The 144,179-nt window shown below is 42.4% G+C and overlaps 4 protein-coding genes across 5 annotated transcripts; all 4 read right to left on the bottom strand.

Moving 5' to 3' along the window:
• Nucleotides 1-32,182: 32,182 nt before the first annotated feature.
• On the bottom strand, nt 32,183-46,071 carry ASB9 (ankyrin repeat and SOCS box containing 9). The gene is made up of 8 exons (XM_084226703.1): nt 45,813-46,071; nt 41,081-41,160; nt 39,995-40,102; nt 38,924-39,074; nt 38,227-38,361; nt 36,680-36,871; nt 33,467-33,633; nt 32,183-32,302 (listed from the first exon to the last, which is right to left on the bottom strand). Exons 1-7 carry the CDS (start codon nt 45,904-45,906, stop codon nt 33,509-33,511), a joined length of 885 nt encoding a protein of 294 aa, XP_084082829.1. The 5' UTR covers nt 45,907-46,071; the 3' UTR covers nt 32,183-32,302; nt 33,467-33,508.
• A 7,532-nt stretch (nt 46,072-53,603) lies between these two features.
• Nucleotides 53,604-69,694, bottom strand: ASB11 (ankyrin repeat and SOCS box containing 11). Of its 2 annotated transcripts, none has more exons than XM_084201218.1 (7): nt 68,164-68,297; nt 66,441-66,520; nt 63,359-63,466; nt 61,737-61,887; nt 61,378-61,512; nt 60,274-60,465; nt 53,604-57,699 (listed from the first exon to the last, which is right to left on the bottom strand). In XM_084201218.1, the coding sequence occupies exons 1-7, from the start codon at nt 68,231-68,233 to the stop codon at nt 57,575-57,577; spliced, it is 861 nt and encodes a 286-aa protein (XP_084057344.1). In that variant the 5' UTR covers nt 68,234-68,297; the 3' UTR covers nt 53,604-57,574. The 2 variants fall into 2 exon arrangements, with proteins under 2 accessions (XP_084057344.1, XP_084057343.1); XM_084201217.1 differs by lacking the exon at nt 68,164-68,297 and adding an exon at nt 69,511-69,694 and having other exon boundaries at nt 53,605-57,699.
• Nucleotides 69,695-73,264: 3,570 nt separating this feature from the next.
• PIGA (phosphatidylinositol glycan anchor biosynthesis class A) lies at nt 73,265-82,403 on the bottom strand. The gene is made up of 6 exons (XM_084226072.1): nt 82,355-82,403; nt 81,474-82,132; nt 80,789-80,921; nt 79,558-79,690; nt 78,171-78,377; nt 73,265-76,575 (listed from the first exon to the last, which is right to left on the bottom strand). The coding sequence occupies exons 1-6, from the start codon at nt 82,393-82,395 to the stop codon at nt 76,312-76,314; spliced, it is 1,437 nt and encodes a 478-aa protein (XP_084082198.1). The 5' UTR covers nt 82,396-82,403; the 3' UTR covers nt 73,265-76,311.
• Nucleotides 82,404-93,745: 11,342 nt separating this feature from the next.
• Nucleotides 93,746-124,051, bottom strand: VEGFD (vascular endothelial growth factor D). Its single transcript, XM_084200953.1, has 7 exons — nt 123,474-124,051; nt 106,257-106,467; nt 102,090-102,280; nt 99,526-99,674; nt 98,176-98,273; nt 95,573-95,768; nt 93,746-94,012 (listed from the first exon to the last, which is right to left on the bottom strand). The coding sequence occupies exons 1-7, from the start codon at nt 123,561-123,563 to the stop codon at nt 93,886-93,888; spliced, it is 1,062 nt and encodes a 353-aa protein (XP_084057079.1). The 5' UTR covers nt 123,564-124,051; the 3' UTR covers nt 93,746-93,885.
• Between the last annotated feature and the right edge of the window lie 20,128 nt (nt 124,052-144,179).

Raw genomic sequence — 144,179 nt, 5'->3', positions numbered from 1 at the left:
AGGTCTGAAAGGGTATAAGAGGTCTGCCCAGACTGTCATTTGCTGTCACCAGGCAAAAGAAAGCCCAGAGACAGCCTCAAGAGGATCTGGCAGCCTCAAGAGGATCTGACAGCCTCAGTCAGTCCTTCCTGCTGAGTGCAGGTCACTGGCACACACACCTTGCTGCTTGCTTGATGGGGGTGTGGCAGAAGAAGTAAATGAACAGTGAGAGTGGAGTGAGATTCATAAAGTCAACCCTCATAAAGTCAACCAGGAGTTTGTAAATAAATATAATCTTCTCTTCTGTACCATCTCACACTGAAGTTTTCCCCCCAGTTCTACCTATTTCATACTGATGTTACTGGTTACCAAGAGCACCTCGTCATGAAGATCAAGTTCTTGACTGAAGGTACTGATCAGAGCACCTGCACAAATGGTGTATTTTCTCAATTTTTGAGTGCTTATGGCGTGGGAAGGAATTCCTGTATGGACTCAGATGGGTACAGGAGTGGGAGAGCAGTGAGTGTTGTGTCCCCAGGGCTGTCAGGGTGGAGGATCCAGGGATAGAACCGCAAAGGTCGCACGACCGCTCAAGGGGTGATATTAGTGTGAGCACCAAGAAATGTGGAGGAAAAGGGAAGAAAGGAGGTTGTCCATATGTGATAGAGGACACAAAGAATAAGGGCACAGAACAGTGGAGGAGGTGGGAAATCTGAGGATAGAAGCAAATATATCACATGAAGAAGATTACAAATACAAAGATTATTAGAGGAAAGAGAAAAATAACCTAGTATAATCTCAGATATAAAGAGCAGCTGATAAGGAGAAAGACTAAGGAGTGAAAACATTAGTAGCATATAATAAATGTGCTAAGTAGCTAATAAGAAAAGGTTCCATTTGTGGCTTGTTTATGAAATCTGTGCATTTCACAGGAGACTAGGGAAAGGGAAATAGAAAATAACATCTTACCCTGTGTAGGTCATAGACTATTTGGAGGATGTTTGAGGGTTTATGCATTTATTACTGTTGAATTATGAGGCTGAGTTGATAATTTTTGAATGAAGAATAGTAGGAGAAAAATAAAAAGTCTGATTTACTCTCTCAGTCATATGACAATTCAGTGAGAGAGGAGGAGAATCTTGATCTTGAGGGTATATGGGTTTAAAAATTTATGTTTTTCCCTCAATTGATGCAGTGAGCCAAAGCAAGATTAATCCTCCCTCTAAACAAGACAAATAGCCAGGGTAGGGAGGAGGTCCCTCAGCCCCCACTCAGCTAATTTCAAGCTACAGGTAAATGCAAGAAAACTTCCTCTCAACACAGGATAAATTCCACTCTGTTTCATTTCACTGCACCAGGGACAGGCAGAAAGCAAAGCAAGTACAGGCATCAAAGAGAAGCTTTTACTCCCATAGGTGCTCCCAGGAAGCTCAGCAGGAGCCCTATGGCCCATGGAATCAGCATCCTCCCACTCTGGATGAGTCATGCTGGGACATTGCAGAAGCTCATAGCATGAAGGTACATCACCTATGGAAACACCCGTGGTACTGGCAGAGAGCTGTGTCCTGCCTTCCTGCCAGCTCCCCGGCAGGCTTTATGAGGTGTCTGGGCTACTGTGTGGTTCATCCTGGCTCAGGCAGGCTCTGGACTATTAATCTGGCACCAGGGGAGATTCCTGGTGGGAGGCAGGATGTGCCCAGGGCCAACACAAGTTTTGGGAGCACTGAGGTTCCCAGTGATACCAGCCTTCCACATTCCTTGCTGTGTGTCTGCTCACCTGTGTGCTTTGGCTTTGCTGCTCTAGGATCAAGTCTGTTTCAAAAGAAACTATGTTCTCAGACTTAACTTCTGTGTCTTTCCAACAGAGTATTTCTTGAAGCAAGTTAATATTTTTTTTCCAGTTCAGAACAAAGGGGAAGCCTGCCTTTTAACTAGCTCTGGAGAGAGGTGGGTTGCTTTGGCAGGCTAACCATGTCCCCATGCTTGCAGTGCCTGACTGAAAGGCTTTGTTATTGCCATGTTCCAAACCCATTCAAGTAAAGGGGGAACACAGAGTTAGTTCTCATTAATTTTTCATCAGGTAGGTAGACTATAGAGCAGTCTTGTGCTCTGTCCACACAGAGTTGTTCTATTCATTCCTTCCTGTGATTCATTCACACTCTGTATGAAGATCAGTGTGATGGAGTTATTAGCTACTTTGTCTAAAGCAGAGTTGTTCCCTTTGAACACAAACCTCATTTCTTTCATAGTGGACTTGAGGAACACTTGGGAAAGCTGATGCAAATTAGGAGTGAGCGTAAAATTAAATTGGAATTTAATCTGGCTGAGTATAATCAGACATTCTCATACTGGGGTGATGCCCTCATTCCCCACTATGGAGATGAAGCAATTACTGCAAAGAAGCAAATCTTCAGAGTTTGAGGACTGCAGAGCTAAACTTCATTAAACACCAGTTGAGACTCTTTCCCAGAGCTAAGGGGGTACATCTCCCTGTGCCCAAAGTGCTGGCACACAGAACTGCTCAGCCAGGCTCACGAGCCAGCAGCAACATTGCTGCACTCCTGCAGCAGTTCCCTTGTGCTAATGGATGCTGTTTCTCCCAGAAGCTAATCATCTGGGACAGAGCTCCATGCTGATACCATCACAGATATTCCAGCACCCAGGTGTGCTTGCATACCCTAACCTATCACTGCATTGCCTATGGTACTGACAGACCTAAAGTAGAATTAATTTAGTTTAGTATTATACATTTTGAAAGTGACTTAACTAAGTCCATTGGGATGACTTCCACCCTGAAGGAAGAATATTTGCATAGGGATTCACTGAGATTGAACAAAATTTGCATGAACTTTTGAAAGAAAAACTTTCTTAGGTGATCTGTGCTTAACAAAACAAATAAACAATAATAAAATGAAAAGGCCACACCAAAACAAACCAACCACAATAAAAAACCCCAACAATCAAAAAACAACAAAAAAGACCAATTATCTTTTTCTTTGGAGGTAAAGATGGGAAAATACATTGGAATGGATTTAAAATGTACTGTCTCTGCCAACCTGCTTGTAGAGCAGAAGAAAGAAAAAAATGTTGGTGAAATGTTCAGGATTTTCAGATTTTGCAGTTCACATTTTTGACAAAAACATACCTCCTGCTGCTCAGCTTATACTCTCTTTATATGGTTTTTCTGTTCTCTTTGAGACAAAGGGCTTGGTAAGTGTTAATGGGTGAGGAAGGAAGAAGGCAGGGATTTATAGGCATGCCCAAGAAAACAACTTCTGATCCCTCCAGATTGCAGGAGGTGTTCCTTCCAATCCTCCTCCATTTAGCAATGATCCCAGGCTCTAAACTTCACAGATTTAAACCAAATGGAGAGGCCTCAGATGTGTGGAAAGAGTAAGTGAAGAGAGACAGACCTTTCATAAATCCCTCTCACAACTTTTTCATTTAGCAAGCACTGCACAAACCACAGGTAAGAGATAGTGAATGAGGCAAGACTTCAAGTCTGCACAGAAGCAGCTTCGTATACAACCTTTATTTTTCCCCAAAAATGGTTGCCCTTCAGATTTGGTAAATAAATATTGACTTTTCTTTACTGTTAAGCATTCCTGTGTTGTTCAGAGAAGAGTGAGAGAGGAGGCAAGGGGAATCACTGTGAAACTAATGAAGGTGAATGCATTGTCTCCCAGTGGGCAGAGACTAAAAACAAAGATGTTCTCCTGGAAGGAGCTGGAGGCTGTTTGCTTCCCATCCACAAACTGGAGTGGAGGGCTGGTGCTGCTGAGTACTGACCTGTGGGAAGAAAATGATCCCTCCAGCCTCCACAAACCAGCACTTATCCTGCAAGGAGCACACGACAGAAATGCAGTGCTCCAGTAACACCTGAACTGAAGCCAGTTATAATCCTTTTAATGTACTCAATGGGAAAAATTGTTCGGAATTGTAGAGATAAAACCCTTCAGAGTAGATTGAGTTCTTCATGAACGTTTATAAAGCAATTTGCAAATTTGCTGCAGAATGCAAAAAGGCTCTTTCCTTTTGCATCACACAGCCTGTCTTTAGGATACACTGGGGGATGTCTAGAGAGAGTTTGTCTAAGTGCATTTATACCTTCAGTCTTAACAGTGTCCATGGTCTGAGAAGGAGCTGAGCACAAATCCAAAAAGTGCAACAATAACAAATGATTTGTGAATGAGTGATGTAAAATGGAATAAATGCATTAAGTGCAGAATCAGGTGACATAATTGGTTTGGACATTGAATGAGGGAGGGGCATTAAAGGCCTAATATACTGAAAGGTGAAGTTAGGAGATGGAAATATGCATGACCCAATCTTTTCCAGTAAGGTGTTTGATCTAGCTAACTGAAAGAAGCGGGATTCCTTTTGTTAAAGTGTGTGCCTCCAGAAAAAGTTATGTTTAAAACTAAAAATGAGTGGTATGCAAACTTGGCGAAGCATTTTGCTGGAATGGTTTCTTATAAGAAAATATTTGGGCTTGGCAAACAAGTTAACCTTTTCATAAAAAGACAAAAACTAGGAAATGAAAGTAACCTTTCATTGAGAAACTCATTTGTATCAAGTTTACAGGAGCAAGGGAGAGTCTCACAGAGTAGTTTCATGACCAGAGAGAAGACCTACCTGCTGATATGTAGAAACTGTGTGCAAAAGCCCTTACCTCTGCTTCTTTCTGGTGAAGAAACCATCAGTTTCTTTTGTCTGATCTGAACTTCTGAACTTTGTTTGAAATGTACAAAAGTCCACAGGCCCTTTTGAATTGCAAGCAAAAGTTTTTATCTGCAGTTCCTTAATAAAAGTTACAAGACCATCAAAACTCTTGCCTCTATCTTGGATCGTATTAATTGCAGAAGCAGACACCTATTGCAAGCAGATTCAAGGTTTTTGACCCTTTTCTCAAGCCTTCACTCAGGATTTTCTCCTCTCTTTTTACTGCAGCAAGGATAGCCCTTGGCTAGTTTCCCCTATTCCTTTCTTTTTTCCTTCTAGAATCTCACCACCATCTGTAACTGTATCAGATAGCACTATCAAGAGTTATTTGCAGGGCATGGCAATCCCTTCCTGTATAAACGTCTGATTCACTCATCATTAAATTCCATCTTCTGAATCATTCAGCCAAGGGTCATAACATAAATGAGCTCCTTACCCATGAAAAGCTCTGCCTGTGTGCATTGTGTGGTGCTGCACTCCATAAACCTCTCTCTGCCCGTCAACCAGCATTTTCACAACCCAGCAAAAGCCTGTTTGGTTTGCTCTGACAGTGTGCTTTGGCCACAGCAACGTGTTGCCAGCCTTGGCATGGCCACTGACTGGAGAAGGCAAGTGTTAGCTCAGGAGCCCAGCAGCTCTCCTCATGCTCCCTGCACCAGAGAGACGCTGCTAGCGATGAGCACAGCCAGGGAAGCTGGAAGGTTCATTGGGTAGCAAACATGTCCTTTGGCAAACAGGTCTCTCCTCTCCAAGTGCACAAATTTGCTGCTGATTTCTGAATCTGGCTCTAGGAAAATCCCTGAATCCTCAGGTACAGCCAAGGTCTCTATTTGCCAACTTCAGCTGGACAAAAAAGTGCGTCCAAAAAACCCCAAACCCTTCAGTGATGTAAGCATCATGGGGACACCAAGAGACTAACAATGATTATTCCCTTCCCTCTTACTCCCTTTCCAGACTCTCTCTCTCCTTATAAACAATCTCAAATGCATCCATCCATATTATATATATATTTATTATATTTATCTCCCTGTCTCTCTGCTCCCTGAAGAGTGCATTTCTGAGATGCAGGGACTTTGACTGAAGTCTTCATTGTGAATCCCCTAATTTACAACCCCTGATTCATTCTCTGGGTGCTCAGGGAAAACAAAAGCAGCCTTTCTCCTTCAGTCAAACAGGAGGCAATATTTAACAGGAGATAATGCTGGAAATTGCTATGAGAACCATTTTTCAATAAATAAGAGCATGAGGGGTTTAAAAGTCTTTCTTTACCTTCTAGAGGAAGCATCCATCAACCTATCTATACCTACATTAAGTGATGATTACAGGATGAATATATTATAAAGGAGGATGAAAATTATGAGCCATGGTTGTTTATGGGCAGCAGATTAAAAGAAATGCCCTGAATACCAAGTGATCAATATTTTACCTTTTTAGACTAAGATGAAATTGCTTGATCACATCCAATTACCTTATGAAAATGCTGATTGAGGTAATGAAAAAGAAGACCAGAGCTCATTTTCATTCCTCTGTCCTTGAACCTGTTTTCATTCAGAGGTTTTCACCTGCAGATATCACCACCCATATTAATTGTTGAAGTTGAATAAGAGGTATAAGATTTCTGCTTACATATATTTTTCCTCCTTTTTAATTTCTTAAACAGGCATCCTTGATTTATATGTCTACTTTTCTCCTTCTAGGATTGTTTTCATTTTCATTCATTATGCATGTCGTTATTTTCAAACATTTTCTGCATGTTGCTGGAGAACCAGAATTTTTCAAATCATACATGCAAAATTATTTTTGGACAGAAAAATCCTTGCAGGGTGAAGAAACCCCTGTGGGATGAACCTATTCCTCACTAGTATTTGGGAGTCAGCACTGAACAAATATGCTCAAAAAACCTTGAAGTGTATTGGCTGACACAACCATTTCCATTCTAGCAATTATTGTTTAATCTCCATTTTTTTCCTCCACATAAAATCTTTGAAGCTCAAGAAAGATACCATTTATCTGAAAAACAAATTTGTAGTTCTGCAATGTGCATTCTTCAAGTGGGGCTGACAGAGTTTATCTGGCATTGAATATATTTATTGACCTCTCTTTATATCTTCCAATGATCCTTAACCTCTATTTGGAAGAATTACTACATGTTATTACTCTAATTTTTATTTTATTTTGCATCTTACATGGGAATACAACTAAGTAGTTTAAAAAATTTCTATCTAAGGTTATGCTTTCTATTTTAACACTTTAGCTCTAGAAATGCTCAGAGCTGATTTAAAACAAACACAACCAAAGAAGTGAAGAAAATTTAGAACAGAAGCCTATAAACTGATTTTTAAAACTCCATTAGGAAAACAGCCCAGGAAAAGCCGGAGGGGCCTCATATTAGTTGATAGTGATAAGAGAAATTGAGTATGTTGAGAGTGAGACATTATACAGTAGAAGTCATAGAGGCAGCTTGAGGGCTAGGAAACTCATTTATTCCCCAACAAGAATGTGCAGCAATTATAAAATATAAACATGTTGATTTTTTCAATAAGTTCCCTTATTAAGAATATAATGTTTCACATGAATCCCAGATCAATAAATTATCATACCCCATCACTAGAATATAGCTCAAATCTTTCTCATTTTCTTCTCAGGTGGTTTTAAATCAACATCCATGACAGAGACAAAACAAGCTTTAGGTAAGATGAGAAGTGAATGTGACTGATGCACACATGCACAGGTGCTTATGCACACAGTAATCACTTTGGCAGGTATTAATAGCAGCCATGGCTTTTAATTAGAGTGGAGAACTCTGGAGACAGTAGGTCCTGTCCTGACAGTCTCATCTGCTCATCACACCAATTTATTGGCCTGATTTTCAGCACACCATAGACTGGACATAAGTACCAAAAAGGCAGCACTTGATTCCCCCTATTGTCTGTACTGAATTGTTGATGGGATACAATATAACCACAATATAAGAATCATTTTCATCTGTCCAAAGGGTGAAATTACATGACAGAAAGTCCATCAGGACCTGGGTCACTGTGGTGGTTTGACCCTGGCTGGATGACAGGCACCTCAAAACCACTCTTGTCACTCCCCTTGGCAGGACAGGGGAGAGAAAACACACTGGAAGTCTCATGGCTCGAGGGAGGAGCAGAGAGAGTCCACTCACCACTTCCTGTCATGGGCAAAACAGGCTGACTTGGGGAAATAAATTGTATTTATCACTAATCCAGTCAGAGAAGGGTAAAGAGAAATAAACCCAAATCTTAACAAAACTTCCTCCCACCCCTTCCTTCTCCCCAGGCTCAACCTCACTGCCAAGTTCCCTCCCTCCTTCCTTGCAGCAGTGCAGGGGGACAGGGACGGGGGCTGTGGCCAATCCATCACATGTTGTCCCTGCTGCTGCTACTCCTTCGGAGGGAGGACTTCTAATGCTCTTCCCTGTTCCACCATGGGGCTCCTCTCACAGGAAACTCCATGAACTTCCCCAGAGTGGCTCCTTCTCACAGGATGCACTTCACAAATTTCTCCAGCATGGGCTCCTGGCACAGGCTGCTGTTCCTTCAGGCACAGCCTGCTCCCCAGGGCCACGGGTCCTGCTACAAGCTACCCTAGGGCAGGCTCCTTTCTTCACAGCCCCAGAGGTCCTGCAGGAGCCTCCCCCAGTGTGGGCTTCCCCTGGGTTCACCGCCTCCTTTGGGCAGTACCTGCTCTGGCTTGCAGTCCTCCAGGGGCTGCAGGTGGATCTCTGTTCCACCACGGCGCTCCAAGGGCTGCAGGTGGATCTCTGTTCCACCACCGTGCTCCAGGGGATCTCTGCCCCACCACGGTGCTCCAGGTGAATCCCTGCTCCACCACCGTGCTCCAGGGGCTGCAGGTGGATCTCTGTTCCACCACGGTGCTCCAGGGGCTGCAGGTGGATCTCTGTTCCACCACCGTGCTCCAGGTGGGTCCCTGCTCCACCACGGTGCTCCAGGGGCTGCAGGTGGATTTCTGCTCCACCACGGTGCTCCAGGGGCTGCAGGTGGATCTCTGCCCCACCACGGTGCTCCAGGGGCTGCAGGTGGATCTCTGCTCCACCACCGTGCTCCAGGTGGGTCCCTGCCCCACCACAGTGCTCCAGGGGCTGAGGGACACAGCTGCCTCACCACAGCCTGCACCATGGGGTGCAGGGGAATCTGCTCCAGCCTGTACCGCCTCCTGCCCCTCCTTTTCACTGGCTTTGGGGTCTGCAGAGGTGTTTTTTCTGTCACACATTGTTATTTCTGTACCTTTTTTCCCTTCTTGAATACATAATCCCGGAGGAGCTGCCCCCTTCACTGATGAGCCCAGCCTTGGCCAGCAGCAGGTCCATCTTGGAGCCTGCTGGCTTTGGCTCCATCACAAATGGGGAAAGCTCCTGGCAGCTTCTTACAGAAGACATTTCTGTAGTGCCCCTGCTACCAAATCCATGTCATTCAAACCCTCTACAGTCACAAAGACCCGTCATTGGCTCAGTGACCTTTGAAAATTATCAGCACAGGATGGACTGCAACCCCTGGTAATATCATTGTCTGAATATATTCATTCTTCAAAAAGCATAAAAGTCAAAGGGGCTCTGATGAAACTGATTTTCAGCAAGGGCATGTACCTTCCTGCAGACCACTGAATGTGATAAATGAGAGAATCTCAAGCAACAGAAAAAGCAAAGTTGCATAAATCCTTCTGTTTTATTTCACAACGATAATGGAGCAACAGCATTGTGATGGTAAACAAGTGCTTACCTACTTCCTTTGCTGGAGTAGGCTTAGTAATAAAAGTCTTGTTGAGATAAATAATAGGGCTTAAAAATTGTTTAGAAGGGAGTTTTCCTTATGTCCTTTCCCACATCAAACTGCAGTGATCAGTTCAAGTACAAGAGACATCAGGTGTCAGATCAGGGAAGACAAATTTCCCTCTGCTCTTCACTGTAAGTGGATTTTGAGGAGACAGTTTATAATTCTGGTTGCACATCTGTACTGACACATGCACTGAAACACAATCTATGGGGAAGGCCAAGGACTCAAGAAAAACTTGCTTGAATCCTCCACTGTGACTTGTGGAAATTAAAGTTTCTTAGGAAAGTATCACTTTCTGCCAAAGTTTAGTTTCATAGCAAAACAATGAAAAGGAGAATTGAAGCTACGAAAATAAGCATCTTAAATGGTTCTAAACACTTTTTTTCCTTTCAAAGTTGCTATAGATAAATTATAGCAAAACATTTTAACGTTAAATTTTAACTAATTTGACACTACCACAAAGTATTTGTTTATCTAATGGAAATACAATGTTGCTGATTGGGCTCATTTTTTTAAAGTTGTTATTCCAGTTTTGGATGGCACAGAGCCTTCTCTGGCAGTATCAAGGAATGACAGCAGCAGAATTCTGCCACATTCAATTTTCCAGAGGGAAAATGGCAGACAGTTTGGTTTATTTGAGTGAGAACTGAATTCAAGCCTTCAGTGGATCTCACAGGAAGATCTTGTGATCTCTCATGAAGAACAACTTCAGTTGCCATTCCATGGCACTCATCAATGCTGTGAACATCATCAGTGACAGACAGAGCAATGTGCTCTACTCCAGCACTGATGTTGGTCATAGAGGTAAAAATAGACTCCTTTAAAACCTTTCTTCCAGCTGTGAATTCAGCTGTTGCCAAGAGAGCTCTTAGTGATTCTTGACATGTTTTAGCTTTATCAAGACTTTCTAAACAGTCCTTGTAACAAAAGTAGCATCTTGTAATTAATGGCAGTTTGATGCAGTCATCAACAACTGATGGTGTTAAAACATCTGCAAGTTATTATCAGATCTGAATGAAAATCACACTAAAAATTAGGATGAGACTAGTATTATATTAAAATTATTAAATAACAGGTTCAAAAACTGGCATTTTCTTCCATCCTAATCTAGAAGCCTATAAAAACTGCAAGTTCTTTAGTATGTAATGAATTTTTACTGCATCAAAACACTTCCTAATCAACTCAGGCTGGATGATTTATCTGCCTTTTATGCTTTTCAGTGCTTTAATACAGAACAGTCCTCTAAAATAACCTGAAATATTGCATACTTCCTACTTATGCTTTATTAGGAAATTTATTTCTAGTTTTGCCCTCCCCATTCCTCACTCACAAAAGTTTCTAATGTAGAAGAGTTTACTTACTTAAGACCTGAGGGAGTTGAAAAGGCATTTCACTAGATTTACTTGAGACTCTTCTGAAATAATGGTCATACTTGCACAAGTTATTTATAATAATTATATTAATGTTCAGTCCAGAGTACTTTAATGAAAATAATTTTGAAAGGACAATTTGGCTTTCCTACTGGTTAAATTTCAACTGGAATTACCTTGCTTGATTCATTTCTGCAACATTACAGCATATTTGGATTAAATTTAAGGCCTCAGGATATGCTGGATGAGAAAGGCCAAGAGATGTAAGCATTAGAAATAAACAATTAAAAATTCTCATAAGGATACTGGGCTGGGTGGTTTTTTTGTTTGTTTGGGTTTTTTTCAGAATAAATGTATATTTCCAATAGAAAAGAGCAACAGATTAATTTGAATAAATCTCTTGCTTCACCTTTTCTTGTCTTCCTTTTGCATAAGTGTGAATAGAGCAACACAGCTGAAGCCAATCCAGCTGCACCAAAGACATTCTGTTCTGTGTACAGGCCCTTTTAGAGGGAACCATACATTTCCTGTGGCTGAATCATTTTTTTCCCTAATACTGGTGCTCCTCTCCAGGTGGTTCATGTATGAAGCTCCACAGGACTACGTTAGATGATGTCCCAAATGTCTCTTGTGGACAATCAGTGTGCTGGAAGCACATGGCAAGAAGAGGATTATACTCAATGCAGCAGACTTCCTCTGGGATGTGCTCCCAGCAAAACCTGGGAAGTGCAGTAGAGACCAAGTCAATCTGCAGATGAAATCAGCATTCAGAGGAATGAAGACAGGATGATGCTTAGCTTTTCTTACATCCACAGTCCTTACTGGGAGTGATTAAAGGGAAACTGCTGACCTTCTACACTCATCCTCTTATGCTCTCTTTCCCTGGAAAATAGGCAGCTAATTTCTCCAAATGACTTGGGAATAGAGCCACAGAAGGTTTTTAGTACTCAAGTCTTGTCTAAATCTGAGCTTGTGATCCTTCAGAACCTGTCTCACCCAGGGCTGAAAGCCTGGAAGTCTGTGTGGATATCTAGTGCAGCATTCATATGAACTCCAGCTACATCTAAATATTCCAAATAGAAATTATGTTTCCAAGCCTTGAGGTCCTGTGTGCCCCTCTCCTGGCCCATGCTGGCATCCTCCTGGCACCCATAAGTTTCTCTCTGTGTCGGGGGCAGGAGCCCAATCTGTGTGGTGCCTTTACCCCACATCAGCCCAAGATTGTCCCAGCATAGTGACAGCCAAGCTGTGTTCTCCTGAGTCATCCCAAGGCCTCCCTCTCCATAACCAGCTGTCCTGCTACTCGACCCCACATCTGCTAAGGCTTCCCCAAAAAGGAGGAGTTTCAGCAGGCCTATGTCCCCCATGTCCAAAGCACTTTTCAGATTGCATTTGGCTTTAGCTTTATGATTAGAATGCTCTGGTTGGAGGGTCCAACAGACCAACAAAAAACACCCAGCCCTAATACCCTGCTGAATAACTTTGAATACATTTTAACTATCAACCTGAAGAGCCTCAGTTTTATTGCCTGGGAGAAAAGGTTAAACCTTAATGATTCAGCTGAGTTCTCGTGGCAAATCTTGGCTAAGCATTTACCTGGGGAGAAGAGAATAGTGGAGGGGTGGGTTCAGTGCAGAACTGCCAGGTGGGACTTTCTGGCCAAGAGGAAGGTACCCATATCCCACTGTAGGTTATTAAATGTCTCATTGTTCAACATACTAATTCCTGACTATCTGGCTCTGAGACCTCTCATTTTTTCTCTCTTCTGCTTTATGGAGTAGTACACCCCATTCTGGAGGTCAGGCATGCAAAAAATCAGGTAGAAGAGCACACAGCCCTGAGACACTCACACTTTCTCATTGTTTCACAGCTGGTGTTTTCACAATATGGAAATTGAGGGTTAGAGATGAGCTGCATTCACCCACGACCTTGGATGCAACTTGATTGAAGGTTATCTAATAAAACATCATCTCTGATGAACAGAGGCTCACAAAGCATTAGTCTGCTCTCATTGTTTAAATAGGTGAGGAACAGACAGAAGAGGAATTTTCTGAATAGAAACAAAGTGACCCTTTTAAACAAAAAATCCCACAAGTAGTTTCTCATATTGAACACAAAGCAGCTCTTATCCTGGAGAAAACCCTTTGCAACATCTCTCTGAGCTTAATTTCCATCCAAGCTGGACACCAGAACGTGCTGAAACAGGACATCAACAAAAAACCACAAGGATATGTATGTGCCTGCAGAGCAACCCTCAGTGGAGATTTCAGTGGCTATCCTCAACCTGGCAGAAGCAGACAACTCAGGTTAAGCAAGCAAAGGGACATGCAAGGAGATGGCTACAAGGTCCTTTACAAGATATTGTCCATTTTCTCCCTGTTTTTCCCTATATAACTAGAATATTCTTGGCTTTTTAGACTCATCGTGATAACAAATAATCTACACTGTCCTTTTTTGCAATATAATACCCTTAAACAAATCTCTTCTCTATGCATTCACAGAGGTCTACAAGAAAACTTATCTTTGAGATCTTTACCAGATAATAAGCCTGCAGGAAACCATAGACTGAATAAACAACCTAACACCCAGGAAAAAAAAAGGATTAAAGACAGAAGTAGGGAAGAGAAGGACATCACAAAACAGGTCAATAAACCCCCAAAGAAATAGGCAGCTGGATTAATTCACACATATATTCATCCTCTTAATAAGAAAAGCAGATAAAGGAAAAGTGCACTTTCACTGGGGATTGCAGCAAGTCAGGTTGTTGTCAATAATGACACCAATGTAGCAAGGCAAGTGAGATGCTCAGTGAGTCCAAGAGAAAAGTGCCAGGTCTATATGTAGGGGTAACTTTTCTAGTTGGACTGCAGGTCAGTCCTTGGTGTAACTCAAAAGACAGAGCTCCCTGCTGGCAGCTGCATGGCAGAGCTGCTTAGACCTGTCCTCCAAAACACACTGCTATGTTTTAATGCTGGCATGAAGAGCTTTCTGCTGTGAGACCAACCTCGAGCTTTCCTGTGCACAGCATTTCCACACCACTGTCAGCCACAGGACTGAGCACCCATCCCATTTCCAGGGGCAGAGCTGTTGAGTTTTTGAGCTCCCCAGGATGAGGTGAGAGAGGAGGGATCTGACTCTGTGTTCTCAGAAGGCTGACTTTCTTATGTACTTACACTGTATTAAAAGAATACTATACTACAACTATACTAAAGAAAGAGAAAGGATACAGACAGAAGCTTTAACAAGAATGATGATGAAAAACTCGTGAGACTCCTCAGAGTCTGACACAGCTGATGGTGATTGGTCATTAAGTAAAAACAATTCACATGGAACCAATCCAACAGGCATTGTTGGTAAACAATCTCCAGCCACATTCCAAAGCAGCAAACACAGGAGAAGCAATCAGATAATTATTGTTTACCTTTTTTTCTGAGGCTTCTCAGTTTGCCAGGAGAAGAAATCCTGGCGAAGGGATTTTTCAGAAAATATGACAGTGACACAGAGCCTCCCCAGTTTCTGCTCAAACAGGGAGAGGCAAAAGTGCATGTCCCTGCATCCATGGAAATGTGTGTGCTGCCATAGCCCTGCTACTCTGCATGCAAGGATCCTTTTGTGCTTTGACTGGAGATATGAAGACATCTTTGGTTTTCCTCAGAAAATAAATCCTCACTTTTACCTGACTGCCAGTTCCACAGAGTAATGTAATCCTGCTAAAACACTCCTGTGAACGGACACTAACCTTTGAATTAGCAGTGAATTGAAAAATATATAATTCAGATAAAAAGCACTGGTGTCATTCTGTCAATCTCACATTGTACATATGCAATCTCTTCCTGGAAGCCCTACTTTCCTGCTGTTTAACCTGAAGGAAGAATGAGCCCGATGTCCTTTTGGACCATGCCCTCCCTTTCCTCTTGCCCCTGGGAGAGGGGGAGAAGTCTGAGTATGTCTGTAACCCTAAGGTCATGCAGGCAGTGGTTTTTGCCAGCAGAGACTGTTTTGTGTATAACACTCAGGGGCTTTGTCTGCATTTTGGGTGCTGCTCCAGAGGGGACCCAGCTGCAGGACTCTCACAGAGCCTGGGGAGAGCAGCAGTGCTCAGGCTGGTCCTGCAGGGCTGGGTCACACTGGGGGCACAGCAAGCCCCACCGAGGGCACTTGTCCGGGCTGGCTGTTGTCTGTCTCTGCCCAGACAAGGGTGAGATGGGTTTGCTCCCTGGGCTTCAGAGGACGAGGCTGGACTCTCAGGCTTGGTCTTCAAGGTCGTTTATTATTTCTTATCTACAAAGTTTTCTCTCTGCCCAGCCAGGGTCTGACCAGCAAGGCAGCCAAAGGCACTCTGACCGCCCACAGGGCAGTCGTGTCTTTTTATAACAAAAACTACGTAAATCTTATTTACCTTTTGTCCCCAATACTTATCATTCTTTTTAGCAAGTGTACCTTCACCAAGAACCTATCAAAAAATATCTGCATCACACAGAAAATGGAAGACATGAAGAAGGAAGAAGGACCACGAGGCAGGCCCAACTCCCTCCATCTTGTCTCCATAACCCCTCTGTACCAAAATCTTAAAACCCGTGTTTTACCCTGTAATTATACTATTTCTATACCATTTAAACCCCAGTGATTCTCACATGCTCGTATACAGGTGGCATTTCTCTAGAAGCATCAAAGTCAAGCCACCAGGCACTTTTGACAACATCCCAAGGCTCCTGAGCCCCCCAAGGGTTCTCTGGGTAGCTCTGGACGTCCGGAGCGATGTGCTGAGTTCCCACTGAGGGCACTCTGGGCTGTGTGCCCCTCTCCATGTCCCTGCAGGGACAGGGCTGCAGGAGGCTGCTTCGGTGCTGCTGAACAGGGATGAAGTCCCCCGGAGACACCTGGTTTGATACATTAGGGTTTGTTTCCTGAACATAGCACCAGAAGGAGCAACAGAGGAAAATCATACCTGGCAGAAAAATCAGACGGCAATGACCAGAGATCTTTTAGGAAATATTATATGCTTTAGGCAAACTCCACAGAAAACATCAGAAAGGGGAGGGAGGAGGTGTTTTCCTTGTTCTCCTGTATCTAAATATCTGTCAAAGAAGGTTCTCTCAATCTGACCGAATGCAGGATTTGAACACAGTCCTTAATGATCATTGGTAAGGGCCAGGCTGTGCAGAGCTGTAAACAGGAAAAAGAAGTCGAAGCTGCAATTTGTAACTTTGCTATTGTATGGTTTTCCTAGGAAGGTTTCACAGCTGAGGCTGCAATTTACTGCACCATTCCTGTAGATCATTTTCCTCCCAAAGAACACAGAATTGATTGCTTCTCATCCCCTCCAAATCCCATCATTTTGAAGAAGTCTTTTGCATTGTTTCCTAAAAGAAGTAATAGATGGTGTCTGGAAAGTATGGGAGAAAAAGGCCTTGGAAAAACACATTCTTCTGAAAGCAGAAGCTAGGAAAATTCAACTTGAAATTTGAGTGTAATTAATAATCAGCAAGGCATTGCAACAACTCAGACAGAGATGTCTGTAATTTTAATTTTTTTTTTCTCTGCATTTCAAATCTCTGAAAGAGACAACTTAGGAATTCAAGTCAATTTTTCATGCAGGAGTTATTGAGTAAAAACTCGATATGGTTTGTCCTGTTAAATGACCATAGATTTGGCAGATTTAGAAATAATTATTTTCCTAAAAGCAATGCTTGAAATCCCACAAAGATTTACTCTGCAAATCACAGGAGCATCAGGGCTGAGAACAATGCATGTGTATGGTGCAGCAGTTCAGAATTACAGCCATGAATGTGTAAAGCGCCCCAGACACTCATGAACTCGTGCTGTGATTGTTAACCTGGACTAAACACGTGGTTTGAAACCTTTCCTCACCTGCAGACCCCTACATAATTTCCTGTAAGTCTCTCTGCAGTGTACTGCAGCTTGCTTAGGAATGGTTTGCTCTTCTAATAACTATATCTGTATGCTGTAGAAATAGCCATGGGAATGGATTTATGGATCTGAGTGTCCTCAAAGCCATTGAGTGGAATGACTTTTTTCTGATCCCATGGCTGTTCATGTCCTGTTTCTGTTCTGCTACTCTCTTTAGTCTTCAGCAGCCATCTATATTTGCCCACATACTAAAAAATTTAATCCAAATCTTGTTGGAATCTCTGAAGTCCTAAAGTTTTATCCATATAAAAAAGAACATCTTGTGAAGAGAGCAAAAATAAGCCTACAGAAAGCAAAATTAGGTGTTTTTATTCAAATTTGAGGAAAAATTCATTCTGCTTAACTCTGCTTGTCACATACTTATGTCTCATTTCCTAGCTCTATAAAAGCTCTAGTGTGTACTGAAGGTACTTTGTTGTTACATTGTCTGCCAGACCGATATAAACAAAAATACACTCACTAATTACTCCTCTTTTTGGCTTAGTGTAATGCCTGCCAAGAATGTGATGCACCCTTGCTGTCCTCTGCCTTTTGCCTCATCAATTGCGTCTGTGGAGGAAGCTGATATTCAAGGTGGCCAAGATGTGGTAAAAGCAAAAAGCAATTAAAACAAATGTATCCTGTCTCTTTCTTAGGTTTTTTTGCCAGGAAGCCAGTATTTAATGAAGCTTAGCATTATCTGACAGCCCTTCAACTTTCCTCTAATTAACTTGCAGCTCTTCGAATAAAACCTTTCAACACAGTGGGACTGCCTGTGAATGCAGTATTTTGCTGCCACTTCAGAGGACATTGACCTCTTTGGTGTGGCAGGGAGGCCAGCTCTTTAGTTTCTCCATTAATTGTTCTTTCCCTTGACAGCTGTATTGTTGCACGTCTCTAAGTAGAAATGTATTGTCCTTTCATCAAAACGCTCAGCAGGATTTTGCATATGCTCCATAATTCAAAATATTAACGTGTATCTTACCAAGCTTGTATTTGCCTGCCACAATTCATGTTCTCCCTTCCAAACAGTGACCAAAATAATGGTGGCCATCTTCAAAACCTAGCTGGAGTCTCTGGGATCCTACGTTTTTTTTCAGATCTGTGTTGTTGTCCTGTCCAGATAGAGCTGAATGACAACCCTTGGATGATATTTTGAGGGAGGAAGACCCTTTGTCCCTGCTTTGCCATATCCTAGATGTAAAATCCTTCCTCATAGCAAGAGGGTCATTTAGAGGAAGTATGCCCAGTAGGTGCCCCCTGCAGAGCAATAACTTTTATGCTCCCTCTTTGAATTCTGCTTATAATGTAGAGGTTTGAAAAAATCTGAACCCCAGCAGATGCAGAGTGCTACTGTCCAGCAGTGAAGACCACTCACCCTAGCCAATTACTTGTGTTTCAAGGTAGGAACAACTGTGTACATTCCTAAAAGAGTGTGGCTGCCTAACACCACCTTCTCTCACAGCACATGCCACTTGCTGTAATAGACAGGTGAGGCTGACTGCAAAACTGTTTGCTTAGTGGCTTGTTAACTACCTCTAATCAATCATGTTTCTCTTCAGTATAGCTTAAAACCCATCCCAAAGGCTAGCTTTAATGGGACAGAAAAGAAGCCACGTTGGTGGTTCTTGCATAGTTGCCTGATACCATATTTGCCAACACATTTGCCATAAAACACCTTAGTGTTTTGTCAGCCCATAATCACTAATGTACAGCTCAGCTGTGCAGCTTGTTGTGTTTTTACTGGAAAAAAGACCCCAAACCTTCATGGAGATTTGAAAATTCTTTCTGTGGCAGTTCCAATCTCTTATTAGGATATTGGTTAATAAGTCATGCTTATACAGCTCTGTTTTTCCTTGTAAAATTCATCTTAACTTGACAGATTTATTGCCACTGAGATACTCAAATTCTGGAGCATGCGGTTGTTTTTTGGGAATTACAGCCTTCCGTACCATCAATATTTAGTGTTGATTTTTGACTCCTCTTTTGGCCTCTCAGAGTATTCCCTTCAAGCCAAATATTGCTTTTTTTTGTCATCCAACAGCTGAAGTCACTATTAGACATCCCATTCAAAACATTGGCATGCTTCAGGTATTTTTTGTTTTCTAGAAATTGATTTTGCCACATAGTAAACCCCTTTTTCTTCTCCCCTCTTTTCTTTTTGGGAATGGACATGGTTTCAGAGCTTTGTTGGAGCCCCCTTTGATGCAGGTTATATTTTCCCCCACTTTCTCAGGTGACTATTCATGTGCAGGGTGAGAAGGCAGAAGAATAGATCTTGTGCTAATGAGGTGAAATGCAGGAAAACAGGTCCGATACAAGGAAATTTTCTGAATACTGAGGTTTATTGACTCACAGAAAAGTGTTCAAACATAAGGATAAAAACCATGACAAATGACACCTTTAAACTACTTAGGAGTAGAGTTTACTGACAGTTTTCCTTAGGAAAGGCAAAATGTGAGCCTTCTGAAGGCAGGATTACTCATAAAAGTGAGTGGAAAGGGTAGAAAAGTGATTTAGTTCTCCTTGTCAGAATTTCAAGGACAATTACCTCCACAGCAGTGGGATACAGGTGTTTCTTTGAAGAATATCAACCTGGCCATGCATGTGAAGAGCCTGGGAATGAAAAGACAATTCAAGGGATCAAAAAGAGCAAGGATTCCTTGAATGGGCCCCTCTGCAACATATTCCAGTGTAACCCTGTTTTCCCATAATTCTTCAGCCTCAGATACTCTGGATTTTGGGCCCTTTGTCTTATTCTCAGACGATAAAATGGATTGTGAAGTCTCAGTATTAAAGCAAATATGGTGGCAAGACAGAGGATCCCATGAAATAGGTGTCAAAAGCAGAGGGTGCTTGACCTACTATAGAGGGGCTCAGTCAGAGTAACTAATAATCTGTCATTAATGCCTGGTTGCATTCTGTGTAGAAACCTAATAACAGAAACTGTAAAAAACTGTTACTTGAAGACATTTATAACCAGCAGCCTGTGTAATATTTGGTGTGAGTTCATCAGCATCACATCCCACTTCACATTATTTTCACAGTCCACATAAACAGTGCTCTTTTGGGGACAAACGTAAAATCTTTGAATGAAGAACCCAAAATCCAAGCCTCCCAGCAGAGCCACCAAATTCAATTGCATTCATATTCCAAACCTGAATAATAGACTGATAGAAAATGCTGAGGTGGTTGTCCTGGAGGAAATCCTATAATAAGAAGTGAGGGCACTATTCAGAAGAGAAGCTCTTGCCATTGGTACTAAACCTCTTTTGGCCAGGGAGCATCCTGAGAGTATGAGAGAAAATGAGAACCAAGAGAAATACACTGTTAAGAAACAATTCTAAATGTAGGTATTTGTTTAACCTATAACCTATTTTTTTCCCTAGCTTGCAATAAGAATCTTGACCTTGAAGTCTCAATGTACAGTTCTTGGGCTCTCTTTAGTATTATGCCTCCTTACTGCTATTGCTGCAGAGTGATGGACCAGCACTTAATTGTCTGTTTTCCCAAAAGCAGAGAATTCAAAAAGAGTAGTGGGTGCAAGCACTGCAAGGTGTTCTATACCACAAGTATTTCATGTTTCCTGATAAATTGCAAAGGAAACCTTTGAGGACTGCTATTAACTAGTGCAAATTTTGGAAATTCCCTTCTGCCTTCGCCTTAGTTGGCATTATCTAATGTATGTCTCACAGGAAGAAAAAGAAAAAAGTATCCCACCTTTTTGAGCAACCCCATGCATCACACTTACCTAAACAGCAGACCAATTTCCAAAGGGATATGGTTATGATACTTATATCAGCAGGGGAACCAAATTGTGTGACTCACAATCTGCCTTTGGGGATGCTGCCTTCAAGAGTCTCTCTCATGACTGGACATCTTAGACAATCCAGTCCTTTTCCTACAAAGGATGCCTTTCAGGTAAGATGTTACTCAACAAGCTCTTCATCCCACAGGATGGCTCAGATCTCAGACTGCTCAGGGAGCCCAGACTCCCCAACAGTAACGAGGTCACCTTGTTCCCGGGCACAAGAAGCAATGGAAGAAGAAGAATGTGGACACAGGGCTACTGAGACAATCAATATGTTTTAAGTTCTGCCTCCTCAACCACTAAAGCATCTCCCTTGGCAATTTCAGGTAATATCAAGGAAGTTGTTTGGAGGGAGGAGGACATGTCAATGCTTCTGTTGCTCAGATTGTACTTTTCTGCATTTTGAAGATAGGTGCAGTGTCAGCAATTCTCCAGTTAAATGACTTCTATCTATCCTTGATAGAATTCTAAGAATTTCTGATGGTGAGTATTCCACTCAATTAAGGCAGAGGTGATCTGTCCCCCTGACATGAAGACATTAATGTCCCTGAGTATTGAAAGCACCCTAGCCCAAGTTTTTTTCATGTCATTCAAGGAGAACAATAAAAGGAAAGCTATGAAAAGGTTTGCAGGCTTTTGCACTAAATCCTTTCAAAGCTTACCTGCATGGGAAATTGTAATGTACAACTTCCTGGGTTTACAGACCATCTGTCACTCCTTGTGACAGCTCAGCAAAGTGACAGAATGCAAAAGCCCAATTAATGCTTTTAAAGATTTAGAAAATCAGTTAGTCTTTGCAACAATCATTACAACATTGCTGTGAATTACTTAATTGTTAACTGTTAAATTAAATAGCATCTGAAAGATGCCATATGTTTCCATCTATTTCAGAAGTCATGGACTGCATGGGGTGTGCACATCCTTGAGATATCTCAGGTGCCAAAACAACAGAGAAGATGAGAGATGAGCCAAGGAGAAAGAAAGGGAGGGACTGTGGGCCATTAAACAGATGTGTTGAGGTTCTCCTGCCCTTGTCTGTGAGGAGCTGTGCCAAGCATTCAGATCAACCCACCCAGCCAGGCAGGCACTGGCACCCAGCCACCCTCAGGGACAGTCTCCCTCAGGAAAGACCAAGTTCTAGGAGACATAGCTATGATGAGAACTTTGGATGTTAGTGGTGGGAAGTTACTGGACTTCACCTGAATGCTACTGTGAAAGCCAGCACCAATACTTCATGACCCCTATTCTTTCAAATCTATTTATTTTAAGCACACATGAAGCAAGACAAATAATTTGAAATAAATGATTCCTTTTTTCTCCTTTTTAGTGCATTTCATACTAACCCAGCTAATTACAGTCACAACAACTAAAACTTCATGATGAATCCCTATAAATCTGGGCAGTGCTAGGAATAATGCTGTCCCTTTAGCTTCAGTTCAGTCTCCTCAGACCTACGAATCCAGCTGTGGTCTCTAACTGTAGGACAGCTGTTCTTGCCCCAGATCCTGCATTGTCACTGCTGACATGTGGAGCAATGTGGTTCCCTCTCACTGCTCAGTGTGTTGGCACTCTGCCTCATCCATTGTGGGCTGTTCAAGCCATGCCCTGGTGATAAGGTTATTCATTTCATCCAGTGCTTTTCTTTAGGGCTGATCACTGCTGTGACAAAACCATTAGTCAATGCACTGCATACTCCTCAGCAAGGAGTATCTGCTGTACAATCAAGAAGCAGAGCCACAGCAATACTCCTAATTTTGGATGCCCATTTGAGGTTTATGGTATAATTTTCTTCCATAACTGAATAAAGTTACAGAATGCTATAGATACTTAACATGCAGTTGGTTTTCATTTCAGTTATAACTGTGAGAAAGTTATTGGTGATCAAACTGGATGTAGAGAAAATACATCCAGTATGGCTGCTTCTTTTTAAATGCCATATTTATGTATCTTGCATGTCAGAATGTACAGAGCAGTTGGTAAAGGCAATGCAAGACAGCCTTCTCCAGGCAGGACAGCCTACATATTTTCACTTCTTTTCTCTGGGAGATGCAATCCAATACTTGATGAAACAAAGCTGCCAAATCATTCTGATTCTTTTAACAGCACCCTGACACCCCTTTGCTTACCCACTTATTGGATAAATAAGGTTACAAAAACCTTTGAACCCTTTAGATAGGTAAGGGCTGTGAAAAATATCCTATGGTTCTCAGTGTTGCTGGAATAACATCTACGGTCTGACATCTGACCACCCTGCTGTTCCAGGTGCACACAAATCATCATTCTGCCTCTTTGGTGGGAGGGTTTCAGGTAAATACTATCTCCACTTTGTAATCCCCTTCCTCTTTATGGAAAATGCAACCAGTCCCGGTGGTCTGAACGAAGAAAAAGTGTTCTCTAGTCTGGTCCCTGCTGTTGGCAATGTGTGGAACAGAAACCAGGTTGTGCTGTGGCACCCTGATGTTTCTCAGCCTCAGTGATGCCAAATCAACCATGGGCTTCTTTTCAGCAATTATGGAACACCTGGAAGGAATCCTATTCCCAGTTTCATTGTGCACTGGGTGAGATGCTGCCAGGCAAGTGCAGGTGTGTGACTTCAAACCCTCAGGTCACCCACACATTGGAGGAAAGGAGTCCCCTGTAGCCATGGAAGCTGGCTGTGGGATGTCCAGCAACCACCAGGGACATGGAGGGTACACGTCCACACCTTGCACTGTGGAGTAATAGGAAAGTGGGGATTTCTTTGAAACTAATTCAAGAGAGATGTTTGAAAACACAGCAGGATTTCATAATGCATGTATGTGCCACTGCACTAAGGGATGGCCACCCTTGAGACCATACAGCCTCTCCCTCACACTCTGGCCCAAATAAAATTTCTGTACAATGGCATCTGAACAGCTTTGAGGATCTGGTTGTCAAGGGAAGTTTGGTCACAGTGTCATTTGGAATGCCAAGAATAGCTATCAAAAATTACAGGTGTCTGTTTTGGGGTTTTTTTTGTCCTTGATGTGGAAGTAAAAGTACCTTTGAGGTGATGTATAATTCTCATCTTTGTGAAGGCTTTTTCCTTTTTTTAGGTTTGGTTTGTTGTTTTTTTTAATCTGCCTTTTGCTTTCAAAAGTGTTTTCAAATTCCCTCAACAGTGTTCATACCTCATAATTGTGTGGTGCTTTAAAAATACTAATGCTAGCAGTCACCTTTCATGAGATGAAGGTTACATAAATGCCTCTTAACTACAAAATGCTGCAAACAAAGAGCTCCAAGTTTTTCCCCAATGAATGTTTCTTTGGATATTCAGAAGCTGATATTTTACTGAACTTTTTCTGCCTGTGGACAACCATAATAGCTCTCAAAAAAGTAATCCACACCAAAGCTTTATAACTCAAAGCAAAAGCTGAAGGAAATTAGCTTTATTTTGCTGTTAATGGAAAGAGGCAAAATCCTGCAGTAACTTAACAGTTTGGGTTTGGTTTTTTTTTTTTTTTTTTGAATTTTTAAATGATTGAAAGAGATTAATAAAATTTAGGGGACAGAATGAACTTGCACTTCCAATGAACATGAAAGGGCACTGTATCCTAACAGCAGATTTCTGTGATAACCATAAAGCAGAATTTAATGAAATTGCTTTAGAGAAATGCAGCAATAAATACAATTAATGAGCCAGCAAAAGAAGCCAGGAGGCAAGGTGCTTCCATAGATATGAGTCAAAAAGTGCGTTAGTGAAAGGAACAATGGGATCTTTGAGAGAAAATTGCTTAAAATTATCAGAAATGAGAAGAGTAGCAACTTGTACAAAACTCCACCAAGAAATCTTCTCTTTTCCCCTCTGGTTATATTTGAATATCTGCACTTTAACAGAAGTCTGGAAAGGCCAAAATGGTAGTTAAGCCACTATGTTTTTACTGCCAGCCAAAATATCTTCAGAGTCTGATGTGTGGTATGACGAGAGGTCTCCACACCTCATGAACTGTTGTACCAACCAGCACACGAAGTACAGCTCTCCTGAAAAAGCAGCAGTCTCAGGATGATCACAGCTTTTCATCAAAATATGCATCAGTTTGAGATGGGACCCATATCAAATGAACCAGCAGCCCTCCAGTGCTTGCATCATTCCCTTCTCACAGAGGCTTTCCAGAGGCACACAGGTGGTAGGGAGCAAAGCAAAGCACAGATCTCCTTTCTTCATGGCTTTTGTGGAGCTAGAAGAGATGGGTGCAGAAGCTGTGCACCCTATATATTTAACCTCCTAGCTGCAATTTGCTGAACAGAAGTAGCACAAACACATCAAGATTGTGATGAATTTCCTACCCCCTAATGTTTTACTCACTGATAGTTGCAATTTTTTAGGCAGCTCCTGTAGAAGATTCAAAGAAATGAGAGCACTGTCAAAGTAGCTGCCTCCATTTGTGCAAAGGCAAATGCACATCTCTGGGCAGCCACTTGGATGTCTTACTAAATTACCTGACCTGCAAGGATGTGTGAAAGTCTGCCACGATAACTCACAGCGTGCATTACACTGGAGGGGCCCAGCCCATGTGCAGGCAGCATCTGAAGGCATTTATTTCTATGACATGGAGCTGAATTAGATTGCCATATGCAATGCTTTTGTCTCCTGGGCTGTAGACAGTGGGAAATGGGATAAACAAAACATTTTAGAGAGGGCATGGAAATAAGACATTTCCCTGAAATCAGAGTCACTGCACAGCGAGGGGCACAAACATGGCAAGTCCTGGCTGTGACACCAAATGGCTTTGTAAAGTTCTGTGCTACATGACTTTTAGGAGAAGACTCCAAGGATCAGTCTCACCCAAAATAAATTGTGGGAAGGACTCTTGCTTAGAGCTGCTGTCTAGAAAGTGGTAACAGCCAGCCTGTAAAATTAGGAAGCCAGTAACAGTAATTATTTCCCTAGAAGAGAGAAGGGGTTTTGAAAGGTATTATATACCAGTAAGCACTCATTCTGAAAACTGAGACAGATTTCTGTTTCTAATTGGTTAATTATATGTAATTTCAGTAGGTACGGATGTTCCATTTTCTGGAACCGATCTTTTTTCTGTCAAGTGCTAATGGAGGTTAGAAGAAAAATATATTAAGCAAGCTGCTATGTAAAAAACTAAGCAGACCCTTCAAAGACTGGGAGTGCTGCGGGGTACCTCTAATTACAGGTCACTGACAATCAGTGACTGAGAGCACTTATGTCCATGTTTTTCAGACTTTTCCAGTGCTTTCTTATCAGGATGTAGAAATGGTAAAAAACATTAGATTTTGGGGGGAAAAAAAAGCCAAAAAAAGGACAACAAGCATCAAGTACAGTTAAGCTATCTGTTAAGACAAACTCTGAGCATTGTACGCATCCCTCCACTTTCAGACAATTGATGTAGAAAGGCTGGGCAGTAAGTAGGACCGTAGAAAAGTTGCACAACTCGCGGATGGAAACGGCCACGAGGGGAGATTCCGTGGTCCGTGTGAGCCTGAGGCTGCGTTCACTCCCAGCACCGCGTCTGTGTCTTTTCTAGCTCGATTTTTTCACTGATTATTCTCTGGCAAAGCTTTTCCGCAGAGCTGTGTGCCAGCAATACCATCTGCTGGCTGAGCCCGGCACTGTCCGGGAGCGAGCAGAGGCGGCGGGGCTGGCAGTGCCCAAGGCAGGGCGGGGCTGGCAGGGCGGGGCTGGCAGAGCCCAAATCAGGGCGGGGCTGGCAGTGCCCAAATCAGGGCGGGGCTGGCAGTGCCCAAATCAGGGTAGGGCTGGCAGTGCCCAAATCAGGGCGGGGCTGGCAGTGCCCAAGGCAGAGCGGGGCTGGCAGTGCCCAAAGCAGGGCGGGGCTGGCAGTGCCCAAGGCAGGGCAGGGTTGGCAGTGCCCAAGGCAGGGCAGGGTTGGCAGTGCCCAAATCAGGGAAGGGCTAGCAGGGCGGGGCTAGTAGTGCCCAAGGCAGGGCAGGGCTGGCAGTGCCCAAGGCAGGGCAGGGCTGGCAGTGCCCAAATCAGGGTGGGGCTGGCAGTGCCCAAAGCAGGGCGGGGCTGGAAGTGCCCAAGGCAGGGCGGGGCTGGCAGCATCCAAGGCAGGGCAGGGCTGGCAGCGTCCAAGGCAGAGCGGTGCTGGCAGTGCCCAAGGCAGCAGCCACTTCTCTGCCCCTGCCCTTCCGCCCCCAGGAGGGCTCCTGAGCCTGGGCCAGCAGCTGGGGAAGGAGCTGCTGTGGCAGGGCGAGACAGCAGATCCCGATCCCAGTCTTCCGAGCCAGAAATATATCCAGTTTCTCCTATCCCACATGTCTCTCAGTGTTCTGTCTTTCAGTCCTGGTTCCTTGGGTTTGGGGCTTTTTCTTTGAATGCTTAAAGTCAATGCCTTGCCTGTTCATTTCTCAGCTGTCCAGGCACACACAATAACAGACAAAAAGTCCAGACTGTGCACTGGGATTGGCACAGCCCTTTTTTCATATCTCAAGAAAAGAAGAGCTCTCTGTGCTATGTCCTTTGTAGGAGCTTTGCACGTGTCAGTCCCCCTTGAATACAGGACAGGCATTCAAGACAACTACAATAAGTTTTATGGAATGAGATGACTGAAAGTAGAGAGCATATGCAAAACACCTTCAGACACTGAGCTCAGGGTGCTTTCACTAGGTATTTCTTTTGGACTAAGATGTCTGACTACATGAGCCAAGAACAGACCAGTACCTCAAAAACAGTAAATAACATTCAGGGAAAGAAGCCAGAAGCATTAGGTAGCTCTGGGCTCTGGCTGCTTTTTTTTTTTTAAGGGGATGTGTGTTTTACAGACAGAATCACAGAGTTCTGGTCACCCAGGTCTCCATCCACTGAATGGTTCAAGAGGTTGGAAGTCTGGTCTGGGAGAAAGAAGCTAAGAGGCAGGGATGAGGGATGAGAGAGAGAGAGGCAAATATCAAGGGAGTAATGAGGAGAGATTAAGAAACAATTCTTCTTTTTCTTGGGTAAAACTAACTGGAACCTCTTGTAGAACACAGAGGGAGGGAATTAGGCATACAAAAGGGATGTGGTGGATTAATAGATCTCTTGCCATGCTCATGGATGTCCTGGATGCTGAGAATTTCATGGCTACCCAGATGTCTAGGCCCTGAGGGCACCACCAGCACTCACTGCCCCATGGCAGCCCCTGGGGCTCCCCCTGCCCCTGTCCCATGACCCCATTTCAGTCACCCATGGCTCCAGTCCCTGCACAGAGATGCCCTAATCCAAGTCTGGTTTTAGGCTCTCACGTACTGAGGCACAGTGAGAAATATTAGTGAACTAAAGTCATGGAGTCTTGCTGGATAAACTGGGAGAGGAAGGCTTAGATTCACTGAAAACAAGGAGGATATATCTCCAAAGCACTAGGAATAGCAAATATCAGGAAATAATTTATTTCCTTCTAGGAGGGATTCTGAACTTGCTTCCATCACCTCTAACAAATAAGTCCCAAGAGCCCTGCTGGTAGATAATATTCTTCATGTGTTTTCTTCTGTTCCTGCAAGAAAAATGAGCAATTTCCTTGACTTGGATTGTTTGTTTGTTTTCTAGTCTGAGAAATAATAAATACAATTAAAGCTTGAAAAAAAGAGAAAAAGCTACCTCTTAACTTTTGTTCTGTGAGGGAAAGGTTTTGTGTAGGGGTGTTTGGCCAACTGAAAAAATGACTGGGAGCTGTGGACAAACCCCCCCTTCTAGTGGTCAGTGAACAGAGACTGAGCCGGTACTTCCAGAACCTGAGCAGTGCTCCATCTTTTCTATGGGACAAGTGAATAGAAATAATCCCAGTGAAGCTGGGATGGGCTCTCACCTTGTGCCCACCATCATGATTTTCTGAGGAGCAGAAATGCACTGGTCACCTATTCTGAACTGATAGGGATCAATGGAGCTGTTTCAGAAAGGGATGTCCATAGTCCTCATTAAAGAGACTTGGAAAAGCAGATGTTCTACCTATCAACTTGTAGGAAAAATTATATATAAGAGTTGGAAGGAACAAATAGTTTGTCAGTTTCAGTCACCATGCTCGGCCAGAGGGTGAAAAAGCAGAATAAAGATGCTCCTTCAGAGAGGCCTGGGGAGGGCAAAGCAGCTGCTGGGAGCTCTTCCCCATTCAGAAATTCCCAGAAATACCAACTGTTCCTGTTCTGGTATTATTTAATCAGAGAGAAAAAAAAATGCAACTCCCTTTCCTCAAAATAAGGTAATAAAAAGTGCAGTCTCAATGACAATGGGACAACCCTATACTTGTCCTATTCATAACATCTTTCCAAAGTCTGTATGAACCTCTGTGATTCAGAGTCAGTGCTTTCATGAGACAAAGAGCTGCTACTGCTGCATTTCACAAACCACAGAAAGAAAAGCTCCAGGGATTTCAAAAGCCATAGACTCGGCAGAGACTCCACAGTTTAATTTGTGAAGTGAGAGAGCTGACAGATTACAAACTCCATTTTACTGCACAGTCACTAAAGCCATGAATCTGGTGCTGTGTCACTTGAATCAGTGATGGTTAATGAGTTTCAAGACCTTTAAAAGTGCAAAGGGAAGTAGTTCAGAAAGGAAAGGCTTCACCTGGCACAGAAGAGACCAGACCTTGTTGCAGGGTGACATGAGCCAGGTGTTCTCCAGCACTGAGGCAGGGAAAGAGTCAGGGTTACTGTGTTGAATGATGTAAGAATTTGAAACATTTCTCTTCCCAGCAATAGTTCAGTGCTGTCAATTTAAAGAAAAGTGGACTCCCCTAGGTATCCAAGAGAGCAGTTTTGCATCAAATGTTGCCTGGTACATGAAAGTGAGTATCTCTTGGAGCAGTGAGCTGAGCAATGTGTCAAGGAAGGACAAATAATTGCTCAATATACATGGAAATAACTCCTGGGAATTTTTATCCACAGCCAGCAGGATTCAGGCTGGAACTGCAGAGCAAGGCAGCCTCCATTTTGACAAATACAGTGCACATGTTAAGCAAGAAAAAATGGATTCAGGAGCATCATGTCTCAGACCCCAGATTCTCAAGAACATGAGTCCAATGGGAATTGAGCATATCCCATATTAGGCATAGAAGTACTCTCTTTTCCACCACTAACCTACTATTTTTCAGCCAGTCTTTCCCATTTTGGTTAAGCTAGTAAAGTAAAATTTATTTCCTTCTTAGTCATCTTCAAAAGAATTCGTGTCAGTGGACAGGTGAGAGGACATTCTCTGAATATGCTCCAAAGCTGTATGTTATATTTGCTAGATTTGCATGTCTATTGTTTCCAGTTAAGAGAAAATATAAAACAACAAGAAATGCATAGGACAGCTGTGGGCCTTTGCACACAACTGCAGAAAGAAGAGCTGTGTCCTGGGATGTGGCTGATCCCACCCAGCAACTGCAGAGATTTATTGCACCAGACATATTTCAATAAAACAAAAGGTCACTGTCTTGCTTAAATCCACGGTTTTCTTTTGTTGAGGTGTTTTTAGTTCCAGTTTCCATAAGCAGCTCTCTATCCATCAGAAAAAACACCTTGTAAAGCAATTTGCTGGCCCTGCCCTCGCTCTTTGAGCTGGTCTTTGGGGGCAGGGGCTCCCAGAGGTGCATCCAATGGAGGGGGATCCACTGTCCTTCCAGACCTCCCCGGCCAACAGCGCACCCCAGGGCACTGACAGACACCTGCTGGGCTTCTGGCCACACTGGCACCTCCACACTCCCTCCCAGTAAAGGGCTCCTGCTGGGTACAAACACACAACAGCACCAGGACATTGCATGTGCCTGCTGCTTAGCTGGTAGGAAAAATAGATTTATGCAAATCAATTAAAAATAAAAACCAAAAACCCCAAAAAACCCCAAACCAAGCTGAAGACAGTGACTATCTAAAGTTACATCTTTTCCTCCCTTGTGTAATTTCTATCTCCTTTTCACTAATCCTCAAGTGAGCCAAGAAGGAATTTCAGGAGTTCAGCTCTACATTAAAACATCAAGAAAAGGCAAGATTTGTACAGTATTTGCATTTCAGTCTCATATTTACTATAGTTTTATTTGAAGGAAATATTCTGTTCACTAGCTGCTTGCAGGTGAGATTGCAAGAAATTAGAATTCAAAACTCCATAGTATCAGTCTATCCACAAAATTAGGCCTACCATTTAAAAACAGAATGAAAACCAATTAACAAGCAAAAGAGTATGAAATATTTATTTCTGAGAAAATATCCTACAAAATTGTGTGGCTTAACTACCATTAAACTGTTAACATTAAAATAGGAAAGAATGTGATTAAATATATTCCTGACAATGATTTAAGTCCTGCTTTACATTTTGAATGGTTTCAAATATAGAAAAAATCCAAACCTCACGTATAAAGAGCTTATTCAGTTTGCATCTTGCACTTTTACAGTTTGTAACTGGATAAGTGTTGATGCATAAAGCTGTGATTCACCAGTGTTGGCCACAATTTTTAGGAAAATAAATAAGTAAACACACTGAGATGATACAAGCTGAGCATACAGAATTCATCCTAATTCCACTTGGGCAGAGAAATTCAAGTAAACAGAGTCATACCATGAAATTTTCATAAGAAAAGCAAACTAGAAGCAACACCCTCACCTGGCTCTCAGAGCAATTTTGTCCTGGTATTATAATTACTCCTATAAATCCATTGGCTGAAGTTACAAAATAAGATGCATAAGGACAAAAGTAAAATTAGTATGTACAAAAATGTTTCTTCATCATCTAGAATATAATAAGATGGATCTCCAGCTTTCCCCTGTGTCACCAAAGCACACTTTAATGTCCAAACATTAGGCACTAGGTTCACTGTCCACTCCTTGCCTGCTCAATGCAGATCCAGCTGAACTAAGACAGTGATTTTAGAAGAATATACCTTTGCCATCCCAGATACCTGCTTTTATTTAACCTCTGTGAAAACAGATGTCTACTTTTCTTCCTGGGCATGAGGAAAACAATCTAGTAAGGCCATCTTAAACCAGCCAGTTGATTTTTACATGGCTCAAGTATGTGTGATGAATTGGGTCAGAGAAGTGACACATTCCCAAGTGTCTCTATCACCAGAGGAGTTAGAGACCTAACTGTGTTTGTCATTTTGTCTCATTAGGGTAAAATTTAGTGTCCCACAAACCCAACAGAACTGTGATATGTCAGCACAAAGGAATCTAACCATCACACTGGATACCTATAGCCAGCAATCGTACTGTGCAGACAAGGATCTGCATTGTGATTGACATCAAATACCAGCATCCAGGCAGCATTGGACCTCTCCTCTCTAACCTTCCCGTTGCACAAGGCAGGCTGGCACTGCTCACACTGGCACACTGGTGAACACTAAAATCAGCTTCATGTATTTGAAGGCTGCCAGTCCCTCCCCTTCTGAGCTGAGGGCTCTGTATCTCTCATTGCTGGTGTTAGTGATGCCAGCAGTTTTTGCACTCCCAGCCCACTCTCACAGAGTCTCCACAGTGAAGTGAAGAAGGATCTCCAGAAGTACTGAAGTGTGTGGCTGCCCCTTGCTCAGGGGTGACATGGAAGCCCCTCAGGGTGCTGGGCATGCTGCTGCTCCCAGGTGATGCAGAGGCACTTTGGTTTGGAGCTCAGAAGGAAACAGGGCAATGGGAAGAAGAGCTGGAGTCTCAGCATTCTCGCTCCCAAATCTATCAGGGGAGCACCCAAGGGAGCAGAGTGGTCACAACCGCGCTTCGGTTTGTGGCAGCAGGACCCATTTCTGAAAGGGAAAGAAAAATACCCAGTGTTAATGTTTAGCTGGAAATAATTGTTCTTATGACCTCAGTGGAATAAGAACTACATATGTCATACACTGAGCCAACTGCCCAGCAACTGAGCAGGGGGCAGTAACTGCCCACCGCTTTTAAATTTGGAACAGACTTTGATTTCATTCACCACACATTAGAGGCATTATTTTACCACTCCCATGGAAAATGCTATGATTGAGGTAGCAACTCTCTCAGAAAAAAATATTATCTCACTCTTAATATTTTCTTGGGTGGAGAAGGGGTGTAGAAGCTGTTGTTTTTCTGATGCATGCTGAAAAATGCTTACAAAATACCACCTAAATTTCAGAGCAGAAAAGAGGAACATTCAGTGCTTGCTACTGATAGATAGCCTGCTAGCCTGTGTCCTTGAAAATGAACATGCTACAAGGAGAAAATGGGTAGCTCTGAAGTGCCTTCTATGTCTCAAAGTATCAGGAGTAATTGCCTTTAATGGATGATTAAAAACTTTTGCCCCGCTATTATTGCACTGTATGGGGCTGCCATCAGCAGTGACCTATTTGCTGTCAGGGCAGAAATACTTGTTTCAGATCCTGGCCTAAATGTAAATGATTGGTGCTTATCTGTCTGCAGTGTGATATATCCTTAGAAAATAAATAACTTCTGCCAGAGGGCCCTCCTTGCTTGGCAGCTGGGTTCCCTTGGGTTCCCTCCCCTTGCTCGTGGTGCTCTGGGCACAGCCCTCGCAGATGACAGGCACGTGAGCACTGCTCACAGAGAAAGCTCTCTGCAGCTCTCCTGGTGTGCCTCATGTGCACATGAAATGCTGTTACTGCTGGGATATGTGATTTCTTTGTAAGGGGTTGTCAACCACAAGACCTCTGAAATTGTGCCAGAGAGTCGGGAGATCTATTTTAAATTGTTACGCTAATTTTCTGTGCTTTCCAGGGGGCTCTCCCATCACATTTCCAAGCTTCACTATGCAAGCATGCAGGATTGTTTCTTCCCAAATGGATTTGGAGGGGGTGATGGCGTTGAGGACTGAGCGAGTTGGTCAGTCCTGTGCTTCTTTGACCTGGGCATTACTGGAAACCAAAAATTGCCATTAATTATCACTGCAAACACTGGCAACACTAGTGATGAAAAAGTCAACAAACCTTGTTGTGTTATTAAAGGCACCGTTTTGAACATGAAAAGGCTCAAATGTGGAGAAGGAAATGTTTCAGCTCGTCTGGGAGGAGCAGTCCAGTTATTTTTTGATGCTGCTGGTATCCAAAGCACCTCCTGATGCACAGGCGGCACAGCTGCATCAAGGACAGTGGCCCTGAGAAAGATCCAGGGAACAGGTTACACACGTGGCTTCATCATGCCAAGACTATAAACCTGAAACAGCAGCTGTGCAACCCACCTCCTGCCACCCACCTCTCACCAGGTTTTCACACTCAGCAGTGACAAGTCAAACCTGCATCCCCCAAAGGATACCTGCTCACCTGCAATCCAGTACATGCCAGGTCATTACTCAGCTGGCATCAGCAGCATCAGCCTTTCCCTTTTAAGCTGTACAAATGTTTGTACTGCCTGAGAAGAGATGATTGATGCTGCTTTAAAAGCCCTTTCCTCCTCTCACTCCCCCAGTGAGATCAAAGTTTTCTGTCCACTCCACTGCGTTCTTGAGGCATATTTCATAACAGTGACAATGAACAAATAGCAAAAGCAGCACTTTATAGTTCTTTATTTAAACCTTCCAGCTGAACCAGTCCCATATTGATAGATGGGAGCCCTGTTGAAGAATCTTTGTCACTTTATAAAAATCTAAATGAAAATCCTTTTCAGGAAGAGGAAGATCCCATGTGAAGTTCTACCTGCAGCACCCACCAGTGTTCAACCCTGCAGAGCGTTGTCTGCACAGGGGTGATGAGTGTGTAGGGGGGCAGGGGCTGGGGGAGGCCAGGTAAGGAGATGGGCACCAACGAGGGGGCTGGATGCAGGGAATGGGGAGGATGTGTGAAGGGACACTGCGGAGAGCAAGAGGGAGGTGAGCGAGCTGGGAAGGGGAGGTTTAGGTGCCCCCCTCCTGCAGAGCAGAGGGAAGGAAGGGAGGCACAACAAAAACATGGTGAGGTGGCAGCTTTGATCAGCTTTTGAGACTTCCCTCGTGCAGGACACCAAATTTCCAGCAGCTCTGCAAGGCTGAAAGCTGCTGTGCTATCACAAGGGCCATGCAGAGGGCTGCACCCTTCTGCTAGGAGGCAGCATATGAGTTGTTACCCTGTTCTTGGGTGCAAAACAAGGCAAGCTAGCTGAACTATTGCAGTATCACTTGTGCTGCACTTGTGCCTGACTCTGATCCCACAGATAAAGGCTCTGCCTGCAAGCATCTCATTAAAAAAACAAAAGCTTCCATTAAAAGAAAAAACAACCCAACCCAAAACATGAGGACTTACCAAAACACAAGCAGTGACACTGCACTGGAAAATATTTTGCAAACACAAGCACACAGTACATTTTTGGAGCATTCTCTAATTCTCCCACCCACACACAGGACTGTTCCTGAGTTGTAAGCAGGTGTGATGGTCCAGCAGCCGTGAACAGCTAGGAAGGGAACCACCACATGTGCCACACCTGTCCTGGGCTGGTCCTGGGAGGGTGCCTGGGTCAGCACAGTCACAACTCATCTCTGGTGGCCAAACACACTCCTGCAGCTTCCCTGGCCGTGGGCTGCAGGGCTCCAGCAGCTGGCTCTGGGGGACAGGAGCCTTGCATGGGAGCAGGGCAGGAGAGCAGCTCCTGCACCACTCCGCTAGGTCACAATTGTTCAGCCAGCCAAAGAAGCCAGACATCATCTGTCCACAGGCATGACCCCACTCAGAGAAGGGCATGTTAGGGAACATCAGAAAAAACACTATTCCACAGGAAAATTCCCTCAGGCATTTATTGTTTCTGATTTTGATTGCTGAATTTCACTTGGAAAAGTTCCTCGCTGCCCATGCTGTCAGCTCAGCCTGAGCGGTGTTTCCAGGCCAGCACCACAGGGCGTGCCTGAAATGTTTTTCTATCTCAGATAAACAGGACACATGCAGTGCCACAGGAGTCAGGAACTGAATGCAGCAGGGACTGGAACTCAAATATCTGCTCTGTGTGCCATAGATTAGGTTTGGAAACCAAATGTCCATTGCTCATGCATAACATGCACAGAACAGTTGTTTCCATGCTGCTTTCATGTTACTTTTTCAAGCAAGGCTTGATTCATCACTTTGTTATTCCAATTTTACCCTTCTATGGCAACAATCTAATCAATGTGTAACTGTTTTAAACAAATCACCAATTTGTTTAAAACAATGAAAATCCAGATTATTTAGTAATGTATATAGCTTGCTGACTGAGAAAAATCTAAGGAAGAACACAAATATAAAAATGAGTAGACACTATGGATCTTATTCTAATTTCCCTCAATAATAAGTAACATTTTTCTCCAAAATTCATTAAAAATCTCATAATCAATAAAAAAACCCTGAAATTATTTAATTTACAAGTATGAAACAGACCCTTCCTAAATTTTAAGCTTATGGTTTGATACTGCTGTTATTATTCAGCACATAAGGTTGGTCTTTAGAGAAAGTCTAGTGTATAAATTAATATAAATATATAATTCCTTATATAATTCCTATGCAATTTTCCTTAATATAAAAACAAATCATGTAGCCTTTCATTTTAGAGATACTTTTGCATCTATGTAAAAGCTTGGCCCAAGAATAAAAGTAAAGGACAAAGAATGAAAAACCAGGTTCAATATGCCTTTTTTTAGTATTACATGCATTAAATATTTGTGGATTGCAAATCTGCATTTATGCATTTGTGCTGAGACAAACCTGACCATCCATTGTATAACCAGAGATCCCAAACCTCATCCTCCCTACCAAGCCTCAATTCCCATCAGAGGTGATGTGCTGCCTGTATTTGTCAGCCCCCTCCATGGGACACCCCTGGATCTACTGCTGTCTGACACAAGGGAACTGACAGATTCTCACTAAATTCAAAGCTTTAGGCAATTAAAAAAAGCTACCATTAATTTCTAAGGTGTCTTCTGCTTGTTTATTCACCCTAATCTCTATTTTGCATTAAATGGCAAGCTCAAGATGATTGCTTCCTGTTGCAGAAGATTAAAAATCTGGAGGTTCAGGATGGGTTATTTTTCTTATCTTTATTACTGTTAGCTCACCACTATATTCTGGCACTTGAACAATGTCCCTATGTCAGCAAATGGAGGCAAGCTCAGTTATTCCCAGTTTTCTAGCGCTAGCAGCCTGGAATAGCCTAGCCTTGTGCAATAGTCTGTGTGGGTTTTCCCTAAAACAAGTTCTAAGGGGCACCTTCTCTCTGCAGGAGCAGTTGGCCCAGAGGGCAGCCAGGTGGGACCAGCTCCACTGGCCTCTTGTTTTCAGCATTCTTCACCCAGAGGTCTGCTCCATGGTCCATCAGCAGCTTCACCAGCTCCACGCTGCAATTCCTGGCAGCCGAGTGCAGGGGGGAGTCCAGGCCCTTGCCGCTGTTCACGTTTGCTCCTGAACAACAGGAGGGGCAAACAACAATGAGAGGAGCCCTGACTGCCCAGCAGCCCATTTCCATCCACTGCCCCAGCTGCTGTTTCTCTGAACAACACACAAGTGCTGTAGCCTGCACCCAGAGCTGGGCTCCCTCTCGCTGGGGCTTGGTGCTGCCGCTTGCACGAGCACAGCTCTCACTGTGAGGAGCAGGGCTGTGAATAGAAAATGATCCCAGAGGAATGGTGCATGAGCAAGTCCTTCACCCACAGCCCAGCCCAAGGGCATCTTGGAGCAAGACAGAGGTGTAGTCCCACCTCTGCTTCCCATCCCTTGAAATAAAGGCAGGATTTCAACATGCTCGGTACTGGAGGCGTAAGCTGGTGAGATTTCCAAATGCCAAAGTGTCTGCTAGGGGAAAAACGAGAGGATGGAAAAGTTCTAGAGGTCCTTGGTAGAAGAGGGCATAAGCACCCCTGATGAGGGTTCTCCCATTCATTACCCTGGATTGATGGCTCCTAAAACACCCTAAGAAAGGTGAGCTGCAGAACTAATTCAAAACTATAATGTTTTTACAGTACACATTCCCAGATACAGGAGGCAGCAGAAAAATTTAGCAGAAAAAAGAAAATAGTTGCCAAACATTTAATTTACATTAAATTAGAAAGATTTGAATTAATTTGTATTTGACTTCTTCCCAAAAGAGGTCATTGTACTTAACAGTGACCTACTAAAATGTGATATATATGATTTTTGCTTGTTTTTTCTAAAGTAGCTTTGTTGATCCATCATTTTTGTACCAGCTATGTGGCCACTTTAGGTTATATGGCCCCTTTGGCTAGAAGACCTGTACTACTGTAGATTACAAGAAATGGTTTTGTGTAATTACCCAAGCATTTAGACTTACAGCAAAGGATACAGTGCTGAACCTTTTTCTGTGTTATAAATGTCTCCCACTTTTTATGAACTCATTGGAAATCAAAGCATGTTTGCAGAAATACTATATAAAAGTGGCTGAGTCAATTGTTTTGGGTAAAGAGGAGGAAAACAAAAATTTAAAAATAAAATTTCTTCCTGTTCACTTCAAATTAATGCAGCATCACATGAACAGACACTGGAAAGGATAGTGAGTTCCAGGCACAATCAGCCATGTGAAATCCAGAATCACCCATCATTTTTTTGGGAGCTATCAAGCTGAATTCCTGGGTTCAGAAAACCCTGATCACCCTGCTACCACATTTAACCAGAGCTGCTATCAGGAGTGAAACATCTCCTGGTCCCAAAGCAGGATCTCCCTTAAATCTTTGATGCAAAGATAATCCAAAGATAGATGTTTCAGGAAACGAAAGCACACCATTCTTTATTTTTGTTTTTACCTGACTCAAGCAGCTTCTTGGCACAGTTCACTTGCTGGTTCTCACATGCCACATAAAGTGGAGTCCCCAGGTGCTTGATGTTGTGATCTATATTTACCCCACGGGACGCAAGGAGTTCGACGCATTGCACATGACCTTAAAAGGGATAAAGGAAGAGTCAACTCACAGAGATCAGGCTTTTTTTTCAGCAAATTCTCTGTTGCAGCAGTGTAGTTTGGCAAAGATTCAATGTTTTGTCAAGAGGTGGTAGTGTAATACTTTCATCCACTCCAATGGATCCAGCCAGCAAAACGGGAGCTGAAAAGCCACGTTCAGCACAGCAGGCTAAAGCCTCGCAGGCTAAAGCCCTCACATTTTATCTGGCTCATTTCAGATGTCTACTGAAGATCAGATGAATCACTCCATGCTTCTCTCCACTCCTTTTGAAGCTAGCCAGACATCTCCCTCAAATGTCCGCGTTGGAGGCAGCTGATTTGGGCAATGCATTCCCTTCCAGGTGAACTCAGAGGATCTGACAGCTGAGCTGACCTGCCCTTGAGGAGCAGCAGGGGTGGGAAGAACTGCCCCCCTCATGTCGAGACCAATTAGCAAGGCATTTTACATGACCCAAACCAAGGAAATGATCTTCTTTATCTCTCTCCTCCACTTCAACACGCTGCTAGCAGCATGGAAAGGAGGGCTGATGCCTGTGGGTTACCTCTCTTAGCAGCTTCGTGGATGGGGGATGCCAGGTCACAGGGTGGCTGTAGGTTGGCTCCGTGCTCCAGCAGTAAATTCAAGCAAGTCACACTGCCACTGACACAAGTGTTGAACAGTGGTGTGTGCCAGTCGACAGTCACTCCATTCACCTGAGGGAAAATAACACAAAAATCCAGCAAGATTTCTGTCTTCCTGGTATTTCAGAATTGATAACTACTAACCAGTTTCTCAGCAGAAAATAGGGGCTTTTAATATTTTTTATTTAATTCCATGCCAAAACTCCCTAAGTGCTTCTGAAGACTACAACTTTTCATTAAAATGATCATTAAATAGTATTTTTAAAATTGCCCCCAAGTCTCTCCTACTGAAAAAAAAGGGGGGGAAAAAATCATCAGGGCCACTCCAGGGTCTCCCAGGAGTTACCAAGCTAAATGTATGACCATTTCTCAGTTATCTTAGCTGAAACACACCTATCCATAGCCCTCTCCTGAAACAGTCCATTTTTGGCTGAAAGTATGCAATCCTTCCTTATTTTCTAATTTTTTTATTTTATTTTAAATTGAAGGTAATATCTGGTAAGGTAATGTATGTATGAATGAATTTTCTTATTCACTATAATTTTGAAGTTAGCTTGAAAAGTAGTGGCCATGAGACACCATTTCCACATTTTACTTGCATCTTGTTTCCATTTTTTTGTCAGTTGATCCTAACATTCCTATGCTTCTACTTTAGACTGCATATTGGTAACAATAAGATTCATGTGTGCATAAAACAAAACACACCCCTAGCTGCTGCAGGATTATAAACACTTTGCAAGATGAACTTCCCCTTGTTCTTGTGAAAGATGAGAACATTTCATCCTCATCTAAAGAGCAATAATAACTGTTGCTTATATCTGTGCTTTTTGGATTGCTTTATTAGGAAGTGCCTTTCCTAAGGACCTCAAGCAGAGCTAAGTACAGAGTGTAAATCTCAGAGGTACTCATGTGGCATGACATCACAGAGCTTTAAAGTGTGCTAATAGAGCATACTGTCACCAGAGACAGTGGTCTGTGCATCACCTACTCACCTGAGCACCATGTTTTAGCAGCACACTGGCACAGGCAGCGTGACCCCCTAGGCAGGCTTCATGGAGAGGAGACACCTGGTCTGCTGTAACAAGATTGACATCATTCCCCTGATAAGATAATGGAAAATATCATTACAACCAACTACTAGAACCCTCATACAAAAAGCCATAATTAAAAAAAAACCCTTCTTTAAAAGCCTTGTGGAACTAGGCTTTCCTCAACTGCCTGGAGCTATTCATCTCAGCAAGTAAGCAGATGAAGGGGATGAAGAGGCTGTGGTGTTTTGGCTGGAGTGGATACTGGCACAGCACACCTGAGGCCATGCCTTGCACACCCTGAAAACCAGCACAGAAAGCTTAGTGGGCTGCCCAGTGGGACAATATGTTGTGGTCATTTGACTGGCTTGAACCCTGAAATGCTCTTGAAGTGTTTTCTGCTCTTTGCCTCGAGGCAACCACTGAAGGAAAGAAATGCATCAGAAACTTTGGTTGGATTCCACAAGATCTTTTGCTTCTGACAATCCTGGTGCTCCAGAAGACTAAGCTGGAAGAGTCTCCAATGCCCCTTCCATTACCTCCTTCATAGGGTAAACCCAGGGATTTTGAAGGAACAAAGTGTTGGGGTTCAGAAATCACTGCTACCTATCCCTGACCTTCTGGAGGGACCAGGGCCCTGGGATATGCTGAGGTACTTGAGAAACAAATGCCTGGGTGACTGAATTGAAGCCTCAGCCAGAGCCATGACCGGCTCCAGAGCTGCCCCTCCGCTGGGGCACCAAAACTGCTCACAGGCACACACAGGAGGGGCAGGGAGCTGCCCTCGGCCATCCAGAGATCCCAGCGATCCCACTCCCTCTGCCACAGTTAACATATCACCCAGGATAGCTCAGGACATCATCAAATTACTGCACAAAGCTTGTGCTGGGCAAGGAACTGATTGTGGGAAAGAAAAGCCTGCTGCATGCAGATTTCACTGTGGCCTGGTTAACAGGATTTTCTCACCCTGAAGTTTCACAGCAAAGCACAGAGTGCATTCATGCACTGAACAAGCCCTGCAGAGACCACGTGGACCCAGGGGAGAGGTACCTGTGCAATGAGCTTCTTCAGCGAGAGCAGACGCCCATGGACGGAGGCCTCATGTAAAGGAGACCAGTCTGAAACAAAGTCTGTACAAAAACAAAGAAAAAGGACAAAGGATAAAAACTCTATTTCACTAGCATACTTCACTTCAACTGTGTGACCTCCCTTCTACTTTACTGGAGCTGCCAAGATTTCTTTGGAGCAGATGCTGTGAGGGAGACAGACAAGAAGGTGGTTTCCCTCTGGGTGCATTTTAACTCATCCTGTGTTTGCACTGTGCAGCTGCACTCCCCTCCAGAAGACAGGAGAGGGATTTGCAGAACATCACCTGGCTCTGGCTGAGCTTCTCCCTCCTCTGAATTATTTCCAGGGCCTTTTTTTTTTTTTTTTCACAAACTTACTGCATTTTACCAATTATCTCAGAAGGAATATATTTTGAAGAAGGTTTGGATGATCAGTCATTTACCCCTGCTCAGAGCTGGACTAGAGTCAACAACACTTGGCAAGAGAAGGGACCAAAGTCCAAGGAGACAAGTTGTGCTACCTGTTGATTCTGTCTTTCAGTTTTCAGTCTTTGCTATGAGTGGTGCATTTCAAGTAACAGCTGTGTTCTCTGCATTGTTGAAACCACAAAGTGAGGCACAGCATGTTCATACTGTGCAAATTTTAATAGAGGGAGATCTTCAGCATTACAGATTTTATGGCTCTGAGCCAACTGACAGCAATAATCCCTCTGGGAGATATTTATGTCCCAGCACTCACAACCCAGTGTCTGTTCTATGTCAATGTCCCAGATTCCCCCTGGGAAGGAAGGGAAGCCTTTACAGAGGGCACTTCACACAGCTTCCTGTGGAAAGATGTTTTGCTGTTCTCTGGAGATGTCCCACTCTCCTTCCACTAACTACAGAGAATACTCCAGTGACCAATTTGCTGGCTGAGTTGCTGAGGTTCTCAGGAACCATATTAGAGCACATGCATGGAGTGGAATCCTTAACAGGGGGAAGTCTGCCTTCAGCAAAAAAACCCTAATAAGCCACTATAATTCTTCAAAAGAATGTTTACACATAAGCTGATGATCACACAGGTTTTAGATGAAAATAAGGTCTATTTAGACAGACATAAAAATGTGGTGGTGAGATAATGGAACCGATTGCCTAGAGAGGTGGTAGATGTCTCATTTGTGGAAAGATTCAAGGTCAGGTTGGATGGGGCCCTGAGCAACCTGCTCTAGCAGAAGGTGCTCCTGCTCATTGCAGGGGTGTTGGACTAGATAACCTTTAAAGGTCCCTTCCAATCTAAACCTGGCTATGAATCTATGAATTAGTTTTTAAAGAAATTAGTGTTCTTTGTTATTAGCATTATTTGAGCTCTGCCTGCCTCCTTCTATGTTCCATGGGCTGCTTCCCACAACATTTAAACAGTTTCATTAGGTTTCCAAACATCCTTTGGCTTTAGCAAATGGACAGCCAATTCTGGAAGCTGTGGTTCTGGTTCAAAAGGATAGCAAAACTGGGCTACAATTATTAAAGCACAGAATGCTGAACTGACTAAAACAGCTTTGCTCTAAGTGATGTGTGTCAAATTGATGTTTATCTGACTGTGCTGTTGTTCTTGCTGGTTCTGCCTGTGTTAGTCAGTTGTATTTCCAGGGTATGTAAAAAGCTTTTCCCCTTTTAGAAACTGATGCCACTGCCTAAATTGCATGAGTTGTAAGGGAAGCATGTTTATAGATATTCTAAAAATCTAGATTGAAGTACAAGTTTTTTTGAGTTGCAACTGGAACTTTTTTTGGCCGCACAAATATTGGCAGGAGTTTGTGCCTGTGCCAACCTGTGCATTGTACCAGCGTATGATGTCATCGTGTCATGATGATATAAGAGGGACATATCCATGTGTGGATCTCATCCATTCAGTCCTTGCTTGAGAAAAGACAGGTTTCTGCTGAAACTCTAAAAAGAGCCAGACCAGCCACCTCTGGACTGGCCATTGGCTTGCAAGTTTCAAAGTTTTAACAATTAATTAAAAGATTGACCATATATGCATTAAAAATAGATTTAAGTGAAAAAGAAAATAGATATGTGCTAACATGTAATCCATCTGGGAGATCTGTAACTGAGAGAGTTTTATCCTAGTGGAGCACTATGGAGCCTTGGGAGTCCATCACACCAGCCTTGGATACCTTGGGAGGAGCAGGATTAAAGGCCTGACTGATGACTAATTGTGATGGCATAATTCCAGATCTGCTGCCATGAACTGCACAGCCCCAGGCTGATGTCTCTCCTGCCCTACCTCCATCTGCAGCAAGCACCTCTAATTTGAAGCAATGCCAGGGAGGCAAACCCCCTGGAAGGAATGGCAAATTTCTCCAGTTTCTTGACCCAAGGCATCACCTGCTGGCAAATAACCATATTTCTATTTTCTGCCTGCTCCAGGCTGGAACTCAAGTTTTCTGCCTGGAAGAGGAGAAAGGCTGCAGTGGATTTCCTTGTCTCACTGCCCTCTTTTACACTTCAGAGGAGGCACACTGTCAGAATATAAAAGATCTGTACTGTACTTGATTAAGACCTAAGCAAATGTCAGTTCCAGCTGACCACAGGCTTTCAAAATCCTGAGCTAGTGACTTTCATGAATGTGCCCAGAGCACGCTGCCCACTAGAGCTGCATATGGAGCAGCAAGGCCAGTTTTTGTGGGGGACACAGCTGTTCATTGTATGCACCACCACTGCAACAAGGATTCCTGACTGTCAAAAACAGGTACAACTGCTCTTTCACAAAGAAACAAGATCACTTGTACAAATTTGAAATTTACCCATACATTAGTCCACAGGGAGGTTGAGTCAGACCCCAAGAGTTCAGCATCTAGACATCCAAATCCCACTGGCTTTCAGTGGCTTTGGGTCACCTAGCTCCCCTTCCACTGCAGAAAACTCCAGCCAGCCCAGAGGTCACATTAAACCTCTGGCCACATTTGATGGCATTGCCATCACTCAGGCACGTGACACTGGCAGGGTGGTGTACACAGAGGGAGCCTTATAGCAATAACCATGCACACATGCAAATTCTGACTTCTCCCTGTGCACAACAGAGCCCTCACAGAGAGCACTGGTTTTTGTGGTGATGGCTGAAGCAACTTTTTCCAACCTCTGACCATGTGAGGGCATTTCACCCTCTGTGCCTGTCCCCAGGCTGGTTTCCTCCCATGCCTCTCACGCACAGGACAACTTGAAAGGGGCTCTTAAGTCCTTCCAGTGAAGGTATGCTCTTGCATTCATATTTGCAAAATTGCATTCATATCTGCAAAATCCCAAAGCAGTATCTAGAACAGCATTACAAATGGTATTTTTCATACTCGAAGGCTGTCCCTTAAAATTTGTGATATACATAGCCTGAGCCAAACACATTCCCACTGGAAATTGCCAGCAGAGCTTATTGACTCTGCTAAGGAACAGGCACGAAAGGAATGGACTAAACTTCGATTTCCAAAGGACCAAACGATCTGTGTCCAGCACTGAGCCATGTGGGATTCCCTCCTTCCACCCTCCACTCCGCTGGATCTCTTCTCCAGTACAGACTGGTTCTGTTTCACACTGTTAATAATAATAATAATGCTGTGCCTTCCTGCTCACCCCAGGCTGTATGTACGTGGCACACACGAGGGCAGGCAGACTACACTACAGATAGACTGGTCAGCTTTGCATTTTGGTTTTATGGTCTTAATTTTCAACTTGGTATTAATGGAAACATCCTGAACAGCCCAGAAAAAGAGCAAGGATAGCGTAAAGTCACATTTTCTGAATTTACCTCATTCCATCTTCACTCGCCGTTAGCAGAAGGAGTAACTTCACAGAAACAGAGCTACATCGAACAGCTCCAGCTCAGGAAACAAAGTTAAATTACCTGTCTTTTTTTTACCATGTCATATGTTCAATGGCTCTGGGGCAGACACAGAGCAATGACCAGAGTGAAGCCATTTGTCTGAGTAACTGCTCACTATTACAGCATTGGTTGCAGCAATGCCACTGCAGAAGAACCCAGCAGGCTCAGCCTAAACAACACTCAGGTCTGTTCATCTGAAAGACAAGGGCAAAGGATAAAAGACAAAGGGGAAAAAAAGAAGAAAGAGAGGACAAAAATGAAAAGCAAAAATTAAAATAATCAAAAGAAAGGAGAAAAGAAAGAAGGAAAGTAAGGAGGAAGGGAATGAAAAGAAAGAAAAAGAAGAAGAAAAAGAAGAAAAAAAGAAAAAGACAAAGAAAAAGACAAAGAAAAAGAAAAAGAAAAAGAAAAAGAAAAAGAAAAAGAAAAAGAAAAAGAAAAAGAAAAAGAAAAAGAAAAAGAAAAAGAAAAAGAAAAAGAAAAAGAAAAAGGAAAAAAAGAAAAAGGGGAATTGAGCCAGTGCTGAGCTTCCTGCTGGCACTAGTTTAAGTCAAACACGCCACATTTCAACTTATTTCTCAGTGTGCTGCGGTCCAAGTGCTGCATTTGTTTCTGCCTGCACATAATGCAGTACAAAACCAACCACTCTCTTCTATGACACGAAAGAAAAACAACCAAAATTTCAGTACCAAACAGAAATAGCTTTTTAAAATCCCCTCAGAAGTACACAGGCATGGGGGTGTTTTGTGGGACGGACCGCGGACCTGTCCTGAAGCGGGACACAGGAGCAGCAGCACCGCAGCGCGCCCCTGTCCCCTCTGCCGCCGGCAGGACAGAGCCTTGTCCCCGCAGTGTCACTTACCCCTCATCCGCGGGCTACACGGCCACGCTGCAGATGCCTGGCCCCCAGCTCCTTGCAGTTTGCTGGCATTTTGATCTGTTCTCTCATCACCCATCTCAACCCTGTCTGCCCAGCCGCTGTTTTTTCACTTTGCGGTCGGTTTCCAGAGTTCAAATTCCATCGTCCCCGGCGAGCCCCCAGCGGCCGGAGCGATCTCTGGCACAGACCCTGCCCGCATCAGCCGAGCGGCCCTTGCGGCGGCCGGGACGTGGTGCCGGCGGCTCCCTGGGCAGAAACCCGAGCACCTGGGCTGGGATTTAACACAACAGCCCCCGGGCTGCCCTGCTCGGCAGCCAGCGACCCAGCCAAGCGAGAGATGTGCCTGATGTCACATCCTCTCCAACGCGACGCCCAATCGGGGCGCCCGCCGTTCATTTTATCAGGAAGGAAATTCTTGGTTTGCCAAAAATACAAGACAGAAAGAGCCAGTTCAACTAGTTGAGCAAACTGCCTGCAGAGGATGCGCAGGGAGAGCCACGGACAGGCACAGCTCTGCCCCGCTGCCCGGGCAGGGTTTGCACAGCTCTGCCCCGCTGCCCGGGCAGGGTTTGCACAGCTCTGCCCCGCTGCCCGGGCAGGGTTTGCACAGCTCTGCCCCGATCCCCGGGCAGGGTTTGCTCGGCTCTGCCCCGATCCCCGGGCAGGGTTTGCTCGGCTCTGCCCCGCTGCCCGGGCAGGGTTTGCTCGGCTCTGCCCCGCTGCCCGGGCAGGGTTTGCTCGGCTCTGCCCCGATCCCCGGGCAGGGTTTGCACAGCTCTGCCCCGCTGCCCAGGCAGGGTTTGCACGGCTCTGCCCCGATCCCCGGGCAGGGTTTGCTCGGCTCTGCCCCGCTGCCCGGGCAGGGTTTGCTCGGCTCTGCCCCGATCCCCGGGCAGGGTTTGCTCGGCTCTGCCCCGCTGCCCAGGCAGGGTTTCCACAGTTCTGCCCCGCTGCCCGGGCAGGGTTTGCACGGCTCATCCCCGCTGCCCGGGCAGGGTTTGCACAGCTCTGCCCCGCTGCTCGGGCAGGGTTTGCTCGGCTCTGCCCCGATTCCCGGGCAGGGTTTGCTCGGCTCTGCCCCGATCCCCAGGCAGGGTTTGCTCGGCTCTGCCCCGCTGCTCGGGCAGGGTTTGCTCGGCTCTGCCCCGCTGCCCGGGCAGGGTTTGCTCGGCTCTGCCCCGCTGCCCGGCCCCAGCGCCGCCCGTCCCGCACCTCTGCTCCGCGTGGGGAGCGAACCGCAGCGGGGCTCGGGTCCCCTTCCCCTCTCCGGCTGAGTTCACTGAGCCACACCCGCAGTTCTGTACCAAAACAGCGTCCTTTTATTTTTAAGCAACTTATCAGCCTAAACAAACCGTCACAAACCAAACAGCATTAAAAAAAATGTGGGGGTTTTTTTTCGTTATTTTTTCAGGAGGACCTCTGCCTCATTTCTCTGTGTCTGTTTTGCAAAAGTTCTGTTTTCTCAGATCATCTCTATTTGCACTATTTTCCTTCCCAATTTAGTATAATTAACGAGCACAAAATCCTTTTTCTGTCACTGAATATTACAAGTGGAATAGGCAGAACTTCCATGCAACATGTTTTAACATCAACCTGGATCTCAAGATAAGCAACACAGAACTTCAAATACAGCTTAGGAACAGCTTACACAACAGAGAGACACAACAGAGCTTTTAGGCATTACAATACTATTTTCCATTTAAATAGCAAATACACCCCCAAGTTCTACAGAAACAGGCCTAGCTACAGAAATTACTTTATCCTTATGCAAGTGCAGCCGTCCTTGGTGCATGGAAGTGCACACTAAAGTGGAATCTACAACACTTAAGATTACTTTTTTCCTGTTTACAGCATGTCTTATAAACGGAATAATTTTTTTTTTCTCCTTCAAAAATCTAATTTTTTTGTAATTCAATGGACTGTTCTACTATCTTTGTTCTTTTTTTTTATTTCCACTTGCTAAGCAGTTTTTTTAATCATGCAGATAAATTTTATAATGATTTTATTATTATTAGCACAACTATTGCTACAAAAATGAAAATCCCCTGCTGGCAAATCTGTCTTGGTATGAAAATTCAGCCTTGGTTTCTGAGGATGCAAACCACAGAATTACATAAAATGTTTGGAAAATTGGTCACAAAACGTAAGATTTGTTCAATTTAACTACAGAATCAGGGTGAGAAATCCTAGCTTTTCTTTAGCATTAATGAGGAAATATAGGCATTTTCAAACCGTGCTTTGTCTCACCTATTTTAGATGTCTGCTCTGGGGGAACATATTGGAATTTTAGAGTCAGTCTTCACTGACTGTAAAAGGGATCCCTAAATCATGAGCAGAGAATTAACTGTGTAAAGAGCTAATACCACATTAAAATATGGCTGAGTTGACAGCCAAGGGTCCCAGCTCTGACAAGCTGAGTGCTGTCATGTGCCTTGCCCTGCACAGCCTCTGGGTGCTGCAGCTCAGGCTGAAACATCTTCAGTCCAAAGGCCAGCACTGCCCAGAACCACAGAGCCTCAGCTTTGGAGAGCCTGTATCCCAGAGAGCAGGACTTGGACAGACAGTCCAGACAGACTGATCTGCATTGATCCAAGCTGTTGTTCCCTGCCTGGCTCCCAGCTCTCAGCAGACATTGCCCAGTACAAGGGACAGCAGCACTGGCCACAAACTGATGCCACAGCTGTCTCAGTACAGGGCCCATTGTGTCAGCTCAAAAACCTGCAAAAGCAGTTTTCTTCTCCAGCCTGTAAACTGGAGCCCTGAGCCCCTAGCATGTGCTACATCCTTCTCTCAGGCAGGAATTTCCAGCCAGCAAGCAAGGCAAACATCTGGGACAGCCCCGTTTTAAATCACAGCAGTTAAACCTGCCAGAGCTTACCCACAGAGCACTAAAGCACTGCTGTCATTTCCAGAGGTACCTGGGTTTTCTTTGGAAAGCTGCTGTGAAATCCTTGAGCTGACACAAAATGGAGAAGTTCTCCCTTGGAGAAATTAATAATACTGTCCAGTTCTTGTATCCCGAATTTCCTTCCCTAAAATCAAGTCTCTCCTCCAGAGGCTTTACTTCTTCTACAGTTTTTCTGACATGAAATGTTTTCATTTTCCTTCCTCTCACCCTCACAGAAACTTCTCAATGCAAACATTCCATCAGCCTGGCTGGGGACCAGACAGACTTCTGCAAGTAACTGTTCCTTCTGCAGGATGGCTAATTTACTTAGCAAGAGAGACTCTAAATCAAAACAAACAAAAAAACCCTGAGGAAGGCATCAAACACATCTTGGTTGCATCGTGGCTACATCAGTAGCACCTGGATCTGTGCTTTAATTCATTGTAGATGTGGAGAATCACCAAGATTTCCCAAGGAGCAGGACAAACTTTGCATAAGAACTTGCAAACAAGGTTATTGTATTTTTATTGTGTCAAGAAGGGGATTAGGGGCATTTTCCCCACAGAGAGAAAAGCAACAACAATCCATTTTTCACCACCTGGTGCCAGTTGTTTCTCTGTGTAAGCATCTTCATATGTTACAAAATATATCTTGACATTGCTTTCTGAACAGGATTTAAAACATATGTATGTACTCCTGCTGAGGCAAAAAGAATCCAAACCCTGAAAGCTGGTGGGTTAAAATTTTGTTTGCGGTTGTTTTTGGTTTTTTGGTTTTTTTTGTTTGTTTGTTTGTTTGTTTTCCAAATCATTGTGGTTTCTAGCATTCCTGGGATGTTTTTTGTCCTCTCTTGTGGGCTGCAGTCAGGGTTTGCCCACACTGCCAGGTGAAACATCTCATGTGACAAGCACACACCAGCAAGCAGACAGTAGGTGTAACAACAGCAAAAGTGTCAGCCCAGTTCTTGAGAGCTGTGGTGGTTTTTCAGCACAGACTGCCAGCATCTGGGAAACTGAAAGGCAGTCTTGTCCAATACCAATTTCTAAGTGAAACCCAAATCCAGGCAAAGAGCAGATTTCAATTTCTTTCTCCCCCTTTTCTAACTGTTCATTATTAGTTTTGAAAAACAGTGGGAATTCTTTGGTTTGCTGGCAAATCTTTTTGGTTCCCAAACTCTCCAGTGTAAAATAGCCATTTCTGAAGAAAGCAAAATTACTTCCTCAAAGATATTAATTATGTTAGAAATTTCACATTAAAAAAAAAACAAAAATAGAATTTTCCACTAATCCCGGGGGTTAGACCAGTGTGGAGAAAACCCAACTTGTCTCCCTGCCCTGCTCCTGGAAGATGGCATTTGGTGCAGTGGAGAAGAGGATGTGTAGAACAGTCAAGTCTATAGGATCTGAACTGTTCCCAGCATTATCTTCAGGTCTAAGAAATCCACTCACCTGGTGTTGGACAGGATAGCTGCTTGGACCAGGAGCTATCCACATTTTCTCTGTTGAAAATGCAAAGTTGGGACTGCAGTAAGCAACCAACTTCAGCAGTTGTGTGCCTTGGTAGAAGTTTCCTTTGCTGTCCGTGAGCACAGCTTGGCTTTTGTTTTGCATGAGGCTGGAAATCCTCTGCAACAGCCAACAGACACTGATTCACAGTGCTGATGCTGCAAAAATGAGAATTTCCCTTCCTAAAGGATTATGAGCTGAGCACAGTGACAAGTACACACATTTTGTTTCAGTACTGTAGCCAGCTTGGCCACTCATCTGAATGTCTGATGTTGCTGCAGAAGGAAAACCTCCTCTGGAAAGTGATGTACAGAGTGCAGGGCTTACCTGAGGCATAAAGATGGAAATGTGGGGCTGGGCTGCCTGGCCCTGCCCTTCCTCCAGCTGTGGGCCATGCCTGTGCACAGCAGGCTGCAGATAACCTCCCCCAGGACCTGGTGTGGGTCACTCCACATCAGCTCCCAGCATCATCCTCCCTGTCCCAAACCAGGAGTGACAGAGCCCCCCTGGTAGCCCACAGCCCCCAGGTGGGGTCTGGGCAGGGGAGGGTCTGCAGGGAGCCCAGGCTGCAGGGAGGCAGAGAGGGACAGAGCCGTGTGCTCCTGCCCCCTCAGAGCCCACACATCCCCTCAGAGTGCTCCCAGGGACCAGCTCTCCACACACCTGCCCTCCTCAGAGCACACCTGGGAGCTGGCTGCACGGGAAGAGCACAAAACAATTCATTCTTCATTGAAGGATGGTTATTATTTTCTTATAACTTGTTCTTGTGACAGCATTGGGGCAGGCATCTGAAGATCTGGAACAAGCCCCTCACTCAACTTACTATTTCATCTGATGACAAAGTCTGTTAGAGATTTGTACCAGCAAAGAGAATTCTCTGTTAAAGTGTACCAGGGATGAGCCTTTTTAGTCACATGCTTGAGACATACTAAAGAAAAATAGAAAGAAAGGGGAAAAAAAACTCTAATGAGTAATTTAATGGTCAATGACAAAACCCATACTTTTTCCCAAGCTGCTGCAAACATGAAAAGCTCAGGTATTTCTCAGCCATTTACAATTGATAAAGAGCAGACAGGGACATTTTCTGCACAGAAAATCATTTCAGCTCAAAGACTTTCATCATATGAGGTTCCCTCCTGCCAGACACCCAACAGAGCAACTGTGGTGCCCTGCAACAGTGGCTGTGCACAGTGAGTGGGAGGGAGCATTTTGGGGGTAAAACTGGAAAGCACTTTGAGAAAAAAAGCAATGTCAGCTCAGGGGGAAGTGTCTTGCCCTCCCTACTCCAGCAGCCTGTAGGAACCTGTCTGTGGAAACTAGCTGGAATTACTTTTACTTGTTGGCATTGATTTAGAGGAAAATTTTCATTGAAGTCTTGGAAATTCCCAACCCAAAAAATGTGTTCCTCAGTCACTGTAATTATTCAGGATGCCATGTTTAATATATGAGTCTTGCTGTAAATCTGTAGTACCCTGAAAGCACAAGTTGCAAAGAAAAATTACCACATTTATTAACTAGGAGCTGCTCTGGGATATTGGAGGATAAGTGGTCTTCAACAGGTACTCAGTAATGAAAGGCACAAAGCTGCTGGGACAAAGTCAAAGTATTTTTACACACAGGCAGCAGGAACTCACCCTCTGAAACAGTTAAGAGCAAACATCTCCCTGTAGGATAATGAGACACAAATATATGCAAAGGATGACCCTCTGAGCCAATGTTACTTACATTGTGATAGAAACAGAATGAAAAGGGATCACCAGTTTCTATGTAGTTTGATGAGCACACTTTTTTGTTTTTAATGCAGAAAATGTGAAAAAAATATGCCTTGTTTCAACTGTTAGTAAATCCTGTCACCCTCACAGGGGTTGGTAAACCGGTCTTCAAAGAAATTCAGGTCTAGTGTCACTGCCCATAACAATTTGTCCATCATGACCAGAGTAAAATAGGTGTTTAGTCAGCATCTAGTGCAAGAAAAGTGCAGAGAACAATACCACTTCCACCCCCACCCAAAAAAACAAACAAAAAACAAACAACCCCCCCCAACCCCCCCCCCCAAAAAAAACCAAAAAAAACCCCCACCAAAACCACAAAGCAGATAATTTGGAATCATGTTTGTGAAGCTGAAGAATTACATGGGCAACATAAAATGAATAAGTCTGCCGAGTCTTTAATTCTTCTCTCCCCAAGACAAAAACTTGCACATTTCACTCACATTCCTAGGACAAAAAAAGAAAAGTTAGAACAAGTTTTCTCTGGAAATCTCTACATCTCCTTCCCTTCCCATTCTAATTTCTAATTTGTTGGGGCACGTTAGCCTCTATAGCCAGCAGGTAGGCCTGGCAAAAATGAACCATTCACCACAAAACTGTACTGCTGGCAAGTCCCTGGTAACAAACAGATAAAAATAAAGCAGGATGCTACAAAATTCACAGAATCATGGAATGGTTTGGATTGCAAGAGACCTTAAAGATCACCTAGTTCCAAACTCGCTGCCATAGGCAGGGACATCTTCCCTTAGACCAGGTTGCTCTCAGCTCCATCCAGCCTGGCCTTCAACATTTCCAGGTGCCCTAAGGAGCTCCACCACTCCATGGTTACTGCAGCCAAGGCTTCCCCTGAGCTTCACATTCCCCACCAGCATTTCCTTGTCGGGGAGCACAGAGTTCAGCACAGCAGCTCTCCTCACTGGCACCTCTGTCACTTGGAGAAAGAAGTTATTATTAATGCATTCCAGGAGCTTCCTGGTTTGCCTGTGCCCCAGTGTCTTGCCCATCCAGCAAACAATGGGACAGCAGAAATTCCCCATGAGGACCAGGGCTTGTGAGTGTGAGCCTGTGTGTAAGGGTCTCCTCTGTTCAGCCTTCCTGGCCAGCTGGCCTGAAGCAGACCCCACCATAATGTCCCTACCCTCCCTTTAATCCTGCCCCCAAAGACCTCAGTCAGCTCCTCACCCACACCCAGGCAGAGATCCATGCACTCCAGCTGCTCACTGACAGGGAGGGAGGCACCTCCTCCCCATCTCCTCTGCTGCCCTTCCCAAAGACCCTGTGTCCTTCCAGTCTCACATCCCACTCACAGGAGCCATCCCTCCACATCCCCATGTGATGACAATGAGCTCACAGCCCTGCAGGTATGACATGTTCTGCTGATTCATCTGTCTCCCCCCTTCCAGATGTTGTTCTCAACTGAATATGCAAATTATGCTTTATTCTCCTGCTACCCTTTATTGAAGATTTTTCAGTTTTAAACCTGACATAACTTAAAATTTGCTTGCAATGTCCTTTGTAAGTTTCTACAAATAGTATAAAATTTAAGAATAAAGGAATTTTCAAGAAATAAAAATCAAATTAAGTAGAAGTTCTGTGTGAAATAATCTGTATTTGACAATAATATATTATACATCTCATGCAGAACATTAAAAAAGTAAAACAACCCCACAGTGAGGAGCAATTGGCATGTGGAAAATGGTAATTTCTGAAAAAAAATTACACAAAGGCATCAGGAACCATCACCCCAGGACACAGCTCAGACAGATTTTTCAGCTAAGAGTCAGCGAATGTATTTCATTTTTGCTCTTATCAGACTTGCCCTAATGCCATGCTGGACACCACCAGTATTTTCAACCCAGCAGGGACTGGAGGGGTGTTCAATGCCAGCAGCAGGGCTGTGCTGCAGGGGAAGGTCAGGCTTGGCACAGAAAGGCGCTGGGCAGCCCCTGTGTCTCCTGTCCTGCAGAGCTGGCAGTGCAGGGCAGGGAGTGGCACTGGGGGCTGCAGGGGTTTGCTCAGGGGAAGCACAACATTGATTTCTAACGTGTGGAAGGGAAGAAATTGAAATGCCTTGAGGAGGATGTTGGCCAGGCTCAAGTTCCCTGGGGGAAGACAGAGTCAGAAGGAGATGATCCTCCCATCCCACTGCCCTGAGTAGCACAACCCATCACCAAAGGAGAGAGCACACAGGCAGACAGACAGACAGACCAACAGACAGCCTCCCTCACAGCCTGCATCTGCCTGGGAAGGTGGGGTGTTGGCACCTCAAGGCAGATGAGGGGAATTTCAGCTCCTACAGTATAACAAGTTTCAACAGTCTAGCATTTCCCTACACTTTTTAATTTCGCTCTCTGAATCACAAATTGAACTGGACAGACAGAAACTCAGGGACTGGCAGATCTGCTGTGAAAAGTTGAGTCCTAGAGAGGATGGAGGATGGCTAAATGCCAATAGCAGAGTTGTCCTGTAGGAGCAGAGGTCACCTTGAACCCAACAGGCTGGTCAGGAGACCAAAACAGATCTTTTTGGAGCCAAATCAGAATGAAACTTCTTTTCCCAGCTACCTTAAGAAATATTGTTCATTAAGTCCTCCCAAAATGTGTATACTCACTGTTGTATGTCCCCCAGGATGTGGTTCATTGGCCAGAGTGCTTGCAGAGAAAACTCTGGGAAAAATTAATCTCAAGCTACAGGGAAACCTGTGGAGCCAGGTTTTGGGCAAGAGACTGAGAGAGCTCTGTACAGCAGTAGGATTGCAGCACATACAAATGTCTGTATCCCCAGGAAACTGATTTCAGTCAATGATCATAGAGGGACAGAGAAGACACCACTTGTTTTAAAGAAAAGAGACCGTGTGAGATTAGTTTCCCTTCTACTACCTTAAGAAAAGCAGCTGACAGATGTTTTCCAAACCCATTTTGAAAAATCACCAAGACTCAATAGCCTCATAGAAAATTGTCCCACTCTTTCATTGGGAGATGGCATTTTTGAAAAAAAAAATTTATACTTCCTCCAGCTGTTTCCTCAGTATTTCCATGCATTGTTATGACACAAAGCACAGCCAATGAGAATTATATGGGTAACTTCATAATTTGAGGTAAGAGGGAGGTAAAGTTTCTAATGAAATTTCTTAATCTCAGGACTTCTGAACTTCTCTCCTAATTTATTAAAGCTGTCAGACTCTCTGATATACAGAATTTCAGAGAGAAGTAAGTCTTCAGAAAGAAGGAAAGGTAAGATGACTTTTTGATGGAAAGCTAATATCAGGAATAAATATAGGGCACCCTCCCCTTCTTCTTGAGATAAAACTTTCTGAGAGGCTGAGTAGACTTTGCATTTTCTTAATGGAGATACATATTTTTTTCAATTTAAAATCCTATGCAAGTGAAATACTGTTTTCATTGATGATCCCAGAAGGAAATCAATTCAGCATTACACCTTTTGAAATAGATCCCATAAATTGCCTTAATCCCTGATTGCAGTGCATGTCTGACAGCTCACACAGCTGTGCCTCTGTCTCTCTGTTTAGAGAGCAGAGAGTATTCTCACTGCCACCTTATTGGCAGAGCAGGTGAGTTTGCAGTAAAGATAGAACTGAGAGGGATCTGCTGGCATCAGATTAATATAGACATTTCTTTCTTGATAGTATTTGATTTTCAAAGGCTCTTGAGAATTTAGTGCTCAAATCTCTGAGATTCATGATGTATTGTACCATACAAGGTCATTGATGTCACTACAACTTTATGGGCAATAGCTCTTGCCATCAGATAACATTCAATATGTGCAAACACAGGCTGAAAACTGCATCCATTTTTGGCTGTGATGTTGAAGGTCCAGTCTCATGAGCTGCTGAGAGCTCAATTTATCTTACTTGTGCTGCATTAATCATAAAGAGGTATGGGAAACATTAGACCTTTGTCTCAGAGAGACTGTCATGGTGACATTAAGGGATTATTAGCATTGAACCAGAGACTGCTGCTGCTGGAGCAGGGACAGGAGCCTGAATGCTGTTGGAAGCCAGTCCTGTATCCAGACTCCAGGAGACAAATTCCCTCTGACTTGAGAAGTATGGGCAGTGAAAATTGGTTCCAGTATTGCCAGTATGCCTCACTCAGAAAGAAACCAGTACATTTCACAGCCTGAAAATGTGTCAGCAGCCTCTTGGACCTGGGACATTGAGCAAAATGGAGACAGAGTCCTTCTAATTTTGCTTCCCATTTTACTGCAACTAGTGAAACACCATTGCCTGTCTCATGGCAGAAGTTTACCAAAACTTGGCTCTGAAGAAATGTTTTGCCCCCCAGAAGAACCTCCCCAGGAAAAATTAAAAAAACCTTTTTATGTGGTGTACAGTGGCACTGTGAGTGTCACTGTACACCACATTTATCCACTCAAAGAGGTGCATGCTTTCAGCCCTGCTGTTTCCAAGCTTCTAATCCTCCCATTATTTAAACTAATACCACAATGGACAATGATAACACCCTAAAAATCCTTTCTTCTGGAGAGGTAATTAAAGCCTCTAGAACAGGGGATGAGGGAGCAGACAAGCCTGCAAACCACTCCTGGTGAGGAAAATTCAACAAGAACATTTGGGTGACGCACAATCATCTTTAGTGGCCCTGCTTCTCTCCACCTCCACAGTCCAAGGACTTACCTTGAGAAATGTCTAAGCATGAAAAGCCAAAAAAAAACCCAAAAAAAAAGCAGCACTCTTTCCTTTGCTGTTTTTTTAAACCTTGCAAAGAATAGATGTTGAAATATCACCTAATATGCCTATAAAAACACTTGCAGTTCTGTTATGGAATTAAGCTATGAAAAAATGTTCATGTAATGAATACAGCCAGATCTCAGGTGACATAACTTTGGAAGGATTTTTTCTGGAAGATGTGAAAGGGTTTTTTCAGACTTTCACACAGTTTTGTGGGCTCACTCGAAACCCCTGCACTTGCTTTTATGACATCACTTGTGCCTCCAAGGACAAGGTGTGTTAGCATTGGGGATAGCTGTGGTCAGGGATGGACAGTGGCTGGACAGCCAGGGACTGCTGGAGATGGATAGGGCTCCAGAAGACAATGGGAAGGAGATGAAAGGATGCCAAATCAAAGCTGGTAAAAGATGTGCAGTGTACTGTATATGTCTGATGTTTGTCACTGAAAGCTTTCCTTTTCACATAATAATGGAAGAAAAATATTCACTGCCTTGATTTTGCCATTGAGATTGGATAGACAAGGGGAAGAAGCTGTGCAGATACTGCACAAATAAATATAGCCCTAAAAGCAGGTGAAATCTCTGTGTGTAAGTGGGTGACATGTGCATTTGCACCTACAACCATGTGCCAAGTGAGCTGGTTACACACTAGAACTTCTCAGGCCATGTGGCAATAGACTGTGAGGGAACTGTGCCCATGATACACTCACTGCCTGTGAAAAGGGGTTTCCAGTTTTCACTGTCACACAGCAGCCAGTGTTTGGGAGCCACAGAAGACAGTAAATGATGCCTTTGATTTTTTTTTTCTTTGATATAATAAACTTGGAGTAAACAACCATCTGTTCCTCTTTCCTTCCCAGTCCAAAGGCAGTCAGACTATCGGTGCAGGAGGAAGTTCTCCAGCGGCTCAGGCAGGTGCAGCTTGGGGATTGTGCGGAGGCACGACCGGCCCAGGCGCCTCCTGATACACAACCTGCACAGCTGGGCCAGGCTGGCAGGACCTGGGGAGAGGTAAAAGGCAAGAATGAGCACCCTCAAACCCACCACCAGTATGAGCCAAAGCAGCAAACCCCAGCAAGATTTGCAGCTCAGACCAAGCACTACAAAATCACTTGCTGAGGTCAGGGAGAGTTAGATACATCATTGTTTGGATTAAAGTTGTGTTGTCAGAGTTGGTTCAGCAGTTTGAAAGCTGTGAGCACTAAACACCTTTCTCTGCGTGCACAGCTTGGCTGTTTGGCTTCTCTTCTTGAGCAAACACCAAAAAAGTGTCTGCACTGGAGAGAGAGAGCTCTGGAATGCATAGTCCTTTCTCAGGTTATAAAACAACCCCAGCAGTTTTGTAAGGATAAAGGATAAGTACAGTTAATTGTTCATATATACAGAACATGCTTTTTCCAACTACTGGTGTCTCAGCAGGTATCTGCAGAAGTACTATCTGCAACTGTGCCCTTTTTCATGACCACAGTCCCAGAATATTAATGTTTGTCAGTCAGTCCACCAGTGCTCCTCAAAACATTTCTTTCTGTGAGATCTAATTTTAGCTAAATCGCTGCCCAGAGTGGAGCTGCCCCAGGGTTTTCCCTGCAGGTGACTGGGAGCTGTCCCCACCACGGATCAGGTGAGGGGCATGCCAGGCACAAACCCACTGCATATGAGGCTCCATTGCTTCTGCAACCACAAGCTTGCACCTGCAAGGCACCCTGCCTCCCCTTCCCTTTCCTCTGGGCACAGCTGCTCCAGGTGCAACCTTTACACCTGCCCAGAGGGGATGCTCTTCCCCTCCAGTTTCTGTCCAACAGTAGCAATCACTGCAGAGTTTGACAAGTGACAGGCAGAGATGTGGGCTTAAAGGCCTGTCCTTATATCTTACAGGTAAGCTTCATAATCTCTGCTTTTACCACAGGGAAATTTAGGAGCCTAAACAGGCTGATAAATATCCCCTCTGTGAAGAAATTAATAGAAAAATGTGGGATATATGAAAAAGAACTTTTGTACTACTATCACTGGAAGTGAAGAAAGAAACTACCATCTTCTAAATCACTTAGGAAAACAGACAAATTTTATATTTCACATCAATGAATAGCTGGTGAGAGGAGAAATTAAAGGGACCCATGTAAGTAACCTCAGTGGAGAAGTTAGGGGTAGAGAAACTCTTCAGCCTGGGGTACTTATGTCAAACAGAAGGACCTCAGAAAACACAGAAGCAGGGGAAAAAAGTAGTTGCATGTCAAGTGCAGCAAAATATCTGAAAGTGGGACCAAAGGTGAGGAAACTGAGGAAACTTCATGCCTGAAAAATAAAGAATCAGCAGGAACTGAAATGCCTTCAGAGCCTTTCTGACTGTAAGGGAGAAGAGGGTGACAAGCTGAGAGTGGAAATCAAAAGGAAAGGTCAGGAAGAGAAAATTATCAATATTACGATATTTCTTTATCAACACCAACTCTGATTCACTGAAGGCAATGACAGCAGGACACTTGGCAGCACTGCCTTTGCTCCCACAGTCTGCCACTGAGCTCTAGGGACAGAAGTCACACAAGGTGAGAAACATTCAAACTGAATTCCTCCCAGAAGGTTTTAGACATGACAAATTAAAGATCTGCATGAAAAGTCATGGAGAAAGGGAACAGGACAGAAGGATATGAAGCCAATGTTTTGTTTCTTCCATAAAGTCCACCTGTGTTCAGAGGGTTAGGACAAAGCCTGTGTGCAACACTGACAGTAATTAATTAATTTACCATGCAAGAGCTGTTGGAATTGGGCTCTTTGTGCACACCACGCTGTGTCCTGGTGGGCTGTGAGCAGGCTCAGGAAGGTGGGAGGCTCTGCATGGGGGGAGCACCATTCACCCTCCGAGTCAGAACAGCCTCAGGGGACACAGACCAGCTCAGAGGGTGGCACTGAGCTGGAAAACACAGAGATTAGAGGAGGGGGGAGAACTAGTTCAGCAAGCCCAGAGTACAGGGCTATTGCTCTTGGATGCATCAAGCTCTGGCCAAATGTTGTACAGGTGAAAACAGCACAAGAAGATTCTGACTCATTTCAGAGGTTTCTTCCAGTAAACTGGAAGGATAATTAATTGTAGGAAGCCTGGAGATAAACAGCAAAGTGCTGGTCTGTGCTGGGATTGCAGCCCCATAACCCACATGGGAGAGCTGTGGAGCTGGAATCGCCTGGCTCTGCCTTCCCCTGCCAGCCAAGGACACACTCACCCATTGAGCCATGGTGCAAGGCTGAACAGTGGATGATGGTACCAAAATGTTATCTATTAATAAACTTTCATGGCAGTTTTTAACACCAGGCGCCCCACTAGTTAAAAATGTAAGATTTTCCTTCAGTAGATAGGAAAAAAAACACAGAATAACTGATTGATTTACTTGCTAAAACCATAGCACCAGGTGGCAGATCTAGCAACAAAACAAATTTCTGTGTCATGTGTTGGAGGTTTGAAGGCAGCAGAGAAGGTAAGAGAGTGTATGTAGAGCATTACTTATAAATGCAATTAAGAAAATATACTTAGGTAAAGGATACAAATACTGCTTTACTTAAAAAAGGAGGAGAAAGGAAACCATTACCTTCCCGAAGCAGAAGTGCCTGCTCCACTTTGCTGTGGGGTGTGGCGAGATCCAGGGCACATTTGAGGTCAGCATTTCTGCATTTTGGGTTAGCACCATAGTCTGTCAGCAAGACAACGATCTCCACGCTGGAGTTCCTCGCTGCCGCGTGCAGGGGGGTGTCCAGCCCCTTCCCCACGTTCACATTGGCTCCTTGGGTGAACAACAGCTCCTGGTTAGATCTGGTGGGCAGCAGGGACTGTCTGAACCCCATCACACAGGCTGGTTTCCACCAGGAGCCTCAGTAGATGAGGGGGATGGATGGCACACAGGATCTCTCAATGGCAGCTGTGCAAAGCTCAGCTCAAACAGCTGCTCTGGCAGAGCGCTCTGGGCCACCAAAGCCTGTCTGCAGTGCTCAGGATTGAGCAGTCTGACCTTCAACACAAAACATGATCAAAGCCTACCATGTGCTCTTTAAAGTTGTTAATGGCATAAAATCTAATGTGGATTACGTTAATTTAATTGCCAGAAAAAAAAAAAAAAAAAAAAAACCCAAAACCTTCAGGTATCTCATTGCAATAAGTCTGGGAGCACAGCAGGCAAAATGCTTGCCCCAGGCTGGCTGGGCACAGCAGGGCCACACTTTGAGCAGGTGTAAGTCAGATAGTGCACACTGACAGCAATAATTTATGCTAGTTCATAGGCTGGACCTGCAGTGATTATTCTTCCAAGCAGCTTTACTGCTGCTCTCTTCATCCACTGAGGAGGAGGTGAACTTAATGGTTCTGATAAACTGCTGTGTTAAGCAAGAGTTGATCTTGGCCAGTAATATTAGCCAGCATTTTCTGTGCTTCTTGTTATCATGCTAGAAAACTAAAATTCTGTTTTCACATTCAGGTAGCCTCAGGGAGGTGCCTGTAATTAAGAAGGCTTTTCACCTAGGAAATAGTAATTTCTTTATCAACATGGGTAATGGCCTCAAATGAGTCTGACAGAGTCAGGCTCCCAAACAAGGCTTGTGGAAATAACCCATGATGTTTTAGGTAGAGAGGCAGCTCAGAGAGGCCAGCAGCATTGGCTCACACCACCGTAGCTCTTCCCCAGCCCCTTTTCCAGGTGTACCTAGCTCCAAAAGCTTCTTGACACATTCTGTTCTCTGGTAGGTGCAGGCCATGTAGAGAGGGGTCCCATGCTGTGGGTCTTCTTGGTCCATGTCAACCTCATGGGCCAGAAGGGTCTCCATGCACTCCCTGTGACCTGTGCAGGGAAGAGCTGTCACTGAATTGCTGCAGAGCAGAACACACCCAGCTACAACTGTGAGGCACAAGAGCTGTGAAAAAGCCAAGCCTGTTTATCTGTACTGATATGGAAAGAATTTTTTTTTTTTCTAAATGCTTAGTGCACAACAAAAGACGCATTTGTCACGCAGTTATTGTTGGCTTGGCTCACAGCCCTCACACCCAGAACATCGCCTCTCTCACCTCTCTTGACTGCTTCGTGCATGGGCGAGGGCAGGTGGTGGCCCAGCTGTGCCCTGGCCCCAGACTCCAGCAGCATGCTGACACAGGCTGCGCTGCCGCTGCGGCAGGCGTTGAGCAGCGGAGTGGCCCCGTCGATGGTGGCTGCGTTCACCTGCACGGGAGACACGCTCGGGATAATCCTGCTCAGCGGGAATGCCCTTGCGACACGCCTCCTGTGCACACCAGAACTGCACCAGGGTGGCACACTGGCCTTGTTTAATTTCAGGAATTAATTTATTTACAACTTCCTGAGTTGTATGTTGTGACATATAGAGCATTTTCCTTTGAGGTCTGCCCTCTTTCCCAGTTAGTTAGTGCCATAAGGCAGAAACCCTGCCTGCTCTGAATGCTCCTGCTGGAGCTGCTCAAGAATGAAATTTTTATTCTTTTTTTTTTTTTTAATGTGAAGAAGTTAAGTATCTTCAAGATTGTTCAGTTTGCACCAGCCTCAAGGTAGAACACCCTCAAATGAAAATGGCTTTGTTTTTTAAATGAAAACATTTACTTTCTGTTCAATATTTTCATCTGAAAACACATTTCCAGCAAAAGAAATTTTCGTAGAAACATAATCCCAAACAGGAAAGGAGCTTGAAGGAGTTGATATGCATGTGTGTCTATGCAAGACAGAAATTTTCTTCCCCAAATTCTGATGTAAAGACCTGGCAAGAACCACTATTGCCATTCTCCAGTGGGACAGCAGAGCTGTAGGTCCCAGAATCACAGAATACGCTGAGTTGGAAGGGACCCATTGGATCATGGAGTCCAACTCCTGGCCTTGCAGAGACACCCCAGGAATCACACCACACCCCTGTTTATGCTGTGTTTAACCACGTAGAAAGCCCTCAGGGCAAATTTATGAAGCAAATCTGTAGGTCTTTAACTCTGTGGCCCGCTGGAGAAGAGCAATGGATTATGCAAGCACATGTCAACTTGTAAAATTTCCACCACCCTCACCTCCTCCCAGCGTCATCAGGCAGGTGTGGCTGGAACTGCTGGAGGCACTGGAGGTCTCTTGACTGTTTGGGTGTTGCTGGGTTTCTTGCTGCATAAATTTTACTTGAAAACCCAGCTGACATAAAAATATCCTCATATGTTTCATCCATTCCTTAGTCTCTATTGGGAATTTGTACTCTGCCTTAGGGTCCAGCTGTAGGAATTGTTATTTTATTAGCAGATAAAATGTTTCATTGCTTCAAGCACATCCATTTTTACTTACATGAGACTCCCAAACCTTCCCATAGAAAACCAGATGTAACTCCAGTGATCACTGCTGGGGGAGGGGGGGAGGGCAAAGGTGTGAGTTACTTTCTTCAAGGTTATTTCACTTAGCATCTTTCATGCATTTTCCGTCAATCGTGACTATGGTTCACACACAAAGGGAAAACAAAAGAGAATAAAGGGATGACACAAGGGGAAGACAAATCTATCACCCAGGGAAACAGAACACTGTTTTCCATATTTCCCTCTGAGATGTCCAGCTGCATCTTGGCCCTGCCACCTGGACAGCACATCCAACATCCCCACTGCTGCAGGGAGCATCCATTCCCAGGTGCCCCTGTCCCATAGCCATCCCCAGGACTCACCTGGGCACCGTTTTCCAGCAGCACCTTGGCACAGGCCACGTGCCCACCCAGGCAGGCCTCGTGGAGAGCCGACACACGGTCTGTGGTCAGCAGGTTGACGTTGAAACCCTGCAAGAGGAGCAGGGAGTGAGGGGCCAGCCCTGCCTGCACCGCTCCCGCGCGGCTGCCGGGGTGCCCGCGGCAGGGAGAGCCAGGTCAGGGCTGTGTCCAGGCAAAGGCTCGGGTCACACTGCTGCTGTTCAGGGATTTCTTGTCCCCACAAACCACAGCTGGTGGTGGGGTTAATGAGGGAGCAATCACAAGCTATGCCTTCTCTTTCTAGCTCTTTATGTGCACTGCCAATTACAGGAACTGCTTCACATTTCTTTAATTCATATGGGTGGCATTTCCCTCCCTATTAAGTCCTGCACCAGGAGCTACAACTGGATGGTTTCACCTCCCTGCTGCTCCTAGCACAGGTATTTACAGCTCAGCTGGAGCTGGCAGCTCCTTCAGTGGGGAGAATCAGGATTCCCTAGGATAAGCTTCATCCTGTGCTAAAGCAGCTGTTTCCAGTAGGGCAGACAAATTGTATCCTAAACATTCTTTCATTCACTACATAGGGTACCCAAGAGTGTTTCACTCAGAGGGAGTAAGTACCTGGTAAACCTACAAGAGAGGTGAATCAAATCCCACCCACAAATCAGTTGCTCTTATCTGACCAGGAAATGTTTTACACTGGAAGAAGGAACAGTGATTTACAAATCATTGTTGATTTCCTGTTGATCACTGTTGAATGCCTTATTTCAGGTGTTTCCCTAATTAACAGTTGCCATATCTATTCCTGCACAAAGACAAACCAGACATTCACAAAGGGAAAAGCAGTTGTCATACGTGTTTTCCTCTGAATGCAACTGAATCTCCTGGTAATTAGAATTTTACAGCCATGTGTGAGAACAGGCCTGGAAGCAGCTCCATTGTCTGCTTGACATCATATTTTGAAGTGCAGCTGGTGCCTGCCTGACATGCTATAGTCAGGGCAGCTCACGAGATGGCAGCAATGCACTTTTTGGTACACTGTACCCAATGCAATGGGCAGAAAGGAGTACCTGGGAGCAACCTCACACAGCAAAAAAGGCAGCACTCCTGACACCGTGAGCATTAAGAGCACCGTAAACACTTCAGGCAAAGCATTACATGATAGAAAAACAATCTTTTTTAATCATGTGAAAATATTATTAATGTAAAAGTTGTTGGTAAAATTCCTTATGCGTTACAATGGTGCTAGGGGAACAGACAAAACCTTGAAAAAATAGAGATTATTCCATTTTCTAATTGTATAATTGTTTCATACTTCATGATCAGCATATTCCTTCAAGATTAATTTCTTCTAGAGACTCCTAGTAAGGAGACCTACTCTCAATCATTATTCATATATACATTTTTATATATATATATATATAACACAAATATAACTCAGTCATATCAAGTGAAAAAATAAGCACTGATATCTTGGGAAAAACAGCAATTCCTTCCATTACAAAATGAAGCATAAGTTGTAGATCTTGCAATGGCTCTTTGCCAAATATCACTCATGATAAACCTTGTTTTCAATGTACATGAAAAATCAAACTCTTTTTTTCAGGCATTGAAACAGGCGTTGGTGAGTTCTTGAGCCATTTGAAAACTGCAGCACTACATCACCTCCCTGTGTCCAGGCATTCCCTGTGCAGCCAGAGCCTCAGGGGCTTTCTTGAAAGCTGTGGTGCTGCAGTAGACACTTCTGAGTGTCCCACAGATGCTCAAGTACAGTCCCACCCTTCATTTCAGGCTAGTATATTAGAAGCAATGAGCAATGATTGTGCTGCTCCATGAACAATTTCATCCCTGCATTTATCAGCCTGTGGTGACTCAGCTCCAATTCAGGCTCTACAGACATTGCTGCCTTGATCTCTTTTCATCAGCAAGGACCTTCATCTTTTACTCCCAAAATTAAATGTCTTCAGGAAAAGGAGAAACAGTGGATTAACTAAATTATAGAACCACAGCACTGGGTGCTTCCTCAGTGCACAACCATGAGCAGTGCATAACCAGGGCATCTTGTGAAGAGCCACAACACCGGGTGCTCCACAAAGCAAGTGGTGTAAGGTCAGCATAAATGGAGATAGAGGGGTCAGAAAACCATCAGATCTCTAAATGAATAAAGCCTCTTTCTTTTTATCTCTAAACTCCATTACTTCCTTTTCCATAAAAATCACTTTATGTCAGCAGGTGAAGGAAAGAGGGATCAGAAAATGGGAGGGCAAATACTGTCTGTAAACAGCATTTTTTTTTAGCTGCAGCTGTGCCTCAAGAGATGTCTGGAGAGGAGGCTTTCCCACTGGCAGCTTCACTCCTTGAGGATGTTGTCCATTAGAGAGCTGACTTCTGGTAATAATTATTTACCTTGACTATAAAAAGTCAGATAGCCAAGTCAAAAGCTTTATAGTCAGGGAATTAATTCCCTGCACTTGCCTTGGGGGCAAGAAGGAGAGGGGGACAGTTACCTATTCGTGCTAGATGGGGACACTGACTTTAAGCAAAGGTGGGAAGGAAGATGATGGGCAGAGCACAAATAACCATAAACTCTTTTCATATCCAGCTTCTTTTCCTTCTCATGTATTCTCTCCTCCTCTCTTCCTTTTGCCTGAACTCTTGGTTCCTTTTGGAGCAGAGGGTTTCAGGCTGACTATATAAGGCAAGATGCCTTTTGTAAGGCATGCCTTTTACTTTTTGGTTTTTTTTTTTCTAATAGCCTACATTTATATATTTATTGTCCTTATTCTCAAGCCTGGTTGCATGGTTCATCATTGAGAAAGAGCACAAGGGTCACTGTTTATTATATAGCAAGCTGCAAGCTGTGATAGTCTTTGTCCCAGGCTTGTCCCCAGCTTCTTAATCAAGCAAACTAATGCATGCCCAGAAGTGTTTGTGCTGATATATTATTCATACAGCCATATTTCTTATGCCCTGTTGCAGTCTATTACCAGCTCACCAGCCCACAAATGCAATTCATGTGAAACCACCTTGCTTCCCAGCCTTTTGTTTCCCTGTGGGCTTTTACCTGTGCAATCAAGGTTTTCAGAGAGAGGAGGCGTCCCTGGAAGGCAGCGTCATGGAGAGGGGATCGGTCTGCCCAGCTGCCTGAAACAGCAAATGCATGGAAGCTAATTCAGGGATGCAGCAAAAGCAGATCTTGGGAGGACAGGGGAAGCACAGCCACGTGTAAATGCAGGTCAGGACTGAAATCAGTGTGATCAGCAGTGAAACTGGTGAATTAATTTCAGCCGAGCAGCTGAGGGATCAGCAATCCTGAGAAAGCTGGCTGCTCACTAAGGGACCTAAACAAAAGCTAAAGCTTCTTGGCAAAACTTTTAAAAGAACATCTAAAAACATGTTTCAGCAAAGATCACAAGTTTATTGCTTCTGGGTCTCTCATGCAGACTTCAGAACCCTGCAATTCTACGACTCAAAACCATATCAGCCTCCACCTTTCCTTGGGAGCTCTTGTCACAAATTGCATCCCAGCTTCTCTGACACTTTGTTAAGAGCCTCATAGCAGGGTTGACTTGTCCATCAAATGAATTCTGGCATGTCCTTGGCAGTTTTATTTCCTGAACTGACAATTTCATAAATAACATCCTCCCTCTCAGACTACCATGCAACAGGTCTAATCATTCTCTTCACTGAAATATTTTAGAAAATACATGGAAAAACAAATTCTGCCTGAAGGCTTTACTTTTCTTCTTTAATAATTCTAAGATGCTGAACTGCTCAGACTCCTTCACATAGTCTTGCTTGCCCTTTTTCTTATCCTAATCTATTTATGTGCCAAGAAAAATAATTCTTTAGCCTAGCTACTACCTACAGGCATAGATATTCAGCTCAGGTTAAATCCCTGCCACTCAAATAGAGAGCAAATGTACTTGTCCTATATTAAAATTCATAACCATTCTGTGACACAGTATGTAGTAAGTGTTTCTCCAAAGGCCAGCTGCGTTTCCAGTGCCACAGGACAGAAGCAAAACCAGTGTTTGCATTCATGCTCTGTTGTACAGCAAACCCATGGGCACTGTATTTGAAACCCTTGTCCTGTTTAATTTTTTCAGCTATGCTGCACATCAGAGAGAATGGAAAGGGGTGATTTATCTCCATTTCACATGCTACCCAAGGCAGGGAGAAATCAATGAGAGGCATGGACACATCCATGGGGACTTGAGGCCAAGGACACAGCAGAGGTTTTACCCTTAGCCAAAGGAATCTCCTTTTGTTACCCAAGGACCAGGATGCACTTCAGCTATTGGAGTTACAGTTTTAACTGTAGTAATTCCTTTTGTTTCCATTTATTTACAGAGCACTTCCTGGGCTCCTAAGTCAGGAAACTGGCATGGGATGACCAGCTGGCACAATATATGGCAAGGCTCTGAATGACACATCAGTCAAAATGATGGAAACAGGAACCCAGTAGGGACCAAGAAACGCCTTCCTGAAACCCCCCCAAGTACCCCACACCTCTCATCATGCTGGTGACTAAAACAGGCAAGCTCGGCTCAGAAAGTCAGGAGACACTGCAAGTGACAAAGCCCAGAGCCCTTATACAGCAGGAAGATTCAGGAATTACTCAAACAGAGCTACAGGGCCTTATTTGACCTTTGCTGCCGAGTCTAACTCGTGCGAGTGCGTGCTCTCACATGCATTTCCAGGGCATTTCCAATGCATGTGTATGCACACACAGCCTCAGGACAACACACACTCTGCACACTCCCACGCCAGCCACCACAACCTACCTCCCTGAAACATGTGGCAAATATAGTTCCCATATGGAGCACATCTCCCCTGCTCAGCTGGGAGTGACATGACTGAAAGTGCTCTTTTCAAATGCCTACAGATAAATTATGCAGCCCTGCTGCTGCTGTGCTACTTCACTGCAAAGAGAAAAGGTTGTGAGGCTCTGGATGTAATATGATATAGTGCCCCAGCAACAACATCACATGATCTTACGTTTTGTAAGATTATCCTTAATGGCTTTCTGCAAATGGCAACTTGCAGATAAAAATATGTTACAGCCTGCTGAATTTCAAGGCACCTCAATAAGAACCTGCTTGATGGAAAAACTGCTGCTCACCACAAGTCAGACTACGATTGCATCAAGGTGCTCGGAAAAAAATGACAGTAACAAATGACTGGAATTATATTCTAGAGAATAAAACACAAATTAATAACCAAGATATGCCTGCATATATACAGGCTTCATAAAGGCTTTGTCAAAAATGCTTGGCTGCGGTATTTCTCTTGGCCAGATGTTAATCTCTCTGCTTTGGGTGGCCATCCCACACCATCTGTGTTATGATGCCATTCCTGCGCCTGCTCATGATGGCACAATCACAAAGCAAGTGCCCAACAAATGAGTCACACACAAATGTGTGATGTCACAATGCTGATCAGAATCTGCAGCTAGGAAAATAAGCCATCATTAGCAGTAAATTGAAAATACCGTGTCATTTTAATTACTGGAATTAACAGGAATGCAAACACATGCCTATTCATTATCATGGCAGTGATCTGAAGGACTAAAAGCACTTGAAAAAAAACAAAACTATGACCTGCTAAGTAATCTATTAAAAATACAATATATTCTTGTGCTGTGTATTTTTCAGAACAATTTTAGCTGCATTCATTTTTATCATCTTATTTAACAAAATAAGGCTTCTTTGCTTGGATTCATAAAGTCTTTAGTTATATATTCCTAGCATCCCCTTTCAGAAAATCAATGTGCTAAAACCTTTCCCTAAATATTCTCTGGTAGTAAAACTGGATGTTTAGTAAAACAATCTGTAACCACTGATAAAGAACAGCTTGTACTGAGAACAGTATTTTTATTTACCATGGTGCACTGACCAAATGTTGTCCTCATTCTAGCTGGGTAATTGTTGGAGTCTCATATTTTGCACACCTAAACCATGCCAACACATACTGACACTGCAAAGACCCCAGAAATGGGAGGCACTTCAGGTTAAAACATTTACCCCTGCATTCAGCAAAAAATCCCTCATTTCATGGCGACTCGCTGATTTAAATCCTCAAGTTACAAAAATGTGGCAAATAAACATTTAGAGTCCATATTTTTACTTTACCTGGGACTATTCCATAGATCTCTTCTGCTATCCTGGCAGCTTCTTTTCTGTTGCCTTTAACAATATAGAAATGGGTCAGCAAAGCCAAGGAAATCTTAATTAAAAGCTTGAAGCAAAACAAAGCAAAAATGGCAAAATAAATGTTAGTGAAAGAATGGAGGATAGAACTGCCCTCCATTTTGGTTTGCTCTTTGAATAGTTTCTCAGGTTGGCTAACTTGCACTGGGCTATTCTTGGTATCATATGTCATCTATTTTAAACCCTTCAGGACCTGCTGTTCCTCAGTTACCAAAAATACATCCTGGTTTTATTTGGTATGAGGTGTTTGATGCTAAATAACAATATCAAGGATAAGATATTTTGAACATCTCTGCATACAGAAAACAAATGAGAAAATCCTTTCCAAATGAAAATAAATTTTCAGACAGATGCTCTCCATACCACCTGAAAGCCTATACATCCACATTGGATTTATTCTTAGAGGTAGCAGTTCCATTTACAAAGGCTGCATAGATAAAGTTGCAGAAATTGTTCAGAGATGCTGCAAAAAGAATACTTTTCTGTCTTTTCCATCTTGAGAACAAGCCTTGCTGGTACTCAGATAGAGAACAAAGGCAAACATATCAAAGAAAAGCATTATCATGAAAGAATTTGAAATAAATTCAGGTGGCCAAAGTCAGGGCTAAGAGGTCAAAGTTATTCAAGGAGGAGGAAAATACATTCAAATTGCACAAAAAGAAACACATAATTTTTTTTCCATTACTCAAGGCTAAAGAATGGTGTCCATTGATATCGCTTGCAAACAGCATTGTCTGTTTTGGAAATATTTTTACATTATCTTCCATTAATTCAAAAGTGTAATATTTGAAATTGAACTGCCCTTTTTTGTTTTTGAAGGCATGGCTTTCCATAGAGAACAAATGGGTTTTTTTCTGTATGTATTTATTTGAGTCTATGTAGAACACTGCATCTCATTTTAAATTTTTATTTATTCTTGTTTTCCCATATGTACCACAGGAGGAGGATTTAATTCTTACTTGATTCCCCTCTTTGCCCAAATTCTCTTTACCTTCAATTCCAACATCTGTCAAGGAAAAGAGCAGGATAATTCCTCTCTTAAGAGATCCCAAAGAGATGGTGGATATGCACATGGAAATTATACAGGAAATTATTTCTCTGGGCATTTTAGGTGCAATTTCTTTTGGTTTATAGCAATACAGCTGGTTTAGTACCTTGATGTCTTTGGTGCTCAGCCCTCACAGGTGCACTAAAATGCTACATAAAATATGTGCAGAGATAAAACACTCCAAGCAATTTTCTCAAGTGAAACAGTTTTTCTAAAATTCTAAATTAAACCAAGTTATTACATTCTTACATAACTTAACCCCTTACAAAAGTATTACATCTACCTTTCCTTACACAGTAATATTAAATACCTGTAGAAACTATAATACTTATGAATACTTTTTAATCACTTTAATACAGTTTGCCACAGACAGCTGAAGATACAGATGACAGGACAAGAAAAGTTCAGTTAAAGAATCACAGAAAAACATATTGGTTTATTGGCAGTTAATTCTGCTCAGCTGAGAAACAGAGGAGAAATTAGCAAGCAAAGGTGGACCAAAACCCAGAATGGTCAGCCCAGACAAATCTGAGATAATGAAAACATTCCTCCTGGAGCCAGAGGAATAGTAAAAGCTGTAAAGAACAAAATGTTGGATGCAGAGAAAAAGAACACATAAAAAATATTAAGACAATTACAAAGTAAAGCCAGCCTATATGACAGAGAAATCTTTCTCATGTAGGATTTACAAAACTGGCTCTCAACAGCAGACAAGAAAGAAGGAAGAGCACCTTTAAAGAGAAAAAAACCAGAAAGCCAGGGTTTTGGTTGCAAAGGAAAATAATTTCTTTCTCAATCAGCCTACTAGATGATATGCACAATTGTACATGTCATAAAACTCAGAAAAATATAAGAAACTGAAAATCAGGTGATTGCTACTGAAATTCTTTTATCCCTAGTGGAATGATACCAAAGAGTTCTCCAAGTGCTCTAGAAAACCACAGGAAAGTTTGACTGCTTGGATGCAGTCACTGGAACATGACTCTCCCAGAAGGACTAACTCTATTTGTGTAGCAGCAAAATCACCCTCCTGGCTTCAGAACAAGACAAACAAAGATTTTCAGTTAAATTATTCAGTGAGTCATTTGAGAAAAACTTGGGTAATCTCCTAATCTGCTCTTAGTGTACAAGAGCACTAGGAAAATTAATGCAGTGGATGTAAAGAAAATTATCATTGGGAGGACAGCTGAACAGCATGGTGGAAAGTATGAATACTGGTGAGGGTGGTAGTCAAGAAACAACAGCAAGATTGGGTGTGATCACTCGGAAATCTCTGGTATTTTTGAAATGAGAGAGATGAGCAACCTGGTGTAGGCGTGAGAACAGGCAGAACACAAGAGCAATGACAGTGCAGACACAGGATTGTCATCGTTCTGCCTTGCTCTTTTGAGCATCATTGCTGTGAGCTGAGTGAGGTGCATTATGCAACTCCATTAACAGACTTGAGTGAACAAGTCAACCCCCTGTAGAAAAAACACACCTCACTGATTTCTGCAAGGTGCCCAAACTACTCCATGAATCACTCTTCCTCAACTCTAGGATAACTACCAAATTGTTAAATCAAAATATCAAAAAAATATATTAATCCTTCAAAAAAATTGTCATGAGAAGGTAAATAGAAGTAGTTTAGCTAGATCCTCCAAAAAACTCATAATGTTTATATATGCTAGTTTGCACACAGGTAAGAAATAAGCAGAAAAAAAAGGCAATCCAGCTTAGAAAACAACTCATTTTCTGTAAGGTTCACCTGCATTTTATCCAGCTTCTAGGGAGAAATATCAGATGTGACCTAAAGAATTTGGCAAGGAATGAGGAATGCTCATCTCAAAGAACTTTAAAGAGGTATTGGTCTATTCTTATGCTACACACTCTGAATTACAGCAGTGTATTTCAAATGTATTTACATGGGATTAGAGTATCCAATGTATTCAAAGTAAGGCAACTGGGGAAAAAAAGGAGTCAGAAACACTCAAACTGAAGAGATGAGAACAAAGGAGCCCATCCAGAGCCTGGCCCCTTCTTTTCTATCAGTTTGATCTAATAAATGACACTACTTCCCACACAAGCCTTGCCTTATCTGCATCCTTGGGTCAGCACGCTTACAACACTCCTCTTAGAAAGAGATGTGCAGAGTGACTCACTGGCTGCTCTCAAGCCAGTGGGAGTGATCTCACCTATCTGCCACCCATCACACCGGGTAGGGCCTGGTTATTGAAACTCCTGCTGCTGCCTGGGCAGGAAGACAGCAAATTCCAGCAGCAGCCAGTGCCTGTGTTCCCAGGGAATGCAGCAGTCCCTCCTGCTTAAACAAGCAGCTTGAATAACCAGCATGTACAAGACAACCAGCCCTGCATAGTTAAAGTTCAATGAATCCTGCACAAGTAGCATCTCTAGAGTTGTGACAGTGTTGAAGCATGTCAGGATCTGAAAGCAACCTAATTTACCTGCCAGGTTTACAAGAAAACTGTATTATTTTGGTAAAATATTAAATTCAGACACATAGCCACATCTTGTCATTGGTTTTATTCCCTTAAAAAATACCCACCTTTTATCTCTGGCAATGTTCAAGTCATTAGGGAAAACTGTGGAAGTCAACATACTACCGAATGTCACGATGCACAGACAATATCTTGAGAGTAGTTTAATGACAGCAATTAAACACTGAAAATATTGAAATACTTTTAATTTAAAAAAAGAAAATCAAAATATTAAACCATGTTGAGATTCTTTTATCTATTTACATAAAGTCTGTATTTTACTGAAGCAGAAAGCACCAGAAAGACTTTAACAGTTAATTTTTAACAGCCTTAAGCATATATGAAAAAAGGGACTAGTAAAGAGAAATAAATACCAAAAAGGGAAAAATATAAACAGATGCAGAAAAATGTGACCACAAACCAAGTAAATTACAGTAGTTACCTTCTGACAGATACATCCACACCCACTAAAACAGTCTGAAAGACTAATCTTATATCTATATTTTACTTGATGCGTGTATGGTGTATTGTATGGTTTAACCTCCAGTTTTCAATACCTTAATTCACAGTGTCTGCACATCATGTATTGGAAACAACATTGTTCCTGGGGATGGAATTTCATTGCAGTTTGGGAGGGGGACATTCTATACAGGTCTTCCTGCTCCTCCTACACACCAGAGGCTCTGCTGTGTGCAAGACATTGCTTAATCAGTGTCACTCTCCCTTTCCTAACATTTCCCTGGTATTTCACAACAATCAAATATTACCTGCAAGCACAACTGAAACATTTTAATTTTTTTTAAACAAGTTAATTTATTAATTGCTAAGCACACTCATTATCTTAGTAATTGGTTTTTTTTCATATTCTGCTTATTTTATTTAACCTTTTTCATGGTACCCACTGATATTTTGTAAAACTGTAAATGTTTCTGTGGCATCATCCTTTACTCCACTGCACAAGGCCAGTGAGCAAATCATTCCCACGAAGTTCTGCATAATACAAGTGGTGTTATGTTATTTGAGAAACCAGTTATGGGTTAAGATTGCATGGCAGCTTGTACAGAACAATAACCATTAAAAAAAACCATTCTCTTAGGAGCTTCAACAAACACTGGTGAAAAGCAGCATTATGGTTTGTGGGTCTGTATTTTCTAATTATATACTCCCACATATTAATGAAATGTATCCATTCTTTATGGAAAGGCAAATAAACCTCTAGATAAGCTTGACATTGGTCTTGTAAACAAGACTATAACAAGGTTTCATTATGTTATTCATAAGTACACAATGTTCCACAAAAGAAAACTTATTTTGAATAGATACACACAATCCTTTTGATTTCTGTTTGCAGATGTTGCAGGAAACCAAACAGAACTAAAAGAGAACAAACAAAATATTACTAAAATTACACACACACACATATATATATATATATATAACATTTCCCTGGAGTGGCAATCAGTATTTTCAAAAGGTTGTTAGAAATTTGAATGCTTGAACAATATATAAAAAAAAAAAAACTTAGAAAAGTAGAATATTAGCTTAATTCTACCCATTTATCCTTAAACCTTGTGGCACCATTTTAGATGACTTCCACTTTTAATGCAGAGTCTGAAAAACTCAATTTGTAATATGACATGCTGTATGTTACATATCAAAGGCTAAAAATTCTAGTAAAAGAAAATAGACTTTATATATGGCAATTATCTACATTATCTTTGTGCCTCATGAAAATACGTTCAATGAAATTATAAAATGCTTGTGTACATCTCTACCCAAACAACATGAATTTGGCAGAAGTAGTGTGTTAAATACTACTCTTTATGGGTTTGGAAACAGTGTTTTCATATTGCACAGTTTTAATAGTAGTACAGTGTCCAACAGCACACAATACTCCAGAGGCATAAAATAGGAAGCTTATCATCATTAGTGATGCTTGAAAAAGAAACTAACCCAGTGCATCAGACAAGGGGCAATTTTAGAGGTGGTTGACACAAATGAAATAAAGACCTCTTCTCACACACATTGGCACAATGCTGTGCTGCCTCCTGCCCCACACACACATCAGACTCCTCACAGCTGCTCCTTCTCTCTGCCTCTCCATGAAAAGCACAGCCATTGTTATTTCCACATAAGGGAGACCTCCCCAAGATTTCACATGCAGCACCTGCCAGCCAGTGTCTCTGACGTGGGTGAGGTGAAATCATTCACCTTGAATGATGCTGTCCCTCCCAGAGATGGACTGAAATGCCACTTTGGTCAGAGGTAAGGGGAAGGAGAAAGAAGTGGGGGGAGAAAAGGGAAGGGTGGGTGGGAGGTGGGAGAGAGCAGGTAAGCACGAGTGTGCTTGTTAAGCCCTTCAGTTTTTGCTCTCTCACACATGTTACTTCACACTTTGGCACAGACTGCTGGAAGTTTTCAGGCCTGAGATGTTTCTAAAGGCTGTATTATCTCTAAATAATACTATTTCTTCCCCTATGTACCAAAAAACAAAAACAAAACCTAAATTCGCTATAAGCTTTATGTCGCTTTCACACATGTAAGAGAACAGGAAAAATTTAGCACCTCTGAAAATATCAGAAAATCATTATGGAATGTTGAGTTAGCAACAGGATGTGCAACTCTGACTAGGGAAGAACTTCAAAATAATAATGCTACCCAGGTGAAACACTGTCACTGGGACACAACTGCTAGAACTAAATCTCTGAAATTTACATGGTAATGGACTTTATGACTAATTTCAAGTGCCATTTTCATCTTAGGACAAAAAAGGTGTATTTTGTTGAGTTTTTAATGATTTTGAAAGAGGTCTTAAAATAATAATCACAGTAAATATCAGGGATTAGCAGGAACTACAGTAAGCTAGGAGTGGCTGTTTTTTGCTTTCCCAAACACCTAAGTCCCTTTCTGCAATGTTCAAGTTATCAAGGAAAATCTTGTATTTTTGTTTCCAAGGCTTCTGACATATATAAAAATGCATGTTCTCCTCCCAGCTTTCAGTGCAAAAGAGATGTCCATAAATTTGCATGAATCCAAAACTGAACTAAGAACATCATCCTAAACTGAGGTAGCACATTGAACTAAGTTTCTTTCCAAGAACTTCAGAAAGAAACTGAAGAGTTTTAAGAGTAATGTCTCTGTCAGCAAGCATTAAAACCTTTAGTGACTGACACATTCTTCCCTCTCCACTTGAGGAATTTAGGAGTCTGAAAGTTCTTCTTTAACTCTTCTTTTTTTTCCAAAAAAATACTGCTTAGTCCATGCACCCTTAGGTCCTGTCGCATCTATTGCAACATCAATAATGGAATCTGGAGTCATCCACCTCAGAAACGCCAAGAGAAGGAAGTTCAGAACAGCAAAAAAAGCAAAAATGCACCCAGTCACTGGCCCACAGTGAGTCATTAGTCTGTCAAGTCGCTCCTTCATTGGTAAAACCACTTCATCTGCAACTCTGTCATACACCTAAACAGAGAGGAGACAGAAAGCAACATCTTAAAAATGCATTGATTTTACCTCAAAAATCAGGCAGTACTTTGTCATCACTGCACAAAATAAATGATCTTAGCTACCAGATGGGACAAATATTACCCCCCAAAAAGCTTTGCAGATTCTAAGTGCTGATTTATGAGTCTTGTTCTAGATATTTCATTGGTTCATTTAAGGAGAAACATGAAACATTCTCTTCTTTTACACACTTCAGAAGTATTTCATTAACTAGGAAGGCTGCATAATTTTTCTCTCATGTAATATATACTGAAAGGGCTGGGGATTTTAATGGATTGAATGGGTTCTAATCTCATATTCACAACAGTCCCAGGAAGAGCTTGAACCTGCAATTACTAGATTTTAAACACAAAGATGGATGAACGCATACGTGAGTTTGGCACTATTCCAAATCTCTGTATTTGAACAATGAACTAAATCCTAATAGGCTCCTGATTTTTGTTTAAAGAAACAGTAGTTCAATTACTGCACAAAGCAAATACATGCTACTAGTGACTTATTATACATGTCAACCACAGCCAACTACAAACCCCTCCAAAAAGGCTTGAAGGACCCAGTTATTTTTTTAACAATGCTACAGACTCCACTCTGTAACAGGTAACTTGGTAACAGAAAATTGCCTTCTGTATGATTTACAATCTATGCATGCTTCTACCAATTCTACGACCATTTTCCTTCATAAAGTATTGGTGGGTTTTTTTAAGCAAACTCAAATCTGGGCTAACATCTGTAAAAACTTTGCAATTCAAATGTTGCCTGCAGTTACAAAATCATAAAACGAATGATACTGATGGCACTTGAAAATAATAAAATAAATTGGTTGTACATGGAGGCTTCAAGGAGGCCTCCTTCAAGGAGGCTTGTGAGATACACAGTTGAGTGCGGTAACAGGCACGGGGTTCAGCTACTCTCTCCATCCTAAAACACAGGAGGTGAAGGCAGAAGTGACACAGCTCCACAGGTGTTTGTAACATTACTGCAGCCAAAATTCTTCACTGAAGGCAGAGTTTTTCTACTAGTTTTTCAGCTCTAGTTCTGAAATATAATTTCAAAACTATGAAAATAAATTTTCATTACAACCACAGCTTATGTAAACTCAGCTGTGTTCAGCCTTCCAGCATTGAACTACTTCTCATAATTTTAAACTACTTGTTAGCACATGGCAAAGCTTTGTCATGAACTGTTCTTACCTTGTCATACACCTTATGCAGCACATTTTCCAGTTATGCCAGAAAAGTTACTTCACGTCAAGACTTGAACAAATAAAGAGTAGAAATCTAACTAATGATCTAGGTTTTTCTTCAAAATATTTACCAGCAATTATGGCGTGTTAGAAAATACAAATACAAATAGAAAATACATCCAGGAATGTATTTGGGGAAAAAAAAAAAAAAGCATTTTCTGGACCTTTTAAAACCATGTATGTTTGAGAGGAAACATGCTGAAAAATTACACTGGAATATTACATGGTGAATGTGCATAGTAAAATTTCAAAGCAAGAATTGTTTCAGAAATTTACTTTCAGAGAATTTAAAAGAAGTGATTATACATACTTTCTCAGTTCTCTCTGCTACATTCCTCCACGTATAAAATGTCTTTACTTCATTATGAACAGTTTCTGGAGATGGCAGAGTTCCTGATCTGAGCTGGGCAATAGCTTTTTCTAGTCCATCACACAAAGATTTCACAGAGGGCTCACACAAAATGATGAGATTTTCTGGAAGTACCTCTGGAATCCCACCAACTCTCGTGCTCACCACCTTTGAAACAAACAAAAGAAATGGCACACATGCAGCATAAAAAATGAAAGTGTGTGATGGCAATACTATTACATTGTTTAGATGCAGCTATTTAAAAGAATAGGAAAATATCATGGTTTGGGAACTTGACCTGTATGTGAACTAAAGGTGCAAACCCCAGAGAAGACAAAGCATAGCAGATTACCTTCAACACTGTCCAGAATGATTCTTTGGTGCCATGATAAAACAGAAGACTAATAAGACAGGTTTTATGAGTGGTTGTGAGACCTTTCCTGAAGGTGTTTGCCACAATACACAACTAAACCTGTGTAACCAGATTTTGGACATTTCTGCCACAGTATCTCAAAAAACCTGTTATCTCTATTCACAGAGGATAATTTTACCACATACTTGAAATTTCAGTTTCCTAGGTTACTGAACACTTGCAAAAATTCATTTATATTAATCTGAATTATTATTTTTAAAGGGAAATAAGAAATTGCACAATGTGAGTCTTAAGTCTTAGTAATCATCTCTAAACATTGGGCAATACGAAACTGCAGAACTTCCTCACCTCTAGAGAGGAGATGGCAAGAGAGTAACTACAACTAGGTAGTAACTGCTGTCAAAGGATACTGAAGTAAAGAAATAATTGAAGTCACTCCCATTTTCTATACTTACTGTAAATTAGGTACTCTTATCAGTCTGCCCTCTTAATAAGGTTCCTTTATCTTTTATTGTGAACTCTAATTCTTTATGGCTACTGACTCAACTTCTTTTTGAGTCAATCTGAGTTGTAAATTAGTCAGAGCTTTTACTGTTCTCTCTCTCTCCAACTCATCTTGAATTCCTACACAGGAAGGCAATTTTTCTGCAGCTCCCTTCAAAGTAAATCTTTGTGAACATCAACTACCCCAAAACTCTGTGAAGGAGTACATACAAAACATTATATTGGAGAGGCAGTCTAGTTCAGAGAACTGAGAGCAGATCTACATGTTATTGCCAATTCTGGACAAAATTCTTCTCAGAGTTAACCCTTCTGTGTCAGTTTCCAGGTGATCTGTAAATGGGGACAACATTTGCTTACCTCTACCAAGACAGCGCCTCAGAGGAAATCAATGCAATAAGCATGTATTATTTTATTGTGAAATCTGTTTAAAATGGATACATGCTTTCTAGATACTGAGATTTTTTTTTTTACCTGTAAACCACAGCTTGCTGCCTCCACAATAGCCATACAAAAGGCCTCAGTGAGGGAAGTGTTGAGAAAAATGTGCCCTTGGACCAGGACATTTCTGACATCCTGGTGTTCCAAGCCTCCCAGAAGACGCACCCTGCATACAAGAGGAAAAAAAAAACCAAAAAAAAACACCCCAAAACTTAGAGATAAACACTAGATTTGGACCATAATAATGCCACATATTCTGAAAAAGGTACCAACGGTTCACTCTTACAGAGTGAGAGAACAAAGATGGGCACCTCGGTTTAGTTTTCTCTAAATTTCTCCAGCAATGGAGAAATAGAAGATCCTGCTTTTTTGCTGTCACACTGAAAGAAACTTCTGAAAATAAAGTTGGTGGGAGAAGCTGCTGTTTTAATGACATTTGCCTCCAGAACAGTGGTACTGAGCCTTCTAGTTTTGCAAAAAAAAAAAAAAAAAGAAAGGCTCCACACTCCATTCAGTTAATAATTAAGATTTGTCAAATGCATTATCAGAATTTTCAATGTGAGGTCTGACCAATCTGAGTTTGACAAGGGAAAAAGTTTTTAAGATACAATGATCAGGACCTATCATTTTGAAGAGATATTAAAAAACAATCAAGGGTAAAATGAGAATGATACTGACAATTTTAATTAGGGAAATCACTGCCTAAAGCACAAAACAGGCAACAAAAAACCTAGAAAATAAAATGAAAAATTGAGAATGAGAAACTGTTCTTGATCAAGAAAACCAATGGAAATACATAAATGTATCTGTATCATAGCAACATTCTGGTAACATGGTAGCACCAGGGAACATGTTGGTAGCACCACAAGAACACATAGGAGAGAAGCACTATGCTGAAGAGTTTCATACCGAAATAAAAAATTACTAACAGTCATCATGACACACAATGGCACAAATGAGCTGCTAACACCTGATGCCATATGAGATCCAAGCATCATGGTTGCAGAGAGGGGCATGATAAATTTATAACTAAATCACCTTTTCACCTTTCTATGTCTCAGTGAAGGCTCATTCAGGGTCTAGTCACTGAAATATGAATGAACTTGCTAGACCATAGTCCAGATCTCAAAGTCTTCAGTGTCTGGTTTATCTCCCTTGCCTTCAGACCTCCAGCCTCAAGCTTTGGGATTTATCTGGGGGAAGGAGCAGGCAGGTCCCCACCCCTGAAGTACCTTGAAGGGTCATGGACACCCACAGAACCAACCTGTCATGTAGCTGGTATCTCTCCCGGACTTCTTCCAGTATGATTCGTTTTGGTCCTTCTCCTCCAACTATGAAATGTAACTCTGGATATTTCTGACAGAGCTCAGGAATTATACCACTAAGCAAATCAATACCTAAGAGGAGAAAATTTAGGGCAAGCCATTATTTTATTTAATTTCAGAACTTCTCATGATGTAGCCCACATCTACAACTATATTCAGGAGCAGAAGAAGTGAAAAAAAGGTCTCCTGAAAACAGTTACACTACTGTACACAAAAATATGAAAAACCCACAACTTGTGACTTCATAGGAGACAAAAATGAAAAAAATAAAAAGCTTAAGTTGCTGTCACTGGATTAAATAAAAAATAATTAAAACATTCCTAACAGAATATATCGATTAGGCTCTAAATCTTATGTCAAATATGAGTCAAACCTTCCATTTAACACGCTGCAGTTTTTGGTCTCTTCAGTATTACAAAGGAAACACACCTCTGAACCCACCATGTGCAAAAACAAATGTACATTTCTTCTTCTTGAGCTCACAAACACAAAAGCTTGAGACAGCCACCTCACCCCTCCCAGTGAAAATTCCATCCATACCACAGATACAGCCCAAGTGCTACCTGACCAAGACCTCTCCAAAGAAAGAAAACCAAAACAAGCTTACGTTTGATCCCCTGTTACCTTTTCTGTAAACAAGCCTGCTGACGACAACAATTGTTATTGTACTGTCATCCCTCCTCGAGGGGTCTGGAGTGAAGTCGGTGGGATCCACAGCGTTGGGGATGACAGAGACTATCCGAGGGTCCAAGGCTGCTCGCAACACCGTGTTCTCCTTACTGGTGTAGGAGACGCAGATGATGTGGTTGGTGTCACACAGGGACACCGTCAGCAGCTTGTTGGTCAGCACCGAGCTGACATCGGCGAAGCCGAAGAGGGAGTGGTCGGTGAACACGGTCCGCAGCCCCATGGTCTTGGCGTGGAACAGGGCGTCGTGGGCCATGGCCGAGAAGGAGCTGTGGGCGTGCACGATGGTCACCCGCTCCCGCACGAAGATGTACCTGAGCAAGGGCAGGCTGTGGAAGAGCGTCGTGGCCGTGGACTGGTTGTACATCACCTTCAGGGGCAGGTAGTAGACTTTCAGCCCGCTGGTGAGGTAGCGGATGCCCTTGCGGTGACCGTAGGCGTGGGTGACCACCAGGACCTTGTGGCCGCGCTCGATGAGGCACTGTGACAGCTGGTACACGTGGCTCTCCACGCCCCCCATGTTGGGGTAGAAGAAGTCCGACACCATGCACACGCTGTGCGCCGCCGGGCCTCCGCCCTCCATGCCGGGCCCGCTCCTGCCGGGGGAAGGAACCACAAGGCGCCATCACTCGCCGGCGGCCGCCCGCGACGACCCCCGGGCCCCTCAGCGTCGGCGGCGCCGCCGGGCCCACCGAGCGTTCCGCGCAGGCCGCGCGCGGGGAGGGGCGGCGCCGCGGCCCCCTGAAGAGCCCGGTCCCCGCGGCGGCCGCCCTGGGGCAGCGCGGGCGGCGGTGAGGGCGGGGGGACCGTGCACGTACCTGCCGGCGGCCGGCGCTCCCTGCGCGCTGCCCGGCGCCATGGCCCCATTTCCCGGTCACCGCCGCGGCCACGCCCGCGCGGGGCGGCGCCGCAGCCAATCACCGCCCGGCGCGGCGTCACGCGGGAAAACCGGCGCCAATCGCTGCGTCGGACTGCCCCTGCCTCGCGCCCGGGATCCGCCCCGCTCCCGGCCCCGCCCCAAATCCCATCCCGGGATCCGTCCCAGATCCCCATCCCGGGATCCGCCCCGCTCCCGGCCCCGCCCCAGATCCCATCCCGGGATCCCGCCCCGCTCCCATCCCGGGATCCGCCCTGCTCCCGGCCCCGCCCCAGATCCCATCCCGGGATCCGCCCCGCTCCCGACCCCGCCCCAGCTCCCATCCCGGGATCCGCCCCAGATCCCCATCCCGGGATCCCGCCCCTCTCCCATCCCGGGATCCGCCCCAGATCCCCATCCCGGGATCCCGCCCCGCTCCCGGCCCCGCCCCAGCTCCCATCCCGGCCCCGCCCCAGCTCCCATCCCGGGATCCCGCCACAGATCCCCATCCCGGGATCCCGCCCCTTTCCCATCTCGGGATCCGCCCCAGATCCCCATCCCGGGATCCCGCCCCGCTCCCGGCCCCACCCCAGCTCCCATCCCGGGATCCCGCCTCAGATCCCTATCCCGGGATCCCGCCCTGCTCCCGACCCCGCCCCAGATCCCATCCCGGGATCCTCCCCTTTCCCTGCCCCACCCCGCTCCCTGCCCCGCCCCAGCCCCGCATCCCGGGATCCCGCCCTGCTCCTATGCAAATGTGCTTGTTGTGAGTGACAGTACAAGCTGACCTAGGCTGGAGTGCTGGCTGGATACCTGTTAGTTGAAGCTTGGACAGATGTGGTTTGGAGGCACTGATCCCAGGAAGGACTAAGGAGGAAATCAGGCACTTCATTTTGGGAACTGAAAGGTGTGAAAACCTCAGCTGTGTTGAGTAAGAAAAGCATTGCTCATTGATTGAATTTTTCTCACGTGTTCAGAAAGATGGGACCAGCACTGGCAAATCTGATTTCATCATCAGGTGGTTCTCTGGGGTGTCAAGGACCTGAATTTCAGGGTGAGAAGCTGAGTGTGAGGCCAGAAGAGAAGAAGCTTTTCAACAGCAACAGCAGGGTGTGAAAGAAGAAGAGTTTGAGAAGCAGGAGTTTGTAGGGATCCTAGTTCTCACAGAAACTGTAGCCTGAGTGTAAAGCTGTGGCCTTCAATTACATCCAGGAAAAAGCCACCAAAGTAGTGCCAGGAGAAGGAGGAATGCACCTGGGGGCTCTCCAGTGCAGCACCCCATGTGAGCTCTGGTAAATGGTAGTGGTGACCTCCCTGAAGAATCAAGCTGCCAAGTTACTCCAATTTTAGCTGTATGGTTTTAACTATTTTGAAAATTTTCTTTTAGATTAGTTCTTCCTGTGTGTCCTCTAGAGAAGTTGTAATTCTTGGTATGCAAACTTTAAAAATCTGAAGAGAAATCGTAGCTGGTACATGACATAGCAGCCCCTTTCTTTATTTCCTGGCAGTTGGTCATAGGCTCTGGATGTCCTTCTGAAGGAAATCAGGGATTGTGGCCAACCTTCATGCCTTTGGCCTGGCATATTGGCTTTGGTGGTCTGACATCTGTGTTCTTCATTAGATATGTCTAGTTGGGCTTAATGTCATTCCTGTCAGGGGTCCAGTAAATCTCCCTGTATCAGCAGCCTTCTCCTGTTGTCATGTTTAAGGGAACTTGAAAAATTTGTCTGCCAAAGAGCCTAGGACAAAGGAAAGGAATCTTTGTTACTGCCAAGTTGAAAAAGGTGCTGCTAAATTTTGTCTCCACAGCTGGTTCACAAGGATGGGATAACATTCACTTTTCACTGGCTGTGGTGTTATGTTGCGTATTCATAAAATTGTCACAGATCTGGTCATATCCAGAGTCTATCCTGGCCTGAACTGAGGTGAAGCCTATACTGAAGGTACCAACAGCTGAAGAAAGAATCAAATTTTCTCACTTTTGAAATCCTGCGCTCAGTATATTCACTCCCTCACTTAGAGCACATACGAGGTCAGAGTAAGACTGTAGGATAAATAGAGAGCAAAGATGTAAAACCTGTGACAGCAGAGTAATTGCCACTTCCAAGCCTGGTCCTTGAACGCTCTCTAAAACATCTCATAAATTGAGTTAATGGAGGGAGAAGATGGAGGACACTCCAAGAGACTCCTGTGTCTTTGTTCAGGTAGCAGATGCCTCAAGGAGACCTCTTCAGTGTTCATGAAAATATAGGAAAACTTTCTGCCAAGTACTCTGCACTTTCCACTCCCTCTCAGCCTCCTCTCAGGCTGAATTTGCCACTCTATCCCCCAGCCTGGTTGGTGACATTGCTCTTACTCCATGTTTGTGTGGAGCAAAGACTATCACTGTTTGGTGAAGTGGCTTTGCTGTATAAGTTGGTGTATTAAATTAATGCATTTATTTACACTCCCTAAGCCTAAAGCATGCACACATCATTAAAAACAGTAGTAATTGACAAAAGCAAGCTATCAGTTATTCACAGAGTACTTCACAAAAAAACTGTGAAGCAGTGCTGCTCTAGAGCCTGATGCAGTGACCAGGGAGCCACAGTGCTGCTGGAAAAGAAATCTTGTGATGTGGAATTGTGATGTGAGACTGCAAAATTGGCTTGAAGTGAAGGACCTTTCCTTTTCATGATCCAGGAAAGCAGAAACTGTTGGAAGCCACAAATGAAGTGCATCAGTGAAAAATAGTATAGCTGAATGGAGAATTGTGGCCTGTAGATGTATCATAAACAGAGACTGGTTAATGAAACCAAGCAGGACAGCCAGAGACAGCCCAACACCTTGTTTGAAAAATGACAATGTTTGCAGGTTTTGATCCTGCTGGAATTAAATAGGCTCCAAAACAAAGAGGAAAGCAGTATTTGGAATTGTTCCTCTGAAGAAAGAGGACTAATTGTCCTTCCATTTAGTTTACTCTTACAGGGTAAGGCTGAAGAGCCTGTCACTTCTAAGATTCCTGCATAGGGGGAGTGAGTATCCAACTGTCTACCTCAGCAGTTGTTTTTTGCTGCTGGGAAATAGCAACAGGATCTAACTGATTTCTATAGTACAGTGGAAAGGTTGGTTTTGCCTGGTCTCTACTGCATACGGCCAATCTTATTACCTGGCTGGAATACCTCCCATAAAGCAGCCAGGAAAACTCATGGTTTTCTCATTCAAGCACCTGGATTTTCCTATTTTTGGAATCCCACAGAAGCTGGCTGAAATTATATATTAATGTACTTCTGAAATACAGGTCTCAAGTTGAAACCGCAGTGCTGTCTGTGAAGGAAATTACCACTAAACACAAACTGGAGAAAGGGCTTCTTTTCTTGAAGCCAGATTTCTCTCTTAGATGCTAGAAAATAAGTTGGTTTTCCATTTTACAGACACTTCTCCCTTCCAAGCAGTTTGGAATTCATCTGTGGGACATGAATTGCTAACAGAAGGGAGAAGTTGATTGGCAAGGCTGAAGGCTGTGCCTGTTTGCTCTCACGCGTGTGATCTGTGCCTCTCATGCATGCCCTGAGGTCTTAATTATTTGGTAATCCTCTGTGTGTTACAGTGCTCTTCCCCCCCAGAGCCCAGAGCATTCCCTGTCAAATCAGGTCAGTGAAGGTGAAGAAGAGCATGAGGCCTTGGGAGCAGTCAAAGGAGGCACACCAGGAGCAGCCTCCAGTGCTCCGGGCTTGCAAACAAGTTACATCTCTTAGCAGGACACAGGACAGGGCATTGGCTGTTACTGAGAAGAATCCTCCTCACACCACCTGGCAGTGAGTCATTCCCCACTGCCATTCCAGTACCTGGGCACGTGGCCTCTGGTCCTTCCTGGTCCCTAGCAGGAGCAGTCATGGCAAACAAAGCCTGGATGGTGCCTGTCTTCTGCCTTCCCAGAAGATCCAGCTTAAGTACTCATCAAATAGGGCAGAAAAAAGATTCCTGAGCACATAATACAAAGTGGTGTCTGTGCTTATCCTGACATTTTAAGTCTGTCAGAAGTTGGTGTTGTACTGGCAGACCCAGGGGATATCTGTCCTGCAGCCAGCCTACCACTACTATCAACAAACAAGCCATCTGACTAATTTGACAGAAATGCAGTTCTGATTTGGATCAAATATTTACAGTAACACACAGGTCTGGTGTCAGTTATGAAGCCCCAGCATGTTGACCACACCAGATTTGGTTCTACTTTTTTTTCTAACTAGATATTTCTGTCTATTTAGTTGCAGATCTGTTTCTGCTTTTGCAGCCTTGGGGCCACATCAGAGTACTTTAATACTGATGTATCAGCTGTGCTAGAAGAGAAGGCCTGTCCTAGAGGTCTTTTGTTTGTATCTTTAAAATTGTACTTGACAAAGTCTTAAAAACTCCTGGCAGTTTGTGTAGAGTTCTACATTGTATGATTCTATGAGCTGGCACAAATGAGAGTGTCAGAACTGTTGGTTGGGTTTCAGCTTTAAAATGGGTTTAACCAAAAGTTGAGTGTGTGTGAGGACTTGGTGATGGAGGAGAAAAAAGGTGCAGTGACAACAGTAGATGGAGCTATTGGAAACTTCAAATGTGTTCATACTTGCCGTGCTGCAAAATATCTCTGTGCAAAGCTGAGGAACCTTTACCTGGTATGTTTTATTTCCTACTACTAATGCCCCTACCCACAAACGCTCCAGAACATTTTTAGCACTGTCCTCTGTAATCATTTTGCCAAATAGAGTAGTACCTGCCTGCATTCTACAGTGTGAATTTAAAGGAAACCGAGTTGCTTATAAAAAAATAAACATGAACTATCTATAGTTCTATATATTGATACTATAATACACTCTATATTAGATAGTTTGAATCCAGATTTAAAGGTAAGGTAAGAATAATTAATTTTAATTATACTTTAAAATCCATTCAATGAGATGAGGTTTTCTTTAAATTGATCCTCTTACTGTAGCCTTGAATATCTAGAGATGAAAACAAGGCAAGGTCTGTGGAGGAAGAAGTAATTTTTATTTGATTGTTAGAATTGAGAAGATTCAGGCATGCAAACCATTCTCAAGGTGTGAAACAGAAGCCACAGATTGCAAGCTCTGTGGGGCTGGAAAGTGCTGCTCTGAGGTTAATTTAATTGATGTGGAGCAGGGCAAGGTGAAAGGTGACTGTACTCCAGGGCACAGGTAGAGAAGTGCAGGCATTCTTCGCTCTGAAAGCTTTTAGGAGTGAGCTGTGGGCAGATCTAAAATGGGATGCACAGGGAAATGGAGGAACAGAGAGACTGGATGACTTTCAAGGGATTTTCATGATATGCCTTCATAACTCAGCTACAGGAAAATATTGATGTTTAATGCAAAGACAATGTTGATAAGAAGCATTGCATACTTTTTGTGGATGTGTTAAGCTCTTCCTTGTGTTTCATCACTTGTATTAGTGATTTTATTCGGAGGACTGACTCAAAATAACCACTGTGCAACTGTTATTTCAATGTTTAAACAATTCTGAAAAGTTTGTTCCATTAATAGGAATCTGGATACACTTTCCCAAGAAAAAGATCAAATTAGACACATGAGTGTGCATAGAAAGTGAGATCTGGGGTCAGGGGAAAGTTTTGGATAAATGCCTTCCAATGAATCACCTAACAGAAACTGATGGGTTAGTCTGGGTATCTTGCATCACCCTTTCAGCTGGACCTGTGGTCCTAAGCCACACTTGAGAGATAGTCTTCACCAATTAAAAACACCACTAAACATAAGAAAGTGGGGCAAAAAGGCTAAGTGAAATGCTTCCTACTTTGTCACCTTATTTTTTTGGCATTTAATTTGTAATCACACTCCACAGGAAGATATTTTTTGTCTAACTAATGTAGTATTTTTAAATCTATAGCATAGACCTATGTAGAATAGAATTAAATCATTGATTATTCATGAACATTTTAAAAATACCTTTAGATGTTTAAGAGAAGAAACAGTTCATGCTAAATTATGGATCCCCCACTGACTGCTCTCAGTCTGGAATAACCTTTCACATTAAGTAGCATTGTAAAATATGATAAAAGTGGAAACCAAAAAGAGTGTTAATGGCCTTGAATTCAAAATGCAGACCAAGCCCTGACACATCATTTTGTGTACTCATTTGGTTTTATTGGCCTAAGGAGCACTTTCCTTTTATCTTAATTTAAACCAGATTTTTTACCCCTGAGTTAAAAGTTTTTTGTGAGGTTTTTAAGTAACTGCTGATGTAGGAGTTTGATAAATAAAATGAATGGCAGTACATCACTTGTAACCCCTGTTTGTTTGGTTTTTTTTAATGTAGACTTTAATCAATGAGAACATAGATTTACTTGGCCAGGTAGTAAATCCACCTTGTAGTTCTAGAAAGAACAATTCACTCCACAAGTCCAGACTTAGAAGATGACAACCTCTTTGGTATTTTAAAGTTGAAATGCATTTACCAGTTGTTTAGAAAATACAAAGAAAACAGGCAGCTGAAGGAGCTTCCTCAGATTCAGTTCTGGGTTCTCAAGATTTTCCTTTCCTTTTTTTTTTACTCTGCTGTAAAGCAAAATAACTTTAATCACATAAATCCTGGCTTGCAGTTATTGGTATAGTGGTGCAAGAAAACAAAAAATAAACCTAAGCAGATTCACATTTGTTTTCACTGGAATACAGGAAGGGACCTTGCGAGTCAGCTGGAGTGGATGCCCAAAGGATTCCTACAGATTTATGTGTTTGCAGTGTATATGAGTATGGCAGGGTTTATATGTGCTCTGCCAACCCTCTGATGAATCATTCTTGCCATGAGCAATGTCACAGCATATGACCTGTGAGAGCTTTTGAAGTAAATGAGAGCAGTGCTTTCAGGAGGTGCTTGAATTTCTTCCGTGTCCCCAGCATTTGGTAAGGGCACACAGACCTCTGCCCTCCTGGAAGTCAAGTTTGGCTTTTGCAAGTAGATAAATGTTTCCTGACTCTTTCAAGCAGTGTGGGTATTTAGCTATTTTTCTGATTCATATTCTTCCTTGTCCCCTTCCTGAAGAAAGCACATATAAGTAGAAGCTAGCTACTCAAAAACTGATGGTTTGAGAAACTTCATGTGTGTTTATTTAGAATTAAAAATTATTGTTTAAGTACTGTCATTCCTCGTACATACATAACACAAATATCACATTAGACATCCTCACTATATAAAAATTAAGACACACTGCAACAGGAATTTTTGGCACTATATTCTGCCTACAAAATCTGTAAATTATGTCCATATGCCTAAAAAGCAAGTCATGCTGAACACAGAAATAAAAGGCCTTTCAAACTTCAAAGAGAACATTCCACTGCTCAATAACCTTCTCTCTCTGAGGGTCATTTAGTCATAGGTTAAGAGTTAATGACATCAGTCAAAAACCAGATCTGCTATGAATTTTACATACCTCATTTAATTCTTCTGAATTGTTATTTTAAATATCCTAATTAAAAGTTAATCTGATGTATCAATATGAAAAATAACATAAAGCATTTCTATTTTGAAGTTTTTGAATATTCTTAAATGAAAAATCCAGAATTTCACCAACAAAATAGCATTGAACTTTTATAGATTCTCACCAAAATCTAATTATCTGCATGTGTTTGCATCTTGACCCAGACCCTCCTTTTAGTCCTGATCTTCCACAGAGAGAATTTGTGGCTCTGCCATGGAGTTAGTGACATCCAGATATTCTTGGGGCTGTGGCTGTGAAGACCATCCATCACACTGTCATTCACAACACTGTGCTTCAGTTCTTGAGCTTTTCCTCGTGGTGTTTCAGTGAATGTTACAGACATGCAATACGTGCTCTGGCTTTGGTAATTTTCTAAGCATTAAAAGAGCAGGGTAGCAAAGAGCAGAACCCTGTACAACAGGCTGGCACAGGGCCTTAGGAGAGATGATCTGCTGGGGTGGGAATTTATTGCAAAAGAAATAGGCTGCAAGATGCCTGTGGGTCGCACCAGAGCTGACAGTCCTGCTTGAAGCATGCAGAAGTACATTCATAAGGCTTTTAGAAACCAGGGCTGAGAACCCCTAAGGAGAATCAAAGTTATAAACTAGATAAAAAGCTGTGTGTTGGCTGCTTAGGTCATGCTTGCTAGTGAATGCCATCACAAGCAGTTTCCTTTTCCATCTTCACAGTGAGCCTAAGAGCCATTCTTAATCCACAAGCTTTTAGGCACATTGATCCTGCAAAACAGAAATCCCTCACAGGTAGAAGAACCTGTAGGGGGTTAAATGCAGTGAAAATAACACTGAATTTTACATTGACCTCTAGGTGTGTTTTTATGATCACACATTCTCTGTTGCTTGAGCATGTTTGTATCTGTCCTGGGTTGGGCTGGGATAGAGTTAACTTTCTTCTGAGTAGCTGGTACATGGCTGTGTCTTGTTTTTAGTATGAGAATAATATTGATAACACACTGATGTTTTGGCTATTTCTAAGCAGTGCTTACTCTAAATCAAGAGCTTTTTGATTTCTCATGCTCGGACAGAGAGCAGATGCACAAGAAGCTGTGAGGAAGCATAGTCAGGATGGCTGACCTCAGTGGGCCAAGGTGATATCCCATTTCATAGAACATCATGCCCACTATATAAACTGGGGGAGTTAGGGAAGGGGAGTCCCATCACCACTGGGATGGACTGGGCATTGGTCAGTGGGTGGTGAGCAATTCTGTTGTACATAATTTGTGTTTCTTGGGTTTTATTCCTCTCTCTCCCCTTTCCATTACAACTACTACTACTAGTAGCATTATGATTTTTATTGCTGTTGTAGCTGTTATATTTAATTTTGTTTCAATTATCAAATTTTTCTTACCTCAACCCATGAGGTTTACTTTTTCTTTCCAAATCTCCCCACTAGGGTTGTGGTAGGTCCAGTGAGTTGTGGGGTACTTAGTCACCAGCTGGGGTTAAACCACAACACTATCAAAAATACTTGCCTAAGTGTTGAACAAAGTGATCCACAAGATTTAAGAGCAAAATTTTGAGGTTAAAGGTTAAATTCACCCAGAGGCTTAGACTGAAAGAAGCCTATGGACATAGCAAGGTCTCACCTCACTCCATCCCAATAGGATCTTCAGTCCTGCGTTGGACATCCAGGCACTGGTCTCTTTTTCAGGGGAATGGGGAAATGTGGAAAGCTTAGAGCAGGGTTCACAGTGGTGGTCAGTGATGGTACCTTTCCAGCCTAGGTATTTTAATGGCCATTCCAGTCTCCTGGAGGTTAGGTGGTTCATGTTCAAGTCCCTCTCTAGCTCTGTAAGAAGAGCTTTGGGACATAGTTTTCAGTCCCTCAGTGACTGCTTTATCTAAGAGTCTTCTGGGGTTGAAGCAGACTTACTTGTCTCTCTGGCAAGAGCATTCCATTTTTAAAAATGAAGTTAATTTATTCACTGGTCAGGACAGAAAACTAAGGAAGCCTCTACAGATCAACACTGACAAGACACAGATGTAATTAATACACCATTCCAGTTGCTAAACTCCAGGATAAGCTAGGAAATGTAAAAGCTTGATTTCTTTCCACAAAATTTAGCTTTACAAATTTGTGTTTTGCATAAAGGTGTATTTTTAACTCCACATTCCTCTGGTGCTACCAGCTAAGTGTCAGGTTTGCCTCTGCAGCTCCCTGGCTTTCTGAGGATTGTGCTACAGGTTCAACTTATTGGCAACACAGCCATTTGGTCAGGGTGCCCCAGATAAGGTAGAAGAGAAGTGCTGGGGAAGTTCACTCACTCCTTTCACTCCCCTGTTCAGCTCAGGGACCTCACCACCACACAGGTGTTTGAATTTAGAGCTTCTTGGAGGAGCAGGAGAGATGTAAGGGTGTGCTTGTGGTGCCAGGCTGCTTCACCTGGTGTTGCACTGGGATTGCCTTCCCCTTCTTGTCCATGCAGAGCCATGCTGGTGGCACATGTCCTTCTCTCTGGAGGGGCACCCACCAACAGGAGCCCAGTGCAGCCCAGGGGTGACCCTGCTGCAGGGGCTCCACCAGGATGCTCACAGGTCAGACTGTGCTGCTCGGTTAAGGATCCCAGGGCAGCTCACAGAGCAGCACAAACAGCCTGCAGGTATGTTTGCATACCTAGGTCCCAGCTGGCTTAGGAAACACTGTCAACACTCAGGATCAAATCCTAAATGCCTCACTTAGACTAAAGGCATGGTTAATTGTTTGGTGCTTTGTCAGCCATTCAATCAATCTTACCAGATTTGTCTCTAATTTTACTATAAAGCAATCTGGTTTTTCTATATGAATTTAAAAAAAAAATCTTAGTTGCACATCAGAAATCCATTTCCTGTTCCCTGTGTTGTGTCAAACGCTCCATCTCCATAGCATTTGTTTCATATACTCTATTCCCTTTGTTCACAGTGCAGTGTAGAATTGGAGAATTCAGCAACTGGGAAAAAAAAATCATGCAGATGTCAAAACTATCAATTCCAATTCAGGATTATTGCTCATAATATTTTCTCTGGAGTAGCTCACACCAGACTTCAGTGGCTCAGAAAATAGTCCTGCCCTTTTCTGATCTGTTACTCAGGCCTCACACTGGGGAGAGGAATTTCAGTGCAAAGGAGATATTTTCATTGCGTGGTAGGTTAAAAGGAAAACCATCTTCTAGTGAACAGTGCTTTTCCAAAAAATCACTGAAGAGTTAGTACTAGTGTGCTGTTATCCCCTTAGGAAGATTAACACACTACACCAGCAACAAATAAATAAATCACACATGCTGTCAGACAGACATGGGAAAAAAAGCTTATTTTTTACTGAAACTATTGGGTCAAGTGACCTTGTTTCAACCTGGGCTTGGGCAGGAGCCAGTCCCTGTGGAACAAATGTAAGAAAATTGTACTTGAAATGGCTTTGGGGTTTTTCTTATTTTCTTTTTGTTGGGCTGATTTTTAAAAATAACAGAGAAAAATCAAATCCACTCGAATAACTGATGTATTTATTTTCTTATATACACTTAAATATGGCACATCTGACAGTAGTTGTACAATAAACACAAAATGATAATCAAAGCTGAACAGTAGATCAAATAACTCAGTGCTCAACCTATTAGAAGCCAAATCCTGTACACTGAATTTCTGAAGAAAGTTTTACCCAGGAGCTGCATTAGCTAAGGATTCAGAGGCTAAGATTATCAAGTCTCAATTTCTGAACGACTGGCTGGAGACTGTGACTCTATTTCCAATACACAGTTTCATCTTCCATAATGTAACATTGAACTGATACTTTCCAATCTTTCTTCCATGCAGACAGAAATTCATCAGCTGTTGTTACCTCTTAGAGAACAATTAGCAATGATGTCCCAGAGGATTCACTTGCAGTTAGTGATTACTCTAATAAATAAATGCAGACTGGATTAATTCTTCTGCTATTAATGTGGAAGATGTTCATGTTTACTATTGTTTGAAAGTCAGTGACAGCTACTTTGCAAAGCAGTGGATTTTCAAAGAATAGGGGAAGCTCAGTCAAGGAGTTTCTCTGCTTTGGGACCCATGAGAACCTCTCTTCTCCTTTGGACAACGACAATGCCTGGAACACACTGGTTTGGCAGTTGGGCATGTTCTGGGTTGGGATGGACATCTGTCTTCACAACTGTTTGATTAAGGAGAAAGAACACAAAAGAGGAAAGCATTTTAATATAAAAATTCTTCACTGTCCCATTCCTCAAATTTTTTGTCATTGAATACTGCAATGCTTCCTACACACTGTTTGGGAAAGTGTTGACACCCTACAGCAGAGGGAGACGAGAATTTGCAGCCTCACAGTTTCTGTCTACAGCAACATGTCTTGCAGTGGTCCATTTGTCCAGATTTACAACTTAAGTGATGCTTTCCTTTCTTGAGACCAGCGAAGTCCTGAGGGTTGGCACTGGAAAGTGCTGCCCTTGGACTCTGCAAAGTAGCTGATCTCACTTCATGATTCAGCTTTGCTCCTGCAGAAATACTGCATGGAAGTCTGGCATTAAGGTCCTGTGTCCAGATTACAGGAGTTTCTAGAAGCCAAATTCATGTAAACAAATTATTACATTGCTCCTCTCCTATCTGTCTGAAACACACAAATAACCCAATTCTTTCATGCTCATTTTTAGCTCTGCTAATTGTTTTATCTATTTTTATACTTTATATTTTGTGTTTGTCCACGTTTTCAAAGCTGAACCTGAAGATGCAAATGCTAATTCTTGCACAGTATCTTCCCTGTGAATAAACCTATGAAGTCACTGGGAGTGAACCCTGTGGGTGACCACTCAGTGAGCTACAGCTCTGCCAAGGTACCCAGGGAAACTGGATGCTGACTATCCTTATATAAACTTTGGGACTAAGCTACTGCATGCTCCTGGGCCTCTACACAGGACCAAAGCTTTCTGAAAAATTAAAAAAAAAAAACTAATCCAGGAAAACAGGTGTTTTAAGAGGGCATTTTCTATCTGAGATTTTACACAGAAACCTCAAAACTAATAATACAAAGAGATTAGGGAAATTCATGAAGTATAGTAGCCCCAAAACCATTTTCCTGCTTCTCCGTGGAGTCACAGCTGGTTGAGTAGATTTATATGTGTACAAAATTGCATTAGGTTTAGAAAATTACTTGCTCTGAGGACAAACTGGATAAGGAATGTGCTGTGTGCTCTGTGTGCAAATTTAGGGAGCCTTTGTCCCTAACCATCCATGAGATAGATTGCCTTCAGCTGGTGCAGAGAACAGCTGGAACAGGATAGGTTCTGCCTACCTACAAGTATCTGCATCTCATTGCAAAAACCAATATCAGTTGTAGTACAGTTTTAATCATCATTCCTAAAGATTAGCAAAAAAAAAAAAAAGGTACTAAGTATTGACACTTGAATAGAAGCCTGTTCCAGATTTCTTAAAAATTCAAACAAACCTTAGATTCCTTTTATACAGTAAGTATTGTAAATATAATATATAATATATATTATTATTATTATTATTATTATTATTATTATTATTACTACTACTACTACTACTACTATGATTATCAGTAGTGATGGTGGTAGTAGTAGTAGTAGTAGTAGTAGTAGTATCTCCTTAACTTCAGCAAGGTATTTCATCCCAAGTGGACCTCCCAGCCAATTAAGCCCTTGCATCTCTAATTCAGCTCTTGCAGTGTAGACCCTGCATGGCAAGGATCACTTACCTGCAGGTTTCAGCATGAAATATCTTGTGTTTTAGAGCACAGCTCTCCTGGCTCTCCCTACACAAATAGCAGCTGCAGTTCTCTTTACTTTGAAAGAAATCAGTGGGACACTTATGTCTACAGATGCATTCACAATTTTCTTCGTCAAATTCCATATGTTGTCCACACATAGCCAGCTCGGCAAGAGGAGGGAGTCCTGCAATAATACATACATCCTTTAGCAGTAAGCTTTACAGGACTAAATCCTGCTTTTGAAGAGACTCTGTATGTTCTACATTCATTAGGACTCACACTTGTACCTTCTGATAAATTCTAGACTTCACAATTTCTGTTGCCACTTCCTGTGCAGAAAAGTATTTGAGAGGATTGCACTGATTATTTCACTTTATTCTAATACTGCTATTTCTTGTGGGTTGAACTTGGCACAAAAATATTTTGGGTGATGTATATTGCAAAAGCCTAGTGTTATGCTTTGGAATGCACAAATATTTACTGGACAGCAAGTTTTAAAAGATAATCTCAAAAAGGATTTAGTCTATATCCATGACAAAAAGGCACATCCATGCAAACTACCTCACCCACCACATGTGTACTTCACTAGACAGTCACTGCAGAAATTTTTAAGCAGTAATGCTATGTCTACTAGAGGGCAAGCTGGCCTAGCACTTCAACAAGGAGCACATTCATATTTGTCAAAGATGAAAGAAAATACTTCATTTCAGAAGAAAAGCCAGAACAGCCAAGGGAACTCACTGTCTAATATCTCCCCTGAAAATGCACATCTGGAATACAATATGAAGCTAATCCTAGGAAAAAGGGAACACATTTTGTGAAAGCTTTATTAAAATGCAAGCAGCACATCCCTGATTAAAGGTCATGGCATATAAGGTGTCATGGGAAGGTAATTTCCTGTAGCTGTACAATTAGCTCTTGGATATAACCTATGGAATGTGAAATGTAACCTGCACCTCTGCCATCTGATCCCTGATCTCAGTGGCCAGCAAAGGCTTGCACCTTACTTGAAAGAAACTTTCATTATTATTTACTTAATGATGAAAAACCAGTATCTCAACAGAATAAAACCTAAGGCCTATTGAAAGCAAGGAGGGAGTCTGCCCAAAATTCTTGGAAGGCAAACCCTTTCCTTTGGATGATAAAACCTGGCATGTGTGGTGTTGAGTGTTTCGATCTCACTTTGTTTCAACATCAAAGACAGATTTTAAGTTATTTTGTCCCAGCCACTTGCCAAACACAATGTACTTCAGAGAATGATATTTTTTCTGAGGAAGTATTGAGTGTATGTCAGAAAAGGCCATAATTACACAAGCCACAGATTTTAATGCTCCGAGCTGACTATACAAAAGACTCTGAGTTAAGAGGGCTCTGGCTATTCTCAGTCCTTCAGACTCAGTCTAAAATAGAGTACTAATCTTTTCTGGACTGAAAAGTCTAACTTGTGTTTGACTGCCTAACCAGATGGTCAGAGGATCTTATCCAGAGTGAGAAAAGTTGCAACAGAAACCCCTATACAAATTATTTCTTGCTTATTAACATTAGGAGACTGCAATCAGTAGACCAGTTTATGAGGTTATTTAGCTTTATTTTAGTTTGCTAGTCTAGGAATTGCTCGCCAGATTGATTTATTGTTGCCTTGAGTGGTTTATTCTTTCTCTTGCTGAATGTAGCTTAAAGCACAGAGGCAAGGTTTCCTTCTGTCTCTTTCCTCTAGTGCTATGATTGTGTTATTTTGACCAATAAAATTTCCCGAGAAAAACAATTTTTAGAAACTTTACATAGGATTTGGAGAAAATTTTATTTCTTTTAATATTTATTGTTAATAAGTATGTTTAGACTTACACAATTACCACCCAGAATATTTCCTGCAATTTTCTTTGACAAATTAAAATTTTACTGGAGAAACAGAGGAAGAAAGGAAGTTACTATTCTTAAAGGAGGTTGCTATTCTTCTACAAATTTTATCCTCTTCCATTTCCTTCCACAGAGCTGAAGAAGTATACATACATACTCCTGAGTATGTAGGGTATATCAGTTTGAAAGATTCCTAAATAACTTAAGATTATCATTAAAAGTGCTCAAATATTTTGAAAGGTTGTATAACTTTTTGCACTGACTACAGCTAATGTGCGGGACTGGTTTCATAATCTTATTGCTTATTAATTCTTTTCTTAAGAACTAAAAATACAATAATAATAATAAAAAATAGTACCTGCCCCATGCAATGTATTCTAGGGCATTTTTTCCTACAGTTAAGAAGATTTTCTAATGCCTCTCATAGAATTTAAGGCACATGTGAAATAAAAATTTGTACAGGATGCCTACTTCACAAAATCTTATAAATACTTTCCTATGTCCTACTCAGGTTGCTGGTACAGAGAGAGTAAAACATCCAAGCAAAAAAACATGAGGTGGGGGCACATATGTGTGTTTATTTTCAGGTGAGTTCCCACACCATAATCAAAGTCTATCTAGGGATGTGGAATAACTTTAACTCTCTCAATGTAAAAAACTTGAGAAGACCAGAATGAGAGACAAAGACCTTGGTGGGAGTATGCAAAAGTGTCTCTTTGTCATTCCATCTTTACCTTCTCGTCTGTTGGAGTGCTGTGTGTCTATGACACATTCACATTTGTCACTATCCCAGATCCATCCATTATGGCAGAATTTGTTGGCAAAGGGGCATCTAGAAGAAAAAGAAATTAAGATAGGAATTCAAAAAAGATAATTAGGGGCATAAGAGTAGCCATTTGGCAAAATGAGCTACTGGTGTGCTGGGTCTGCCTCCTGTCCCACGTGAAGCCCTGGCATCCCAGTGTGCATTACTGCTGCAAACAGAAGCAATGGGGTCTGGGTGGTCCTGATGACAGGGGAGAGCTCTCTGGCTCCCAGTGACACAGGAAGGAAGTTTAGTACCTATTTCAGATTACAGCCTTAGGAAAAAGCTACAGTTTTGCAGCTCCACTTTCCATAAAACAGCTATACCCCAGGCAGGGTGGTCTTTGTCCTGCAGTATTCATGTTGTGTAACTTTACTGAATTTTGCCTTGCTGCCAGAAGGTTCAGGTCCAGTTTAATTTGCCCATGCTCATGGATGCACAGGGGTCTATTTCAATGTCAGAGGAACAGATTGACTTTCAGGCCCTTTGCTCTGGGAGGGAAACTCACAAACTGAAAAAGACTCTGTGTTTGTCAAGGAAGAGGATTCAGAGTGGCCAGCAGGCTGAGGGAGGGCTGGAGTGGCTTTGCTGAAATGCCACCTCTCACCACCCCAATGTCCAACTCAAGGGCAGTGATGGGGATAAGCAGAATGCAGGGCTTGACAGAGATTTTTGAGCTGCCTTCGAGTGAGTCTCTCAAGCTATTTGAGTTTCTAAAGTCTTTGTTTATTTGTGTGGCCTTTTCTCACCAGGAGTACTAGAATTTTATGCCACATTTTGGAGTGAGATGTGAGGTCACTTTTCTCTCATCCATGAGCCCGACAGACGCAAACCAAGACTGGATCAAAAAGTGAAAAGCCAAGATTCACACTGATTCTGACCCAATATGCCATAAAGTGTGGCAGAGGGCTTTAGCCTGAGCACAGAACTCAGTGTGCCCTGGCTAAATAATGCACGAGCAGAGCTGCTGTGTCAGGCTGAAAACATCTATGCACACATTCTCAAATAGCTCCAGTGGTGCATAGTGCCAATATGAGCACTTTGAGCTCCTGCTCAAGAACCTCAATATCTTGGTGACCCCAGATGCTGCTGAACTGGCCATCAGTTTGTTGAATTCTGATGACCATTCACTTAAAATTGACATGGTTTGGGTGAACTTTCTAACCAAGTTATTCAGAAAAACAATAGGGATAACAGAAAGAGAATGGACTAGTATAACATGCAGATCAGGACAAAACAATTTCAATGTGTGTAGAAGTTTGCAAATGAGGGAACTTACCCATCTTCCTCTGGGTACTGGACAGATCTTCGTATGATGGTGTACTGCTGGCGCTGGGTGGTTGATGTACACTTACAGGCTGTGTGATTGGCAATTTTGATGGGCACAGGCTCAGGAACACTTGTCAAGGGAACCGAGATCTCAAAGAGCTAGATGGCACAAATAACATTTATTTTTCAGTTTCCATTCTGCAGGTAATAATTAGTCATTAATAGTAATTAGTAATTAATAATGAGAATTTTAAAGAAAAATCTTGTATTCCTTTCCACCATTTTCTCTACCCTTGCTCTTATCTAGAGATAGTTACCATAAATCTAAATGAGCAGAAGTGCACTGGGGGTTTTGAAGAGTAAGCAATGTTCATCAAGCTAGGAACTTGTCAAAATGGGAATCGTAGTGCTGTATTACAGCTATTAAACACCCAAGACTACTCTAAATTATTTGCAAGCAAACACAAAAACTCTTTTGGATGCTAGGGCCAAATGGGAAAGAGGTAGGTGTTGAGAACTTTGTTTTTGGTTGTACCATCAGTTGAGTCTCTACTACTTACAGAAACCTATTTAACTGTCCTTGGGTATAATCACAGTATGCATCTTTAGGGACCTAACTTGACCCCCACAGCTTCCTCAGAGAGGGAAGAAACAGGAGTAAATAGAGAAAAGTTGATTCTGCTTCAGCTGGGTTTCTGCAGGGAACCATGCTGGAACTGTCTCTCTGTTGACTACAGCAGGAGCTGAAGGAGCAAAGCAGCCTGCTTTCAGTGCACCCAAAATGTTGAGTGATCTCTGAGTAGGCATGAGGAGGCTCTGGTCCCTTGGGCAGTTCAGTGTAGGAGCTGTTGAAAGGATCCACACTCCCTCTGCCCCTCAAACCAGCTTCCTTCCCATGGAAAGCAAAGCACTGGGCACATCTTGGTGTGCCAGCATGCCTAGGCTTAAAGCTGCACCCACCTGCAGGGACTGAGTATTCCTAAGCAGTCTGCTTAGGCATTAAAACTTATGTGTTGCAGTGTCTAACTTTAGGTGGCATCAATATCCTCCAGTTGATATTTTACACCAAGGAAAAAAATCTTCTCACTAATATGGGAATATGGAAATATGGAAAGAATTCCATTAGATTAATAAATCTGAACTGATGGTGGTGTATCCAGAAATGGAACTTAGCTGGGGACTTTTGAGGGAATGCTTATTTTGAGGGATGCTAAAGGAACGTTACACTTTGCAAAATTGCAGTTTTTCAACAAACTTATGAACTGCTGCTCAAAAAACACAGAAATAAATAAATACTTCCTAGCCTGACCTAGCTCCCTGAGCTGATCAGATGTCTTTTGTGTGTGGCCAACAGCTCATAACAGCTTTCTCCTTCTGGTGTGGAATGAAAGCAACTAATGAGCATTGACGCAAGAAGGACAGGCCCTGATTTATTTTACTCCAGCTATATTCCAGTACGACCAGACACAGTGGAATTACATTCCAACAAACACAAAATAAATACAGAAGTGAATTGGACCTGTTCCCCATAAGGGCTTCAATTTTCTTTTTGAAACAATTGCCCTTGATCTTTATAATGATTTAAATAAAGGGCTTTTTCCTAAGTAGAAGTTCATTTATTACGCCAAGTGAAATGGGAATGCACAAGATGAAGGTTTATCAAAGAGGACTGGTGTCCTGTGCTTCATCTGTGGGCATGAATCATAGAGTCATTGAAAGGCTTGGTTAGAAGGGACCTTAAAGATCTGTTCCAACCCCTTACCCCCGTCCCATGGGCAGGGGTACCACCCACTAGACCAGATTGCTGATGAACAATGGATGGTTTCAGCCACAGAGTGGATTGAAAGTCCTAAACTTGGAGCTCTGCTCAGTCACCCACTGAGCAAGATATCTCTGTACATAGCCTCTAGTGGGAGTCTACAGAAAGAAGCTGTCTGGCTGCTCTATGCTCAGTTTTTGGGACTGGTCATTAAAACTTGGGAATGGCCTGTTGGACTTATTTAGTAATTGACTACTGGTTTGTGCCTCTCTTTCCCTAAGAGGTGTGTGAATTGGGACATTCAGATCCTGAGGAATGCTAATTAAGAGCATCTGGTCTCTCCTGATGAATATGTCTCCTTTTTTAGCTTGCAAAATTGCACATCCAAAATTATTAGCCAGCCTTCTCGGCACGGATGATAATGTTGAAATGCAGCGACCCAACACAACAAAATTTCCTGGGCTTAAACCTTGGATACAGAGGATTCCCAGGAGACAATGCTCTCAAGGGGTCCCCAGTCCAATATATTAAAGAAGGATATAACTTCTGATCATCATGAGCCTGCAGTCACTTTCTCAGGACCTGATTTTCCATCTCTGCACATATATAAACAATTTTTAATAATGCAACATGAATGTAAAATGCTATTGCACACTCCTGCATTTACTCCACATGGATAAAGAATTAATTCTTCTGTTTGTTATGATAGTGCAGACAGATCTTTCATAACAGGATCTCAGAAACCAAACATCCTCCTTCCCCTCCCTCTTTGGTGAGCCAGGGTAAAAAGAAAACAGATGAATAGCCTCATTTACCGTTTTTGACACGTAAGTTGTACTTGTATTCATGCAGCTGAGACTCTCCTCGTTGCAGCAGCCTCCACATCTGAACACATTCACACAGGGAGGCTTGAAAAATTTGTTGGTTGTTGTACCCAGCTCTTTGGCAACTTCCACACAGGTTTCCCTTGGCACACACTGAGTCTTTTGCCATTCTTCATCTATGACTGGAGAAAACAGCATTTTTATGAACAATCATGGCAAAGTTAAACCTCTTGATTAGTGAAGCAGAAGCATTATATAAATAAAAATGAACTTCTGGCAAGCCTTTTGCACTTACTTGGATCAATTTGCACTTATTTGGATCAATCTAAGGACCAGAGGGAATCTGAGTGCAGAATTATCCCAGTAACTTACACCAGCTGCACTGGCAGAGAGGTTGTTGCATTTATCTGCCTTTAGCTTTCAATGCAAATGACCAAAATCTCTGTTGATTCCAGCAGATCAGGTAGAGCTGCATTGATTTCCCTTAGCTGAGAGTCCCCAGCTCCACAGTGTCTGTCTGACCAAGCTGCCCCACACCCTGTTCCCCTTTGCTCCAGGGTAGCCCTCCTTCCTTATTGTCACTTTATCCTCTCTGTGTGTACCCCACCACAGACTCAGCAGGGCCTGGGCCTTGGTGCAAATCACATTAATGATTACCAGATTTTGGTCAGAGGGTTTGAGTCCTCCTGGTGGATGTCAGCCAGAGAGCACAGTTCCCAAAATGCCCAGTGAAATCCAAGACAAACAGCCTCACACCTCAGTACCACCAGGGGGTTCGAGCTGAATAACAGCAACATGAATTCAAGTGTGAGTCGTCTATTCAGAACACCATGGCATCTTCCAGATTCTGAATTGCTGTAGACTAGTAGACTAGGCTTGGCTGATTTGTCAAATTCTGACTGTGAGAAGGAATAGTGCATTAACTGCCTGAGACAGACAGAGAAAAAGTGACATTTACCTAATAAATATAATAGAGTCTTGAGTTTTCTCAAGAGGTGGCTCTCCTTTTTTTGTCTTTTGCTTACTTGATTCAAGTTATGGAATTGCTCACGAGTCATCAATGCTTATGTTTAAATTCTTCTTAAAATGATGAAAAACATTTTTCTTCTTTAGCCCTTACATCAGGCTTGTGAAAGATGAAAAGCAACTTTTAAACTATTTAAAAAATGCTCTCTCTTCCAGTGCAGTCCACCTCCCTACTATTGTAAAAGCAGTTCCTACATTTACAGTGAAGTTCTGAGAAAAAAGAAATCTTGGAATACTTTTAACCTACAAGCTATACCTTGCCTTCAGGAGAAGATCTGTTTTTCTCATTCCTGACTTTCCTTTTGTTATTTTTAACTTTTTCTTCAACTGACTTTGTATATTTAAATAATTTTGTTTATTCCTGAAAAGTCCTTCAACATGGTTGATTTGCTCCATTTTTCAGTCACACAGAGAGTACAAGAAATAAGAGTTTGATGTCTGAATTGTGAAGAAGAGGCATAAATTAAGAGAAGAAAAGTAATAGAATTTTCTAGAGTAATGTTAGTTCTATCAAAACACCAATCTAATGCTAATATTAAATAGAAAATAAAGTGTTTGCCAAACTCATTAATGTATGTGCATGTATTCACTTCAGATGTCACTTCAATGAGCATAAGCAGCGATGACCTTTCCAGCTGCACACATCCTCACTTTATTAACCACTTCTTTAGCAGAAGGGCTGCTACAGGAACTGGCTGCCGAGCAACTGAGTGTCACATCTTGTTCATCTTGTCATTTCTGACAAGATGGTCATTTCTGAGACCAAGCACAGAGCAGTTTCTGAGAAATTTGTCTGTGATACAGTCTCCAGCTTGAAAGTGCTGCAGTCCTCAGTGACTGAGCAGCTCAGGGGAGACTGTGGTTACATGAAGTGACACAAACTTTCAGTGAATTCATTGTTAAAGCTTTAGAAAGAAGGAACAAAGTCCTGAATTTTCCCCTGATGGAATTTGGAGTGCTGTGGAAGATACTCTAGTGAAACAATGATAAGTCTTGACCCAGCCTACTCATCAAAACATTTTATTAAAACAAAACAGATGCACTTGGCAGAAAGGTCACTGTTTAATGTCTGGAAAGGGTGCGGGAAAGAAATACATGTTTCTGGGCTTGTGTTTTTTTAAAGGAGCTTTAGTACCTTGAACATATTAATACATGAGAACAAAAGTACTTGCTGTCCTAGGATAATTCCACTTTGAATGGAAGACTGGCCAGCCCCAATGGGCTTTTTTTAACTTGAATTTTAGTGCCTTGACTTTTATTGAGAAAGCTGACATCTCTGTGTCTGAGTTTACACTTTCAAAGGGAAAATAGCTAGCAACTTAATAGCTGTTCCAAGCAGAAAATTTTATCAATATGACCATAGTGAAACAGAACCACAGAACAGTTTAGTTGGGAAGAGACCTTAAAGGTCATCTAATTCCAACCCCTCTGCTGTGGGCAGGAACCCCTTCCTCTAAACAAGGATGCTCAGTACTCAATCCAGCCAGGGACACTTCCAGGAATGTGTCTTCCGCAGCTTCTCTGGGCAACCTGCTCCAGTGTCTTCCTAATCTCTAATCTAAATTTACCCTCCCTAAGCTTCACTACATACCCTTGGGAAAAGTCCCTCTCCAGTTGTCTTGCAGCTCCCTCTTAGATACTGGAAGGCTGCAATTAGATCTCCATGGAGCCTCCTCTTCTCCAGGCTGAACAGCCCCAACTCTCTTAGCCTGACTTCATAGGAGAGGTGCTCCAGTCCTGTGACCGTCTCAAATAATTCACAGCACACTAAATGTCGTAGTGACCTTATTATCTGAACATTATTTACCTTATAAATATTGAGTTACACTATTCTGCCATTGAAAAATGCCCATTTCAATGTTCCCTGCCTCGGTAACATTTAATAACATTTCCTTCTGTCATGCTGTTTTGACAAAAGGGATGTTTTAGTTTTGCAGAAATGTTGGTGTTCACTAAATGAGCAACAGTGAGTAGAGGATTACACCACTTGACTCTGGGTACTCCTAATAACTCTATGGATTTTTAACGTTTTTGAGTAGAATTACAATGGTATGTAAGCAAAATGTTTATCACTATTAAAAGCTCTCTTAATTGTTCTTCATGTGTGTATTTGTTTTAACTTTTTTTCTGTACAAAATTTCAGTGAGAAGCGTAAAACCATGCCTGTGATATGAAAATCCTCTTCAGACAGGCACTTGGACACACATTTCTGTATTGTGGCTCAGAGAAGCAATTTAAGGCCTTTGTTCAGACATAATTTAGCTGAGTAATGGTGTGTGAATGTGGCTGGGGTTGTTGTAAAAGTGGTATTGGAACAGGATCAGTAATATCTGATTTCCCAAAAGGAAAGTGATATGATAATATCACAGCAGGATAAAGACAACAAAGATTATCTCAGTCTGTCCTTCATTAGGCTACAGTTTAGCTTTGCTGTAGGATGTCCATTTGCTGGACCAAAATATAGTAACTGATCCTTTGTTTTTTCATCCATAAATATGTAATACCTCTTGAGCATCACAGCTGCAAGGAGCAATATTCATACTTGCTCCAGATGGAAGGAGTAGGTTGTGATTCTCCACTTTTAGTTTCTGGTTGGTTGCCTTGAGGTCTTCTTTTCTCTGGAGAAACTTTCTCAAACAGATCAAGGTTAGGGCAATGCCTTCTTTCTCTCAATTCTCACACAGACACTGCTGCTGGTGCAGTGCCTTGTATCAGAGCACACCTAATAAAAAAGGGGATTTCCATGCCTGCAGTAAAGTTTATTCATTTCTGCCTGCAAGCAAGTTCTGAGGTGTAGCACAATGCTGCTCTCCAGCCCCTCATCCAGTAATTCTGACCTGGTTTTTGTACATTGACTTCTCTTTCTTTTGTGCACTGACAAATCCCTGAAGAGTACATCTTCCCTTTGGAGAGTGTGCAGAGAAAATAAGCCTGATTTGGCCACAGAACAGGGAGGTGTACTCAGGCTATGGTCTGTCACTTTTTCATACAAACTAATTGTTCAGAAATGCCCTGTTGTTTCTAGTATGGGTATCTTCTAGGAAATCCCTTCCCTCCTTCACAGTTTACTGCACAAGAATCAGGGAGGGGCCTTGAAGCTGAGCTCAGACTTGGCCACAAACCTGCACCTACCTTTCAGTGTGTCAATATCATAGAAAGCAGCAGCAAATCTGGTAGAGCGATGTGAAGCAGAGCGGGAGTCTAGGTTGGCCAGGCTCTTCAGCTTTAGCCTGCATTTCCACAGCTTCCAGTCCTCAGAGTGAGTGATGTGAAGCAGCTCTTCCAGGCTGGATGCTCTCCTGATCTGCTGTTCTGACCGCTCCAGTGCTGACAGAGATGTCCTCTGGAAGGAAAGGGGGAGGTCAGAAAGGCAGCACTGTACAGCCTGTCCCCAGTGCAGCACGTGGAGCACTTGTACCAAAGGGCAGCACGTTACTGAGGACATCCAGGTGTGCCTGGGAAAACAGCAGCACACAGAGCTGTCCCAGGCTTTGAGAGTGCCCAGCACCAGGCTTACCTGCAGGATTTGTGCCCACATAGATTGGGAAGGGGAGATGCCCACTTCTGCACCCTCTGTATCACAGCCCTCACAACTCTTTGACAAACGCAGACTTCACTGTGTCCCAGGTAGACACTGCTCACATCACTGCACAGTCGTGCCAGAGTGAACCCCAGGTCACCCTACAGGTAACCTGGCTCAGTTCAGCTGGTGAGCCCAGCCCATGTGCCTCTGCAGCAAGCCACCTCAGGTGCCAAAACTGGTTCCAGCCCAGAGACACCACTGCAGGGTCAGGTGAGACAGCCGGAAGCTGCACAAAGTACAAGGACCCATCCGTATGGCAAGCAAGCACATCATCCAACAGCTGCAAAGTGCAGGATGCATCTGCCATCTCCCATTGTGACTACACTTGGGTCCTGCCCATGTCCAGCCTCAGAGCTGTGGCTGTGCAGTAGCATTAGCACAGTCATTGCATTTTCTACCCATGTGATGTTCATGACCACTCTGCTTCCATTGGAGAAAGCTCCCTACAAAGACCTGTACCATCAGTTTGAAGTTATTATTCACTTTAAAAATAGCTTTTTAACACTTCACATTGCTCAGCATCCTGTAACAATGGTGCTTTCTTTGGCTGCTGCTTTCTGACAGCTGTGTTTGTGCCTTTATCAAGGCACTGAGTATTTATTTCCACTGACTCACCAGATCTACTGAAAACAATCTCCAACACAAGTAAGAGGTTATCTTTGTAAATGTCTATGTTGCACTGGGCTGGGGCTCTCTCAGCTGTACTCTCTGGTCATACAGTGAACTGTATTTTTTGACTTGCAAACAAAGGGCTGCAGGGCCAGCTGTCATAAATAAAATTCCATCTCTTTAAAGCAAAGCTGCAGTACAAGAGGCTGTCAATGAGGTGTGCAGCAGACAGCAGTCTGAGCCAGTAGCAAGCGAGTGCTCTGTGTAGGGCTGGGGAAGGAGTGAGGGAAAGGGCCACCTACAACAGGAAGATTTTTAGATGAGATCTGAAATCCAAGCACTGAGTGCATCTGTTACTTGTTATAAAGACATCTGTGGCATTTAGTTTGCAACAGTACAGATGTTAGCCCGTACACATGGGCCAAGTTAATTTTTGGGTAATTACCTTTCACTGACCGAAAATTCCTTAAGTAGTTAACTCAAAAAAAGTTGTTTGCTCTCCTTTTATGCCTGTACAGAACATTATATTATTCTTTAGCAAGTTGCCATATTTCATTATAGAGATGGCTGCTTCATAGGTGAATGATTTCTCATGCATTTCATATGTGGTAAAAACTAGAAACCCCATCTCAATACTTATGAACAAATAGCTCAGAAGGAATGTGAATACTTAGCACCAGTAACTGAATTTCTAGACAGTTTTGCAAACAAGATACCCAGAATTTTGCTGATCCATGAAAGCTGAAATTGAGCTTGAGGTCAATGCGTCAAGACTTATTTGTTCTAAGAACCACAGCTTATGTTCCCATTCACTCCCATTCACAAACTGTCTCCTTGGTCTTGCAAAACATGCAAGTGTAGGACCAGAACTGGTATGGCAATGGGACCAAAGACATCAAAACTGAACTCTATTAAGCATTAACTTTTTTCCTCTCTCTTTGCGGTACAAAAGAATGTTCTAGCTGAATCAGCATCCAACACTTCTAAACTAGACTTAATTTACAGAGAACCTGTAAAACGAGATGATAGCATTCTGGAACTTGGAAGATATAGCCCTGCACTTCTTGTAAGAGTCAGCAGTTTGGGATGACTAGCTTCTCAATTTCCCTTACTCCTGTATCAAGAGGTTTTATTAATCATAGAATTGTTAAGGTTGGAAAAGACCTCTAAGATCATCAAGTCCAACCATCAACCCAACACCACCACTGTGTTCACCACTAAACCACGACCTGATTATTAGATGAGCAAAATATGAGCTTGCCTAAGCTATTCAGCCCTGAAGTCAATCTGCTGCCCCTTCTCTCATTGTTTCCTAACACCTATCCAAACTCTGCAGCTTGATGGGATTGCCTGTTGCCTACCATGATAACACAAGAATAATTAGAATAATTGTATTCCTGCTTCTTATATTTGACTTCTTCCCAGAGGGAACACGTTTCACAGCTGACTTTTTAACTTCTTCACAGGATTCCCTATCCAGTACAGAATTTCCTGGCACTCTTTCCCATAACAATAGCACTACAGAGATAAAGTATGGTCTTTGCCTATGAGCATTCTGATACTAGGCAAGATGGTGAGCTGAAGGCACTGCTGGTGTCTAAGAGAGGTCTGAATGTCTAGTAGTTATAGGATTTTACAGTGGGGACATCTATTTTGCTTGTGAGCTGGTTGCCCTGAGCTCCTTCTGTAGCAAAGACAGAGAAATATAGACACTTTAGAGCATGATTCATTCGAAATCACACTGAAAGTCCTTTTTTTCTGGATGACCAGCAAGGCCAGGCTTACCAGATCACAAGAGGTATCAGTGTGGTAGATGTTTGGTCAAACATATCTCAACACAGTTATCTGGGGTATAAAACATCTGAAGAGAAACACCAAATTTTGTTCCAATCTTGCTAAGTGTCAAAACAGGAACAGTGAACAGCCCCTTATGTGTTTCTTTTGATTTATTTGAGACTACTACAATGCTCTTATCTAAAACCTTGTTCTAAATGCTTGCTAGATAAGCCACTAGAAAGACATCCTCATTGTAACACATATTGACACAGAGGTGGCTGCCCACAAACTAAAAGCATTCAAAAGTAAAAGCTTAAAAAATGAGCAGTGCAGAAGATGCATCAGCTCCATCAGCAGGACAGAGTCTTACAGCCTGAACTGCTTCTGCTGGCCATCCTCTTCCTACAGCAAAGCTGCACCAAATAGATCATTGTCATGAAATCTTTCCAAAGCTTTCCTTTCTGGTCATACTATTTTGAAAAGGACAGCACCAAATAAAAACACAGAACCTCTTACAGTCTCAGATAATGCCATGGATGAAGTGCCATAAGGCACCACACAGGTTTGGTGGCTTCTTTCATTTACTGCTGTTTCATTTCAAGCTCTGTTTACATACAGACATACTCTGGCTGACTGAAAAGACCTGCTTAGAAGAGTGCAGCTTTGGGCAGAAATGTGAATAAATCTTTCAAAATATGAAACTGGAGGAGAGTGTTAGATTCAACAGAGTCCCAAACTTTCCTGTCATTTGATTTAGGACTTTATGCCCTCTCACTTTGATAGCAAGTGGAAAACAGTTAAAACTAGCATTTGAACAGGAGGGAAGCTCTTCACTCAGCCACAGAGCAGAGGAAAGATACATAGATGTCAGACTGACATTTCACTGACATTTCTGGGAGATCCAGCTCCTCACAAAAAGCAGAAGAGGAACAGAACCATTGACTGCCACCCCTGACTGCAGCCATCTGCACATGCTGTTTCCCACTTTGCAGATATCCCTACCTTCCTTTTTCAGTCTTTCCCTGATGACTGCATTCCTTCTTTCCAGGTTCCCTTCCCATTCTCCACTCTGCTCTCAACATCTTGAACTGCTTGGATCCAACTGTGCTTTTATGTTATTTATTTTCACTACTTTCCCCATATTCTTCTAGGTGGGAGTCTAGTGAAACCTATCTCAGGCTGAGCTGCTCAGCCTCCTGGTCCAGAGGAACATCAAATTTTTTTCCATTCCATGCCCCCATCCAACTTTCCTTCACATTGACACAGATTTTAGTAGTCAGCTGAGGTGAGCTGTCACCATTGTGGAAGTTGTTGGTTGTAATGTTGCAACCAAGATGTGGAACAGAACTTCACTGCACTTGGTATGGTACACATAGGGAGCAAAATCATGAACTCCAGCCCCAGAAACCTTAAAATAAGCATTAATAGTTGAGAGAAAAACAAATTAGACAAGGGGTCTTTGGGAAAGGACCAGGGCAATGTCATTTCCATGCTCCCAAAATGAAAAGATTACCTGTGGAGCCATATCACTGGAAAGCTCCAGAAGTCCTAAACTTTCTGTACCCATCAATGTACAGCCCATAGTCCACCAGAGACATAATGCTATTCCCTGTGAGAAATATTTGAGTAGAATTTATCAATAACAAATATCAAAGTAGCAGGTTTAAGTAGTTCATTCTTATCTCCTCAGCTTTCTGCTGTAATTTTTCTAAGTATCTTATCAAAAAACAGATACCATACCCTGAAATAAAAACCAGATTCCTAATTTACTGAAGTCACATGTTTTTCAAAACACTGACCTCACATATGTTCCAAAATTACTCTTAAATTCAAAGAGGAATATCTGTTTTCCTCTATTTTGGCTATGAACAATCATCAGGAAATGATAACGCAAGTTAGCATTGTGATTTTTGGATAATTACAACTCTTGTCCTTCCAAAAGAAACCATAATGGGCTATCTATCTTCTTCCCAATAATCTCAGATGCCAGAAAAACCCTAAAAGTAATCAGCACTGGAAAGGAACAAGAGAAAAAGCAGTGATACATTCAGTGGCCTTTCCCACCTTGGGCACTGACTAAAATCAGCCACTGAGTTCATTTCCCCACTGATTTATGCTAGTCCAAAGTTTGGTTTATGCATCATGTCATACAAATGCACAATCCCACAGACAGCCTGCCCTCTTCAAACTGGGCTCTTTCCTGAGTGTTAGTATTGACCATACCCTACCAGGGGCTGCAGCTCTCCTCTTTGCATCTCTTCTCCACCCTTGACAAGCTCCTAGATTTCCAGCTTAGGAAAAATAAACCAAAATTATGTCTAAGAAAGCAAGCAGAACACACCTTTGCAGAACTCCTTTTTTTTCTTTTTTTTTTTCCCTTGGCATGTGCTGCTCTCTTCAGCAGCATTAATGATGTGTTTCAAGACCTCCTGGAGGTATTTTGAGCAACAGAGGAAAGATGTGGAGTACAACAGTAAAAAAAAGGCCTGCTAAGGTACTAAATGTTTTTGAGGATCTATAGCATAAAAACAAATGAGGTTGTATTTAAGAAAACAGATGCATGAATGATCTGCATTGATGCAGATGAATAATACTTTGTGTGCATGGGAAGGTAAAAATAAAAATTGATAGAAATTTATATTTTTCTCAGTCTGCCTGCATTTCACTCTGTACTCAAGCATGCTCCCAGACCCAGGAAATATATCCTGAAAACTTTACACATGATTACTTTCCTGAAGCCCCAGCCTCACAGTCTTTCTCTACAGTAGGACATAAACCTCTGCTTAAAGCTAAACACGTGTAAGAATTCTTCTGATAAGGAATGTTTTTCTGAGTTAGGGTCACAGACACTGTCATGGCAAGTGCTGCATGAATACCAATGGAAATTTTCAGCATTACCACTGGGGGCAGGACAAATGACTAAGGAACCTCTCGATAACCTTGCACTGCTTTATGATCCATCCTCCCAGCAGCTACGCAATAGAAAGAAGGTAGCAGATCTTGCCTGCAAAAGCAGATTGCAGCTGCATAACACAGTGATGATTCTCTTAATGCCATTGTATCAAAACTTGGCCAAACAGGCTTTAGATAAGGTCAGAGTAAAGCTATCAAAATTAACCAGTCTGGGGGGTGGAAGTTTTGTCTCAAAATGAGGGCACCTGAACACAAAGAGTCCTGGCAGCATGTGAGGACATTTAGAACCTTTATGCCAGCATTGTGTGCTTTATGCAGCTGTGGCAACTGCATTCAGTCAAGAGAAGTTATGTAGAAGACAAAGACTTGATGCAATCAGAAGGTGCCATCTCCCTGTTCCAGTGCTGCCTGAAGGTTAATCTCAGAACTAGATTCAAACCAGTTCAAATACTAGGTGGATGATTCATCACCACAAGAAAATACCAAGGAATTTTTCTTTTATGTAGGCTACACCTGAAATCAACCTCATTTTCTCTTCCATGATGCATTCCCCAAGGTGATTTTACCACAGTGTGTAAACTGATTATAGTTGCAGGCTCATCTTGTGGAGGTAGAGTGCCCAAAGCTCCCTGCCACCCCACAATTATTAAAAAAAAAAAAAATCTGAATCCAAGATTCTATTCACCCGACTGAATATGAACTATTTATCTGAGACTCCTCCCATGGATAGTGGAGAAATATAGGAGAAAAATGTTCACTGGGTGAACATTCATCCCATCCTAAAGCCTGTTGAATTAGCTGTGCCTCCTAAATGCCTCTTCCTCTCCGCTGATGCTGAAGGATGAATTAACAGATCACCAGCTCAGCTGTAGTGAGGAGACCTGTATCCCACTCAGCTGAGAGTAATCAAATGAGATTAAATAACCTCTCCCAATCTAAAGCACAAGCAATTTATGAGCTACACAAACACAACCATCCAGGAAGTGCAACTGAAGGACCTGGGACTGGCTGCAGGCCAGCACTGGCAGAAAAAAGCACTCCATTCCCTGCCTCAGCTGCTCAGCCATGCTGTGGCCAAGGAACTGCAAGGGAGTTCCCATAGAAAAGTTTGGTTCTCTCTTGGCAGGGAAATGCCAAGCAGCTCCTGCCATTATGACACCAACACAAAGAGCTGCATTTTCCTGGTGAGAATGACAAGCTTGTGTGGAGTTTTTGCAGTAAGAAGAACTCTTTTGAGGGTTTTTATCATTATGAGTAGTGTTTTTAGCATTATTGTGTCTGCTATCAGTTTGGAGTCAGGTAAAAACGTGAAATGAATTGATGACACCTAACATGGTGTCTGTAGCCAAGGCAAAATATACAAGAAAAGAGAGGAAGGCACTGATCCAAAGGGAGATATTGCAGGGGATATCGCTCAGAGTGACGAGCAGGGATTTTTAGGTAGCAGGGGCTCAACCATTGCCGAATTTTATCGTAACAAATATTGTCTATAATACAGCATATTTTATCCTTGGGGTGCTGCATAACAGGTAATAAAATAGTGAGAGAATCTTCTGCAGTTTGAAAATATGAGGCTTGGAGGAGTGACTTACTGCCCTATCAACAAGCAACTGCAGCACCCCATAAATATCTATCATGAGGCATCTAACTCTGCCACATGTCTGACGCATATTAGCATGCAGTAATTTCATCATCACTTTGTATTTCATTTCCAAGGAGAGAAAGAGCGTTTGCTTTTCAACAGCTTCAGTAAAATCATACTTTTGATTCTCTGTCAGCTATGAACTTCTGATATATGAAGTTGCATCCCTGGCTATATTCCCTCTGGAAGCATCATTGTACATTATTAGTGCACAAATAAGCTATTTTTAATTATAGTGAACATGACCATAGAGAGACAAAACAATTTGATATTTTGACTTCCTACTAAAATTATTCTCTGAAACATAATGGGCTTGTCATGGGATTTTTAAATGGCTATTACAGTCTTTGTTATCTCAGAAGCATGGATGAAATTTCAGAAGCATGCAGTACTTCACCTTCAAAATATTGTAAACAAATACTCAAATCTCTTCTAAAAATGTTTCATCTCTCTCAGTGCACTGCCTTGTCCAGACTGAACATTCATTTGATCATCACAGTTACAACATTAATAACCTGAAGAGGAGTTCTGTTTATAGTGGGGACAAGTTTGGGCCCTGTGAGACAAATTTCCAGCTGTCACTTTTTAAAAAGGGTTTTTTCTCCAGTGAGAGCTGTATTGAAGGCATACAGCTATATTGTCCAAGTATATAGCAAAAAAATACACAAAAGGATAGAACTTCTTCCCTGAAAAACTCAAGGACTGAAGAACAAGCACAGGAAAATTTCTCTTCCCACAATCTGTGCAAAACCTCTCTGCAGTCTGCCTAGAGAGTTAGAGAGGGTGGCCTTGGCTGTGCATCCTCTCAGGAAAGGATGGCTGTGATCACAGCACTCCATCCTGAAGTCCTGTGTGCCATGGCTGTGGAAGAGAAACTGCACAGAGCCCTGGCCTGTAAGAAGAGCAGTGTAGAGCTCTACACTGAGCCAGAGCACATGAAGAAGGACTGACAGATATGTCACTTGTGGGTTTGGGAAGAACAAGGAATGGTCAAATTTACGGTCTGGCCAGGTGTTGTATGAGGTGGCAGAGGGCTGACAGGGGGACACTGACCTGAGACTGTCCCATTTCTCACTGATAACATCTGGGATGTTTGAGGGCCTCTTCTGCTAAAACCCTGCCAGCACATCATCTCACTGAGACACAACACCAGAGGAGGAGGAAGCTCCACCTCATGTTCAGTGAGGTAAAAAGCTTCCTCCAGACGCTCCTCCTTCAGAGTCTGTCTTCTTGGTCTCCAGTTTAACTTCCACTGAAGAAAGAGACCTGATTACCCATTTTCTAAACTTGGTGGTCAAGGTGATGATAAAACAGCTCCTACTTTAGTTGAAGATCATATGTTTTCGCAAGTAAATCATATTAACTGCTCTGGGCCTTCAAGAGAACAGCTGTTTTATATTTTGAATGGCCTTTTGAACTAGAATAGATCTTTTGTGGTGTTATGGCAAACAAATCAGACTTCTTGCACTTTAGTAGCATGCTTACATTATAAATCTCCTTGGAGATGAGGTATTTTGGTTGCTTTATTCCCGCTTGAATAAACGAAAATACTGAAAGCAAATAACCGAAAGCATCAGAACTGGACATGGTTTTGTGGAAGCATGAATCTCAGAATATTTAATATAATTTTTTTATATCCAAAGCTGAGACTGATAATTTTGTATCAAAGTACCTCTCAGAACTATATACTTTTAGCCAGTTAGGTCTTTACACCAAAATGAGGCACTTTTTTTTCAGCCAGTAAACATTTTGAATATCAGCTTTGTCGCTCTCATTAAACAGATGCTTCTTCCCACAGCCAGGTCTTTTGGCTCTCATAGGAAACATCCCCCAGTTGCGAATTTGAAGGTAACAGCATCCACTGTGCATCAGTTTGCTGTCAGTAATGGAACAGCTGGAGTGGTATATTGTGGCCGCATTTCTCTTCACAGAGAAAAGCAAGGCACAACTTCCCAAGGATATTTCTGGGATTCACCTTCTCTGAACCTCAGAGAAAGAAAAAACAATTTTTATCTCAATTTCTGCTCCTCTTGTTGTTCACAAGTGGAATGCATTATGGAAGATTGTTTACCTGAAGGGAATTAGTAATTGGATTCTGGTGTGAGTGCTGCGGTGCACTGACCAATTGAATCCTGTGTGTGTTGGCACTGTTGGCTGACAGTCACGAGATGCTGTGCAGTGGAGTTGAGCTGGGTGCTTGTGCAGATTCGCTTTAGATTCAGTGTAATGTAGTATAGAATAATATAGTATAATAAAGTAACCAATTAGCCTTCTGATATCTATGGAGTCAGATGCATCATTTCTCCCTGCCACAGGGGTCTCCTTGTTTCCGATAATGTACGAAAGAAAAGAGTTGGTCTGCTAAGGCAGGGATTTTCTTCCTCTTCAAGCCAAGTCAACTACATTGAGAGTTTACCTGTAGGTCCCTCCTACAGTGATCAGGCAAAGTACATTCATTTGGTAAGTGAAAAAACGCAGATGATCTGTCATAAATGTTCAGTGCGGTAACTCACTGATACATCCTAAATTCTGCTGACAGCTTTGGGAGTCTTGCAGTACATTTTCTGAGCTTCTGCTTATAAGCTTGTTCAGATGTCTTGCATTGCTGCAGATGGTGCTGCTCAAGACAGAGCTCAGCTAGAACATTATCACTTCATTGTACACCAAGTTAGGTGCTGGCCCAACACTTTGACAGGGTGCACAGATCAAAAATAGCATATTAAATGTGTTTACAAAGAGCATGTCCAGGCTGTAGTCACTGTCTCTTGATATTTGCCCATTCTTTGGAAGTCACTGGGGTTTGGAGAGTGAGTTTGGAACGGTTCAGTAACAGAGACCTGCATGAAATCAGATGACTATGTGTTCTTTTAATATTTGAAAATATTATTTAATGTGATGAAGGGTCCTTCAGTTAGTGCTTTCATTGGTTTTTGGGTTTTCCCCAAGACACTTTAATAAATGTTTTGGAGGAATGACTAGCCAATTGGACAGCTGGGTTACAAAATGTCACTCACAAAACAAAGCCATTGCCAGCACTGAATGAACTTATGTTACCCCAATCACACGCACACATTTTCCTGGAATTGTAGTTTTTCTTGAGTAATATTTCCCTAGCAATTCAGAAAAGTAACCTAACATGGTTTCTGAGTCATGCTGCTAATTAAAGTGAAAAGTTTTGCCTGTCTTTGTGGCACATTCTCTGTGTGCAAAGTGACATATGATATAGTAACATGATGCAACTTTTTTGCAATTCATGGTGACTCAAATAGAATTCCCTCCCCAGCTGCACTCGCACAGTGACCACAGCGCAGCCGGTGACCGTGAGCTGTCAGACCCAGCACAGCCTGATTCCCGGGAAGGCATGGCTCAGGCAATCCCATCCTGACGGTAAGCAAGGTGCTCCCTCCTTTCCAGACCCATTCACAGGCTGCCCACACTGGATTGCCACGTCCCACGAGTCCAGCTCCACGCTGTTCGTGCTCAGTACGACTTTTGGAAGCAGAAGGACCCTAGATGGCGTCCTACAACCAGCTGAGTGCTCACACACCTTAACTCACATTTGGGCAAAAACCATTAACAAATACTCAGCTGTCCTTCACAAAGGAAGGAAGCTGAATTTTTCTTAATGTGAGAAATCTAAGTTAGCCTGTGCAGCTGTTCTGCTGCTCATTGGTACAGAAGCCCATGTATCACTCTTTCGCCAGGATGTTAAAAAAAAAAATTCTCTTTGGTCTTCCCGCAGGCAAAGGGGGTCTGTGCAGCTGTAGTGGGGGCTCTGAGCACTTTGTTTGCATTCCTCAAATCCCAGCAAGATGCATGATGATTTGCAAAGCATGCTGGGGAGGTAGGAAGCAGGTGGAGAAGTAGATAAGGGAATGGCGCATAGTGAGAGGAATAAGAAATTTCTCAGGAATAAATGTTTCTGTAGGAAAGTTACCATATCAGATTTACTTCCCTGCAGCAGCATAGCTCAGGTCATTTTCCCCCCTTCAGCAATATGGTCTCAAAGCCAAGTCCAAGAAAGGGCAAAGGCCAGTTTTGTAACTGGACTTACTTGCCCTGAGAGAAAGGCCTAAAAGAATCACAGATCCCACCGTGTGAAAACTATAAAATGTAACATACAAGTTTTTTTAGTGGGAATTAAAATAAATGAGTTATCACCTACAACAACTGCACCTCATTTATTTTTCCCAAATGCCAGCATGGTGTCCCCAGGAGATAAGACACAAGTAAACCTTGTCTGGAATAGCAGCAGTATTGATCAGAATGAAAACTGCAGACACCATGCAGAGGTCTCACCAGCCAGAGTTTGCACCACTTTTTCTTTCCTGTTTTCAGGCAGATCTTTTCTCTGCTTGCCCCCTGTGGCAGCCTACACGGATACCACCACACCATTGGTTATAAACAAGACAAATGCCTGTGGGGAGAAAGCACCAGTAGACTGCAGGAACAGAAACAAGCAACACTTGCTGAGCCTGAGCTGATGGCTTCTTTTGGTTGCTTTCAGACCACTAACTACCACTAACTACCACTGCCCTCTGAACCTGCCTTCTTGCCTCCTCTTGGATTCACAGACTTTCAGATGTGAGCTACAACTGATGGCAAAGTTTAATTAGTGCTTAATTTCAAACAGCTGATAATTTAGTTTCTCAAATGCCACATCTGAATAATCTACACAGCCTGGCGTACTTTCCCAAGCTCTGCTCTATCCTCAGACATTAAAATCCTAGCTGAGATGGACTGGATTGGATCAGCAGCTGGGAGGGATTTGTTTGCTCTTTCTCATGAGCAAGAACTGTTCTTGATAAAGTAGCAGTGTGTTAGTAGTTGCCTTTCCAAATTGATAAGAGCCAAGGACGGATGCTCTGTGGCATGAAAACAATACAGGATTGTTCTGTTGGCCTTCATTGCACCTTGTCAAGACAGTAGCAGATAAGTCAGAACAAATTGGCTTTCCTCACAACTTCCCTGATAGCTTCTCCCTTCTGAAGGGAAAATACAAACAATCGTTTCTGAAGGAATGCTGTAAGTATATTTTCACACATTTTTGGCTCATTGTGCCTATCAGAGATGATAATCGCAGAGAATCAAAAGCAGCAGACAAAACTCAGAGAATGAAATACTTCTGAAAACCACAATCTCATAATATTTGTTTAGAAGTGTTTCCTGACTTTGAAAGGAAGCTGGATTTGAGGATGAAAAGCCCAGTTTTAACAGAGGAATTGTTCCCAATGACATTTCAAGTTGCTTTTTCTAGCAGTTGAGCACTTTGCTGGAATTTCAGGAGTTGCCTTGGAGGAAGAGATCCCATGGCACCAAGATTGTTAGAATCCAGCTGTTCTATAAACTGAGCAACATTTACAAGCAGATTGTAGAAAGCTGTGAAGATCTATCTGAAAACCAGTGTCACTTATAATTACAGAGACGAAAGCTTACAGCCAGCTCTGCTGCTCAGGTTTCCTCACAGAGCTCTGTTTCAGCTGTACAGACAGACAGACTGCAGCTGGCTCTCGCACAGGAGATGTAAAGAGCTTCCTGATTTCTTCTGCCCCTGGTGTGATGGCTCTCCAGTATTTCCATGCCTTCCCAAGGGCAAGGCGCTCTCCACTTAGGTGGTCCAGGGCCTCAGGAGGGTGGGGAAGTGCTGCTCCCCTCTGCCCAGAGGACAAGGACTATGTACCAGCTGTGTTTGGAGAGTGCCTTCCCGCTCTGGGCACTCCACAGGGACAGCAGGAGATAAAGAAGATCTTTTTGAGCAAGAGTGACCACTGGAGGCTTGAACAATGTTTAGTGCAGAAGTAGAAAAGTTTTAGCTGTGGAAAAGGAGCGCATGTAACAGAGCAGCTGTGTTTACCTCCCAGCTAAGCCCACCTGACCCCTTGGTCTTTTGATCAGAGAGCAGCTTTATAGTTCAGGGACAGTCCTCAGGCCTGTCCCCTGTGGGTTTCTCTCCAACAAAACCAAAGGTGGGTTCAACATGGGGAGAACACCTCTGCAAAAGGAAAAGGCTCTGAGTCGGTTAAACTTGGAAGTGACCAGTTGTTCCTTTCTCTTGCCTGTCCCCCAACGCTTTATTAATAAAGTGAAGCAGCAGAATTGAGAAGGAAAGCAATGAGATTTTAATTCTCCAAGATCAAAACTTCCCACCTCATTAGAGAGGCACTTTCGGTGTTGGAAGGCAGAAGCAGCTCTGATGGATTGTTGGCTTTTCTTGGCAAAAAATTTGCCTCAGCTCTGATGAATATAGGACATAGCTCTTCACATCTAATTTTAAAATTCTGGAAAAAGTAGTCTATGTCTGTTTCTGCTCTAGGAGAGGAAAAATTTGAGGGGGAGAGACAGAAAGAGAGACAGTGAAATTTGCGGTTCTCTAGCTGAGAGGTTCCAAAACGTAACAGACTGCCGGGACAAGAACTTCAATAAGGAATTTTTAAAGCATTTCCTGATAAAAAAAAAACTTAAAATAATAATTCTCAGTCTTCAGAAAACCCACGTGGAAATCTAATTCTTCCATGAGGACTTCATATATTAGGTTGGCATCCTGAACTGAGCCCCTGGAAGGCGAGGGCCACCCTTGCCATCAGTTCAGCGCTGGAGCCAAGTCCTGTTGGACACCCGTGTGGCTGTGCTGCCCCTGTCTGAGGCTGCCCACTGCTTCCCACCATGAGCCTGTGCTCCAGTTGTGCTTCTGACTGGCAGACATTTGGTGTTCAGGCTGAAACTTTCCATACCAGATGTCTGCCTCAAAACCGTTTTAATAATTTTCTTGCTTTCTCTGTCAAAATGGTTGGACCGCAGCGGAGGATGAAGCTCCTCCTTTATCTGTGCAAAAAAAAATTTCTGTTTCCCTATTGTGAATCACAGATGTGAATTTTTGACACCTGAGGAACCTTTTTTTTTGCCTCAGATGTGTACACTGCTATCTTTTAAAAAAGTCCACATAGCCCTCCCAGGGCTTTGCAGCAGTCGGGTCCTGTGCTGGCTCCATTCGGGAGCAGAGCAGGACCTGGGTGCAGGTCCAGCCTATGGGGCTGAGAGCACAGGACCTGCCCTTCTTCCCCCTCAGGCCATGGGGTCTGGCATCCTGGGACAGGAAGCTGCTGGATTTGCCTGTGGGAGGGAAGGAAATGAATCCTCATGGAGGAGGGCAAGGCCTGGCCAAGGAGGCTGAGATTGTCTTTGGAGATCAGGACAAGAAATGGGTCAGGAAAAGGAAAGTCGGGCAGTTAAAACCACAGGGACAAAGAAGGGAGCTATGGGTGCAGAAGGGAAGGGGCAACCATGGTCAGATATGACTGGAAAACAAAAGTGTCCATTAGGGCTGTCTCTGAGGAACTCGACAAAACTCCTGAGGGTCTGTGACAGAAAAAGGATATCCCCATCCAGGAGGAAGCAAGTGGGAAAGAGGGTGACACTTGAATAGCACAAAAAAGAGACCAATTGGAAAACTGAGTCCCTGAGTCCTGGAGGTGAGGGAACAGAGGCCAAGTACTGGGAGTAGAACAGGCTGGGAATGGAGAGAGGAAGGAAGAGCTCCAACAGGCGAGGGGTACGTGTACATAGTGGGGGAAAGGGATTCGTGTGCTCAGAAGAGGATGGAGTTTTTGAAGGGTTAGGAAAAGCCAACTGCCATGGAGATGCTGGGTCACAGCAGCTTGTACATAAGCTTTTTAACATTCATACCTTTAATCAGGATATTTGAAGGGGAGAAAGAGAGAATTTAAACCCTTAGCCCCTTGAAACTCTTGCATGATACCACAATGATGTCACCTGATGGTTTGAAGCATAAACAGTTTAAAATTGTTGGGTGTCCTGGGCAGAGCTCACCTAACTTGGATTCATATAACAGGGGGTAGAGCAGGCTGCTTAACCCTTCCTGGGTCTCATCAGTTGTGTATAGGCTGCATCCTGACCTTGTGGGTTTTATCCAGGCAATGTTGCTGTTGATCTTAAAGAACTCAAAAATGAGGGTACGTGAATGCAATACATCATTTCTGTGTACTGCAAATTCAATTTGAGGTGTAAATGGTAAAAATAATCATAACCCTGTGTGCCATCCAACACTGTAAAATGAAGCACGTTTTGTGGTGTATTTCCACATGTGTACACACACAGAAGCCCACAGGTCATACAGGAGAAAACAACCCAGAAAGCTAACACACTATGTAGAACACTAAAAGAAAAACAAATGTTTTAGCCAAAAGCCTCTGTCTATAGCAAAGGAGCCAGAACAAGCAGTCTTTTCTTTTTGGCAACTAGCAGCCAATGCAAGTGAAATACAGCAATTGAGTGTGATACCTTTTTGATGTGATGTGTAAGACTCCTTCTAGATAGTCTTAGGTACTCTCTGTGAGTTGCTTCAAGAACAGTAGCCTGTGGCTAAGCTGGCTGCTTGACAGTGGTAACCGAATTTCAGTGAAAATATTCACAATTGCACCTATGTTGGATGAACAATCCTGTCACAGTGAATGAACTGTAAGCCAGTAAAGGCTAGCAAGAAGAGCTCTTGCATTAACTCTAGGCAAAGTGGATATGGATTCGAAGTTTACAATTAAAGGGCTTTCTAGTGGTTTCACCATTGTGCTGAATAAACTTGCATCCCACATGTGGCTAGAATTATCACCCCTGCCAATTATGAAATGGTTACTGTTCTGTGTTAGAAAGCACGTTCTGCTTTAAATGAAGTGATTCCTGCAGGTACAAAACCAGTGATTTGTCATGCAGTGCACAAAGTTAATGTATTAAACAAGGCTTGTTACTCTGGTCCTAATGCCTTCAAAGAATTGATTGTTGAGGTTGTAAATTAAAAGCTTGTGAGCAGTCAGCAGGCATCAGTCATCCTGAGGCACACACTGCTCACCACTGCTGGCTTACTGGGCTGGCAACAGCAGTCTGCAATTAGGCACACAACTTAGCATTTCTTTCCTAAAGCACAGGTCAGCATGCAGCAGGCTCACAGACTAGTGTGTGGTCATTGCCTGCAAGCAGGAGGATTTCTGAAGTGGAAAAAAAAAAAATTACCTTGTTTTTCTCTGCTAGTGAAAAACAAATAATTTGTTCTGGACCACACAGTGAATTAATAATTTTTGGACAGACTGCACGTGTAGAAACTTGTTCCAGTTTTTGTTCTGATTTTTCTAAATGATTGTCCTGGATGTTCTCACATTGTCTCAAAGCCAGATCTGAAAAATCCTACTCTCATGGTGAGAGTTCAGCTTAAATTTTGTTTCATGTACTATATTCAAAAGAAAAGTTAATTTCCAGGCAATGTGCTCTATTATTACTACAAAAATTATTTTATAAAGTAATTATAAAATTACTTTAAAATCCTATGTAACTTTTTCTAATGAAGGAAAAGAAAAATGTTTCTCTGATATCTGCCAACACAAGTGAACAACTGAAGAACACGTGTTCTTACAGGGAAAATTTCAATGCCAGCATACTAATTTCCTGCAATTATACATACCTGAAATAAAAAAGTGTATTTACCAAATATTCTAAATGCTCTGACTTATGCTTCTTTTTCAGAATTTTCTTTTCTTTTCCATAACTAAAATTAAAATTTAACTAAAGAATGAAGTATACAAGTACTTAATAACTAGTAAAAAAAAGTAATAAAATATTAAACAGAAAATATGGATTTAAATTCCTTGTAGATTCATTTTCCTCTATGGCTGCTAAACATCTCTGCAACTAATCCATCTCCAAACAAAAAAAAAAACAACAATCCATTACCAAAACAACTAGAAACCTACTACCTTGCACGTTAAATGCAGCTAATTCTGGAAATTTGTATTAAGAATCACAGGATATGAACTTCACTTACCTTTACAGAACCATTCTCATAGTCAGATCCTTGCAGCAGATGTAGAAAAGAAATGATGAAAATATTCACAGTTGCCCACGGTTTGTACATTCTGATGTTTAAAATCCACAGGTTACTGCGCAGTCGTTGTTGTACAGCTGGAAGTGTCTCTTTCAAAAGGCATTTCTCTACCACCAACACAGAAAAGCTTCCAGATTTTCTCTCATAAACTCACAAAGGATTCCAACATCTGAGACTAAATATCTGTCTCTTTGCTGCTCAAAACAATTGTAAGTTCCTCTAGAGAATGTAATTTCTTAGAGCAGATCTTAGATACACTTGAAATAAAATCATGATAAGGTTTTAAATAGATAGATATCTGTATGTGTACACATACACACTCACAAGCAATCAGGTATGGATTCCAGTTAATGAAGTCAATATATCTTCCATCAGGACACAAGGAGACATTCAAAATCCATCTGTGGTCCAGAGAATGTAAGAAATCTGCTCGATTCTGTGCTCGGTGTTACAGCAGGCTTTTAAGATGGTAGTGCAATGGCCAGTGTTTGGAGCCGAGAGCTGTAATCCAACTCTGTATGAAAACTTTTTTCACAACCTTCATGGAAGCTTGCAGAAGCATGTGTCTTAAATCTGATACAGACTTTGGCAGTAACACAGGCAAATTTTGGCTCAAATCCCATTTTCTTCCTACCAATAGCATAGCAGTTTTTAAACTAACTGATGCAATCTAGACTCCCATTATTTTAAAGGAGATTACCTGAAACATGAAACTTTAGCACACGTTCTTACACCACACACATATTGTATGCTTCTTCTCTGAAAGAAAAAAAAATAAAAAAGAGGGCGGGAAAAGAAAAGAGAAAGACTTTCTTTCATGTGTTCTATCTTATGTGTCAGAGGGGTTTCTGAATAAATTTTAAAAAGCAAAGTTAAGAACTATCTCTGCAAAAAATGAGATTTTGATTTTTTAAAAGTAAGCTCATGAAGCTGCAGTATAAAAGGACAAAATCTCTTTTTATGGCAACAAAACACAACCAGCATTTCTGCTCCAAGATAAGTATGTATTTTCTCTGTATATTCCTGCAGTTTAAAACAGAAATTTAAAAACAGAGATGAATCATTTAAAATTATAGCAGGGAGAAAGACTCAAATAATTATATATGTTAAATCTATATTGCTGTACTCATATATATTGTGTTCAGGAGAATAGTTCCACTCTCACAGGTTTTAGTGTTTGCATAATCAGACTCCACAGTTGTTAACATAAAACAGTCAAGTACATAATACTTGAGAGTCCTGGCTTCCTACCTGATGTCCAAACAAGTGCTGTTTTAAATACAAGTTACACTTCTCTACTTACCATTAGGTTGAATAATTTCTTCTTCAGTATTAAGCACAAATGGATCTTAGCAAGAAAATAATTTTAATCCAGATTTCCAGTTGTTGTCTGTTAACTGTCATTAGGTTTTAAAAAAATATATGTAACTCTATTATTTTTTTAGCTTTGTCTTTTCCCACTTGATTTGTGAAATTAATCTATTTCTATTTCTCTTTTTTTTTCTTCCTCCCCCACCCACCCCACACTGGTTAGTCCAAGGACAGCAGGAATTTCACCTCTTTGAATTGAGAGTGCAAAAGCTGCTTTGTCAGTGTACCTGCTGCTCCCCCCCATACCTCCCCTGCCCCAGCTGCCAGAGATATTCACACAGTTGTGCACAGCCCACGCTACGAGGGCCATCCTGTGTCTGCTCTGTAGGTTATAATTAACATTCTTTAAACTATTTCATTCATCATTTTTAATTACTGTCTTATCTAACGCTTATGTACGGTCACCTTGACCTCATTTAAAGTCTCTGGCTTGCTTCTGATTCTGAGGCCCATCCCTTGCAGGAGCTGAGAGCCTGCTAAAAGGAATGGATATGCCTCAGCCTCGGATGCACAGCTTCTGAGTGAGGGATCAAACCACAAATAACCTCTGTGGGCTCAGGACTGCAGGAAAATAACTTTATGTCATCCTGCAGGTAACTGGAGGGAGTGTCTGGCCATACTCACCTCTCCTGTATGGGGTCATTTGGAGCACAGACCTGGAACCACAGGAGAGCCAAGGAGCAATATGTGCCTCCACAGGAGGTGAGTGGGATCCTTACTCCAGCAGCATTCAGGGATGAGCTGTTCTGCTCCCTGGTAGTGCCAAATGCCCACAAACTGCCCTTAAGGGACTCTAAGCACTCTAGCATTAGAAAATTAAGCCTGTTTGGTTTGGAAATGTTGGAGGGAAACACCTCTGTAGTATTTTCTGTATGTTGCAGTTCATCGCTGTTACTTACCAAATTCAGTTCTGAATTACAAATTACAATGTTTGGAAAGACCAGGCCTATATCCTTCTCAAAGCAAACCATTCATCAGAAAAGGTCACCCACCTCTGGCTTCAGGGGGCTTTTTGGCAGGAAGACTGAACTGACCTCAGGCACTGAATCAAACTCATTTATACAGGACCATGTTAGATGCTGCAGGCAGAACACAAAAGTACCTAGACTCTCCCTTAGAGCTCAGACACAAAGAGCAGCAAATAAAGGAAAAAACCCTCTTGTTAGCTGCAGAGGATTCTAAAGCTGGCTCAAAGCTGCTGCTGAAAGCAAAGGCAAAGCAAGAGAAACCAGCTGATAGGACAGGAGAGCAACTGAGATAATGAATTTCTGGGAGACTTTTTTTACCATCTGCATCACCGTGCTCATCCCATTCCCTATGGTTCTTGTCTCTCTCCTCAATTCCAGATAAGAATTCTTCATTCAGCACCACCTCAGCTCTGCTCCTTACACAGCTTTCTTATGAGTTTTCCTGCCTAGTGTTTGAGAACAATTGAAATACTTTTGTGTTTGAGCTCGAATCTCAGAAATATGATGAGATTATATTGCAGACTGCCTGCAACAGCAGTGAACAGATTTGCTGTCTGGCCAGACACCTTTGTTTTCATTTCATTTATGAACTTAAGTTAACAATACACACACTCTAGTTCCTTCTTTTATCTCAGTTGGCTGTTGTAGAACCACCTGCTCAGTTCTGTGCGGGATTTGGGGTTTGTACTTCTTTTAAAATCTAGCACTGTCCAAAAAGAGGCTTAAGTAAAATTTATATGACTATTTAAATTACTTTTGTTACTGAATAATCAGCTCCACAGACATCAGCAATGCTAAATACTGCACAATGAAATGAAATTTCAAACATTTATGCCACCTTTGGGTAAGCAGCTAGTACATTAATATTGTGGCAATGAATCAGCTCTTCACAAGAAGAGCTTAACATTTTGTTTAATTAAATCTGTTTCTAATGTTGGTCAACACTGATGTCTGAAACAGATGAACAATACAGATTAAAAATTTAAAACTATTTATCTACAGGCATTATGTATGATTTTTTTCAATAACATTTGAAGTAGGAGTCTTTCTTCCAAAGTAATAGTCTCACATTGCACAGAAACCTGGAATCATTGATTCCTATTGTCTGTTTTTGTGATGGAAGAGAACATATAAATGACCCAGAACTTGGTCAATGAATGGATTAATCACATTTCTTGGTACTTTTATGATAGGATAGGCAGACCAAGCGCAGGATATTTACTAGGATTCCTCACCGTGATGCATTGGGGATTCTATATTTGGGCTTTGCTGCACATAAAGAGAAATAAGGCCAGTACAGATAACTAAAACAACCCAGCAGCATATTTAACTCATGCATTTCTTGCATGCATGCACATCCAAGGAACAGAAGAGTTTCCGGACAGTGCTGAACAACTCATGTTTTTCAAGCTGAAATCTTTTCAGGTGAGACAGTAAATTCCTTCAGTAGTCTGAAAGGAACTTAGGCCTGCAGAAAGGCCTGCACTACTGTCATTATTAGCCATAAAAATTTAAAAGGGAACACCTCAGACAAACAAAAAAAAGTCTTCATTTGGAAAAATGTAACAAAACACCAAAGGAAGATATTTCAGGCTTTTAACACAAGAGTAAGCCATAAATCAATAGGACTATTTAGATCAGGGAAGGTGTGTGAGGATATGCCCTAAATAAACTCCAATTAAATGGATCAGTTTGCAAAGTTTAAATTGGAGATAAATAAAGGAAGTTCATAGCCTTTACTTCAAAAAAAGTTTTGTTTCACCAGCTACTTCATGTAGGGGGATACAATATAAGAAAATAAAGGTAGTACAGAAAGTAATCTTACCCCTTAAAGAGCTGCAGCTGAGCCAATTATCAGAGATTAGGAACAGGCCTGACTCTAACAGGCTGCAGCTGTAGCCAGTAAGAAGGAGAGTGCTATAAAAGAGTGGATTGGGTGGTTGAGGGGCAACTGCAGTCAGCTGGCTGCTGTGAGAGGAAGGATGAGTTGGTGCTTAGAGGAGCTGCCTACGAGAAACATCGAGGTGGTACAAAACTCCAGCAACAGGGAACCTTTACAGTATAATAATGACAACTTCAGACTTGAAAACTCCACACCATTAGAAGTTCCAGTATGGCACAATGTTCAGAATAACATAATTCCAAATAAAAGTTATTAAGTATTTTCAAGATGATTCTATAAGTAGATCTGGACATTCTTGTTAACTAATTCATACACAGAGGAACTTGTTTTCTTGAAAACTAAATAGAAAAACTGGGAGGGTTTATAAAATATTGCAAACAAGGATCTAACTTAGATTTAATAAACACTCATGACATAGCAGTTATATGGTGATCCGGTCACTTAATGCACGTTATTAAATAAATTGTCAAGTTATTATTACATTAAAAACATTTTTGAAGTAAAAAACCATTTATTCAAATGGCTACTGGTATTAGAAATTTCTGAGAAATAGTGGAATACTTGAAACATCACACTAATGCCAAGCTGGATTTATAGAATTTAGGGGGAAAAAAGCAAAGCCCCATGCACAGAATCTCAGATTCAGAGCACGAGGAGACTCTGCCAAAGCTGGGCTAGCTGAGTGATGGGGACAGCACCACAGAGCCAGATCCAGAGCCATCCCTCTCACCAGCCCCAACACTGCTTCATCTCCTCAGGTTATTCTTTAGTTCATTAGATCATTTAATTGTCTGCTTGCTGCAGCAAACTGGAGCCCACAGCAGGATGCAAAACCGGCCGGGGAAGAGGGGAAATCCCAAGGGTGCCTCTGCTGCGCCCCGGGCTGCCGTGGCTAAACTGCTATCCACACCTTCATCTAGCTGGCTGAAAGTTCACCAGGGAATGTCTACACAGGCTACAAACACACCCTTGGCTGAAGGGCAGGCATACTCCCAGCTCTCCACAGCATCCCCTGGCTCAGTCCTCCCCTGCTCTAGGGAGGGATGCCCTTGCTAATGGAGGAGCACTGTCAGCAAAAGGCAGATACAAATCACAAACAAACACTGTTTGTTGAGCTTCTGAGAGATGCAAACACCGTGTAGCTGCTCTGGTTTTGAATAGCTCTGCCTCAAACTCATGAAGAGCACAGCTGCCTTGTTACCCTTCAGTAGTTCACATTTGTGTTGTCTAATTCATGGGAAGACAGAAAAGCTCTCTGGGGACGGCTGCTGTGCTGAGCAACAGCTTTATATAAAGTATGAAGAAACTTGTGCTTCTTTTGTGTCTGTTTGGGTAACTCCAACTTCTAAGTCTAACCTACACAAAGATACCTGATCCAGAGAGCAAGAGCTCTCTCTGGATTCCTGTTATTCATATTTATCTTCAATAATGGGAGCTCTGTGCCTGCTTGTCTTCACATCCATCTGTGTTTACATACCTGTTAATGAGGGCACAACTGAAACAATAATCAAACTTTAATTACAAAGGTGTGGAGTAGCTTTCATAAGCCTTTGTTTCACTTGTTATTTTATAAGTTCTCATTTCTTTCTACAGAGAGGTGGGAGAAGTTGAACATAAAGATAAAACAGGTCTTCCAGTTAAGGAGAAGAAAGGGAAAGGAAAAGGTGGGGAGGTAGGGGATAGGTGAAGCAGAAGAGAGAGGAGGAAGGAGAGAGGAACTCTGACTGGATGATATCCTTCACAACTTCCATTGTAGCCAGGCCCTTGCCTCCAGACTGACTGTGAAGCCCTGGCTGGTGCTCAGGTACAACTGAGGACCAGTGTCAGGTCTGAAACAGTTCAGAAAGCCAAGGCAGGAAGCAGTTACCGAGAGGATGGATTCAACATCCAGTGTTCAATGGCTGCATTCATTCTGAGGCTTCATCCTCAGCTACTGTACAGCAAGAAAGGGAAGTGTTACTGCAAAGCACAGTGAGTATCCAGACTATGGAATCCTGAAGATGTTGCAAGCAAAGCAGATAAACTCACGGGTTCTTGTAAGGAAGAAAATAATAATACGTTCTCATTTTCTCCAGCGCACGTGGCACTGTTGCTAAATTACCCTGGGAATTGAGGTATGCACAGCTTGCACCAACTTGTGTAACTGAACAGACATTTGTTGCACTGTTCACATCCAGCCCAGAATTTCTCAAGAGAAAGATGTGACTGCAGGTGATATCAACATCCTTAACCTTGCAGCCTCTGGTGATGTCTTGAGCAAGTCCACATGGCAGAGCAACATTACAGCTTGTACTTCAGATATTCACTTTCTTTTCATCCAGTAGAGTCTCACAGCAATATAATTCAAGTGACTGTAGAGTGGATGGTGCCAGAAGAGCAGCTACAAGACATCAAGGAAACATCTTTGACATGAGAAAAATCCTCATTTATTCTAGCAACTGTTGTATTCTCAGAGGTCAAAAAGCAACTATATGTTCTGGGACTGGAGAGTTAAAGCAAATTTGTGCAAATTTTTCTGAAGCAGTTACCACACAGTCACCTTCAAGTGCTCCTGGAGAGCTTCACCCATCTCATCACAACACTCCTTGAGGTAAGGCAGACTTGGTGTCAGGAGTGGAAAATGTAAGATTAGTTTCATCTTTGCAATTCACTCACCAGGAGAGAATTTGCCACAGGCTCCCATAAGCAGCTGGTGGAACTGTAGGCATAACTTTGTCTATCAGAACAGAATATAAATAGTCTCACAGTCACATCTACTCACAATTAGCTTTTGGAATTTTTCTGGACTTTCAAATCATATCCACTCTGCTTAAAAAAAGTTCTTGGTTAAATGCAATACAGAATACTTCAAGTTCAAGTGTCTGGCCAAGTTCCAGGGCTCAGATTTTTCTTGCCTCCTTTTCAGGGAGATGTGGCCATGTAATAAGAAGAAACAATGCCCTGGGAACAGTTTCTGTGCCAGAGCCCCAGACTCTTGACCCAGTGAGTACAGCCAGAGGATGCTGTGAAAACATCCTGCCTCTCAAGGCCAGCAAGGAACTCCAAGGTTGAGCCCCACACAAGACAGCCTAAAGATACCTGTAGTCACCCTCCCTGCCTCCTTCTGTTTTCATTGAACGCAAAGAAGCTTTTTGCAGGAGCTTTCAGCATTAAAAAGTCTTAGGAACAATGGCCATTGCCCAGAATTTCTCCTAAACAGAGTCGTCTGCTCCTCATATAGCTATTTGCACAAATAAAGGCTACTAAGTGATCGGAGAAATCAGGCAGAGAAGTAGAAAATGTAACAAAATTTTCTGCCTCTGAATGTTTAAAGTCCAAGGATAACTGAAACAACATTGTGGGAAGTAGGACAGCAAGAAGGTGATAAGGAAGGGATTTATACCTTTATTTTCTATGGGTGATTTCCCTACTTACTTCTGCAGCACCCTGAAGCGACATCCTTGGAGCAATATGTACATTCATAGCAGATGGCCAGAGAACCAGTACAGGGTTTAGCATAATTCTCCTTGCAGGGAACATCCCAAAAGTGTTCACACAGCCATTGCAAAGCACTGAAATTTCAGGATTTATACATATCTGAGGACACTTTAGGGTAACAACAGTTCAATAATATGAAAATAAAACCCTTTTGGTGTAACTTAGAGTTTGAGGATGAAAAGGGTATTATTTACATTTTGTTTTGCTGCTTTGACACTCTCAGATACCAGGCCAATAAAAGAACAAATCAGCTCCCTGACACCAGCAGGGGAGAATGGATGAGATCTGTATTGAATGTTTAGATAAGAAAATGTGTGCTTCAAAGTGTGTATATTGCAAAGTTAATCTCTAGCTCTAATAGGAGGATTTTTTGACACTTTAAGCATAAAAGCACTTCTGTGTTTTTACAAGAAACCCACCATTTCCTGGTTTTATTGCATCCTATCGCTATCAATAATGTGTAACCATAAACACAGTTTGTCAGTCTCACCCTATATGTTTCCCATTGAAGACAAAATAAAAGATGGCTTGGCTAACTGACCCTTCTACAGAGTTTTCATTCCCACTTTGTTTGTGCTGCTCCAGCTCTGCCTGCACACAAGGTCCAATGAACATTTCAGATCCATCATCCTCTGGCCAGTCACCTGTGTGAAACAAACTACTTCTCTCTTACTTATCCCTCATGCCCATCCCCTGCAGACATCAGGGTTCAGGTGTCCTCAAGGCTTCTCAAAGGACAGGAGGTGCCCTGAGGCAGCTCAGGGAGTGCCCTGACATTCATTCATCTTGGAGCCTGCTGGTCTCACACCCAGTGCAAACTTGTTTTTCTCTGGGTGAGCCTGCTGACCCCACATCTGCTCACAGGTGTAGGAGTCTGCACTTGTGCTCAGGTAACACAGAAAGCTGGATGGATCCTCCACCAGGAGCACTGGTACAGAGGACAAGAGCTCACTTGGCCATATAAACTGTAAGGTTTTAACCAGAGTGTTTTATAATGTCACAAGAGCTCTGAGAGACCTCCTTATCCGTCTGGGAATTATCCTCTTGTTGGTATTTGATAAATATACCATGAACTTAAGCCTCCAGCACTGCCTTTTGGCCAGGGTATTCATGACAAAATCCTCCAAGTTCAAAAGGGCAGCCAGAAAACAGAAAGCAAACCTATGCTGCTTAAAAGAAAAGGGGAAAGACAAGAACAAAGTGAAATGGTGAGATATTTATTCTTAAGTCCATATCAACTGCTGTATTATTCTGCAAACACATTGGAGAAATTTTATATAAAAATTTCCAATTTAAAAAAGGGAACACTATTTAGATACTGAAACAGGAGTTACTTGTTTAAGGAAAAAAAAATAAAATAAATAAATAAATTAAAAGCAAAGAAAGCAGGCAGACATGAGTCCAAAGGAAATTAAACCTTAATTACTGAATAGCTCTCTGGGAATAGATCACTGCTGTAACATGTTGAAAAACAGTTACAGTTAACTTAATACCAAACTTTGAGCAGGTTTTAAAACACTGAAATAAAGCCCTATAATGTACTGTACCTAAATGTACCTATGTCTTCAATTCTGGCTGTTCTGATCTCTTCAGTTTGACAGAAAATCTTCAGTAACAGTCTTCATGCAAGCAAGATTTTAAAGAGCTGAAGATGTTGATCTTTTCGGGCTCCATGAAAGACACTAAAAAGCTGATTTATTGGATTTTTAATCCAATAAGCAGGTTTTAATCAATTTATTTTTTCTGGGAATTGACTGGGAGCTCAGAATATCTGTTAGATATTAAAGAGGCAGAGGGTTGAGTATTGGATCTCTGCTCCTCTGCCATAAGTCACAGTTACCTTGCTCCATGGTCCTGTTTTGGAGCACTGTAGGTAGCTCACTCCAAGGCAACACCCAAGTATGGTTCTGGCAATAGATCATTCCAGAGATCGCTCTCCAAGGCTGAAACAAGGGGATTCCCTGATTCCCCTCACACAGAGCTTTACAAGCAGGCTTTGCTTCTTCAAACATGCACAAGTGTCTTCCTGCCATGCCCCAAGGCATGCTACATGCATAATTATGATCTAATGATTAAGTCATTAAGGATAATAATGTTTAAAAAGTCTTTTAAAAGGGATAATTATTTCTTAAAGCCCCAGGAACATCACATGGAGCTTAGAGGAGATTTCTGGCCAAATGCTCCATAGCCCAGATTCAGACAAGTTGCTGTCAATCCTGATGGGGTGGCCTGAAGCACTCTGGGCAAGTGTCTTGTCCTCAGGGAGGGATCCTGTCCTTCTTTTACTCAAAATCCTACAAAAAGTCCAAGGGACTCCCTGAGGCTTATGAATTATGTGCCATTAGGAATATTCTGGGCAGATCTGAATCTTCACTGGCCTTTGATACAAGCAATGTTACTTGATGATACTTCCCTAATTTTAATCGTCTTCTGCCATTGAGGGAGAAAAGCAAATACAGCAAACACATTTCAATGGATAATTATTTAGGAATCTTTCTGCCAAGCTGGACTTCACTGTCAGAATATTTCTCTGGCATGCATAACTCCCCACCACCATTTTTCTGCCTACAATAAAGAGCACTCAGCATAAAAGGAATCAGAGCACAGCATAACATCAGATGAGATAGAGGGTGAGAGGATCCCATCCTGATGTAGATTCATGAAGAACCATGATGACTGACTGAGGCTGTCTACTTTGCTTCCCCAAAGAGACACTATTTCCCTGTTACAGTCTTACAGAAGATCCCCAGGGCTGGAAAAGTAGGCCAGACACAAAAGAAACTCATCTGGAGAATAGTTAGCATGCTAAGTGTAACTACAGACCTATTATTGTTGTCCTTTTGTCCTGTTTTTGGGAAAAGGGACTTTGTTCTGGGATTGCTACATTTTTATAATAGCAAAAGACATTTAAAAGAAATGATCAGTCCAGATGAAACTAATCCTGGTGATGTCAAAGAAAAAGGTCCCCTTTACAATTCCAACTTCAAAATTAATGCAGAGGCTGAAGGATTGATGTGTATCATAAAAATGAAGAAAAATGTGACTAATTAATGAAAGACACAACCATTATCAAATATTTAGGAACTTTCTGATCTGAAATACTGAGAGTAGGTTTGTAAATTTATACTTCAAAGGCTGCAAGGAGGTGTCAGGAAGGTGAAGAACAAACACTTATGGCAACAATGTGAGCAACTCTCATATTAAATCTTGTTCAGCAATGTCTTTCAGACCACAATCATTAGGGCAGAAATACCTTGTCCTCAAACGGAGAAGTCATTTTCAGTCAATACACTATAGTGAAGTTCAAGTTTTTGTTTAGCATCATCAGGATCTTTGAATAAAAAAGACATTTAAATAAGAAGGCAAATGCAGGAATCAGGCTGTATGTTCTTTCCAAACACTTCTGATTTTTTTTTCTTTTGCTCAGAAATATGTATTCCATTTAAAACCCTTAAAAGAAGGGGTTTTTTTCCCTTGAATACATCCAAATTGACTCTTAGTGTTGACTGGAAGAAGGTTTTTTTCCTCTCTACTTTTAAGACAGATGTGAACAACCAGCCTTTTCTCAAACACCAGATATAAAGGATGGCCCCAAATCTTTTGTTGTTGCATGGACTACTGGTCTCCACTGTCTCTCCATCTCCATTTAACCATTAAATATCATTTCTCAAAGCAACATATAGGACTTTTTATGTAGTAATCTGAAATTTGAATATATCAAAAGTGCCTTTTTCATAAAGGGCATATGCACTCCTTGGAGAATTTATTTTCTCCTGTCCTTTCTGAGAATTCTAGGTTGCACATCATTAGTATAACTTTGCCAATATATTGGACTTCTTACTTTATATAAGATAATTTTCCCTTTCCTCACTTTTCAAAGGGATGGCTAGAAGCAGCAATGTTGTGATATGAAAGATCATTTCTGATTACACATAAATGTAGTTTCTCTGGCCTGTTGCTGGACTGTCAGTTGTTTTCATGGTTAAATGACAGAGCTTTGTCTATAGTCCCAGACACTGAAGTCAGTTTACAAAAATGGGGAAAGCTAGCAATATAAAGATAGATTACATATGTAAAATATGTTGCTATTTATACATAAATCGCTTACAAAAGCTTTGCAGAGTAGCATCAAAGACAATTACATAAATGTTCACAGGCAATTTTTTTGATACATTATGAACACTGTTATTTTTTGTAAATCAAAATGTTTCAAAAGACAAAATACATATTACATGTCTTTCACTTATAAATACAGCCAAATCAGATAAGAAATATTTTCCATTGCTAACCTGGGCCAAGAATGCTAACTAACAGCACAGTTCACAAGGGTCTCTCTGAAAATAGCTGTTCTAAATATGTGGTTAGATTAGGCTGTCTAAACATTTGTAAGAGCTCAAGGAAAGCTATCTTTCATTTCTAATTGTAATATTTTCATAGGGTATGACTTTTATTGGCTACCACATTTAATCCCCATTGACTCTGCTTCCCTTCTTCTAGTACTGAGGATTAAGCAATAATTCCCACCATCCTGAGACACACAGACCAGACCAATTAAACTGTAACACACATATTGAAATTCTGATTAGTGCTTCATGTTTTGGTTGGAAGTATTGAGCAGACTTACAGATTGCCCTAAATCTCATGGCAAAGGAATAAGAACTGCAGACATGAACATGGAAAAGCTGTCCCCGTGCTCTGATGATCCTGTTCATCCACTGATGAAGAGAGCACAGGAGAGCTGAGCAGTCAGAGGCTGCAATACAACATCGAGGTCCCTCTGCTGGGTTGGGCACTGTCAGGGACACATTTTCCCTCTGGCTTGCTCTCTGTGGGTGGCCCCTGCCTTCCCCAACAATGTGCAGGCACGCAGCCCCACAGAGATAAAAGGGTGGAGAGCACTGGGTCCTAAATCAGGTCCAGCAGGTGGGAGGACAGATCTGATATATAGCATTGAGCATGTAAATAATAATCTCATCATGCAAACCTCTTCTGTGGGCATTTTTCTTTAAAGCACAGTGGTGTCAACAGTGCTCAGACACTGAAGAGGAAATGAAAGCAGTAAGCTGTCAAAACACCAGCACGTTGTTCAGCTCAGCCACAGACTTTTGTTGTTTTTATTAAGTGCAGCATCTCACATAGTTGCAAATCTTGTCATCTTGCCATTTGCCACAAATCTTGTCATCTTGGCGTGCACCAGAGTGCTGCTTTTGGAGAGTTGAACAGAAGCTTCAAGGAGAGTTGAATACAGTTTCACCAACCATACACAGTGCCAGCTGTGGTATGAATAAAGGTTAACAGCCCCAGAGCACAATGAAACACAAAACCTATGTTTAATATACAGAGTTTTAGGAAAGAGATAGAAAGGACATCACTGAACTGAACTGAGGGGTTTCACAGACTTGGTCAGTGACCCCCAGATGGGTCTGTGGTTAAAGTCTGTAAGCCTTTGGTACCACAAGAACAGATTTAGGAAAGTCTCTTTTCTCCTTGATTCCAACCTCACAGACAAGGCAGTGTAACAGACTGGGAGTATCCTTACTCTTGCCTTATGGCTCCCTTCCAGTCAGCAAGGTAATTTGGACAATGACTGACTCCTTTGGACAAGGAGAGTGTAGCAGCTCCTTCCAAGGCTGAGTGTACATTTGTGTGTGTGTGTGTCAGCCCTACCAGACAACTGCAGCTCCATGCCACTCCTCTTTTGTGCATATAGAATCTTGCACAAATGTGCTCTGAACAAGCACCAGAGTAAATATCAACACAGTCTTTCCAGCTTTGGCTGTGGGAGCACAGTCCTGTGCATTGAAAATCTGAAGCCTATCTTACCTTCTGAAACTGCTTGCACTGAGCCAAATCGCTCTCTATTTAAGGAACTTATTGGTACCTATAACTGGATTCACCTCCTCTAACTCTGGATTTTTACAAACAAGTGTATGGGTTTATCAGACCAAGCACATGCATGTGCTTTGAAATGAGGGTGGTGCTCCAGTGAGTCTGTTTGCCTCCACTGTAGTGGAGTCTGGGGTGACAGGTCCAGGTAGATTCAGTCCTCACAGTCACAAGCAACTCCTTCAGCTGTTGCTCAGCCATGTAATAAAATCACAGGGTTTTCCAGATCCATTTTTCTTCTGCCTCTCATATACTGCCTGGAAAATATCAATTTCCTAGAAACACTTTAAATTATTATGCCACAAGCCAATAACTTACCACTCATAGAATTCACAATGTATCCCATTTGGGGCTGTTGCTCCATACAAATTGAAATATTTGTGTCCTTCTTATCTCAAGGTGAAATGAGGGCTCCTAAAATTTTCTGCAGGTCCCTTAGGTTTGCAGACATCCTGTAATTTTCTTAAATTACTTCAGACTAATAACTAATAACTCTTTATGCCTTAGTTGCTATCCTGTAGCATTCACCTGTAGCAGAAGATTTCCCTTTAGATCAGTTTACTCTCTATTTTGTGCAATCTCTTTGTTTTGGTATTACATTGTTTTACCCTTTGAAAGCTTCCCTCCATCATTACTATTACCACTTTTTTTCCCAAGGTATGCAGGCTTCAACAGAGATTCCTTAAAAGTAAGGAATCAGCTTTTGTTCTGTATTGAACAATGCTGCACTACTGCTGTAAGAAATTATTACATTCAGTAGAAAACATGGTTTACTGTATGAGATGTAGTCTTACTGGAGATGCTATTCCAAATATTACATACACATTGGTTAAGTTCCAATACTCCTCAACTGGAGTGTTTTTTCTCTAGTATCAGAACACTTTAAAAGTAGCTTATTTTCAAGTATTAAGCAAATTCTTAAGCCGAGTGTCCTGTGCACATTTTTCCATGCTTTGCTCTCCAATGCAGGTGAGTTAATGCAATCAAATTATAATTTAGCACTAAAAGGATTTTTTGTCTGTCAAATTTTCAATTAGTATCACAGTGAGAAACAGTCATATGTAAATAAGACACACACATTCACTAACTCCTTAACAAGCCAATATATAATCCAGTTCTATTTTGGATTACATTTGCTATCAGGAATACATCTGCAGTAAATCAGCTGATGGGAATCCCACTATATTACACTGACCACATTTTCTACATTCCCTTCACCTGCCATGTGCAAGGAATCATTTTTGTTGGTGATCACCTCTGACAGCAGGGAGAGAGGTGTAGTCCTAAAGTACTGAAATTCTCAAAAATGTAATCTCATGCCTTTCACACCCCTTTTTTTTCCCCATTCCATCCATTTTTTTATGGTTAGAGTTCATTATTACAAAAAAGAAGTGTATACCTCAGTAATTTTTTTCCCCAGCTCACAGCCTTTAAGGCTAGAAATACATAAACTCCATGACCCTTTAAAAACCACTTATCTCCATCTGCAGTTAATGCCTAAATCAAGGCCTGATTCCCAAAGAGCACTAGAGACTCTAAATCCCTCATTTGTGAGCATCTGTTGACACCAGGTCTCAGGTGTTTGCCTTGCACACCGATAGGATGCCACACCACCTGCACCTGAAGCCAGGCTGCAGACTTGGCTCAATACATTTGGCTGATACCATCCTCCAGAGTCACTGGAGAAAGTTACAGCAACTCACATCTCCAAGGATAATTATAACCCTACAGCAGAGTACTGCATCCTCCCAGATGATTTATTCTTAGAAAGGTACTTCAGGATAAAGAAATATCTTCCAGCTTCTCTATCAGATGAACTCTTGATTGGGAAAACTGAAAGGACTTGACCTATTTGTTTTGCTTGGTATTGCTTAATTTTGCTTTTCTCTCACCTAGAGCTATGACAATATATCAGCCTTATCTGGTTTGGCTTCTATTTGTGTTCTTATCTGCAATTTTGAATTGTCATAAGTTAACTGCAAACTATTGTATTTTGGCTGCAAAGAGGTAGGAAAATCATCCTACCATGATTTCTAAAATTTATGGGATCATTTCTGTACTTTTCAATATTTAAAGAAATTATTTTTAAAATCACTCAAACAATGGAACTAAATTTTACATTACATTGTTCACTGAAGAGTGCTTGTGGCAAATGGAATGCAAAATGCTTCCCTTCAATATATCATGTCCACCATCAAACAAACAAATCTGCCAGAAGTAGTGATAAAACACCTGGTGAAAAATTAGACCAAAGGTAATAAAAACCAATAATCTTGCTGTGAAGCTGCAATATAAAGAACATATGGATGTCACTTCTACTTGAGATATATCAGCTAAAATAACTATAGTTTTAGCTAGAGTATACAAGTGAGTCTCATAAAAATTGTCAAGCAAATCAAACCTTACCCTGTTTTGGGTTTTATTAAGGTAAGACACTATACCAATTCGTACTCAGCATTTTGAAAGCAATTATCTCTTGTGGATATGGTAATATGCAGAGACAGAAGAAACACAGGATGACTCTTTTTAAAAGGATGAGGTGTACCTATGTGCAATTAAATTCAAAATCCCTGTGATATTGAACTTACCTCAAAAACAACAGGTCAAAAGTGACTTGCTTTATGGCAGCCAGGATACTCCTGAGCCACCACCACTTACTGCACTCATGCATTCACAGAAGGCTGGGTTGGAAACTCTCTACAAATATGCATGGAGCTGTCATCATGCAAGAAGAGTGTATTGTGATTAAAGTGATCTGCTAAATCAGAGCCACCACCTCCTAACTCATTCACAGCTTGAGATCATTCATGGATCACCTTGTTACCCTAACCCTTTGCTAATGTAAAATATTTGCTCACTAAGTTCCTGTTACTCACATGCCATGATCATCTCCAGTCATTCTTCCAGCAATCCAGGGCCAAGATCCAGCATGCTGATTACAGCAATGGAATACAATCCTGACCACTCATCTACAGGCCTATTCATACACACCTGTATGATGCATTTAATGTGTAATTTGGGGTGATTCACTACACCCAGCTTCCCATCTTTATTGCTCTTCTAATATGTAAGTAATTTGTAACCTATGACCATAAAGACAAAAGAGTTCTTTGGATGTGCTACACGCTCATAATTATTAACATTATTCCTCATCTAACCTTTTTGTTTGCAAGCAGCTAAAAACTAACTTTTGTACTGCAAATGAAATTGATATCTGGTGCAAACCAAATCCACAGCCGTAGATAGTAAGGAATTCCCTTTTATACAGCTAGCAGGAAGAAATGTGTTACAGATGTGAAGGAATTATGCAATGCTGAGATTCTGCTAATCCTGAGGGCAACCACTGACTGCCAGGACTGGCACATGCTGTGTGGGGAGCTGCTCCCAAAAGGAAGGCTTATCAGATGGGTGCAGGCTGCAGGATGTGGCCTTGGGTTCTCTCCAAGCCACGCAGAATGTGCTGCTTTCAAACCCCCAGCCTGCCTTCTGCTGCTCTCGCGCCGTGCTCAAACATCTGTTTTCTATGAGACCAAAATCACTGACCAACTGTTTAACTCTTAGATGTGCTAGTTTAAAGGCATCATCCAGGCAATTAAAACAACTAGTTCCCTAAAAATGCATCTCTAATGGATGTGCATCAATTTCTTTTTATTTTTTCTTTGCACTCCTATGTGAATTCTCAGATGTTGATGAAGTGCAGGTTATGAGTGACATTTTCCCTGTGGTTCTGGGGCACCTGCAACACCCTGTTTCATGGGGGTGGTAAGAGTGGAGTCCAGCTGCTGCCTTCCTCAGTACAGAGCTCTTAATGGAGCCTCCATCCCCACCATTTGCAGTAAGTTTGCATTATCACTTGAATAGTTGTTCATGAGCCATCTCCTCTTCTGAACTGACTGACACCAGAGGTACATTCTCATAGTAAGGTCTTCCCTTGCTACCTAAAAAGAAAATAAAGATATTGTCTGCCACACATTGTTTTTATATATTCTTAGCACTCCAGACTGAAGTAAACAGGCATTGCAATCCCACTCTGTTTCTCTTTCAAAGTCTGTGTGTAGTAGATTAATACACAAAAACATCTGATTACCATTAGCATCTGTAGTTCATCTTCCAGTTGCAATCTGACAATTAAGAAATCTACGGAAGCCAAAAAATGAAGGAACAATGAAACAACACACTTGAAACACCACATGAAAAATGTTACTGTTTGAACTGTCTGTGTTTAAATCTTTCACTCAAATGCCTACTCTTCATCTGTTCTCATATTAATACAGCTGGTAGGTATGAAGGCATTTGGATTGCCTCCTCACAAGCTCATACAGCTGACAACTACACCTTTGCTGATTCTTTTTTTTTTTTTTTTTTAATTTACATCACGTGAAACTATTAAAAACATTAATCAGCAAGAATGAAGCACTTTTCATTCACTAAAGGCATCACAAGCCCAGACTCTCACTTGAGGGTGTTTTGAACCATCAAGTGCAGGCTTTTCTATGCAGAAGAAAAGTTTCTTCTCTCATCCAGCCCATCATCAGCTGAGACAAAGAAATTCAGTCTTGCTGGTGAGCTTTGACCTTTTGTTATCCAGGAAGCAATGAAGACCTGACAAAATCAGTTCTGGCATTAACCCATAATTACCCATCCAAGGAAACAAGCTCTTTTCAAACAAGCCACCTCTGGATTACAAAAAGTGTGTTCCTGTGCTCCAGTCCAACTCACTTAGTAGGCAAGGCTTACATCTGTCAATTCCTGTTGATTTTCTGTCAGTGGAATTTGAGCTGCTCTGGAGTGCAGTTTTAGATCAATAGAGATATTCCACCCCCATACAGAGGAGCCCAGCCCCCATCCAACACTCTGCTGCTCCATCCCAAGAGCAGAATTTGGGAACAGGTAACTGCCTTTTCCAATATGTTACCAAACACTCAGAATGCAGAACACTGCAAAATTAACATGCTTTTCACCCTATAAAAGTGAAATAGTTTATCTCATTATGAGTCACACCCAGTTCATCATATTCTTCTTCTCCCACTTTTCTCCTCCCACAAAACCAGTAACATTCCTGCCTGTAAGAAAGTGGTGTGTGCTTGATTTCTTTGTCCAGCTTGAAGCCCAGGTACTTGCATGTGGCTAAGCAAACAGGGAAGAAAAATGTCGTTTATATACTTAGAAGCTAGTTGGTAATTTGTAAGAAGTCTAGGGCCACTATTCAAAATCAGTTTCCTTTGTTCTTTGGAAGTCAGCTGTAATATCCTAGGTAAATGGAGTAGGAATTGAGGAAGATTTCTACATTTTTATCACTATGGCTGTAGTCATAGAAGCTGTAATGGCAGCTGTATAAACATAACGTGGAAACAGAGAAAAATAATTGTAAAAGGAAAAGCCAAAGTAGCAAACAGGGAGGAAAAAAGGGGAAATCCAGCTGAAGCTAACATTCAAGACACTTCCTAGGTACACTAAACTGAAGCATATAATGTCCATTATGAAGGAATGAGGTCATACACAGTAGTTTTATCTTCTTTCAGCTTGACAACCCCTGCACTACATAATTTTTCTCTGTATTCTTGAAGTATTTGCATAGCTACGAACTCTTCAGGAGAAAACAGGGAATTTGAAACAAGAGTAAAATTAATTGTATGTATGAAGACATGACTCATTGCTATCACCAATGAGACAGTGAAGAAAATTAAGGAAACCTTAGAAATATTAAAATTCTAACCAATATTACACTTCACTGAAAATGTTATGCTTGTCTTTAAAGATTACTGGCAACCTAGAGGAATCACCACCCTTGGACTGATATTCACTGGCAAAAATATTCAAAGTGTTACATCACACAGTTTTATAACAAAAGAACTTCTTTATAGAAATCAATAGCAATTGTGAAATCTCATCCATGCAAGTGATATGACTAGAACTTGAATACATAAATCAATTAGAATATCCATTAGGAAAAGCAATGAAGCAATTTTTTTCCAGGGCATGTTTAATTGGCTTACCAATATTTCCAAATGGAAATATTTCTAGTTGAGAGGCAAATCCAGATGCACATTTTAAAAAAGCCTTCTATTTCCCTCCCTCCGCCAAATAGAAAGACAGTGTAAGCACATTGCAGTTAGACACTGATGTTTTCCAAAATATACATCAGCCCTCCCCAACAGAAAAGCAGTGAGAATTCTTTGGAACTTCCTGCAGTGTTGTATAACAGCCCCAAGGCACTGCTGCCCTCTCCTCTGCAGCTGAGTGAAAGAGCCCAGGGCTGTTGGGAGGGACAGACGGGGCAGCCTTGGTCCACTCGGCTGCAATGAACAGGCTGGAGGTCAGCAGCCTGCCTAGGTTTAAATGCTGACAGACATTTCTCTGACACCTCTTCCTCAGTGGAGTGCTCCTGCATTTGATCACCTTCTAATTCTTGTAGAGCTTTCTTCTTCTCAAAGTTAACAATTTAGGGATTGTTCCTGGAAACGCTGCTGAGATCACGTCCTTTTCTGAAGGTCTATTGAATCTAACGTGCAAAGCAAAACCAAGAGCAAATCCCTGAGAAAAGTTGAAGTATCTTAATGGAGAACTAAATTTCTTCTGAAGATTTCTAGAAAAAAGCTGAAAGCTGCTCAAAGCTCAAGAAGCTTTTCAGGGAGCCCCCAAGGCGTTGTTTCATCCCCATGCTATCCCACCCTAAGTTTTCCTCATAACTCCTCACAGACTGCAGAGGGCTTCACATGACAGTGTTCTGTCCATCCACAGCCACAATGAAAAGCAGATATTGAACTGACCAGAATTGCCTGGACACCAGTAAAGTAGGAGCACAGACTTCCTCTGTGCTCACAGAGATTATTCAAACACATAGTGCATGGTCACAGACATGACCTTTCCTGGTCTCTGATGACAGATTTCAGCTGCTGATATGTCTCTTTGACAGGAAAGTCAGCTGCCAAAAAGCAAACAAACAAACTGGACCTGTGTGGGTGCCAGGTTGCACAGCAGTTACAGAAAATGTGCAAGAAATCATCTTTCAGCATCTGTGTTCTGCCCAGACAAGACAGG

The sequence above is a fragment of the Fringilla coelebs genome, assembly GCF_963513975.1.
Source record: "Fringilla coelebs genome assembly, chromosome: 2".
NCBI lineage: Eukaryota > Metazoa > Chordata > Aves > Passeriformes > Fringillidae > Fringilla > Fringilla coelebs.
This window is presented reverse-complemented; position numbering and strand designations above follow the sequence as displayed.

Bases quoted from the DNA above. Each gene is read 5' to 3' on its own strand.
- ASB9 (XM_084226703.1), bottom strand. From the start codon at position 45,906: ATGGGTGATGAGAGAACAGATCAAAATGCCAGCAAACTGCAAGGAGCT. The intron at 40,103-41,080 runs GTACCTCTCCCC...TTATCTTATCAG, and splicing joins TGAAGAAGCTCATTGCACAG to GGGAATGATGTCAATCTTGT. The intron at 39,075-39,994 runs GTGAGTAGGTGA...ATTTTCCCTCAG, and splicing joins TGCTAAAACATGGTGCTCAG to GTGAATGGAGTGACTGTCGA.
- ASB11 (XM_084201217.1), bottom strand. From the start codon at position 69,688: ATGGAGGGCAGTTCTATCCTCCATTCTTTCACTAACATTTATTTTGCC. The intron at 66,521-69,510 runs GTAAAGTAAAAA...TTGCTGTTTCAG, and splicing joins GATCTATGGAATAGTCCCAG to GCAGCTGGGCAGACCGATCC. The intron at 57,700-60,273 runs GTAATGGTTTCC...ACCTCTCCCCAG, and splicing joins GGCACTTCTGCTTCGGGAAG to GTCCTGCCAGCCTGGCCCAG.
- PIGA (XM_084226072.1), bottom strand. From the start codon at position 82,395: ATGGCGCCGGGCAGCGCGCAGGGAGCGCCGGCCGCCGGCAG. The intron at 82,133-82,354 runs GTACGTGCACGG...TTCCCCCGGCAG, and splicing joins GGAGCGCCGGCCGCCGGCAG to GAGCGGGCCCGGCATGGAGG. The intron at 76,576-78,170 runs GTATGTATAATC...CTCTCTGTTTAG, and splicing joins TAGCAGAGAGAACTGAGAAA to GTGTATGACAGAGTTGCAGA.
- VEGFD (XM_084200953.1), bottom strand. From the start codon at position 123,563: ATGTACAAACCGTGGGCAACTGTGAATATTTTCATCATTTCTTTTCTA. The intron at 106,468-123,473 runs GTAAGTGAAGTT...CTTTCCTTCCAG, and splicing joins ATGAGAATGGTTCTGTAAAG to AGGACATCTCTGTCAGCACT. The intron at 99,675-102,089 runs GTAAATGAGGCT...TGTGCCATCTAG, and splicing joins CAACTTACGTGTCAAAAACG to CTCTTTGAGATCTCGGTTCC.